Raw genomic sequence first — 144,179 nt, forward strand, 5'->3', positions numbered from 1 at the left:
GCAAGTTTCTTCAAAGCAGGGAGTTCAGATTCTCTAAAATGAATGACAAGATTAGCAGAGCATGCAACTTGCATCAAAATTGGTCTCCTATTCGTTTGGCGGGGTTAGGGTTTTCTAACCTTATACAACATACCGCAATACTTCTATAAGGTGATTTGCAATATTCCGGCTTTTTAAGATTTTAGTAGTCTTTAATTTTCTGTATACAAGTTTAAAACCTTAAGAAATGTAGTGCCTTGGCATATCGTCCCTACATTGCATGTGGGGCTCCTGAACGCCATGCAATAAAAAATAGACTCTCGACCACCTCAGTCGCCTAAAAATTGAGCCGGCCCTGCCTACTGCATTCGCAAATGTCATCCGCAGTGTTGGTTTCTCTGTTCATGCGGCGGCGTTGACCTGGGTGGGTTTACGCGGTGGGTGTCCAAAATCATCACGGTGCTAACATCACCAATCGCTCATGATGGAATTTTATGGCAGTGGGATGTCATCGTAAAATTCGGTTCACAAATGAAAAACGGAGACAAAAATAAAATTGCTATGGGAATTGGAATTAGCGGCTAAGAAAACATTGTTTATTATTAATTGGAATCGTCACCTGGAAAAATTTTGCCTACTATGAATCAGAATTGCCATTAAACTAGATGGAAAGTGCGAGTCACAAAGAGTCGACGTTCCTTTTGGTAGCTTTTAACGTGCAGACTTCTAAGACGTCAGAAAATCTCAGACTGCTTTAATCAAATCTGTACCTAAAAATCAAGGCAGGCTAAGAATAACATGCATCAAGTTTGCCATGAAAGAACATCAAATTCTTATAAAACCCCAAGTAGGAAAGGTTGGCATATAGACATCCATGAAGCCAACCTCAAATAATTGGGACAATGCTTGGCGGTATGCTGATGGTAGCATCCTTGGAGGAGAAGGCGGCTAAGATTAATATGCATCAAATTTGCCATGAAAGACCTGCAAAGTCTTATAAAAACACTCAGTACGAAAGGTGGGCAAATAGACATCCATGAAGCCAACCTCAAATAATTGGGACAATGCTTGGTAGGGAGCTGATGATTCTTAACATCAACCGTACGCATGGTTTACAGAAGAGCAGCACCGAGGCATTGGGTTGGGAGAGCCTGCTCTTTTACTGCTTTATGCTGTCTTCCACCCGATCAAAACAATGGGTGATAATTCCACTTCCCTCACCTCGTGTCCATATTCTTGGACACTTGTGAATTATTCCAGAACCTGTGCCTGCTGATCCCGAAAATCTCAGACAGGACTAAACCAGTTCGTTAATGATCAACCATGGCCCATCAGCGGAGAACTCCAATTATTTTCATACTTCATTTCCAACATCATCCGGCCAGGAAAAGTTACCAAACTCACCACCCTTCATTCACTGGTGCCAACTAACTGCTCATTCCCTTGCTCAGATGTAAAACTAGCAGGAATATGCACGGAAGGGGAATTCTTACTGCAAAAGCACCTTGACTGGGCTTTCATCGAGAAACTGACACGAATTGGAAGTTGGTAAAGAAATACAAGCATAGATCATTTGCTCAGGACCTGCGAAACTGGTCTTAAAGACTGCAAGTGGGGTGACTCTACCATGAGGTTTTGCAAATTCCAGCTTCATATCTGGAACACAAATAAAGCCTGAAACGAACATGCTGTAGTCGGTTACCATATCCGCTGAAAAAATCACCAATGTCAGGCATTTTAAGCCATCAAGCAAATTGGAAGAGGGTCCCTCTCAACCCATGGCAACTTATACAGAACATAGACGAAAAAATGATAAAACCTACAAATCAACCCCATTGAGGGATTACATTCAAAAAGAAAAGAAATGCAAAAACTTGTAATAATTAATTGACAGCCAGCCCAGGAGCTACAAAACCGCAGCTGGAAGTTTGACACAATTCAAACTCCAGCTACAACACCCCCATTATTGTGCTCACTGAAAGATGGACACTGCACTATCTCTAGTTTGCTATTTTCCTATTTCATTCCCTTTCTATTTGCTGTACATGACAATAACACCACCTATTCTTAAATGGGCCCCTTTTTCTTCAAAATGAATTGTCGCTGCTATTTACAAGCTCAGCCAATAGTGTTGTCTGAAGACGGGTCAAGAAACGCTTGCGGAGCTGTTGAGACAGTTTTGCCTTTCCTCCACACACCCCTGCATGTACTGGTTTATATGCAGCGCCTTTGAAACATGGAGATCATTCAGCCATCTCTGCTTTCTGCAGTGTAGCCCTCAAGTCCAGATACAGGTGCTGTGGTGGAATGAGAGCAAAGCTGTTGCATCACTTCATTCAATGGGCCCATGCTGCGGCAATCTGAACCAAGAAGGCACACTATCAACTCAGACAACTTCTTCCAAAGTAAAAACTACAGCTATTGAGATGAGAAGTGAAAGCAGGAAAGGCACTAGGGAGTTTACTACTTAAAAAAGAGATCAATTATCAGATAATATGTGAAGTGGTAAAATTAGACCTATCAACAAAGGCTCAGATGCACACTTTCTTCAGAAAATGCATCCATCCAAATAGCAACTGAAAAAGATTTCAAGCAACAATTCCAGGTTGGCAGTTGTGCCATTTTTCAAAGACTATCTGCATTTTGTCATACTTAATGAACAGCAAACAAATGACCAATCAGTTGCCTAAATTCATTACCTTAAAGAGATGCCTGATTATATTAAGTAGAAGAAATAAGAGAAAAGAAATTACCACAAACGCATGTGTTCTACCACTTGTGGCACATTTTTTGACCTGCTTGGAGGCTTGCCGGTCCGAGGAACCCCAAGCATTCGGAGCCTTGTACAAAAAAAATTACCGCTTCAAAATGCTTGACTGTGTATCATATGGCCTCCAGGGTTATTGATGCTTTGGTAAAAACTGACAAAACAAATGGTGCTTCTTCTCCAGGTTGGATTGTAGTGGGCACTATTGTGTATCCCTTCGGATAAGGTTCCAAGACCAATTCACATGATATTTCTCTTGAGTTGACATAATCCGTACCACCAACTGATTCATGCAGGTAAATATTGTATGCAGCTCGACGGCCACGTGTCTTGAGTATTCTCATTCCAATATAAAACATAGATGAATCATGGCTAGATTGATAGTTCCTGAAACCAGTGGTCTTTCTGGAAAAACTCACACCCTAGTAAAAAAAAATGATGAATAGTGAGATCAAGTTTCCAAGAAAAGTATGGACGCATGATCAATCAAGATAATACATACCTGGGTCAGGGTGATAAATACATGAATCGGGAATGATGCCTCAGGGCCTAATGCTCTCAGTCTGAACTGTGGATTTTGATGCCACGAGTCATAATCTTGGCAACCCCCAGCACTATAGCCATGCCACTGGCCATGGACAGAATAACGCATCTCCGCGGGGTAGACCCGGCAAACATAAATAGAGCGAAAGTGGATTTGAAAGTCTTGCCATGACATCCAGAATATCCCATCCTTTGACTATTGAGCAACAAAATGATCCGAGAACATGCAATACAAACTTGTTGAGATAGATTCATAATATTTTGAGCAAAAACCAAAAATAAATATCATGCAATATGATTAATTTTTAAGCACAGATTAAGTGAATGTTTTATAATATAAGAATGAAGCTATAAGCTACTGACAGAATACAACACATCAACAATAAAATTCCATCCCTACAAAGCAAAAATTAGTAGAATAAGAACCTGAGGAACATGCTTAAGCTTGTGCTTCATCCTGTCTGTCCATTCAGGTGATGAGTCAGACCAAGGGCCATTCCACTCAACCTCATTGGCCCATGGATTTCGAACCTGAACAAGCTTGTGCCCATCTACTTCTCTTACCTGAATCATCAATTGAACAGGAACGGAAAATTTCAACAATTAATAATTTAGCTTTCTGAACATAACTGGAGGCGGACATGTATAACAATCAACATCACAATGTACCTGCAATATTGAGTAAGCATGGCCTTGAACAATTCCACTAGATGAAATGTGTACATCTGAGCCTGATGGACTCCCAGCACCAAGCAGAAAGCCTTCTCGCTTGAAATGCAACAATTGGGACCATAACCTTCCGCTTGCCAGATCAATCTGTGCTTGAGAACTCCTCATGTCAATCTCTTCCCCAGCACCCCCCGTGAGGTCCACAAGTGCATCTTGCACAAGCCCACCTTCTAATGCCTCATATGAACCATGAAGCTTGGCATAAGCCTTCTCCAAGATAGAGACCCAGAGTTCACTAAGTTTCTTACTAGTAGCAAATGCTGGTTTTCCAGGTGACTCGCAAGGAATCCAATCATCAACCACCACAGGGACCCATTCACCCTACAAGAACTAAGTGAGACTTCCGACCAGAGCACCACATGGATGCATCATGCAAAAAAATAGCATACTTGTCCCAAATAATGTAAGTATGATCTATTCATCTTGGATGCAATCATGGAGCTATTAGATATATGCAAATTCTTCACAAGTAACATTCATATATTAGAAGCAGCCTAATATGCATACATAAATGAAGCAACATTGGAAGAGGTTCAAGCTCTAGAAGAAATACGCAGACACATTATTAAATAGCACTAGATGTCCCCTTTCCTTCCACTTATCCTAAGAGTACTAAGAAAGGCACAGAGAAAACAGGGGCGGGCACTTTGCAAATACAGGTGTCAAGGCTCACAAAAAAGTAAATTACTGGCCTATCCCACCTGATCTGCAGCTATTCATATTATTGAATAGAAACATTTGTGCAAACAAGTGCCACAAAAAAGGTAATTTTAATCAAAAGGCATCAAGTACCAAAATCCTACATGCTGGAAGATGTAGGCTAGCAGATCAATTGCCTGTCCCTTAATGCTATAAAAATGCATTTCTGAGATACATAGAATATACCATTCTATAGACCATGATTTCATGAGTATTATGGATAGTTAAAAAATATTAATTTTCAGGTGCGCAAGTTACAATAACAGACAAGAAACCTGTTGAGGATTGTCTGCCAGTCTCCCTACCCATTGAATTTTTTATTTAAAAAATGTGCACATGCATATAAGGAAACAAAAACAAGAGGCACCCAATTATAGTCTACCATTGTTTAAAAAATTAAAATAGTATGAAGTATTTACGGGAAAAGTAGTGTAGTTAAGCCAATCTAATAGGCCATAACAACTAAAAGTATCACAAGTAATTTTCTTCGGAAGGTTTAAGTGGTGGCATATACATTTGCATGTTGGTTTGTTGCAACCCAGCATTTAACTTGCTAGAAAATTGATGCCCATATATTCAAACAGTGTAATCCATAAGCCAGCATGATAGCCCCGTATGCAGGCCTACAGTTAATAGGCATCTGAATGGTGAGTAAATAATACCATGGCAACTAAAAGGGCTTAACTGGATGAACACCGGACAAATTAAACAGGTGCAGGTGCAGGTGGAGGTTTGGAGAATTTAGGAAATCATAAATCATACATTCCGGCAACAAAAGAGATGATGATTTGGAGAGAAGCCAAAAACACCTCAAAAAGGGAAGGGGAACAAAGGCTTCCTAAAGACTTGAGGGGCCCATATCTGAAGAAAATGCATATGATTGAGTCAACATGTTAGGCCTGAAACCACCTGAAAGATTGGTTCATACACTTGAGGCCATGGCATGTCCAGTGGCCGCACAAGAGGAATGCATAAACAACCCCTTTAGTGGCTGGAGGCTGGCGTCATTGCTTGGTGCAATAGTAAAAGGCTTCGGCTGACAAGCAAAATGGCATGGGTTCGAGTCCTGGGGGCAGCGACTTTGTGCAAAAAAATGTCAAACTGTAGGTCTGTCCCAAGTGCAAAATAGAGATTCTAGAAAGACCACACAGAGAGCTTCAAGTATAATACATGCATCCAGTAGGAATACCCCTATCTTTATAAGTACAAATCAACTGAATCTAGAATGAACACAGAAAGAAAGTATACTCGTGCAAACTTATGTATGACATCTTCCAATACCATCTACCAAGACCGTCCTCCCAAGTGTCCTCCAATACATGAATGATCTTTAATATAAATTGTATACCCAATAATGGAACAAAACATTGACCTCCTCAAAAAGATGTTAAAGACCTTGCAAACAATTTTGCACTCTTAGAATAGGATAATACGGCCCCTAACAATACAGGCATGGCCTGTATCCCCATTACAGTACTATAAGAATGGTTGGCAGTTTATGACCCAATCCGCAACTGACCCAAGATAAGTGGGTTCAGGTTCAGCATAAATGGGCGCAGGTCATAAACCGGCCAACCATGTCCGATTTATCAAATAGGTCAGGTCCAGATTTAGGCTCCTGATCTGTCTAACCCTTAGTAGTCAAAATCTTCTACCTCGGACAATGAACCTGATTCAAAATCTTCCCGAGATCTTGAACATGCACTCACTTCCTATGTGTTTCGTTAGTAAAAGTGTTTCTAAAATATCTCCTTGCACCCGTACCCGCTCCCAATTCTAGCAACCAAGGTACAACCTACTTCAACCAGCTTAAAATTTGGATCAGGTTGACACGGTTACAAACTAACCCGTTTAGCCTGTTTATGACCCATTTAACTTGTTATCAAAAATCTAACCCGATTCAACTAGTTTATTAAACAGGTTATGAATGTCAGGTTGGATTTCTGATCCATTTAACGAGCAATTTGGGCTCAAGTTGAAACCATGTCTCAAACTGACTCAACCCGACACATTGCCACTCCTACCTAAAAGCGTGTTTTGAGCAGTTAGGACCACCGTTAAGCATGTCCACAATGTATATTACTACTGAAAAGATCCAAGGGCATGGATAGTTTTGACTATATAAATAATTAAAGCAGTTCCTTAACATCATTAGATTTATTTGTTTTTAAAAAGGATTGATTTTATAGAACACTGTTTTATTAATATATAATTTGAACAATATTTATTATGATTCATGGTTTTAAATAGCAATCATTATCAAGACACTGTTTCCATGTTTTAAACAAGCACATGAACCTACAAAAAATGAACATCATTTATAAATGCCGAATGCTGAAGAAGCTTATATTATAGTTATTATGAGCATTCTTTAAGCCATTATATTAAGAAATCCAAAAGTATCTTTATTACTATTTATCTAAATCCAAAATGCCACATACATCTACCACACACATACGATAACATTATTACTGGTGCTGCCGAACTGCATCAAGCAATTCAAAAAAAAATAGGTTTTGAAACAAATCCTGCCAAATAATAGGCTGTGACAAACTACAATATCATAACGGTACAATAGTTTAGCAGATTACAAAAAAAATTGCTTTAAACAGTTGATGTAAATATTAAAATGGTGCTTTCTCAAGAATTCAATTTTACTGGCACTTACAGAAATTGGTGCACCAGGCAGGATGTCAAGGTTAGTGGAAAATAGCACAAAAACCCAGCATACTTACTCAGACAGTCACATAGTATTCACAATAATAATTTTCATAATATTTGCATAATGTTGACAACTATTTGTCATATGCATACTTACTCGAGCTTTGTCCAACAATTCAATTATAGTGGTGCTTTAAGACCAAGGTCCATAAGGCAGGATGGTGAGGATGGTGGAAAATAGCAAAAAGCCCAGCATACTTGCTCAGGAGCTCAAATAATATTTACATTCTTTCTCCACTTCAGAGTTTATATGGAAGGGTGTATTCATGAATAAAAAGATGCCAAGATAAGATGGAAAGCGGAGACCAAATAACATACGGGCGTGAAAGTGAAATAAGTCCGGACGGAGGCATGCAAGACCAAGCTCGAGGAGTTTGTGATATATATAAAAGACCTAGTTGTCCAGATTGTTGCCCATCAGTTTTCCAACTTGGAACATTACAAATCTGTATTGGACAGCATGATTGTCTATTGTTGCATGCATACAACATACAATGCTATTGTTTGACAAAATCAATTATTGACTACCTAAACAAGCAAGAAACAATTTTGGTTGATTGTCTGAAATCAATAAAGTTTCTACTCAAATCCAAACAGTTGTAGCATAATGTATTGTGGATTATTATCTCAAACAAAATATTGATTTTCCTTTTTGGTATCTGGAACTTTGGTAGTGAACAACTGACATCTCTTTCGAGTCACTTCATTTTACATGTGACGATATATCAATAATATTACATATTGTTACTAGCATAAATGGATGATTGTGAATCTGAAAATACTTCTGACCTTCTTAGCCTGCACTCTTGATAATCAGGACATGAGATAGGTAGGTCAATTATAGAACTCTCTGTGTCCTGTCTCCCCACTTATCTCAAGGCCTTATTACCATAAGACCCACTAATCTCTAGAGGTCCAGACCTCCTAGATTAGAAAGAGACATGGATAAAAGGATCCAGAGAAAACTCAAGTATAGCATGTAAAAACACTCATAGTTAAACATACCAAAGTTTCAGAATACAAGTTCCACACCTGAATACAAAAGCGAACAGTATAGATCCCCTCCTCATTATACTCTGGTGTGATTATAACCTCTGATATGCGAGCCACCTCAGTAAGAACAGCAACAGCACTTAGAAACCAGCAGTCACCTAACCTACCCTGTAAATAAGAAACATTGTCCAACTCTCTGTAATAAGAATCATAAGAGCACCATATATCGACTTTATAATTCTTTTATAAAACTAAAATAAAAAGGCATAGTAAACAATAATCAGAAATTCAATATGGCAGTATAAGGATGAGTTGTACCTGACAAACATCTGAAGAATTTACAGAACCAGAAAATAAACAGGGCTGAGAACCTATGCAGCTCTCTTTCACTATATCGGTTGGTCTCATCCACTCAGAAACAACCTGAGGTGGTGAAGAAATGTTAACCATGAGCAGAAAAACAATTTTAGCAAATTGCTCACACATCTATGGTGATAAACAAACATCAACAATGAGTAGAATTCTTACCTGCAATTTTGGAGGAGGATTTCCTGGATCCATATACAAAGATCGATCATTTGGAGGAAACTCTTGATCTGTGAAAGTTGTTTCACCTCTTGCCAAAAGAGCTTCCTTGACAGCCATTTCAACTGATAACATACGTTGATTAATTTCCTCTTGAGTTTCAAACCTAGGCCTCCTTAATCTTTTGGTAAAGGAATCAATATCGATTGCCACTCCTTCCCGTCCAGACCTTCTTTTCCTCCCGCTTGAGTATTGCCCATCCCAGTCCACATCCTCTCTATCATATAGCTCAACATCTGCTTCTTCACTTTCCCAGTCAACTACCTGTTTATACAAGGGAGTATCAATAAAAAACAAAAATAAATAAATTCTAGGAACTAATGACAGATGAGATCTTTTCTCTAAATTTCATAATACTCAGTTGATTACAAAACTTATTGAAGATTATCGTATGCCGTACCGTACCGAACCAGACGGTACCAGACGTACCGTACCATACCGGTATCGGTACCGGTGGCGTACCAACTTTTGGAACGCCAAAAAAACTCCATACCGTACCGTATCGATACTATGCTAGTTTGGCACCGGTACAGGGTCCAGTACCGGTACGGCGAATCTTGTTGAAGACTGCATGTGCTAGTACTTCACCCTAGATCAGTACTAGTTAAAAAAGAACAAGATCCACAAAGGGTGGAGCTCAAACAAAATGGGCTCTAAAATTAACAAAAGGGAAGATGCATGACGCAAAGGCATTCTTAGAAACTATAATATGTAGGTTTTTGTACTACTTGTGGTACATGATATCCCAGCAACACAAATTCTAACCAACAGGGTATATACCTCAAAAAGGGTGTGAGTTATTTGCAAAAGACTCAAGGTGGATTTATCAGCACTTTGGTTTCAAGGTTTCAACTTGCAAGAGAACAACTAAGAGCTATCCCTTTTTCTTCGTTTTCCTTTTTGCTGAACTAAAAGGCTGTCACTTGGATATGGCATAGGCTCTGCTTAATGTTTAGCAATCAAGACTTATCTCTTTTTAACACAAACAATTAGGAAAACATGAAAGAGAAGTAAGATAAGGTGAGCTCATGACACGGATTGGCATACCCTTGGAGGCGAATCACACAAGTACCAGCCATCTTCAGGCAGATCAATCAAGTCATACTCGGCAGGGCTTGTGGCAGCATGAAATGCAGCAATCTCGTCTTCGGTCAGGCACCTTCCCCACAGAAAAGCATCCATGATTTGCATCTTAGAGTCAGCACCTTCGCTATCTGACCTTCCAAATGCGTCTAAGTCTGTTGGTGGTCGAGCACCAACCCAAACATCTGTTCCCTGTTCCCAAATGCCACTACTCCCATGCAGTGGTAATCCAATCTGATATCCATCAAAGCCTCCATCTATATAGGAAGTTGCCTCACCTAAGTCAGCATCAATAGTCACTGTGACAATATGCCACCTGCAGATCAGATTAAACACGCATCATAAAATTAGCAGGTAAATCTACGAAAGCAATATAACCATGTTTCTACAACAGTCTTAGATTAATATCAAGTAATTTTAAGACTCAACTTTTTTGAGGAATAAACTAAAAAATATGCAACAAAGCAAGAAAGTAATGAAAATAGTTTTGATGACAGCCCACACCTTCCATCTGCAATGCTTGCAGCTCCTATGCACCATTCTTTAGCAACTGTTGTCAACCTGTCACCTTTTGTAACCAATCTAAGACCAACCTGTCCAGCCTCAATGCCTTGTTCTGAACCAGCCACAAGGATTTCCCAGCAGGATTTCTTTTGAAATTCAGTTCCTAAAAGACAAACTGGACCAGACTCTGGTTGAATCATCACCGCAATGGAGAAGCTAACCTTTTGAATTTGACAAAGACTTGGATCAATCTGTCCACAATGTCTGCCTACACTCCTAGGTTCATCATCAAGTATGCACACAGTGCCTGGAATGCCAGTCTGCGAAAGAGTTCGTGCTAACAACTTAAAAAGATTGTACATGAAAGGCATGTTAGATAGCAAAATTTGAACACCATAAATTCTACTAAAATGGAACAATACCACCATTAGCGCCCTTAACTCTATTACAGCATCAGGTACATAAGGTTGCAGTATCTCATAAAAGCCTATTATTTACTCTAACTCACTATTTTAGAACGGACACATATAGCATGTCTACATCCATGCATGCATATTTATGTACATAGACATAGCTTTACATGCCCATGTCAATAGTACTACGTTTTTAGCCAGACACTTTTCCCCTCTTAATAATAAAGATCTTAACCCTCTGCTTCTCTGCCATCACCAACATCTCCATAACCACCATAGCTTTCTTCATGGTTCCTCGACCATCATTCCACATGTTCATTCCCTCTCTACCAAGAAATATCTAATTCACACTTATGGATAATTAAGCAGCCATTTGTAATACGTACAGAAAAAAAGATAAAATGTACCTGCTCTGCTCGGCGAGCCAACTGTGCTGCACGAATGCGGCGTGCTATGCTAGAAACTCGCTCCCTTGCAAAAGAGTCGTCCAAAACAGAATCCCCCCCAGCAGCACGCACTGCAGCTGCCATAGCTGCAGCCTCCCTATTCCCGGCATTTGGAATAGAGGATATTAAAGATGTCTCTATCTCCTTCCATTTACGTTCCTCTTTCTCCAGAAGTGCCTTCCTTCTTTCTTTTCCCTTTCCCTCCTCTTCCCGTCTTTGCATCAAAAGTTCTTCTTCCATCTCCTTTTCCCTTATGTAACTACAAAGATCCATAATAATTATAATCATTAAGATTATTAAACTTAATTCTTCAATTTGAACAACACATGTTTGCAATGAACCCAATAGAAGGCCAAATGGACTAAAGACTCACCTTTCCTGAATTATTTCAAATTGTATGCGGTCCTCAGGCATCCATTTCTTGATTTCTTTGGCACTTAAATCAGACAGGCCAATACTGTCAAGGAAAAGTCTAAGGCGGACTTCATCCTGTCATAACACAAAGCATACTCAAGAATGCAGCAACAACAAAAAAAAAAATCTATGGACTATGGATAAAGAATCCACAATGAACAGTTTTTGCTCACCTGCACTTGCTCAGCTTTAGCAGTCAAACCAAGCAAAAGCAGCAAATAACCACCAAATTTATCCCACATATAAACCCATTCGGTATCGATTGCTTCTTCTAAAGCTAGGATACGTGCATGTGCACACATTTTTCTCCTGTAATCTACATCAGTAGAAGAGACATGGCGATATGTCAGGCCACTCTTTATTCTGCAAAGGAATGAACCAGCAGCGATTTCTTCATTTTTCAGGCGATCTCTCAGCTTCATGACATCAGCTCTGGGAAGAACAAAATTTCCAGCCCTGTCTAGTGTAATGGTAGGGTCTCCAATTAACAAAGCAGCTGAGCTGGCAGACCTTTGTGGGGCTGAGTAAGTTCCAGATAACGCATTCCTGGTCTAAATTGTCCAACAAGTAGAATATAGAAATAAGAATTATTACAAATATTAACTACGAATGCTAAGACATGGAAATGACAAACCAAAAATTCACCACATTATCCCATTGCATTAAAGATGAAAGAAATGAGGTCAAACATAGCAGGGTACTGTTGAAATAAAGAATGAAATACATGAGCTAAAACAGTGTAACAAGCTCAAATACACCATGCTGTACATAAAGAAAATCAGGAAGACATACTCAAGCCAAGAATAAAACAAGGAAATGAACACCGCATTGAACAAACATGTGATTCAACAAAACAGGGCAATGGGAAATGCTATGTCTCCCCAAAAAACTCCCGGAAATGGCTGCCACGAATTCCTAGAAACCAACAAGAGCAAAGTTGGCATTTTGGCGCCAATTGATAAACTGAATTGCCTGCGTATGGCACCAATAAACAGGTTTACACCCATTCAGGGATTTCTTGAGGAAACATTGCAGCAATCTATGGTAATTAACAGAGCACATCCCTAAGGCTTCTAGTTTGAGAGAGATTGCTCAGACCTGGGACTCAAACAAGAGAGCTTACCAGAGATTGGCCTGATGTCTGGATTATGTTTTAATCGTCTCCAGTATGTAATTTAGAACATGAAGGACCAATATTAACCAGTCAAGTTGGTCTGGCATACTTATGTATTGTTTATTTGCTTTAGGAAATGAATTAAGGAACTGTTCCCAGGTGTAAGTGTCCTATCATAACCTAAATAAAATCCTGACAGAAGATTGATTGGCATTATCAGCATAAAGAAAGAATTTCAGAAGCTTAGCTATCAATATAAGACATAAAAATTGTTGGATCTAATATATGGTCCATCGTCTAATCTCTATTTTAGATAAGCATATCAAAAGAGACTCATACACTGGCTATGTTACGTGGAGTCGTGTTCATGTGTCAAGTGCGTATGTGTCTGAGCTTCAGATCAATATAATATCCAAGAATTTCTTCTTACAGAGCCATGTGCAAGTGTCATACGAATATACACATTTAAGTGTCAAGTGCCCGAAATTGTAGGGTCTACATGCTGTAAGTATGCAGGGAACATTTTACTCATAAATAATATTTCTTTCATGGATGCTGGGAGGCCAGCGAATTGGTGGACACTTGCAAACTGCTGAGTAAACAGAAAAATCTTGGACCTTCTGTGAACCAGCATTTCCTTAGTTCAACTCCATGTGTCTGTGAGTTGGGCCAATTTTGTTTGGATGGTCAATTTTATCCATTTGTGCACCATTATGAATGATAACAGAAATGAATGCGATTGGTAGTAATGTTTCCTGCACACTTTGACTGATTCAGAAGCTCCTCTGGAATCCCTTGCAGTGATTTTATAAGGTAGATTTTCTATAACCTGGGGAAGCCAATAGCGTCTTGGGGACCACAAAAGGTGATTACATGGCTACATGCAGATTTTATGGTGGCACTACAACTAATTTTATTGAGGCAGAAACCCCTGTGGAAACTTCGAAGAGAGCTTGTGCTGATTATCTAAGCCACTTATAGCTGAAGAAATTACAATGGTATAACCTCATGGGCCAAATGTTAAAGGTTTTTGTGAAATCCTGCTTCAATAATTTATATGAGATGTGAAAAAATACCAGAGTGGGATTTCCTTCTCTAAATCGTAATTGTTGGTAACCTTTTGCTGAGATCGGCTATTGGGTTTCTTCAAATCCCTTCACATCAGTCTCATCTTAAATACTTACCAATGCTAAATATACATTTTAAACACTTGAAGAAACCACTTGTGGACTAGAGACCGATATAAAATAAAATACAAAAAGCCAATATCCACATATCATCTGATTTCGATATGTCATGAGCCACGGCTAACAATTAACATCAAAGAAGTACAAAATTATATATAAAACCCATCCATAACAATCTTTCTATAATCAGAAGCTCAACAAGCACTAATACATGAATTAGAGGACAAGGAAGCTACATATGCAACCCGAGAGGAAAAAATGACAGAAACAAGAGAATAATAAGCAATAGGCTGAGTGAGATACGCTTATTTGCTTAGTTATCAAAACCACACTCTCAAGTCTCAAGTAAACAATGGTCAAGAAAATAAGATCAATGACAAAGATACACACATGCTGGATTTATGGGAAAACACTAAAAAAGATACAAAAGCAACTTATCAATTTATGCACATAGCATGTGAAATGCCCCAGTTATTCATTACCACAAAGCATCTAAGTTGTCAGGAAATATTGAGGGGATAAAAAGACATGAAAACCAACCAAAGTTATTATTTTGGAAAAATGGCAAAAAAACATATAGGAACTTGAGCTACAACTATTCCACACTACAAGCTCACCTTGGCGGCAGATCGAGCAATTGCCTGAACAACCGTATCCTTGCTAAGAAAATGAACAGCATCTTCCATCATCTGGCCACAACATATATATAAATATATTAACTGGATTCGACAGATTAAACAACAAAAAACATCAAAAAGCAAATTAACAAAAAAATAAGCAAATATGTTCGAATCATATCATTAGTGACAAATATACACCAACCTTAAGCGTCAGACATGGGCGAGAAACAGCAAAACCGAAGGCAACGACAAGAGTAATTGCCGATACGGCAGCACCAGCAAAAGGTGGGTATATTTTCAAACTAGCAATGACGCCCCATCCCTCAATAGCCAAAGCGATCCCGTACAGAACAAGAAAGGCGTGACTGTCAAAGAACAACTTAGATGAGCATCAGAGATAATGTACAGAAGGGATAAAACAAAACCTGGAAGAAACAACTGCACAGAATTCAGGCCTCAGACCTACCTAACATTTTTTGCGCAATCTGCATGAGCATCATAGACATACACTGGTAAAACCCTTGGAGAATATACAACAATAGGGGGTGAAAGAAGCACCTGAGTAGGACAGATTTTTTGTCACAGAAAAAACTGGAGAGCTAGAGGAAATTGAAAACAGATAACTCAAAGTATATTTTCAAATAGAATAATCTAACCCAAAGCATTTAACAAGTATAGTACTAAACAGGGCATAAGAGAGTAATTGTAGCTTCTCAATAATTAGAGTAACTTACAGTCAACGCCCTTCCTGCAAGAAGAAATAGAAAGGCAAAGTATCCAACTGATGCACCAACAAATGGTTTTCCTGCAACCAAAATATATTTAAATTTTTATTAGAAATTAGAGAAGTACATTTTAAAAGTTGAGCAAATGGATCAAGTAAATAAGCATGGCATCCTTTTACTCACCTTCAAACAACCCAACTAGAAATGCAGCCAAAGCCAGAAGAAAAGCCAGAAAGCAAACTAAGAACATTTGAGTTCTTGTCAGATAGAAATTGTTTGAGGCCCAATAGTGAGCAACACCAATTGCAAGTACAACAAGAAGGATAACCAACAGGAATGCAACCCCAACCTGTCAAGTTCCAACAGATAAACACACAAATTAGCCTGAGAACACTCGAACTGTAATGCAAGAGAGAGAAGGAAGAAGCATTTGTATGCTAAAGCACAAATTTCAAGCACTCACTGTCCAAGGCGTAATTATGACTATGATGGCTGATATTGCACCAAGCAATAACAAAATCCCAATGCCAACAAAAACATAGACTCCACGAGAAAGTTTCCAATCATCATCTTTCCTGCAAAATATTTTTCCATGACAACATTAAGATAATGGTCATCCACCAGGCACATAATCAAATGCAGCTTATGCTAATCCAAGCTAGATTGGACCTTATGCTTACCATTTATATAAGCCAGTAAAGAGTGAAAAGACTGCAGGAATGCAAACCAAGGGAAGCAAAGCAGCAAGAAAGTCAGCCTTCATCGGGATTACATCCTCTCGAGAATTCACCACCCCCCAATATGATGCACCACAAAATGTAACAAGAACAACTGCAGCAAAAGAGAGCAGCATATGTGAGGAAGTTACTTTATTATAATATTTCATGAACAAATAAGCTACGTCGTGCAAATGGGCCAGAACCACAAGGTCCACAACCATAAACAAACCTTATGGCAATGCCATGTTAGTGCAAGTATAACTTACTAGCAAAAAGGCCAACGCAGATAGCAGACGATAATGAGAACCTGTATGTTGCAAACCATGCCACAATAGGCAATACAGCAGTAAATAGTAAAGCAATTGCTGAAGTTAGCGCCCAGCCAATATACATAGATGTTGCATAAGGAGAGTAGGAGCTTCTTTGATCTCCACTCCATCCCTTGTAGCCTAAGTCATCTAAAGGCTCAGCAGATACTATTGCACCAAGACCCAAAACTGATCCAGCAAACATCAATATGCTGACCACAAGAAGAATCCGCTGAAAAAAAATGATACCAATAATGACGCATCAACACAAGATATCATGGATAGGTGAAGTATGCACTGATTTTGTATATTATTGAAAGGGCAAAAATTTGAATTTAATTCACCTGCATAATCAACTAATGGGCCAGAAAAATTCATCAACTTCAAATGTTGAAAGAACAAAGAAACAAGTGTCTCATACTATGAAACCAAATGATAAATATGGCCTCCCATCTATACATCTTTAACAAACTACCAATAATTGATGTTGCTTTAGGCCTAAAAGTACAAGAGATAGTTCATAGTACAACAATAGTCAACAAGCACCATCCATCTTTCTGGAATTCAAGGATCTTCTTTCTTCTTTAACAAGTATGAATCCAGAGACTCACGAACTCCAACTAGTTCTGCACTGGGTTCCCCAACATCTACTGCAACTTCTAATCTTCATTGGAGAGCATACGATCTCAATTAAAGTATATCACATGATCCTCGTCCAGTTTAGCTTAAACCTCCTACAGCCTTGACTTTTCTGCCCATTTTTCCTATCACGCAACCCACTTAATCAATTCATCTCTCCCATATTCATCAACGCCAACCGACTAACCAACTTTCATCAATGAAAATTTTCTCTTTACAGTTGACCAGCACTGAAAGAATTCAGGGATGGCAATTTATGTTCCAACATGCTAATATGACCTGCAACTGACTCGAGATAAGCAGGTTCAGGTTTGGCATGAACAGGTTTGGGTCATCAAAGAGTCACCCCTATGTGATCCATTTATATAATGAGTCAGGTTTAGGTTTAGAATCTTGATCTATCTAACCTGTTTCAGCCCATTTAATAATTGGGTCATGTTAACACAGTTACAACCTGACATACCCCTTAAACCCTTTTAAGACCTGCATAGCCCATTCAAAACCCCATAACATGTTACCGCAGAACTGACCCAATCTGACCAGTTCATTGAGCAGTTTACATGCATCTGTTCAACCTGTTTAATAAATAGGTTGGGTTTGTCTTAAACTTCCATTCCATTTTATAAATGGACCAGTTCAGGTTGACAGGTTCTCTCTAAGACCCATGTCTCAACCAGACCTGATGCAACCCATTGCCACCCCTGCGAAAAGGTTACTTCACACACTAAAAAATCACATGTTAGCTGCCAAAACAGTAGCTTGATCCCATAGATGAATATAAAGCCTATGATTACTGAAATATAATGTATGTTCACATACAAGTAACCCCCCTCCTTTTCCTGCAGTCCTCAAGCTCATAATGGTCCATACTCTGAACGCAGAAGACTAGATATGGCAAGCAAAACATGCAAGTAGTTAAACAATAATCGAAAAGTAGTAATCAATTTCAATGAACTTGGTCTGCTCGTGAAACATTAAATGAAATTCCAGCAATTACAGAAGAATGAGGTGGATGGAAGGATGTAAACTGAAGAGTCATATTTCACCAAGGAGGCATTGAAGGCAGGCAACTTAAACACTCATCGATGGCAGGATACTTTCTTCATGTCTTAGTTTCAACCATAAGACAAATTTGCAACATAATGTTTCCTCAATATATTTGGTCATCAAAAGATGAGGGAATCAACAAGAAAAAGTAGGTCAAGAAAGAATGATCCATAATCTCAACAACCCCACTAGCACTAAAACAACATCTGAAGCTGAAGCAAGGACGAGGAAGGAAGAAAAATAGATGTTCTGGAGTGCCCTAAAAATTGCAAAGGGTCTGGAAGAACTTCTACATAATAAGCCATACAATTTTAATGACAATTTGACCAACCACATATACTGCAAAGTTATTGTTGGGCTATGAGAAAAGTTGGTAAAGACGATCATCAACAAGCTACTGATGATACTTGTTTGACATCGCCGATCAATTTACTATCACTAGGCCAAAGCCATCATTACCCAACTCAACATTAAAACATGCATTGTCATTTTGCTTACTGTTTAGAAAAAGGAAGGTGTCTAGAAAGATATAGAAGCTGCTAATATACTACCAATATACCAAGAAAGCCCAAGCATCATTGCATTATGGGTAGTATCTAGTCGGGTTAGGTCGAATATGGGTCGGGTCGAATATGGGTCGGGTCGAACATGAGTAGGGCCAAACATTGGCGACCTGAACCCAACCTATTTATTAAACAGGTCAAAAATCCAACTGAACCTGACCTATTCATTAAACAGGTAAAACGCCCCGACCTACATAACCCATTTACTAACTGTGTCGAATCAGGTTAAATGAGTTTAAACAGGTTAAACAAGTAAAGCAGGTCATGCTAACCGTGACAGAAATGGGTTACGTAGGTTTTAAACAGGTCAAACAAGTCTTAGATGGGTTAAACAAGTGGAATCATGACCTGATAGAATTATTAAACAGGTCAAAATGAGTTAAACAGGTCAGAGGTCTAAACCCAAATCCAATACGTTTAATAAATGGGTCTAGGCATGTCTAAAATGAGTTAAACTTATTTAAAGCTAGTTTATTGTGGGTCGGGTCCCAAATTGCCACCCCTACATTGTACAAATATTGAATCCAATAGAAAAGATGAAAAAACGAGTCATGGTGCTTAAGAGGACAACATAATGCATAGATTATTTGCATAATGGATAAAATGCAAAGTGCCATCAAAATAAACACACAATACAAAAAGCATACTAGTATCCAACACTCCATTAAAATAAGAATGAAAGAAGGGAGGGAGAAAGGAGGATGGTTGTTATGAAACGAGATGGGATTAAGGGAAGTGGGTGGATTTGGAGAGATTTTAGAGGTCCAATTTATTTAGATAGCACATGTTTCTTTAAATTTTTCAATGAGATAGTCTACATAAATAGAGATGTGGGTTTTGATGGGAAAAGAGAGAGAGAGAGGGAGGGAGAGAGGGAGGGAGAGAGGAAGGGAGAGAGTTGTGGACTTAATTTCAGCTAAATACATGATCTCATCTCATCCCATATAGTAAAGATAAATAAATAAAAATCAGGCCTAATTGCTTGAGACGTGAAAGTAATTTAAACTTCCTTCTATAACAAATGAGATGGAAGTAGTTTTAGCATGAAAGGCCTAAGTTTTAATGGAGTTATTGAGTCCCAAAATTCAAGGAGTGGCCAAGCCTTCTATAATAAATGAGAAGGTGGAAGTTTTAGCATGAAGGGCCAAGATTTTAATGGAGTTGTTGAGTCCCAAAATTCAAGGAGCCGCTGTGTTCATTTGGCTCTTTTTGTTTGGGGCAGGTGGCCCACAGATGCCTAAATTTTAGGAAAATAGACAAAATATAAATAAAAGAAATTAGCTTTTTTTTGGTGGGGGGGTGCATGGCCCCCACCGGCCCCCTGGGTCTGCTACTGTGTGCCAAGATCCAGTACCCTGTAATGGACCTTTGAACCTCAACAACTTATATCACCACTACAAGCACTAAAGCACCATGCCTGCAAGTTGAATTTAAAAAACACAAAACAAAAAACTTTCGACTGAAGATCTTTTTATGCACATCAGCCAAAGAATAAATCATGAACAACACTAGGTACATTCTTCTATAATTTTAAAGAAAGGTGCAGCAAGGGCACTAACTCTTTCCATTCAGAATGATAAAGAGAAGATTTTATTTTAACTTTATTGAAAGGAAGAAAAACTGTAACATTCAAAAGAAAATTAATGGTACCAAGAACCAAGCAGCCACACTACAAGAAGTTCAAGAATAGTAATTGTGTACACAAAAATCTGTTAACAACTAAAGGAAAATGAAACACTGACAGACAGACAGGAAAGATCATGAATGAAACTCACTAATACATCCATAATTCCACATTATAGACTCGAGTGAGAATATCGTTTTACATATATATATATCTATGCATGCATGACCATAAAGGAAATACATTTTTCAGACAGGTCAACGCTGCTTTTGTAAAACTGAGATTCAGCTACAACCAAGAATAGAGAAAGAACATATAATTATAATGAGAAGAAAAAATGATAGTACCATATTGCCCGAATTGAACAAATGCACAAACTGCAGGATAGCAGCTGAAGCATGCAAAAATGTCGACAGAATGACAATTTTCATTACATCGCCAGTAAAGTTTGTGTCCAAGTAGACAATCTCAAAAGCAAATTTCAGTATGGTACAGAGTTCTTGGCCACAAATGACAGAAGAAACAGGAGTGAACAGTCCATGGCATTGCCAAGCACATCATTCTGTAGGCAAGTTTGATGCCCATAAGGCTAAACAGGCATATCCAATTCCTGATGCCTACTTGTGCATGTACATGTCTTTGCTTGAGAAAGAATGCTGCTTTATGTGACAATAAATATGAATGTTGATGCAATCATGCTTGCATATCATTACCGAGTGATAAGGACTAACTAGTAGTATGTAGGATATCAAGTTGAAAAAGGTTACCTCCTTCCTTCCCAGAGTTTGTTGAGCATTTCCACGACTCTCAAACCCTCTTTGTGAAATCCAGAAACAATAGCCATTCTGAATCCATAATGGAATGGCAACAGAAAGGGATGCCACCATTAGTGGGACGGTCAAAGCCAAGCCCAGTATAACAGATGACTTGCTGCACAATCATTTGCAGAAATAAATGAGATACCAAAAGTGCAAAATAAGTAAAATCAGTATGATCAAAAGGCAAATGAAAAGCTGACAGAAAAACCATAATGCTCATAACATACATTCAAAAATAATTTCTACATAAGTGGTGGAAAGGCAAATTTGAACAAACAAAATCATCAAATGAAGAACAACCATAAAAGAAGATTCCAGTAATTGCCATTGCTTCATGTAAAACAGCAGCACAAGGTTTACAAACTCTGCCTTACAAGCTTAATGAACACAATCAAACGCAAGCAAACATTCCATACAAAACCAAGAATTTACATTAAGATCCGAACAGATTATTACTAAATTAATGAGATGCCACTAAATCCAACTGAGCAAGTAAATCACAATTAACTTCTTCAAAGTCACTAATTTGTATGCAAAGGCTCAAAACAAAGTGAATCCCAGACACAGAAAGAACCCCTGAATTAAATAGAATTGAGGGTGGAAGGAGCACAAATATTCAAGAAAACATGAAAGAATGGCTATAAATATCATTCCCCACCCCACACACAAAAGACAAATAAATAACAAAAACAAACTGCAGCTCCAACTGCAGACATATTTACAGCATCAGCATGAGAATTAACTATTAATCAGGATAGACAACTAGTAACACAGCCTTGCATCAGTAGTTTTAAATTCTATGTTGGTTACACTTCCATACTATGTGCACTGGCATATAAATATGGAACGGATATATTAGAAGTGGTATTGTATAAATGTGATAATAAATAGAGATGAGGTTTGTTTCGTATCACATGCTGCATGCAGCACTATGTTGGTGCAGACTCCTTATGTTTCTACGTGATTCCCTATTATTCATCATTCATCTACACTACCCATTCTTCGCTTGATGATGGCGCAAAATAAAAGGAGATGGTGATGCTAGTACATACTGGATAAGCAGAATCACCCCTAGAAATGACATTTCCAGCATTAGAAGTTGAATAACTACTCAATCCATTCATGTCAGCCTAAAGCTATAAACTTGGTAACCTCAATCCATCTTTCCTTGTGTTTTATTATTTTGGCTTTTTGTTCTTCTTCCTCTTTTTGTAAATCATATCTTCCTAAGTGATTCTTAAATAAGTAGATGATCATAATCATTTGCAAGCACAAGTAGGCCATAGTCCATACTTCATAAAGCTAAAAGCATAATTGAAACAATGCTGAATCTACTCAAAAGTAAGTAACACAATCATGAGATAGCATTGAAGGATCCTCTGCAAACCAAATATGACTAAATATATTCGGTTTACATTTAAAACAGTGCATTTAATGCATAACGAGATTAACCATCAGGCTTGTGGAAAAATTAAAGAATCAATAGAGAACTGTGATTAGAAGAAATAAAATATGCATACCTTAAGAAAGAGAGAAGAAGACCAACACAGGTACTCAAAAGCCAAGCAATAAAACCATACTGAAGATATAAAACCAAGTCAGAAACAGCCATAACAAAATAACAGACAAGACAAAAAAAACAGACAACTGTAAAAGAAATATGCATATATTTGATTCCACAAAGTCAAAGCAGGAATAGAAGAAACAAATATTCAGTAGCAGGGGTTAGGACATGAAACATTGCAAAGAGAATTAATCTAGTTCTATTCTTGAGACATTATGGCACCTGTGATTATTCTGGTTTGAACTTGTAACAGCTAACACAAAGTTCGGCAAGCTGGCTTGACAGTCCCAAGCAATGTTTGCAGCACATCCTGAACCGGTTCTTACCAGGCCAAAACTGGCACAAAAATACCGTTCAGGTCGATACAGGATCTGAACTAGCCCGTACCAACCTAAACTGAGCTAAAACATAATGTACCACCCAGTACATCCAAAATGAAGGTGCGTACGGATGATACCGTGATAAAAAGTGGCAAAAAGGGATCGGGAGTTATCCTGATACAGAAAGCCTACATACGTACTGACCGTACTATACCGAACTAGTAACATACCGGCATGGTACAAAGTACTAAGATTGCTGACCTTGGTCCCCAGTCAACTATGTTGGCAAATGAAATAACCTTCACGTATAGCTACCTAAGACTATATGCATGTATGTATGTACATGTATGTGTGTATGTATCTATGTATGTATCTAGATGTGTGTGTTTGTGTATCTATGTATGTATCTAGATATGTGTGTGTGTGTGTACGTATATGTATATGTATATGTATATGTGTGTATATGTATACGTATATGTATGTGTATGTGTATATGTATATGTATGTGTATATGTATGTGTATATGTGTGTGTGTGTGTGTATATATATGTATATATGTATATATATATGTGTATATATATACAGTGCCGGTTAAATTCAGCTACATGTTCCATGTGGGGCATCCCATCAAGAACAATAATATGTAATTAAGAGGATACCAAGTGCACAATGTCTTCATATATAAATTGAAGTGCAAAAACATTCATTCATCAATATAGAGCTATCCAAAATGGACTATATCAGGAAAACAAGATACTTTGGGTTTTGTGTAGCTTCGAAGCAATTGCATACAGTTGTGCCAAGTCTTCAAATCATAAAAAGACTGGCATCATACATAATTATTTGCTGTCCCAGTTCTCAGCTATGCTAGTTTTTTCTCAACTCTATGTACTTGGCGTAAATGTGTGTGTGTGTGTATAAAGTGCTGGTTAAATTCAGCTCAATGTTCCATGTAGGGCATCTCATCAAAAACAATAGCGTATAATTAAGAGGATACCAAGTGCACAATGTCTTCATATATATATTGAAGTGCAAAAACATTTATTCATCGATAAAGGGCTATCAAAATGGATTATATTAGGAAAACAAGATACTTTAGGTTTTGTGTAGCTTGGAAGCAATTGCATACAGTTGTGCCAAGTCTTCACATGATAAAAGACTGACATCATACATAATTATTCGCTGTCCCAGTTCTCAGCTGTGCTAGTTTGTTCTCAACTCTGTACTTGGTAGAAGAACTAGGAAGTGGGAAAATTTATTTGGCCTATCGGAGGTAATTCTGGCAGTTAACACACTTGAACTATCCATGACAACTGAGGTCTATTTCTGCATTTATCCTTATTCCCTCTTACACAAAATAGAAAGGAATTCCATAAATGATGCTTAGGATCACCATTGTAGTTGATCCTCTTATTAAACATTTGCTTCTTACTGACTTCAATTTACAAGCTTTAAATATTCCCATTACTAATATAGTTGTAAAATCCTATATATGCGTGGCTCTTTTGTTAAGCTAAAATTTGACCACATGAAGGTGTACCACAGAAACTTCTGTTCTCTTATAAATTATAATAAAATGAGGAATAACACCAATTAAGGTAGTCCCTTTTGCTTAAGAGGGAGGCCAACAAGATAGCATATTCCTGCGCTTAGGCAGGGAAGGGAGGGTTACAGTATAAGCTTGTAAAAGACTTTCCTGTAAATCCAACTATATCGCAATGTTGGTTCCCTTAAGGAAGGTGTTTTGCTCCATACTTGGTTCGCCCTCTCAGACAAAATGTTCTTATTTTCATCAGTCAATACAGCTGAAATGCATGCTAATATCAACTTTATAAGAAACAACAATCTCACTAATGCTGGAGTCCTGATATCTAAAATTAAAATTGTTTTAAATTTCTTATTTAAGAGGAAAGGAATATGCAGTCTCAAAGAATAATGAAGCATGTAGCTGAAGTCTATATGCAATTTCAGGATAGTTCTTGGGCTTTTTCTATTCCGTCATTAGTCATTACAGCATTTAGCAAAAAGATATCGATATACAGAACTTTTCAAAGAAACCAAAACTGAAAATTACAAGTGAGAAACCAAATGAACCCCACATTTCTTTACATTAACAAAAATAAAAGAATGAGGACACAAATTGCATGTTGCAATTGCTTGGAAAAATAGAATGATAAAATGATCATGGCTGCACCAACAGCACGAGGCAATTGGAATGTTCATATATTATTTATATGAAGAGACGAATATTTGTTGATTTGGTATATAAATAATTTTACGAAGGCTAAAGAATATAACTTATAAGTTAAAACATATATACATAGAAAGTGATACGTTGAGATTACATCACATATAATGTCATAAACTTCATTGTCAATGACAAAAGGTGGATGATCACATTTCCCACAAAACATTAAAATGCAATTGCAATCTGAAACCTTCACGTTAATATTAGTTTACTATAAGATGTTTGCCTTCAAAAATAAGTTCATATTTTGCTTTTTTTTCCTTTTTCTCATAACAAGTTAGCAAGTTCAGTTCAACGACCATAAGGATTCATGTATCCACATCAACCGGCAAAGTTAGCTTCTTATATCCAAATGAAAAGTACCACTTAGAAAATAGAAACAAATTATACTCCAATAGGAATTGAACTCAAAATACAAACAAAAAGACCAAATCCAGCATGAAAAGATTAATCTCTCTGCTAATTCCAGCTTATCATGTTATCAGGAAAAAGAAAATAACGACATTTCCGATATAAGATGGACCAATTCCCACATGAAATAGCATCTGAAATAACAATATAAAAATTCAATCAATTCACCTTGCGAGTACTGGAAGTCATCACCATTTCTTCTGCGCGAAGGGACCAGAGAAACGCCATGATGGAACAGACAACAGGGGACAGAAGCAGAATAGAGAAACCAAATTCAAACTGCAGATCAGAGTAAATGTTCAATATTTAACACAATGTCTATTCCACACTAATGTCAAAAGTAAAAAAAAAAAAAAAATCCTTTTATCTTTTGTTCAAAGGATCAGAGGATCTATTTACCTGCTCATGTGTGGCATTTATAACTTTAACAGGCTTTGGGTGACAAACTACCATAATTACTGTTTCTATGATGAAAACAAAAGTAAAAAGGATCCAGGCACGCTCTGGGGTACCGGCAATTTGATGCAATATAAGCCTAGAAAGGTCAAGCCATTTTTCCAAGCCCTGGCGCCTAAGTTCTTCTGATAAAGATACTTGATTCAGGACAGTAGTATCCATTCTATCTGAATCAGTGACAGCAACATCTGTAGGCTCTTGATGATCTCTATCTGCATCTAAACTACTTCTCTGCAATAACGCTAAAATTCTAGGATCCAAGCCCTTCTCCTTCAACATGAATGCAAAATTTGGATCCAGCCCTTTATCTTGCAGCAGACTAATTAACTCACTATCTCCTTGTCCTGCTTTCCTTTTCAACATAGATGTGATCCTTAGATCATTTAATCTGTCCTGGAAAACCAGAGCTAAATTCAAATCCAATGCTTGCTGGTTTGTTGAAGTAGCACCCGATCTGCTTGATTCACAGCCTTGGCTCTCCAATCCACTGCCAGAGCAAACAACAAGTGAATTGTTGTGATCAAAATGTCTATCAGCAGATGCTGTAATGACTTCAGAATCCTGAACAACGGATCGGCACGAATTGCTACGTAACGCTAAACTTGCCCCCCTGCTGTCTACATTCTTATCACAACTTACACCTTCTTGGCAGCTATAAGAGCGACCAAGAAGCAAATTATTCCAATTACTACCATCACTAACACAATGTGAGTTACTTCTGCAGATAGCCTCAATAGAATTACCATGTTGACCTGCTTCAACACTACTGCTACTACGTTTCACACTGGATCCACAACCTTCCGAAGAGCTTGAAGAACTACTTTGTCCTTTCCTCCTGAATCCTTCTCGCAGACGTATTACAGTGCTTCTTAAAGCATCTCTTCTTGCAACCAGGGGGTTAGAGACAGATAGACGACGAGAAACAGCAGCAGCCAATAACACTGATGCTACAAAAGCATAACTTATGCAATGTCCCAAGTACCTAAAAGATGGTACCAGGATCAAAAAATAATTATGTACAACCAAATATGTTAAATATAAGTGAACAGATAAATGCATACCAGTAATGCACTCCAAAGCAGATAAGAAAAATCCTGGACATTCCAGCAACAAACAATGCCACCACCCGACTTTTGAGTAGCTCAAATCCAAACAAGCATGCTCCTACATTCCAGTCTGTGACAAGTGAAACAGATAAGCAGCTTCAAAAAGAAATTCACCGGTAGTAATATTTTTATATTTAAAGGTGACAAAAAAACTACCTAGAACAATAACAGCAGCTGAAGTTATTGCCCCCAACCAATGTGCTTCTTTAGCTGTCAAACCATATAAGATGGAGTACGCAAGAAGTACGAGCAGTGAACCAACATAGAGGAGTCCTAGATGTAAAGCCCTATGGTACAAATACAATATCAGAATGGCAAAAAAATACAACAGAATACCAAAGAATAAGATGGTAAGCCATCATGTATCATGAAACAGCCAACATGAGAGAATACATTGAGAAGTTCAATGATAAAACTAGAGTTCCACACTGGTTTATATTATGTTCATCCCTTCGTAAACAAAATATCATGAATGAGTAGAAGAATGTATAGCTTGGACTTGCCTACTGGATTTCCGCATGTACAACTCATTCGGATCTGGTGGGTCAGGTAAGCGAGCAACAGGACCCACTTCAATACAATCAGAATATGCAAATTTGTACGACCTTCGCACATATTCATCCATATCAAATCCAGTTCCTAATACATAAGAATTTATAAAACATTAGGCAATACCTGTTTCAAGATTATTTATACTTTTATATACAAAAAAAGAAGAAAGTTAAGGATCTCACAGAACAACAGAAGGATAAATCATAATTACCATTGAAGACCATTCTGCAGATGAATAACATGTTGATTGCTAGTGCTATAGCAGACACGCCAAAGAAAAATCCAGATGGTGAATATCGCTCGGAGGCGCTTGCGCCAGCTGTCACATAAACAGCACAAAGTTCGTATGCGCAGAGTAGAGCTACAGCTAGGAGAAGAAGATAAGCGACTGCCCCTGCAAAAAGAAAACCAATAACTAGTGATACCCTGTACCTCTAGTTGTTTATACTGATTTAAATGCTTCATCACTTAAGCTGTAGCTAAAAGCACTGTGATGATTGAAAGACCATGAAGAGAAGTAGACCGAAAAGTTTGACAGATATTTAGATAATATGTGCTAATCTAAAATGCTTTTTTTCTTGTTTGCAAGTCATGCATACCCTTTGACGGAGCAAACCTACTTACGAATAAAATGCAGCAATAGCATAATCACTTACTTGTGAAAAGTCAACTAATTTTCATGTTATGCACCCGCACAGCAATAGGTCAATCAACAAAGTGTGTTGTTCTTCAACGAGAAAAAGGAGAATCTTCATAACTAAAAGACATCTCAAGCCTCAACAAGAAGCTCAACATTTATGCCATCATCAATATATTTATATCCCTTTATTAAATGTCTCTAGAAAGGAACTTATCCAAGACCTCATATCTTAGACATGAACGCTGTAGACAAGATATTGTGACTGATATTCATCAAGCTAACAAGCTTAAAAAAATCATCTTATAGGTTCCGCTATTAGTGTTCAGCAGAATGAAAGCAGTGCCTTGCTAATGAACATTAAGTTCTGTATACAATCTTGCACATTAGCATATCTTAGGGACATATATTGTGCGCAAGTAGTACATAAAATATAGCTGATTATACAACCATGGGCATAATCAGAACGTTTATTAGCAAATATGCCTCTCTATTCTGCTTGCCATTACTTCACACAAATATTATCGTGCTGATTTTATGATTAAAATCCATGTTGTAAAGATATTATAAAGTTTCATCTATTTATACTTTTTCCTATTGCTATTATCATGTAGTATTATAGACCATAGGTATAGGGTATAGATGATGTTGTGGCAATCATATGCGCACTCTAGAATTCAGCATGTCACTTTATGTCTTGGCATTGTCTTATATAAACAATAGACACGCATCCACAGTCATTCAGTTGCCCATAGTAATTATGATGGCATCCATAGAAGGTTAAAAGCTCGTGCTCCATTCAAACCACAGAAAGCATAATGCATTGAGACAAGAAAATAACAGTGCAGAACTGCAGATTATAGGCAAGAATCAAGTAAACAGAATATGCACCAATGAATGAATTAAAAAAATAACAATAATAATAATAAATGCATGAAAAGCAATCACATGACTGAAGAAGCAGACAGCAAGAATATTTACCCTCAGTAATTTTTTAGTTAAACTAGAAGAAAATTGTACAAAAGTAGATTTTACAATGCTTGAACTAGAGTAGCATGTCAAATTTTAAGACATTCTACAGGTGCAAAAGAAGGAAAACAATCCCAATTCCTACAAAATCAGCACTATTAAAGTACTGGAAACTTAAATGCAACATCTAAAAAGAAAGTAAAGATATACGTACTTGAGCTTTGCCATTGTGTCCTCCACCAAAGCATGATAGAATAGAAGGCCAACAAAAGAGCTGTGCCGGCCATTATCACAGCCAATCCAATTATATTCCGACTCAAAAGTGCAATAAGTATACTTCCCCATACTATCACCACTGCGATGGGAGAGAGAACAATCGCCCATGCAAACAGAGATAGAGAACTGCATATTGCACTTAATTGTGGACCTTGGATAATTTCCGGCCATTTTCTTGCATATATCCAACTGAGGATTAAAGAACTTTATTTAAAAAAAACAAATAAATAGATAAAATCCAAATCTGACAAGCAATAGCTGCAGACTGTCTACTATGTAATCACCATATAGATAAATACATGTCACGAGCTGAAAACTGATAAGAACCACCCTAAAGTCTGAGTTAATTTTGCCTAAAAGGCAAAGCCAAACATTAATTTAAATGCCACAGATTTCACAGACACGCAGATAAATAACATTTAGCATAATTATTAGTTTTCAAATCAAATCGATAATTTAAAAATGATATAACTATCAAGGAATGACATATGGAAACATAGGGATGATAACAGTAACAATGCACATTTGACTTAGCCTAGAGCATCCGGCATTCACTTTATGAATCAATATATAATTTGACGACTTTTCAGAATTGTATAACCACCTATATATTTGGCGTTCACTTTATGAATCAATGTATGATTCAAAGACTTTTCAGTACATTGTACAACCACCAATAAACCTGGCATTTAGCCAGTGCAAATTGGCCAAATTCCTAATCAAGGTACTTACAAGCAAGAGCAGCGCCTGCAAATAACTTGGATAACCAATCAGCAAGTAGAGAATCTACCAAATTGGTTTTACACTAACTTGGCTAATACAGCTTGGAAGCAACCCTCTAAGACCCTTTGGACATGGAGTCTAGGAACAGGGGATGGATCATATCCATTAATACAGCCATTTCCAGAAACCGATAAATGCAAGGATCTCGTTTTAACTTGAATAAAAAAACTATGTTTAAGAAACACCAAAAAGATTTTTGATAGTAATATTATATACAAAAAATAATCAGCAAACCTTGACTATCTGATAATATATTCCATATACCAATAAATTACAGGCTTTATTCATCATATTCCAGATAAAGAATATTGAAAAAATAGATATAATTCAAAAATTTACAAAAGTAACTAATCTAGATACAAAAATGAGGACCTTAAATAGAAGAAATTAGATTCTAAATTGACAGTATTTACATCCCAACATCAACCCAGAAATTATTGGAAAAAGTCATCATCATCATCATCATATTATGATTAAAACATTGAAAAGCTACTCTAAAAAAATATAAGCCTAAAAGACAAGAGTATTTATTCTTGTATATGGCCTAAGAATTATGAAGTCTATTCACCCGTCTTACTTGAACTGGACAAGGAGTCTCTTTCATGCACTAAGAATCATTGGAATATGGGTCTGCCCCTTATCAAAAAATAAATTTTTCGAGATGGAATTTTGGGGGGGAAACGAAATTCCGTAAATACAACCCTGAATTTTCTTTAATAAAATACTCACTTCTGCCATTTTAAAAATAATGTTCCTTTTTTATAAATAATGTTCCTTCTTTACAGAGCCATGGGCACAGAACATGTGCATGATCACGATAAGAGTGGCAATATAAGATTTCCCAACAGGTAACTCCAAAAAAATTTCATTCTCAAATTTTTCTCGCCACTTCCCATTACTATTTTTTCATGCCTAAAGTGAACAACAAATTCTCACTCTCTCTTTCTAAAATTTCTCTCATGGCCCTTTTTTTATATAAAAAAAGGAAAAAATCTCCAAAGAGCAATAGTGTGGTCATAGATGAAACAGCTGGATTCTAGTTCAAAATGCATATAAAGGTGATGCTCTCATGCTCGGAAAGATCAGAAGTGTTGTAATTTCAACTTGTAAACATTTTGCAAAGGCAGATATCATCTTGTTTCTAGTTCGGTCGTCTATTCTTTAGCAAGGTGATAAATTCCTTTTACAATATCCATTGGCAAGCCAACTAGGTATTCACACTAGTTACTTGTTAGTATTCTAGCCATAAACCAAGTAAGGGCTTGCCAGAAAAGAAGCAAGAACCTTCTCAACTTCCATAACATACTTAGGTTTGTTATTCTAAAGATATCGAAGTTTCTATTGATAAAGGGGATGTGAACTTCTTGTTTAGTCAGGAAACTTCATACCTCATTCTTTGAATTTATATCATAGCCGGTTATCATATTCTTTATTTTACATATACTAAGCCAATGTCTGAACTTATTCCTAAAAAACCTGGAAGGAAACAACAAATGGGAACGGGAAGCATTCACAACAATTACATGCAGAAACTCATATCTCTTGTCAAAAGGTAAAATATGAAGGGGACCTAGAAGAAATACGCATTTTAGAGTAGATAGCAGCCAAACAAGATTGTGTGAGATTTTAAACCAAACTAGCTGCTAACAAAAATACACAGGATTAAAAGTTGGAATACTTCAGTACCTTATATTTAATGTCCCTCAATTCAAGATGTGAGATCGCTGCCATGACAGCTATAGATAAGCAAAATGATCGCACTGGGTGGATGTGAAGAATGTACTTACCCTAAAGAAAGCCTAAAGAAGTCTACACGGGTGAAGAAAGAAATATGTTCTGTAAATTAGGTGGAAACGAAACAACACGTGGTTTTCATCAATCTCCTTGACCATCAGTTCATACATTCAAATCAGAGGGTGCTATCTCAAGAGTTCCACAAAGATGTGTTGGATACGATTCTCATGTTGGATGATGCAAAAGGAATTGAAAAAAGAAGTGCATTAATATATAGACATTTGTACACAAAAAATGGCAAAATAAGATTGTCAAACCTGCCAGAATACACAGTGAGATGGTTGTTTGTTGTTTTTATGGTAAGTTTGATAATCTTTTCCTGCATTTCTTAATTATGTATTCTTGACACTAGATTCGCGTATGCAACAAATGAGTGAAGCTTGCCAACAGGGAATTCAGCTAATAAAAAAATGGATAATAACATATATCAAATGTCATCCTCTAATAGATGGAAGACTTCTGCATAATTACAATTAACATAAACACCCAATCATTGTTGTTAATATCTTACAGTTCACCATCCAGACCTTACCATCTAAATCAAAATAGTCCTAAACAATCCAGATCGCATCTTCGATCAGGATCAGTTTAGGATCACAAGAGTTAGATCCATATAATGGATTATACATTCCTTTGGATTGAATGATCTAATGATTATGTTATTTACAAATTAAATCTTGTGTATGTCCATTTTTCACAATTTCTGACCATGTGGTTATTAAATTACTTGTTACTAATGATTATGTATGCTTTCATTACCCATTCATCTGTTTTATAGCTGACTCGTATTTTTCAATTTCACATTTCTTTTATATTTCGGAATTTCTGAAAGAAGTTAGGAAAAAAAATCCATGGACGTACGATCCAATTCATGATCTAATGTGATCTGGCCCCCTCTATAATTTACGACTCGGTCTCAACATTCATACCATCGACCCTATCATAAATCGTTATTAAATTGATCACCTGCTAGATGTAATTGTTATAATAATGCAAAAAACAATGGCTAGAGGCCTTTCAAAATGATTTGCAATAGATATGCAGCATCTAGGGAAAATCATCCGGCAACATTGAAGACATAGAGAATCATTACTTAGGGGCATACATTGATGTGTGCAAGGAACAATTCTGAGAGCAAGCAGAATGACAACTCGAAAAGACCATGAGGAGATATATGATGAAGACACTGGAGTTGGATGCGGACATGGGCCTTAATTGGACTAATGAATAGGAAGTCATGGAGCTGACTTCTAAAATTTGGAATATGGTTATAAATTCAGCCAGTGTCACGGTCATCAGACAGCATGAAAATATTTATAGAAGTAAATCTTAAAAAAAAAAAAAATGTTTGCCCGCTGGGTTATATATTAAGGTAACCAAGAATGATGGTACTTACAATTATAAGTCTAGCTATTCATTTAATGCTTGACTATAGTTGCAAAATGATATATAAACCCTACCCATGATAATAACGGTGCAGAACAAAAATAGCACGAGAAGGTACAACTGACGTATACAAATAATACCTATATATTCTCCAAGGCCGCCAATTCACAGCCCAGAGGATGCGAACACTGAGAGGGCTTAGGACGGAGAAAAGAGCCCCGCAGACACCGCATGCCAGAACAACCTGATGATGCTCGTCCCCTTCCATACCCCCTTCCCCCCGCCCGTTATCAGATCAAACCATGGAAATAACAATAAAAATCTGCAAGAAAGCAAGACAAACAGAAAAAAGATTCATTTTTACAGAAATATCGAGCAAATTAAACCACCTAAAACCTCATAATACCCATATCAGCAACCCTAACTCTACCATGCACCGATTTGCTCCAGATGCACAGAAATCCAAAGCTAGAAAAGACTAAAAACTGTTATTTATTCCATTCAGAGCTCCCAAGAACCAGCATTTCCTCGAGAAAACTATGCCGAGGAATGGAAGAGACGAGTCCAAGATATTTCAAGAAATCGCCCTCCCGAAGCCCTACGAGAAGAGAGGCATAGAAAAAAGAAGCTCGGATAGCAAAAGGGGCGGCAGAAATCTTGATCGATCCCAGAAACCCTAGAATGGGGCTCGGAGTCAGAGACGGAAGGAGAAAGGGGAGGTGAGAAGACCGTACCTTGTTGCTCTTGGGGCGCGATTCCTCTCCTCGCAAACCCTAGAAATCAAGAAAGACAAGGAGAGGAGTTTCTCGCGGCGAGAAAACCCTCGGAATTGAGAAAGAGAAAGATGGAGGCGGGGCGAGGCGGGGTCGGGGTCAGTGGGAAGGCAAGGTGACGTTTGTCAACTTACTATGCTTGGGGCAGTGATGGGAAAAAGAAACCAAAGAAGGTTGTCTGAATTTGGTAACTGCTTATTAGTTTAAGCCCCCCGAAAATTCCATGTTATGTTGCTCCTCCCCTAGCTTTTAGCTTAATCTTCCTCTACCTACCCACCTACATGCATACATGCATACATGCACGCATGTACATGTGGCTGGATATGTAAAGAACTGGATTTGGTTGAAAATATATAAACATAACTAAATAGTTATTTGGTAAAAACTTCCATGAAAATAGTTAATATATATAACTATATTAATGAAATATAGCACGATCAAATCATGTTGATGAGTACGTGACAACTTCTACGTCCATATTTATGGGAGAGCTTGCAAGTTCAATATTGAGAGATGTAATATTTATAATTAAGATGTGATGACACTTGAATTAAGCATAAATAGAAAATATGGGACCGATCATTTTGTGCCAGTCCAATCCAGACAACCTTGTATACCTCGTTCATATTTTAGTATGAATCATGAAGTAAACTTTCGGTCAAATTATTTTTTATTGGATATTGAATAATTAGTAATTAAGTTCAAGAATGTGTTTTGTTGCATGTGTCTTGAAATTTGTATTAGTTTTTACTTGTGTTTTAAGATATTTTCAAAAATCAATATATAAAAGAAATAAAGGATCATGTAATATGGCAAGTCATTTAGTGGATAACTTAAGTCACGAAGAAGGATGAATAAAAAATCAGGATGCTTGTCTCTTTGATTTTAATGTTGCATTCCACTTGATGTCCTTTTCCTTTCTACTACTGGATGTCATTTAGGTCATCTAATAATGGAAACTCAAGTTCTTATATACCTAATAAACCATGGCATGGTTTTTTTTTTTTTTGATAAAAACAGCATATTATATACCTCTTATGTGAGTACAGCCAGCCAAGTCAATAGATAGAACATGATCGATACAAGACAGAAGGGAGGGCATCTGCCTTAGTCCAGAAAAGATCTCCGAAATGCCGAGCGACAAAGGAGGCAATCCAATATGCAGCTCGGTTTGTCTCCCGATACACGTGATCTTTTCTGGATGAGAGGGGGTGTTGATAATGTGGGTGCAAGAAAAAAGAGCTCAAAGGTGGAAGAGGAGGACGATGCCAAGGACTCAACTTTCTGGGCTCGAATGATGCATGTCACAATATTCTCGCGATCAGATCAATAAAGACGACGGGTTGGACCATGAGAAGTCTCAACAAAGATGATGTTGTAAAGCTTGGGTCTCTATGAAGACAGTGGAGTGGACCATGTAGTAGAAGTTGGCCTGGAAGGGATTTCCTTTCAGGGCTAGGAGTGAGATCTCACGAGAGCATGGCAGTGATCGAGAGGGAGGAGTTTTGAATTCTAGATGTTCAAAAGAACGTTATCCTCGTTAATGCAAATACGTGGAGAAGAGCTTGAGATGCCATTCTTTCTGAATTCATAACAAGTTTAAACTCCCGTTTCTCTCTGTCGTCGCATCGCTTTCATCTCAAAGCCCATGCAATAGCTTAACAAGGATAGCGAAAACTTGAGTTTCTGTTGCTTAGAGAAGATATTGTGATTGAATGCCAACTTAAGCGTATCTAGCCAGAGAATAGAGCCGAATTACTCTCCCAGAAAAATAAAGGCCAGAAAGTAAACAACCAAAAAATATAAAAATTATAATCTTCCCATAAAGAGAGAGGAGAGAGAGAGAGAGAGAGAGAGAGAGAGAAGATAAAGGAAAGAGAAAGAACACTGAAAGTCATCATTTTTTAAGGGCAAAGGTTAAATGCTACCCATATCATGATTTGATAATGCTACTCTTATGCGCATGCCAACTAGATTGAAATAGCTTCTATTGTTGACATATGTCCCTCAAAATTTAGAAATTGGAGGAGATATGATTCAAAGCATTGCCCTATAATAATTTAATATAACCTTATGAGATTCAAGCCAACCTATATATTAATATGTTTATCATAAATGTTGTTCATAGACGATATTTTTTATGGTACATAATTGATCAAGAATGTATATTAAATAGAGAAAAAAAGTTGTTAGATAGTTTTTAACACATAGAAATAAAAATAAAATAATTTTTAAGTCATTTAATATATTATATGATAATACCTAAATTTAAAATCCCATGCACATTTGATGGAATTAATGTAATGCCATTTTTCGTAAAGTCAGCAATCTAGACACACAAAATGTTTGTTTGAGATTAATAATAATAATAAACTAAAAATAGATTATAAATTTAATTAATTTATATTAAATATATACCATATAAAAGTAATAATTGGTGAGAGGTTTTCAGATAGAGTATTCCTTTTTTTTTTTGGGAGGGGGGTGAACTTATCAAAATTCAGTAAAGGTGTGGTTTTACCAACTAGACTAGTTCACACCCTCGAGTATTCTCGATTTGCTTAATTTTGAAATTGGTGAGAAATTGGTTGAGTTGATATTGCAATTGATAGTGCTGATATGAAAAAAAGTAAGGGGGTGGTATTTTGGTTAGTAATTTGATAGTTAGGGGCTAATTAACACTCTCCTCTCTCATTTTAAGTGTAGCATAGATTAATAGTTTATCATATAACATCATCTAAATAATTCCGTATCAAACTTTTCAGAAAGATGTATTAATTAATGGGCCACCAATCTAGCAATCATGGCGTCCAACTATCTGATGACAAAGCCTATTTTCACGAAACATAAAAAGGAATTTTAACTCCAAATTTTGATTCATTACCATACAATATGTTCTCTTTCTTACTTTAGCCTATCCTGGTTAATTGTTCAGGACTTACCTGGGACAACGCAAGGAGTGTCACTAACCCAATAAGCAACTTTATCCCATTTGCTACATTCTTGTAGATGAAAATTGCAAGAATATACATCCCAAGCCAGCTTGAATAGTTTCATATCTCAGCAAGTTTTCCTCCTCATACTTCTATCTCATCTCCAATTTCCCATGTATCCTCTCCTCCCATGTTGATGATATTGTTCATGACCTTCTCACCATTTATTTTTTTTTTTTCAGACAAAACATAATGATTTTTTTTATTTAATTTCAGAAGAGGAGAAATCTAAGGTCCAGAAATATGCTAAAATCGAAAATTATTCAAAGTGGATGCCAAAACTAGGGTCACACGTCACAAAGCTAGTAGTGGTACGAATCTGCAAAGCCCACAAGCCTGGCTTTATGTGGCCTCCTAATCATTGTACTGTTCTAACGTGTCCATTGTTCCTGATGTAACAAAGCAACAAACACCTTACAGTCAAGCCAAGTCTTTTTTTTGTTTTTTTCATTAAGTTGTGTAGAGTTTCACAACCACCCATACTTCTTTCACGGGCATCATTTCTGCCTCAAGCTCAAAAATTCACTCATTCACCCTCAAAGTTTATTGTATCAATCCAGTATAAATACATCTATAAAAATTAAAAAATAAAATGTGCAAAAAATTAGAAGAAACATAGCAATCCACGGCACTATTCCTTTCCCTATAAACATATATCGCCTCTTATGAACATAGAGCGACTTCCATTCTCCAGTAATCATTCATCTTAGGATGAAATTTGGTGTCCGTAGTAGATGAACTTGATAATCACCTCAAAAATAACACGAGAAGTCTATAGCTGTTTCTTAGCATATATCAAATCTTTCTATAGGGCGCATAACTCTGTCGGCCGTAACCCTAGTTTTGAATGGTCGAATGGAGAAGATTGGCTTCAATTTGTCGCCAAGGACACAAAGGGTGCATGCATGGTTGACAAATTTACACAGAAGATTGGGAATTTGGTGGTGGTGGAAGTTGACATGGAGAAAGAGAGAAAGGATGTGGTCCCTTTGATGGGTTAAGCCCAAAGGTTTCATGTGGGATGGGACCATCATGTAAGGTCCTTCTGAGGATTCACGTGTATCCCCTCACATGACAAACAAGGGCGCATTGTACTGCATCTTATATAATTTAAAATTTAAGTTTCTCAATCAATCGCCTGAAGCTTGCGTGTTGGATCCATTCTCAGGGCAAATAAAAAAATGTTAAAAAATAAATTCAGGATAAAAATTGTTAATAATGGTGCAGTTGCTGCAAAGAAGATGCTTTGCTTAAGTTCCACTAAGAATAATTGGAGTACGAAAGTGTCAGCTTAAAATGCATCAGGCCATTCACTAATAGGAATGTTAAGCTTAATTTTTTAGATTTTTTTTCAAATATATTGGAAGTTATAATTTATGCGTAACCATAGTCGACGAATCGTCCCAAATCATCCGGTTTGGAATGTCTCGAGCTGTACCGGCGACGGATCGGGACGGTTCCGATAATGAAAATGAGATTGGCGATGAAAGAAGAGAAGGAGAAGGAGAAAAAAGAAAAGAAAGAGCGGAGAAGGGATGAAATCTCTTATGCGAGGCATACTATGGGTGCGGCCTGCATCCATCTTGAAGAGGACTCAACTATGGTGATCGAGTGGGTTCGAGGTTGGCATGCTGTGACGGACGAGCAGTATTTGCTCCACGACATTCGGAAGCTTGCGGGGGGATGTGGCTTCTTACAGGCTACCCATATTTATCGGGAGGCAAACAATGCAACTAATTGGATGGCCTCCTTTGTGGCACATCATTCTAGTAGGTTCCTTTGGGTGAACCAAGTGGAAATTCCTTACACTCTTTGTTAGCTTCTTTTTTCTGACTTTGTTGGTTGTACTCATGCGCGTGTCATGTGAGGCATCAGTGTACCAAAAAAAAAATGAGATAGAGAAAGAGGAAGGAAGAGAGAGGAAGGTAGAGGCCAGCCGATGGAAGCAAAGAAGCCGCCGTGCGGAGGAGACGGAGGCTGGGGAGCTATGGAAGAGGGGCTCTTCTCTGGTCCTCTACTAACGAAACAGAGAACTGGAGGCGGAGCCTCTCCTCTGCCTCCTCTGTTGTGGCGGCTCTCCAACCCTTCGCTGGTTCTCCGTTGGCCTTTTTCGACCTCCCCATTCTCTCTCTCTCTATTCATCTTTCTTGTTCTCCCTTTCTTCCGTCTCTTCTACTGTGTCTGTATAAGCTCGGCACGGGCTCACACTACCCCATGCCGCTAGTAACTGGTCTAGAGCCCAGCACAGTAGATGTTGTGCATAATCTTATGCTTTCATGCCCTGGTAAGATTTGTAAGGAGATAATGTTATCATCAAAAAAAGAAAAAAAAACCAAATTAAGCCTAAGAGTGCTTCTTGACTGGCTGCTTTTGTCACACATTAATGCGCAGCCCGTGAGTGGAAGGTTCTTTTTCCCGGCAATGTTGGCCCGGAGGAACCGTCTCAAAGTTCTTGGAAAGAAGAAACGCACTGATATTTAACAAAATGCCCCTAATACTACCAAGATACACACACACACACATATATCCAAAGAGTAATAATACTAAACACAACTCCAATGCTGCCATAAGTCACGTTAGTATAACTAAATGCATTAATATATGATCAATCAAAGTCCAAATGCCCCAAGCAAACAGAGGCGCTTCCGGATTCCAATGGCAATTAGATGGTTATCACTCTAAGGTGGCATTCCTATCCAAAATTATCTTCATTGGATGTGGTCACAGGCTCCATTCTTATGGCTCGACGTAATTCGATGAAGCTTGCGAAGGCAGCAAAAGTCCAATGGCTTGATTTAATTTGGCCTGATGCTGACATAACATGAAACATGCCCTTCAAGGTCTAGGATCCAACCTCAACCATAGTCCCATGGTGTGTGATGTCAACCCATCAACAAAGGCCAAATAGAAACCACCACCCCTTTAATTAGGCTTCCAAGGCCGGAAGGAGATCCCCCTCCATGAAACCTAAAAGGTGGTGGGCCTAAAGTGAGGAGAGTTATTTAGACAATAAATGAGAAAGAGATGTGTGCAGCTCCAATTGCTAAGACAACAAGACTTAGGCATGTGACCACCCTCCACATATATATATACACACACACACACACATAGTGCTTACTAAGGCCTGATCTAGATCAAAATATTCTTTCCTTGTTATCACAAGGTCTCCATTGCCCACTACTTTCTTTGGCACATATAGCCTAAAGACAATGCCTCTAGGTCAGGGAGTTCTCCAAGCTCATGCATAAATATCACTGCTGAAGCTGAAACACACAGCAATGCGATGCCCGAGCAGGCATATCAAATTTCAATCCTTCATCAAGCATTATGGCTAATGACAACTAAGGTACTATAAGAAATCCTCACCATGATTGTATCATGTTTCTACGAAGTAGTATTAAGCAGACTTCCTATAGGAATAGAGCGTCTCGCTAAAACTAGCGTTTATCTAAAATAGATTATATAAAGAAATCCAAGGTTGAATAGAAAACAAGATGGAATCGAGAAGCTACGTTCCAATCGACAAGTTACATCCCATCTTAAAAAGAAATGCCACAGTATGTCTCGTCTTCAAAGGCTTGGCTTGTTTTATGTAATTAACCTCTGCAACAATTTCAATTATTGTAGCTAGCACAAACCAAACTCCTTGTTATGTTTCATATAATGTTGCTAGTTGCTCACCGACAAATCTCTCTCTCTCTCTCTCTCTCTCTCTCTCTCTCTACCATAGATAAAATCCATGCAACTTTGGTCATCAACAAGTTAAACCCAATTGATTTGTGTATTGAATTATAGGAAGAATTGCTCAGATACCTGTGAGTGGGGCTTTAATTAGATAAACTAAAAACTATCGTCGTCACCATCATCATTTTCCTCGAAGGCAACGAGCTAAGTAGCCTTTTGTCATGTACCTGTGGGATTCCATTCTAAGTCACTTGCAAAAATATCATAAGCTTGGTAAGTTGGCACCTTATATCAAAATTTAAAAACTATATAAGATAAAGAATGGAAAACAACAATGCCATTTCTAATTTTTCTTTAAAAAAAGTCTAATCAGACAAACAGTAGGACAATGGAAATCATAAGTGTGCCATACTCTAATAAACACATTGTTGAAAAAGAAATCCAATAAAATTAATTTATTTTTCCTGAGAAGATGTCTGCGCTGAACTTGAACCCTTTGTGGGCCCGATACAGTTTGAGGAGGTGGGGTACTCCATAATAAAACCGAACCGGACCGTCTTCCAAGGCGTGACCGGCTTTTTTCGTGCCTCAACGTAATTGAAAACGGGAAATGATTTAAATTCGATCAAGCGATTCCTCGTGCTATCCTACAAAAAGAATTTGGACCATATTGTGAAGTCCGAGATCTATCAGCATCATCTGAATCATGATAGATCTTTGAAACGCACTCTCAATCATCATGGTAAGTCCCCTCGGTACACTTAAAAAGTTTTCTTCTAAATGTTTTGCAACCACGGGACGTTACCTTTATCTTGCAAGTTTTGTTAGGTTCGAAGAACAAATGGAGCACAAGTTGGTGGCTAAGGATATTTCAGGTCATGTCTGTGTCAGTCCTCTCAGGCTTCCTATGGTGGCACTCGGATGCTTATCATCACATGCATGATGAGGAATTCTAATAATGAGGCTCAAGTCATTGTCTCCCAGCATTTTTTTTTTCTCTATAGTAAACTCTCGTAAAGATACTATGAATCAAGATTTGCCTTCTTGGTATCACACTCCATATCGGTACTATACTAGCACAGTATTAGTAAGGTATGATATGAAATTTTTTTAGCATAATCTTCTACTTATTAGTGTTTTTGACTGAATGGGAAGAAAGATGCCACCCAAAACTTTATTGTGCGTTATGCGAGCCACAGCTTTGAAGAAACTCTAGACTGCAAGGCCCTAGCCATCCTAACATGAAGCCCCATTGCTTCCTTGATGTGAGGCTCTGTAATTCTCTTATAACCTTCACCAAAAATAATCTAAATTTCATTAGCATCAGCATTAATAAAAACATGGTCTTGTCCAAGCAGAGGATGATGCAATGACTTGGCCCAATCCATGTTTGGGTAATGTAGAAATTTCTTTTGGAGGTTAGGAATGAGATAAATAAGCTGTATCTGCTAATGTTTGTAATTGGGCGATATTCTTATGACAAGGCCACTAAAACCCCTCAGAGTATGACCCTTATGGTGATGGCTACAATCAAGTAATTTTCAGGCCGGGCTTTTGCTGATTCCTTTTATGAAAAAAATAAAAAATAAAAAATCTAAAAAAAACAAAAATGATGTCACCGATGACAGATTAGACCCATCGAGTTGTACCCGTTGTGCGAAGATAAAGGCTTGCATTATTGTTTCGCATACGATTCCATGTCAGGTTTTCCAATAGCCTAAAACGTCATTTATTCCGTCCCCACATGGCATGCAAATCCAAAGTTCTTTGATTCTTAGATTTGAATCTAATTCCATGCAGCACGAGGGCGCGCTATAAGTACCACGGCCATGGCAGTTGCATTGTGCCAACCCAAAATTAAATTACTGGTCTTCCTTCTTTAATCTCTGTGCTCTTTGAGAGAAGAGGGTGGTCGGAAGAATGGCATCCACGAAGGCTGAGAGACCTCTTGAAGGCTCCCAGGTTCCCGTGGAAAAAGTCAAGAAGGAGCCTGCCCCCGCCAAAGCCAGTACTGGTGCACCCAAAGCTCAGGCTAGGAAGCTGGCCCCAAAAAAGGCCGAGCAAAAGCCTCGGGAGTCCAAAAAGAAGGTAGCCGGGGCATGATTACACAATAATTAAAACCCGTTTGGTTCGCGGAAATTTTTTTTTATTGAAATATTTTTTAAAAAAACTGATTCCTGCAAACATGATATCTTAAAAAATAATTTTGATATGTTTAGTTAGCTATAAAAAAATAGCTACTTATGCTTGGTTGAGCATCTAGTTATATAAAATATTTATTATATCTTTAATAAAGAAAAAAATTTTATTTATAAATTTTGATAGCTTAAGAATATATTTTTTTTAAAAAAATTCAATTTTTAACCAATAAGAAAGTAGCTTTTCCATAATCCTTATAGATTTTCTTTCTCATGAAATAAGATTCCCATCTATGCTACTTTTCATATCTCTTCTTTAAAAAGGCTCCAACTAAATAAGAGGTTTTTTTTTTATTTTTCTGTTGACCATACTTCTCTCTCTCTCTTCGAACCAAACAAGCCTTTAAATAACAACCTTCCATCCTAACAACCACAGCCTTGCCTTTGCATTTTCGGCTCTTTTCTTAACTCCAAGGTAATAAGACATAACTAGTTTTCATATTTCCATGACATCATTCTTTATATCAACAAGATGACGTTTCTATTATTTCTATAGTCTTGCCTTGCCTAAGTTGTTATTTACCCAGCGTATCCTGAATTCTTACTATGCCCATGATCATTAATTTAAAATTTTTCAAGGAGCTGAAAATTTTGTAGAGAAACAAACCGACCAATTGCCATTACAATAATTTATTTATTTTTGTGCTCTGGGACAGGCTAAAGGTGGCAAATCAGCAGCCAAAAAATAGTAGAGATGACAGAAAGCAGCAGGACCGCTCAGCATCCAATCAGATCAAAGACTAGCATTTTTCTGTTGTTTAAGTTTTCCCTATTTTCCTATACTTCAAATGTATGCCAAATGTTAGGCTGGGCTTTCTGAAATAAAGTCGTGGTGTTGCTAGAATGAATGATGAACTAACTTTACTACTGTTACAGTAACAATTCCAATGAAATTCTGCACGATGGGTGCCATATTCTGCCATGCAACATCCATAGAAATAACAAATAACCAGGAACAAGTAGGCATCAGCTCCCTAACTACATATTTGAAACCCACCCACCCCAAGCACTGGCTTATAAAATTACCAGCGCCTGCAAGTTTTCGATATCGGCATCCGTGCGTCCTCCTTGAACTTGAGTCTCTCGTTCGGCGTTACAAGTATATAAAGCTATGAAAGTACTGAAGCACACTGCAGTTGCATCCTGCGGTCCGCTCTCGACCTGCATCCTAGAAGTCCACAAGTTCGTGGTACCTCTCATATCAACAAGGCGTTCAAAAACTTCATGGAAGCCCCTCAAGGAAAATCAAACACACTACCTTCAACTTGGGAGGCTGGTGCCTTCCCTTATTAAATCAGGAGTTGTTTGCTGTACTCCACTTACAGAAAGGTATCAAAGATGCACATCCAAGTGGAGGATTAAGAACCTCACATACTGACATACATCAAGTCTTGTATGTCTGAAGCTGGCAATCAACACCTAACCTTCCCTCCATGCGCACTGTGATTTGATTTAAAACTATTAAGCATCCGAATCCATCTTAAAGTAAAAACTACTTTTAGGAGCACCACCACATATCAAATGTAATAACAGATGGATGGATAAATGAAAAAACACAAAAAGATTAACCTTTAATGCCAGTTTCATGGAAAGGATGAATTCGGCATATGCATTTTCATGAGTCCTCTGTATGGTTTCTTGGACTATTTTATCCCTCCACCCTATTTGGTCGAGCAACACAAACATTTAGATATCATTAAGTAGGCATGTGGCAAAAAACAAATGTTGACAAATCCACATATCCCAAGAATAACAATGGGATATACCTTCCAACCTTGTTGCCACATGATGGACTCTACTATTTTGTTATCATTTATCCTCTTGATCCCATATCGAGCAAAACATGGGCGAGTCCATGGAACAGTGCGTGAGAAAATACTAGTCTGATTGGCAAAGCCCACCAACCCCTAGAAAAATTCCCCGATCTTTTCGCACTTATCTAAGATCCCAACCGTTGGTTTGGAATAGATAAACGGCTTAAATGGATTTGTATGACCGAAGCAGGTGCTCAATGCCACCAGCTAGGTGTCGTGCAAGTTGTGGCTCTAGGCTCAACAATTCTCTATCGAGCTTGATGATGTCACCATGTCAGCACAGAGTCTAGGCAGTCAAAAACTATTCATGGGCAAAATCATGTGATCGGGGCTGTCAGTTTGCTCGCCCATTTCTTTCTAGGTGGTCTGGGGCAACCTATAATCGACTACTACAGGTGTAAACTGATTTCATAATAGTCAATTATGGTGCGATTGATTGACACTTCAACAAATGCTCTTCATCCCAAAGATCATCATAGATGTATGTGAAGACAATACAGAACATGATAGATATCTTATTAATGAAGCCTAATCAATGAAATATAACTAGTGCAATAAACTAAAAATAACTACAATAGAACAAAAAAAAAATACTGCCAGTAAATTCAGGTCCAAGGATGTGATAGATGGCAACGATGGTAATGATGATGGGTATAGACATAATGATTGATGGATGAAGAAACGAGGGCTGAGTAAAAGATGGTGATAAAACTAGTCGGATAATTACCTCTGCGACTTTGGTCCCTCCAATCCAATGAGAATTTTCAGGCCGCGCTCCACCAAGACATTGAGACGAATGATGACGGGGTCGAGAAGGTGGCTCCAAGAAGAAATAGGTCAAGAAGCAAGATGGAAGTGGAAGAAAAAGGATTTCTCAGGGCTTCGCCCATGGTGGCACTCACCTTTCTAGGTTTTCTTTTTTCTCTTCTTTCACACATTCAACATGCACAATTCTATCTTCATTTCATCTATCCTCCTCCGTTCCTAAAGATGAGTGATGGCTGTAGGCATTGAAGAAAGGCCAAGGCTTAAGCAATTAACTGTGGTGGTTTGGGGTTGGATTAGGCTTCCTATCACACCTAGGTAGACCCTTTTTGCTTGACAGTCCTAGTATATGACTCGACTGAAAATCCAAGCCTAAACATGGCTTTGGATGAAAAACACAAAATAACAAAAAATATAAACTATGTACAAGATGGAACTCTGAGACTACATCAATTCTCCCTAACTGGGAAGAACTCAACTCCTGACGAATAGGCCTCCTGTATCCACTGCAACAAATTGGGTGTCTAATGCCTCAACTCGTCCTCGTTGATCCATGAACTGTCTGAAATAGGTCTTCCTTACCAACACACAAGGAATCTGCGGTACTCCCCACGCCTAGTGTCTACTCGCATGTCAAGAATATTCTCAATATCCTAATGGAAACTAAACTCTGAGCTAGTGCTGGGTAGATCTGGAACTGCAACCCCCTCTGGTGGATCTTCATGGAACTAGTACAAGTCGGTGACATTGAAAATCGGGGAAGTCTGGACGTTATTTGGAAGCTCCAATAAATAGACGTTCTTCCCCAGCTTTCGACGTATGCGTAAGAGACCATACTTTCACGAGTTGAGCTTGTTGTAACTGCTCAATGAAAATCTCTTTTCTAAAATAAGCCATCACCAGATCGCCCTCTGCAAAGTGAACCTCCGTGCAATGACGGTCAGCATCATCCTTATACCTGGCACTAGAGTCAAGCAAGCGCTGTGGACTTTCCGTTGGATGTGATAAACCTGCTCAATAATGTCTTCTGTTTCGGCACTTATCCGACCATGATAGAAAATGGAAGCACGATCAAGCAAGGAATGCTGTACCGGTCCGGTCCAAGACCGGTACCGGAAACAGAAGAAACCCGGTTTTTTCCGAGTTTTTGTGCGAACGGTTTTTTTTTTTGGGAACCACAGCGCCTCGCGCTGTGGTTTTTGAAACCACGCGCCGCGCGTGGTTTTAAGGAAGAAGTGGCCCACGGGCCACTTCTTTCAAAAAAAAAAAGCTGTGGCCGAAAAAAACAGAAGTGGTCGAGAGGCCACTTCTGTTCTATCTAATCAAAAAAAGAAGTGGCGGAGAGGCCACTTCTTTTTCGTTAGTTTTGTTTTATAAAAAAGAAGTGGCCGAGAGGCCACTTCTTTTTTTGATTAGACATGCACGAAAATCAAAGTGGCCTCTCGGCCACTTCTTCTTCGCTCGTTCGGTTCCAGACTCCAGATTAACTAAAATCCAAGAGTGAGCCTCTGAAGAGTAATAAGAGACGGAAAGATTTGAGAGATAGCCCACAAATTGAGGAGGAGGTCCTGCCCAAAAAATCCAGCGGAGACTATTTAAGGTGCGGTTTTTTTGTCCTATGTTATTTCATTAATTTTGTTAATAAGTAACTTAAAAAAATAGTTTATAAATTACTTAAATAATAAGATAATGCAAAAATTTACTTTATTAGCTTAATTTTTTGATAAGTTGTAAATTTATGATAGAAATGGAGCCATCAAGAAAAGCGAACCCTGCAAAGCGTGGTATTGGCTGGTCTTATGGGCGAAGACTTGGAAGTGAGGGGCAACGACATCAGTTTCAATGCAAGTTTTGCGACAAGGTTTTCAAGGGAGGGGTAACCAGGTTGAAGCAACACTTAGCCGGAAATTCCGGTGAGGTTGCTACGTGCCCAAAATATCCCAGCGAGATTCGTGTGCTGATGAGGCAGAATCTCGCTGAGGTCAAAGAAGCGAAAGAGATGGCTTCCAAGAAGAGGGCGGAGGTCGATCGCCGAGCGGGAGAGCCACCTTCCTATTACTCTAGGGAGCCAGAGAAGGTCGAGGATCTAGATGAGGAGGAGACAAATATTCAGACGGCCATGCATGCAAGCCTGGATGGTCAGTGGCAGCAGGAGGAGGTGGCCAGGCATAGGGCTCGATTTGGGCCCTCTGCATACGAGTCGGGCGGCGGTTCTGGGAGCACTAGACAAGATCCAGAGTTCTTGAGGACAACTTCAGTCAGGGAGGGCATCGGCAAAGAACGTGGCCGGATTGCATCTATGCTGGATAGTTTTGGTAGCCGAAAGAAGTCATCTAGAGGAATTCCACAAGGAGCGACAATTCATGATGTAGATCCGCATGCTCTCCCCAACAGAGATTCAAGACAGTAGAGGGTAGACACAATGTGGATGAAGGATAAGAAGAAAACTATGTGGCGAGCTATTGGATCCTGGTTTCACTTCAGCCACATCCCAGCGAATGTGGCAGACAATACATACTACGGGTCTGCCATTGCCGCCATACAAGCTGCCGGTCCCGGTGTAGTTCCTCCAGGCCCGAAGAACATATACGGTGAGCTTCTTGACAACAATAAGAAGGAGCTGGAGAATTGGATTGACTCCTACAAGAGCAAGTGGCCCATATATGGACTAACCATCATGTGCGATGGTTGGACCGGTCCGACCAGGCGGAGTATCATCAACTTCCTGACATACCGTGATGCTAAGACCTTCCTCCACAAGTCGGTTGATGCTTCGGCTTATGTGCACAACACCTCGTACATGCTGAAACTTATGGAGGATGTGATTGATCTGGTAGGAGAGGAGAATGTCGTGCAGGTCGTCACTGATAATGGGCCGCAATATAAGGCTGTCGGGCAGATCTTGATGGAGCGGCGACCACATATTTTCTGGACCCCATGTGCTGCACATTGTATCGATCTCATGTTGATGGACATTGGAAAGATCCGTAGGGTGCAACAAACGGTGGAGACAGCCCAACGCATTACCAGGTATATTTATAACCATAACTGGGTCCTTTCACTGATGAGAAAGTATGCAGGTGATAGGCAGCCACGCAGAACTATAAGAGTTCCAAAGCCAAACATCAAGTATAGTGGGTGAAGACCAGGAATGAGAACCGGACATGCAGGACGTGAAATCCATGCATGCAAGGGAGAAAGACCCGGAGCCACCTTCAGCAAGGGATAGATGCTGATTTACCGCGTCAAACAGTTGTTGGAGAGAGTGTAGTTGTTTTGTTATTATTTTGTTGCATGTTTACTTATGTTTACGTTAATTCTGTTATGCACGTAGGCTTTATTCTCGGCTGAATAGCCGAATAGTTGGTTAAGTTTAATTGTATAAATAAAGCTCCGAAGGTCAATAAAAGTTTATCGAGAAATTTATCCAACAACTTATCTTATGGTTTGTTCTCACCCGAAGCAGAACAGTTACTTTTTTTTGTGATTGCTAGCTAGCTTTGACTGGGACCTTACCAATTGGTATCAGAGCCAGGTTGGCAATGGCGGCTAACAAAGAGAGGATCGAAGCTTTGGAGGTAGCACTCGGAGGAGTTCAAGATGGAATGAGCCACATGGAGCAAGGCGTTGCTGATAAGCTGCACCACCTGGAAGACACTATCAATAGGCTCTCTGAAGCATGGTTCTCTAACCGTGATGCAACCAGCTACCACAATGATCGGGGAAGCCACTCGCGTTCACACCGGGAGGAGCACGATGCAGGCCGCCAAGGCTTTTTTCCCAAGACCACCAAGCTGGAATTTTCGAAGTATTCAGGTGAGGATCCCATGGAATGGTTCAATCGTGCTGCTCAATTTTTTGAGTACCAGGGCACCACTGAACAACAGAAGGTTTCTCTAGCGTCGTTCCACCTGGCAGGAGAAGCAAACCAATGGTGGCAGTGGATACGCCGGACATACCGGGAAGAAGGGCGGACCATGACATGGGAGGCATTCGAAGATGAGCTTTGGACGAGGTTCGGCCCTACAGATTGCAAAGACTTTGATGAAGCCTTATCAAGAATAAGGCAATCAGGGTCTTTACGTGACTACCAGCGAGAGTTCGAGAAGTTGGGAAACCGAGTTCGGGGTTGGACTCAGAAGGCTTTGGTTGGAACATTCATGGGTGGTCTCAAGCCGAAGATTGCTGATGGCATACGTATGTTCAAGCCACGGACCTTGAAAGAAGCCATCAGTTTGGCTCGAATGAAGGACGACCAGCTGTCACGGCAAAGGCGATTCGCACGGCCATCACCTATCAACCGTACTCCACCAGCATTACCACCTTCTACACGAGCAGCACCAGCAACACCAATTCGGAGACTGACGTGGGATGAAATGCAACGGCGGAGGGCATAGGGACTATGCTTTAACCGCAATGAAAGGTTCACCGCTGGTCATAAATGCCAAGACCCTCAACTCCTGTTGGAAAGCTTCCCTGACACCAGCGGCATTACTTGTGAAGAAGTGACCGAAGAACTGCAGGAAGATGAAGATCAAGGAGAGCAACCCGAGCCCGAGATTACGCTGCATGCACTCACAGGGTGGGCAGCTCCATGAACTATGAGAGTTCTAGCAAAAATTGGGGGATTAGAAGTGATGGTGCTAATTGATAGTGGGTCAACCCACAATTTTATTAGCACTCGCGTGGCTGATTCACTTCGGTTGTCAGTTACTCCCACCAAGGCATTTACGGTCAAGGTAGCAAATGGCGAACCATTGAAGTGCCAAGGCAGGTTCGAGAAGGTGCAGGTATTCTTGCAAGGCATTCCATTCTCACTCACACTTTATTCTTTACCTTTAGTAGGTTTGAATTTGGTACTGGGCATCCAGTGGTTGCAGATGCTAGGCACCGTCACATGCAATTGGAAATCCCTCACAATGGATTTCCAATGGGAAGACAAGACCCAAAGGCTACAGGGGCTCGGACACCATCCCATCCGAGATGCCTCACTCAAAGAGATGACGAAGGAGCTTCGCCAAGGGCATTCAGTCTTTGCAATCTGTTTACAAATGGAGGGGCCCATGAGTACTGTGCCACCAAGCTTGCAAAAAGCTTTGGAAGATTATGAGGAAGTATTCAAGGAACCAACACAGCTTCCGCCGGCACGTGAGGTCGACCACTGCATTCCCCTTAAGGAAGGCACCGAACCAGTTAACGTTCGGCCTTATAGATATGCTTATTTTCAGAAGGCCGAAATTGAGAAGCAGGTCCAAGAGATGTTGGGTTCGGGACTTATAAGGCCAAGTACTAGCCCATTCTCATCACCGGTACTGTTGGTGAAAAAGAAGGATGGCAGTTGGCGGTTCTGTACTGACTACCGGTCCCTCAATGCAGTCACCATCAAAGATCGTTTCCCCATTCCCACGGTGGAAGACATGTTAGATGAACTGCATGGCACCGCCTATTTCACTAAATTGGACCTGAGAGCCAGATATCATTAGGTACGGGTAAATCCGAATGATATTCACAAAACTGCATTCCGAACACATAACGGCCATTATGAGTATTTGGTAATGCCTTTTGGCCTATGTAACGCCCCATCCACCTTCCAAGCCATAATGAACTCCATCTTTCGCCCCAACCTTAGAAAATTTATCCTCGTCTTTTTCGACGATATCTTGATTTATAGCCCTACCTGGGATATGCATCTTGAACATGTCCGAAAGACTTTGAAGATTTTGAAGCAACAACAATTTTTTATCAAAGCTAGTAAATGTGCTTTTGGTAAGGAGCTTGAATACTTGGGGCATATTATTACATGTCAAGGGGTTAAGGTAGACGATGCCAAGATTTCGACTATGGTAGCATGGCCCCAACCTACTAACATCTCTAAGTTGCGTGGGTTTTTAGGATTGACAGGTTATTACCGCAAGTTTGTTCGGAACTATGGGATTCTGGCTCGTCCCCTCACGAATCTTCTCAAAAAGGGGCAATTTGGGTGGCATGATGAAGCAGAAGCGGCCTTTCTCAAACTTAAACAAGCCATGACTACCACACCAACATTGGCCATGGCGAACTTCAATGATACTTTTATCATTGAAACTGATGCCTCCGGCGAAGGTATTGGCGCCGTCCTTCAACAACAAGGCAGGCCAATTGCATTCATGAGCTGAGCCCTTGGAGTTGCCAAGAAGTCATGGTCCACTTACGCCAAAGAAATGCTTGCCATTGTCGAGGCCATCCGCATTTGGCGGCCATATTTATTGGGGAGAAGATTTATTATTCAAACAGATCAACGCAGTCTCAAGTATTTCTTGGAGCAAAAGATTGCTACCCTGGAGCAACAAAAGTGGGTTGCTAAATTATTGGGTTATGACTACGAGATCCATTATCGTCCGGGTCGTGAAAATTCTGCCGCTGATGCCCTCTCCCGTCGACCGGACAGCCCCACTCTTGACCACCTATTTGTTCCTCGGGTGAATATCTGGGAAGAGATCAAAGCAGCTTCCAAAGGGGACACTTATATGGAAGCTGTGGAACGTTTGGCCCATGCACAACCTGAAGGTCCATATTCTAGAAGGAATGGGTTAACTCTCTTCAAAGGCAGAGTGGTGGTGCCGCATAAGCTTCGCAGCAAGCTTTTATTTGAAGCCCACGATACTAAAGTGGGGGGCCATTTAGGGACCTTGCGCACTTTCAAGCGTTTGGGCCAGCAATTCTATTGGCCATCTATGTTCCGCACTGTTCAGGAGTATGTTAAAAAATGCAAAATATGTCAGCGGACGAAAGCTGAAACACTGGCACCTGCGGGGCTGCTCCAACCTCTTCCAATTCCATGCTAGGTATGGGAAAATTCCACAGATCGACGGCCAGACAGAAGTAATTAATCGGTGTGTTGAGCAGTATTTGCGGAGTTTTGTTCACCAATGGCCACGAAAGTGGCATGCTTATTTACCATGGGCAGAGTTCTGGTATAACACAACATACCATATTTCCACTGGAATGACTCCATTTCAGGCATTATACGGACGACCCCCGCCCACTATTCCCATCTACCGTGATGGTTCCTCACCTGTGAATGCGGTTGATCAAGATCTTTTGACTCGGGATGAACTGCTGCAAAGTCTAAAAAAGAATTTGGAGACAACTGCAAACCGCATGAAGCAATCCGCAGATAAAAAGAGGCGAGAGGTTACATTCCAGCAAGATGATATGGTATTTCTCAAGCTCCAGCCCTACCGACAATCCACAGTGTTCAAACACGCCCATCAAAAATTATCCAGTAAGTTTTATGGCCCCTACCGGGTTATACAACGAGTGGGTAATGTTGCCTACAAATTGCAGCTTCCTGAAGGAGCAAGAGTCCATCCCGTGTTCCATGTTTCCCTTCTCAAAAGGATACATTGGACTTTGGAGATTCTTCAACGGCAAGTGCGGAACTACCTCCAGTTAATGATGAAGGCGTGATCATTTTGGAACCCGAGAATATCATTGACAGCCGTTGGGTCAAACAAGGAGGAAAATTTGTGGAGGAAAGCCTGGTCAAATGGAAGCATCTTCCTTCGGAAGAAGCCACGTGGGAGAACACTACTCTACTGCGGCAACAGTTTCCACATGTGGCCCTTGAGGACAAGGAACCACTTCATGGGGGGAGTATTGATAGGCAGCCACGCAGAACTATAAGAGTTCCAAAGCCAAACATCAAGTATAGTGGGTGAAGACCAGGCATGAGAACCGGACATGCAGGACGTGAAATCCATGCATGCAAGGGAGAAAGACCCGGAGCCACCTTCAGCAACGGATAGATGCTGATTTACCGCGTCAAACAGTTGTTGGAGAGAGTGTAGTTGTTTTGTTATTATTTTGTTGCATGTTTACTTATGTTTACGTTAATTCTGTTATGCACGTAGGCTTTATTCTCGGTTGAATAGCCGAATAGTTGGTTAAGTTTAATTGTATAAATAAAGCTCCGAAGGTCAATAAAAGTTTATCGAGAAATTTATCCAACTTATCTTATGGTTTGTTCTCACCCGAAGCAGAACAGTTACTTTTTTTTGTGATTGCTAGCTAGCTTTGACTGGGACCTTACCAGCAGGAGGAGAGATTCTGAGATCCGGAGTCACACGGTTTGCTGCCAACTTTATCGCACTTGATAGCATACTCGAGAAGAGAGGAGCTCTACGTCAGATGTTTGCCAGTCCCGAGTGGTATGATGTAGATATTCTTATGCCGGCACTGAAGGGAGCAAGATAGAAGACTTAGTGACGAGACAGCCATTCTAGCAACGGGCTACTACAATAGTCAAGGCAATTAAACCATTATATGAAGTGCTGCGGGCCGTAGATAGCGAGATCTACCCCCAGATGGGGTTTTTGTATCACATGATGGTCAAGGCAAAGGATCAAATTATGGAGGCAGATCCAGCACACGGCCGGTCATACATCAACATCATTGAGCAACGGTGGGAAGCGCAAATGGGTACACCCTGGTTTCAGTACAACATAGATGGAATTGGTATGGATGAAACACTTCTGGATGCTTTGCGTAATGTGATTTACAAGATGGAGCATGATCCAGAAAAAGCGACCCTATGTCTTGAAGAGGTAATTATGATTTAGTAATTACCAGCATGTACAAGTATATCGGCATCTTCAATTATTAATATGGTTTTCTTATGCTTATTTTTCACAGAGCAAATTATTTAGAGAGGGCAGCTACAGTTTTGGCCAACGAGCGGCTGTCGTCAGCAAACACAATATGAATCCAGGTACGTGACACATCAGGAAAACATTCACCTGGTGTTATTTAGTTACTATTATGGAGCTATCATATATGTAATTTTCATAATATTTTTGCAGCTGAATGGTGGGTGCATTTTGGCGGATCCGCGAGAAATCTAAAGCGGATAGCTATCCGAATCCTCTCCCAAACAGTCTCCTCTAGTGGATGTGAGCGCAATTGGTCCACCTTCGTCCTTATCCACAGCAAACAAAGAAACCGTTTGACACAAAAACGCCTCAACGACCTTGTTTATGTGCATTACAATTTGCGGTTGAGGCTAAAGTGCATCCAGGAGGAAGCGGAGCTCAAGTATACAGATCTGATTTACGGAACCTTCACCGCTGATGACGATGATCCACTACTCGGCTGGCTTGTAGGCCAGCAGCAGGAGCCTGAGCTTGACGAGCCAGGATTGCCTCCATGACCAGCTAGCTTCATAGCCACCGAAGCTAGGGTCGATCCAGAGCAATGGGCTGAGCGCAATATTCCACGCACTTCCAGAGCTGATCAGCTGCAGGCACAGGGGAGCCAGTCACCACATGATTGGTTAGAGACACCTCCGAGAGAGCTGATCGAGAGATGCTCATCAGACAAGGGCGACATAGCCAGACAGAGAGGGCCAAGAAAGGAAAAAAAAGGTCCCAATGGAGAGTGTCGAGGAGACTTGGACTAGCAGCGATGAAGGTTCTGGTGGTGATGGATCTTCTAGCCATGAAGGGAACGGAGGACAGTATGGTACTCATGAGACACAGCCGGAGGATGGTTTTTATTTCACCGATGAGTCCCAATTTATGGGTGCTACACAGGATACGGACCACGGTCGACCACATGATAGATCTCGTGAGGATATCATTGGATATAGAAGACGGGCTTCTCGAGGTCGTTCAGGAAGACAGGATACGACTGCAGATCCGACAGCATACGGATACGGATTCTATTATCCACAGCCTCAGCCTGACGAATATGGATATGGTGCATCAGATTTTGCTTCCGCCATATTTGGATGGGCCCCTACACAATCAGAGGACACCTCTCAGAGCCAGAGCGTGAGCGAGAGATCCGACAGTTCTTATAACCTGGCGCACGTTTCTTTTGATTGGGTTGATTTGCCTCCTCCTGATTATACTTATGATCTGGATATCTACGAGAGTCATCGGCACTCGTCCCGATTTTAGATATCCAAGAGTGTTTTAAATGTATGTAAATGATTGTATCTTAATTTGAAGATATTTTATGTGTATCATTTTATCATTTGGAACGGGAGGAAAACATAACATGCATCATCTATATTTCAAATTTCAACCCTAAATTTAAACATAAAAACATCAAAAATCATGTAAAATGCAATAAAAAAACATCAATCTTCACTTAATAGACAACATTTAAAAGAAAAAAAAAATTTCCTGGCTCGCGGTACCGGCCAGTACGTACCGGACCGGACCGGTACCATACCGGTCTGGCCGGCCACCGGTACGCCGACCGGTACCGGTACGGCGGACCTTGCGATCAAGTATGTGTGGAATAAGAAAACCATAGATGATTTCAAATAAAGATTTGCTAGTAGTACGATTGATAGAACTGTTGTATGCAAATTCAGCCTGTGCTAAAACCAAATCGCACTGAGTAGGACGCTCACTAATCAAACATCTAAGCATGTTACCGAGTGTATGGTTCACTACCTCTGTCTGACCATCTGTTTAGGGGTGATAAGCTCTGCTGAAGTTTAATTTTGTTCCTAATATGCTCCAAAGAGATTTCCAAAAATAACTAGTGAATTTTGTGTCCCTATTAGATGTGAATGATCTTGGAATACCATGCAGCCCAACAATTTCTTTAAAAAATAAATTTGCTATATGAGATGCATCAAATATTTTCCTACACGGAATGAAATGTGCCATTTTTGAAAACCGGTCCACCACAACAAAAATCGAATCAACCTTTCTGGCAGTCATGGATAGTCCTACAATGAAGTCCATGGTGACATCCTCCCAAGGGCCACTAGGGATAGGCAACGGGGTGTACAAGCCTGTATGCTAGACCTTTTCCTTTTCTTGCTGACAATGTTGACATTTTCGCATATATCTAATAACGCCGTCTCTCGTCTTAGGCCAGATATACCTCTCAACTAGGAGTCCAAAAGTGCGACTCTGCCCATCTTGAGCAGCTAACCTTCATAAAATTTCCGAATCAAAGTCTCACGCAATTCATCTCCACATATGCACAAGTGTGATCCTCTAAACAGGAATCCATCCTGAATGTGAAAGTTACCGAGAGGTTCTGATCCAGTCATCTGACACGACTTCCAAATCTCACCAAAATATGGGTTAGTAGCATACTTATTCTTCATGCCATCAAAGTCTATGACCCACGCCCTCAAAGTGGCTAACAAATAAACTCGACGACCTAAGGCATCTGCCACATTGTTAGTAGTTCCAGACTTATATTTCAAGTGGAACGTGTCCTCTTGCAGGAAGGCGGACCACTTAGCAAGTCTTCTATTCAGATTTCTTTGTGAATTCAAATATTTTAAAGCCTCGTGGTCAGAGTTGAGTACAGACTCCCGTTGAATGAGACAATGCCCCCAATAGCGCAAAGCCTGAACGACTGCATAAAATTCTACGTCATATGTAGAGTAACATGGATGAGTGTCATTCAGTTTTTCGATAAAGTAAGCCACAGGACATCCTTCCTGACTCAGAATAGCTCCTATGCCTACATGTGAGGCATCACAATCCATCTCGAAGACCTTATCAGAGTTGGATAGTGCAAGGACAGGTGCACTGATCAGCTTGGTCTTAACGAGTTGGAAACTCTTTTCTGCTGCGGGTATCCACTTGAAGGGACCCTTCTTTAGACAATCAGTTACTGGGGCTATCAAAGTACTGAAATTACGAATGAACCGCCGGTAAAACAAAGCCAACCCATGAAAACTCCTGGCTTTCGTGATCGTCTTAGGTGCAGGCCACGATTCGATGGCCTTTACCTTGTCAGGGTCAACCTTTATGCCCTCTGATGACACAATGTAACCTAGGAAAATCAGACTGCCAGTCAAAAAACACATTTCTTCATATTTGCATACAATTTGTGGTCTCAAAGTGTCTGCAACACTAGCCTCAAATGATCTAAGTGAGACTCAGGGCTAGGACTATATATCAAGATATCCTCAAAGTACACCACTACGAACTTTACTATGAATGGTCTAACTACTTGGTTGATGGTTTGCATGCATGTACTTGGAACATTGGATAGCCCAAATGGCATGACCAACCACTCATATAATCCTTCCTTTGTTTTGAAGGCGGTCTTCCATTCATCTTTTGGGCGTTTCCTAATCTGATGGTGCCCACTCTTGAGATCAACTTTGGAGAAAATTTTCGCGCCGTTCAACATATCAAGCATGTCATCAAGTCTAGGAATCGAGAATCTGTATTTGACTATAATCTTGTTGATGGTACGGCTATCAACGCACATTCTCCATGACCCATCTTTTTTTAGGGTGAGCAAAGCAGGTACATCACATGGACTCATGCTCTCACAAATGAATCACTTTCGTAAGAGTTCGATCACTTGCTTGTTCAGCTCCTCGTACGTAATCGGACTTATCCTATAGTGAGGTAAGTGTGGCAAACTTGCCCCGAGACTAGATCAATGCAATGCAGAATGTCCCTCGTAGGTGGTAAGCCATCTGGAAGATCGTCAGGAATCAGATCCTTGAATTCAGATAATAAAGGTTGGACTGCCTTTGAAATCTCCACTTCCTCCTGGATCTTTTTTCCTACCAGAACACAAACAAACGAGTCCTCTTTTAGTTCAGCCTTGAAAGATTTTAAATTTAGAATCAAGGCCCTTTGAGTAGGTTATTTGCCTTTTTCTTTCACAGAATTTTTCGTGTTATACCCATATAATTTTTTTTGTGGATAGAGTGTGATATTTATTTTGTCTTTCACAAAGAAATATGTATTCTTTTTTCCGTCATGTTGGGTCTTTTTATCGTACTGCCAAGGCCTACCCAACAATACGTGACGCACTTCCATAGGCATAACGTCACACCATACCTGATCTTGGTATCGTTTTCTAATGGAAAACTCTACTAGACACCTGTGGGTGACCGGAACCTCAACTCCCTCCTTAAACCAAGATACCTTATATGGTTTATGAATCTTTGTGTTGTTATCTTTAATTTATCAACCATGTGTTGAGACAAAGTTTTTAGTACTGCCATTATCAATCAAGATAGATTTATATCTCCTTACAATACCTACATTCAAGAAAATACTTTGCCTCAACCAATTGTCCTGGACAGATTGCTTAGGTGCGACCATGACACGATGAATCACCATGAGTGGGCCTACCTCATCACCTGTAATGGGGACATCATCGTTCTCCGACTCATCCTTCTGTTTAGACTCACCCTCATTTGCCTCTGGATTGGGTTCATCTGAATCGTCCTCGCATCCTTGTTCAATCAGGTGTGACTGAGAATAAAATTTTCTCAGAGGACATTCAGAGGATTTATGACCGGATTGTCGGCACTTATAGCAAATGATAGTTGAATTAGGTGACGGTGCTAGTACGCCTTTGCCCTTGTCCCATAATTTCTCATTAGAATTGCGCTTTAGGGCAGTTGTGGTCTTGGTAGGGTTCTGAAAACTTATTGCTTTGTTCCCGGACTGACTCTTTCTATGGATAGTGGAGTTTTTGTTTGAGTTCCACTTTCGACCACTGGTTCGCCTTTGTTGTGCTTTTACTCTCAGTACACGGCGATGGGCATCATCAATACTCAAGACATCGAACATCTCTACTTGGTCCAGGATGTCCCGTCTCAAGCCATTGATATATCTATTGGCAACATGAATGGGGTCCTCACTAAGGCCATTTCTTACTTGGAGCTCATAGAACTCGGTGTACTCATCCACGGTCCTAGTCCCCTGTCAGAGGTTTTGAAATTTCAAGTAGATGATTTGGCGATAATCCAACGGGACAAATCGCTTTCTCAACTTTTTCATCTTACTTTAGGTACGGATCTTATCCTTACCTTGCCGAACCCTTCGTTCCTAGAGTTGCTTCCACCAAACCAGTGCATGTCCCTTTAATTTGAGGGTCACAAATTTGACCTTTTTACCTTCAGAGATTTTCTTCCAATCAAAATATTGATTGATTTTGTCGACCCAATTAAGAAAAGCATATGGCTGGAAACACCCCTCAAAATCTCCAATATCTATCTTAATGCCATCATCCCAACATCTGGTGCGAGGGGGTTCTCCATGTGGTGGTCTCTTTCTGTTCCTACATAATGGTCGGTCATTTAAGTCATTTTCTATCTCATCTGGCTCACTACGCTCGACTACCCTCTAATTGATCCATTGTCTACTTTGAGGTCTGACTCTATGTCTTAGTTCATCCTGATGGTTTTTCTCTCTTCTAGGTCTCACTATCTCAGATATATTCAATTCAAATCATGAAGTTGGAGAGGTGTTCTACCTATCGTTGGATATGCTCTAAGATTTGTTATTGAGTTCTAAATGCATCTTGCCAATTATCAGACATGTTTGTTGGCTAAGATTCGACCCAAAATTGTTTCAGAGGTGTTTCTAATGTTATGGAGGTGAAACGGTTTTTTTTCAGAATTTATTTTTGAATTTTTAACTTTTTAATGTCGAAAATGAATATTTTAATACAAAAATTAATATTTAATGCAAAAAATATTTTTTTATTTTTTAAATGCGGAAAATGAATGCAGAATTTTTTTTAAACGTAGAAACTAATTTTTCTGTATTTTTAACTCTAAAAATTAAAATTTCTGTAGTTTTAAATGCAGAAAATATAATTTACTATTTTTTTAATCCAAAAAATATATTTCTCTGTTTTGAAGTGCAAAAATTTAATTTTCAGAATTTAAAGTGTAGAAAAAATGAATGTTATGATGCAAACACAATATTGAAGATTTCTAGATATGCTCCGATACCACTTTGGTGCAACCTATAATCGACTACTACATATGCAGACTGATTTCATAATAATCAATTATGGTGCGATTGATTAAACACTTCAGCAAATGTTCATCATCCTAAAAGATCATCATAGAGGTATGTGAACACAAAACAGAACATGATAGATATCTTATTAATGAAGCCTAATTAATGAAATATAACTAGTGCAGCAAACTGAAAATAACTATAATAGAACAAAAAAAATGCTGCCAGCAAACTCGAGTTCCAAGGTTGTGATAGATGGCAATGATGGTAATGATTGATGGATGAAGAAACGAGGACTGGATAAAAGATGGTGATAGAACTAGTCGGATAATTACCTTTGCGAGTTTGGTCCCTCCAATCCAATGAGAATCTTCAGGCCACGCTCCACTAAGGCATCGAGATAAAGGATGACAGGGTCAAGAAGGTGGCTCCAAGAAGAAATAGGTCAAGAAGCATAATGAAAGTAGAAGGGAAAGGATTTCTCAGGGCTTCGCCCACGGTGGCACTCACCTTTCTAGATTTTTTTTCTATGCTATTTTCTACAATTTTTGCGTATTTCTGCAAATTTATGTTGTTTTTTTTCTTTTCTAACTTCCTTCCCCCCCTTCTTCCATACATTCAACATGCACAATTCTATTTCCAAGACTATCATCCATCCTCCTTCGTTCCTAGAGATGAGTGATGACTGTGGGTATTGAAGAAAGGCCAAGGCTCAAGCAATTAAGTGTGGTGGTTTGGGGTTGGGTTAGGCTTCTTATCACACCTAGGTAGACCCTTTTTGCTTGGCAGTTCTAGTACATGACTCGACTGAAAATCCAAGCCTAAACTTGGCTTTGAATGGAAAACACAGAAACAACAAAAAACATAAACTATGTACAAGATAGAGCCCTGAGACTACATCAATGAAAAAAGTGAATTCGATAAACAGATTTTTAATTGTCCTCTATACCATTTCATGGACTTTTTTACCCCTTTACCTTATTTGGTTGAGAGTGCAAACATTTAGGTATCGCTAAGTGCTTGCATGACCCAAACAAGTATCGACAAATCCACTTACCTGAGAATAATGATTGGCATATCACCCAACCCTATTGCCTTATGATGAACCCTATTATTTTATGGGTACCATAGATAAACCCTATTATTATTTTATTATCTCCTTCCAATATTATTTAATGGGCCTAATTATTTATTATTATTATTCTCTTTGAGCTACCACAAGATCTTCATGGGCAAGCGATATCACCTACTCTAATAGTGACATCACCACCTCCAAGTGGATAAACGAGGTTCAGTGCTCCACAGCCACGCTAGTGATTCAGGATCACCAGTTGTCGGCATCAGAGCCTCCCACTTAGGTATTGTTGGTCCCTGCCAACGGCTTTCGGTAGTGGTCTCGCCTAATTAGCATTGAGATTAAGAAGTGAAAATTGAGTCAGGGCTATTCGATGTCCATGATACAATCACGATGGCTCTCTCAAGCTTATTGATGCCCTCCAATGGTGTGTTAGCTCTTCTCTTGAACACCGCCCTCACCAACTCCATGCACATGGTATAGTCCGGCAACCACAACAGCTAGGCTTAAGCCACCATCATAGTACTTGAAGATGGGAGCTCACTCAAGTCCACACAAGAGTGGTCAGAGGGCTCTGCAATGGCAGGGGTGGAATCGGTTGGGTGGTGGCTCTGAGAGTGGAGGCAGTGGTGGTGGTGGGAGGGCATGGCCGACAATGCAAAGGTAGAGGACAAAGGCAGCAATGCTGGCAATGAGGAAGAAGAGGGCGAGAAAGACCACCATGATAAGAGGTTGGAGGACATAGGAAAGTAGGTAGCGGTGCATTTGGCTTCACTAGTGGCAAGGGCGTTGCATGGTGGTGCGGGGGGAGGAAGACCAATTGGATGGTTGCAATTGATTCATGCCATGATTTCAAGTTGCCCGGGAGAGGAAGAGAGCTGAGCAAGAGAGAAGAAGAGGGGTCTCAAACATATTCTTGGGACATGAGATTTTAATTTTAATTGTTCCTATAGAGCAATTTACCATAAAAGGCTTCTCAATCAAGACCATTGACCGTCACAAGTGTAATTTAGGTAGGATTGGAAGGTTTTTGATAAGCGGTGGTTGAGAGAGAGTAGAATGGAGGGTTCTTTTAGAATGAGAAGACGGTCAAGTCAAGCTCATTGTCTCTCCTTTTCTAATGTGTCATTGCCTTAGTCTCTTAACTATGGGAGCCCATATAGTCTCAGGGCTCCATCTTATACATAATCTCAGGGCTCATTGTCTCTCCCAAACCACCACACTTAATTACTTAAGCCTTAGCCTTTCTTCAATGCCCACGGCCATCACTCATCTCTAGGAACGGAGGAAGATAGATGATAATCTATGTTGAATGTATGGAAGAAGAGGAAAAAGAAGAAAACCTAAAAAGGTGAGTGCCACCGGAGGCAAAGCCCTGAGAAATCCTTTTTCTTCCACTTTTATCTTGCCTCTTGACCTATTTCTTCTTGGAGCCACTTTCTCGACCCTGTTATCTTTCGTCTCGATGCCTTGGTGGAGTGCGGCCTGAAGATTCTCATTGGATTGGAGGGACCAAACTCGCAGAGGTAATTATCCGACTAGTTCTATCACCATTTTTTATCCATCCCTCATTTCTTCATCCATCAATCATTATCTCTATACCCGTCATCATTACCATCGTTGCCATCCATCACATCCTTGAAACTCGAGTTTACTGGTAGCATTTTTTTTGTTCTGTTGTAGTTATTTTCAGTTTGCTGCACTAGTTATATTTCATTGATTAGGCTTCATTAATAAGATATCTATCATGTTCTGTTTTGTGTTCACATACCTCTATGATGATCTTTTAGGATGATGAGCATTTGCTGAAGTGTTTAATCAATCGCACCATAATTGATTATTATGAAATCAGTCTGCATATGTAGTAGTCGATTATAGGTTGCACCAAAATGGTATCAGAGCAAATAGATCCTGCATATCTAGAAATAGGGATGGCAATCGGGTCGGGTCAGGCATAAACAGGTTGGATCAAATACAGGTCGGATCAGAAAACTATAAATCTAAACCCGACCTGTTTATTAAACGGATCAGGAATTACAAACCTGAACCTGACCTGTTTATTAAACAGGTAACCCGACCCGACCCGTTTAACCTGTTTAATAAACAGGTAACCTGTTTACCCAATCCGACCCGACCTGTTTAACCTGTTTGCCCAACCTGACCCGTTTAACCTGTTTAGACCTGTTTAATCTGTCCAACCCAACTTGTTTAACCTGCCCAACCCGACCTGTTTAGACCCGTTTAACCTGTTTAGACCTGTTTAACCTGTTTAACCTGTTTAGACCTGTTTAACCTGTTTAGACCTGTTTAACCTGTTTAGACCTGTTTAACCTGCCCAACAGTTAAACGGGTTAAACGGTTTAAACGGGTCAGACATCTAAAATCCGTATCCGACCCAATTAATAAACAAGTTAAACGGGTCGACCTGTTTACGACCCGAACCTGTTTAGGCCAAACCCAAACCTGTTTATGGCGGGTCGAACACGGGTCGGATTGGCGGGTCGGGTCATATTTTGCCACCCCTATCTAGAAATCTTCATTATTATGTTTGCATTATAACATTCATTTTTTCTACACTTTAAATTCTGAGAATTAAATTCTGCACTTCAAAACAAAGAAATATATTTTTTGGATTAAAAAACAGTAAATTATATTTTCTGCATTTTAAACTGCAGAAATTTTAATTTTTGGAGTTAAAAATATAGAAAAATTAGTTTTTACGTTTAAAAAAAATTCACATTCAGGATGGATTCCTGTTTAGAGGATCACACTTCTGCATATGTGGAGATAAACTGCATGAGACTTTGATTCGAAAATTTCATGAAGGAAGGTTAGCTGCTCAAGAGGGGTAGAGTCGCACTTTAGGACTCCTAGTTGAGTGATATTTCTGGCCTAAGATGAGAGACGACGTCATTAGATACGTGCGAAATGTCAACATTGTCAGCAAGAAAAGGAAAAGGTCCAGCATATAGGCTTGTACACCCTGTTGCTTATCCCTAGTGGCCGTTGGGAGGATGTCACCATGGACTTCATTGTAGGACTATTCATGACTGCTAGAAAGGTTTATTCGATTTTTGTTGTGGTGGACAGGTTTTCAAAAATGGCACATTTCATTCCGTGTAGGAAAATATTTGATGCATCTCATATAGCAAATTTATTTTTTAAAGAAATTGTTAGACTGCATGGCATTCCAAGATCATTCACATCTGATAGGGACATAAAATTCACTAGTTATTTTTGGAAAACTCTTTACAGCAAATTAGAAACAAAATTAAACTTCAGCAGCGCTTATCACCTCCAAACAGATGGTCAGATAGAGGTAGTGAACCGTACACTCGGTAACATGCTTAGATGTTTGGTTAGTGAGCGTCCTACTCAGTGGGATTTGGTTTTAGCATAGACTGAATTTGCATACAACAGTTTTATAAATCGTACTATTAGTAAATCTCCATTTGAAATCATCTATGGTTTTCTTATTTCACACATACTTGATCGTGCTTCCATTCCTTATCATGGTCGGATAAGTGTCGAAGCAAAGGACAATATTGAGCAGGTCTGTCACATCAAACGGGAAGTCCATCAGCGCTTGCTTGACTCCAGTGCCAGGTATAAGGATGATGCTGACCGTCATTGCACGGAAGTTCACTTTGCAGAGGGCAATTTGGTGATGGCTTATTTTAGAAGAGAGATTTCCATTGAGCAGTTACAGCAAGCTCAACTCACGAAAGTATGGTTTATACCGCATACGTCGAAAGCTAGGAAAGAACGTCTATTCATTGGAGCTTCCAAATGTCCAGACTTTCCCAATTTTCAACATTACCAACTTGTACCAGTTCCATGGAGATCCACCAGAGGCGGTTGCAGTTCCAAATCGACCCAGCACCATCTCAGAGTCCAGTTTTCATGAGTATTGAGGATATTCTTGACGTGCGATCATTAGACACTGGGCGTGGGCAGTACCGTAGATTCCTTATGCGTTAGCAAGGGAGACCTATTTCAGATAGTTCATGGATCAGCGAGGACGAGTTGAGCCGCCAGACTTGATTTGTTGCAGAGGATACATGAGGCCTACTCGTCAGGAGTCGAGTTCTTTCCAGTTGGAGAATACTGATGTAGTCTCAGGGCTCCATCCTGTACATAGTTTATGCTTTTTGTTGTTTCCGTATTTTCATCCAAAGCCATATTTAGGCTTGGATTTTCAGTCGAGTCATGTACTAGGACTGCTAAGCAAAAAAGGTCCACCTAGGTGTGATAGGAAGCTTAACCCAACTCCAAACCACTACACTTAATTGCTTGAGCCTTGGCCTTTCTTCAATGCCCACAACCATCACTCATCTCTAGGAATGGAGGAGAATGAATGATAGTCTTGGAAATAGAATTGTGCATGTTGAATGTATGGACGAAGAGGGGAAGTTAGAAAAGAAAAAAAAATACAACATAAATCTACAGAAATACACAAAAATCTGCAGAAAATAGCACAGAAAAAAGGAAGAAAACCTAAAAAGGTCAGTGCCACCGTGGGTGAAACCCTAAGAAATCCTTTTTCTTCCACTTTCATCCTGCTTCTTGACTTATTTCTTCTTGGAGCCACCTTTTCGACCCCGTCATCCTTCGTCTCAATGCCTTAGTGGAGCACGGCCCAAAAATTCTCATTGGATTGGAATGACCAAACTCGCAGAGGTAATTATTCGACTAGTTTTATCACCATCTTTTACCTAGCCCTCGTTTCTTCATCCATCAATCATTATCTCTACCTATCATCACTACCATCATTGCCAATGGCGAGACTTCAAAGATTGGTTGGATGCTGAGGCGAGACTTCAAGATAAAGGTGGACATAATACAACATCCTCTGATGATGATGATACAAACACTACTGAATAGTGAATACTGAATCACTGATGATTAGTAAGATTTCTTAATTTTTTATAATTGTACATTTTTATTTTTTTAATTGTTAAAGTGAGTCCTCTATTTTTTCTCCTTTCTTATTGTATTCTGGAGGTCAGACCAAGGTCCAAACCTCCCTTCATGTACCATTTTGATTTAAATTAATAAACTGGTAGAGGTCTATGCCAAACCCTCCACCATTAAGGTGGCTTTATATTAATAAATCCTTAGTTTTCAATATTTATTAATTTATTAAAAAAAATTATTTTCATTTATTTTAAGGGGGACGGGCCGTGCCTGGCCCGGCCCAAGCCCGGTTCAGGCCCTTATGGGCCGTGCCGGGCTCGGCCCGCGGGCCAGAAAGTGGTAACCTAGCCCGGCCCCCTTTAATGGGTCGTGCTAGGCACGACCCGTTACTGTAGCAAGCGGGCCGGGCCGTGCCGGGCCATGGGCGGCCCGGCCCAGTGCCCATCTCTAATTGCCATCTATCACATCCTTGAAATCCGAGTTTACTGGCAGTACTTTTTTTTATTGTTCTGTTGTAGTTATTTTCAGTTTGCTGCACTAGTTATATTTCATTGATTAGGCTTCATTAATAAGATATCTATCATGTTCTGTTTTGTGATCATATACCTCTATGATGATCTTTTGGAATGATGAGCATTTGCTGAACCGTCTAATCAATCGCACCATAATTGATTATTATAAAATCAGTCTACACCTGTAGTAGTCGATTCTTATGCCCATCATTATTCTCGGGTAAGTGGATTTGTCCATACTTGTTTTGGGTCATGCACCCACTTAGTGACACCTAAATGTTTGCACTCTCAACCAAATATGGTAGAGGGGTAAAAAAGTCCACGAAATGGTATGGAGGACAATTAAAAAAGTTTGTCAAATTCACTTCTTTCATGAAAGTGACATTAAGGGCGAATTTTTATACAATTTTTCATTGATAAATTTATTGAAGCTTTTAGGTAATATTTTTTCCTCAAGATTGGGTAAAGCTATATTTGATGCCACAACCTTTAAGGTTGCAAATTTCCTAGTGATTGAGCCAAGCTAGTGGCTACAGAATTGTCAATATTCATAACGTGGTATGATGTACCGATCCATACTAGGCATATTGTACTATACTGGTACCAAACTATTGCATGGTAGGGAGGGCATACCGAGTATCGATATGCCAAACCGACCCTACACCGGGTGTATAGACATTATATCAAGATGGTACCGATATGGGGTCTGGTCCCGAAAATCTTGACTCATGATGTGAATATATAACTTTACACTCTTTATTCAGAAAAAATAGAATCCAATTTGATGCCTTAAATCCAAAATCCTATTTTTTTTCTCCTCCCTGTTGATAGGTAAGGTAGGTTAAACTGTATGTTTAGTGCTACAAATCTCATTATCTGCACCAGTGATTTTTAAATTCTTTTTCCTTTTGTGTTAAATAAATGATTGTGCATATTCATTCTGCATTTTGTCAAATGTCTTCAAGATAAATAAAAAAAACAGATGTTTCTAAACTAATACTGGAAAGTAGCAAGTGTTGAACATCACCTTGAGAATGGAGCTTAAGTGTTCAGAAGGGGCTTATTTTACAAGCCAACTTTAACATGCACTCAGGAACAAGGCGACGTGCTGTACCATCATTGGCAAGTGCAACTGCATCATCAGCATAGATGACCGCAACTATATCTTCAAGAAGTTCATCTCTACCACCTCTAAGAGGATCCTATAGATGTCAGTTATATAGATGTACTAGTCAGAAGAACATTATAGCAAATTTAAAGAGTAAAAAATGATTATTTATGCTTCAAATCATCCATATATACAAAGAGGTTAAAAATTAATTATATAAATGCAATGCATGGTTTATTTATTAGGATACTATAAACAACAATAAAGAACTTTCATGAACAATCTAGAATGGATCCTGAAAGCATAACCATTTTGAAATGGGCAATTTGCAAAATGCAATGTTACAAGAAACCTGACTAAGGATCCAAGATACTATTTGATCGCAACATAAAATGGTTAAATTTCGTAAATAATATTTTATCTTTAATCATAAAATGAAACTCTTATGCAAGATAGAGTACTATGGGGCTAAATAATAATTAGTATATATTATTTAATACTTTAAGTCTGTTATATGAAGCAAATATGAGTAGTAATCTAATATAACTATTTTCCATCAAAAGAATCACTATGTTTGTATAACTTAGTGCATAATGCCAAAAATGAAACATGGTGAATGAGGGTCGGCGGTTCCGGCGGGGGACCGGGGCGGTTCCGGCGGCGGACCGGGGTAGTTCCGGCAGCGGAACAGGGCATGGAAATGAAAACCGTTGCCGGAGGGGGAGAAGGAGAAGGAAAGACGAAAAAAGAGAGTGAGCGGGGGAGGGATGGAGTGGGAGAGGGAGGGAGAGAGGAGGGCTGGCAGAGGCAGATGGAGGGCTGTTGGAGGCCCTCCATCGGCCGACGCCCAGGCAGGAGGCGGAGGCCGCGGCCGGGTCCCCTGTTTTATTTGAAACAGAGGTCCGACTGCTTTTTAATTTCGCGACTGCAAAATTAAAAAGCAGCCGGAGCCGCCGGACCCCTGTTTCAGGCTCCGGCCTCCGCCTCCTGCCCAGGCTCCGGCCCTTGCCGGCCCTCTGCCGGCCTCTGTCACCTTCCTCTCTCCCTCCCTCTCTCCCCTTTCTCTCTCTTTTCCTCTCTTCTAATCGCCCTCTCCCCCGCCTCCTGCATCGGTATAGGCTTGGCACGGCACGCCGCAGGCCCGTACCAACCTGTGTTGCGAACAATTGGTTCGGTGCCCGATACCGGCGCAACAAACCATGTGTTAATACAATGCCCTTAACAATAAGATATTGGGATAGGTAACATTGCTGGCGTTTCATCCCTTAGATCCACTGATAGTCTCAAGTAAGAACCTAAAATTGTTGATCAATATAGATCACCATCATCTTCTTTTCAATTTAGAAAATCCGCATATTCTGTGTATATCAATTTCTTCAAAGCATATTAATAGATCTAATTTTACAATCCGAATCAGTTCAAAGTTCAAACCACAAATGGTTATATGGTATAATAAAAAGAATATGGCATACTATTTTTTTCTGTTGGAAAATGACTTGGACTAGTATCACCAAGGTATACATTTTCTTCATGACACAAACCAAGTTTTGACACTTCAGGAATACAATTTTTAAGCAGCTCAGATATGATCTTTTCCTTGAGGGCTGAGAACAGCGTGATAAACACAGTATTGTCATTTGGTTCAAATACCCACAACATATTAGCAAACTTGGAATTATACAGAGAAACAGCAGTTTAAGAAAGTTGTTTACCATCAGACATATATGGTGACATGCATGAAGGCATATATTAAGATAGACATCAATGTTATAACTACCAATTTTGGAAACAAATCTCCTGGGTGTTCAGTAATTAAGAAAATGCAATCTTAATTGCACTGATCAGATTTAAGAGAATGGCGGAAAGTGGAAACAAATAATGGATACATTGCTCAAAAATTTTGATTTCATTTTTCTAACTATTACGTCGAATTGAAGCATTCATCTTGTGTTTCAGTGCATATCAAAACCGAAGCCAGCAAATTTAAACATAAGCTAAAAAGACATATCAAAAAGGTTAAAACTTTCATTCAGTACAAAGTCCAAATGGTCTCAGAATTCTGATTGTGGAGTTCTTCAAATGAAACTCAATCCAGAGGGGAAGAAACGAAAATTTGCAACCTTAACCTTCTGAAATTATTGAGCAATTCATCTTTACCTGAAGAAATAAATCTGTATGAGTTTTCCCTTCATACAAGACTGACTCAGCTTGAGCACCAACACTCTGGAGGGCATCGGCGAAAGTTTTACTGCAAAAAGAGATTATATCAGTAACTGGTAACAGTCAACATGAAGTATTAAAATAACCAAACCCCCTACGAATCTGCACAGGTCACATGCAACTAAACAGAAAAAAAATTACTCCATGGAAAATCTGCTGCAATACCCCCCTCTCCTACTGCTTATAATTATTTTATACAATAAAAGGAATCCTGAATATCATGATGAAGAAAGCCCAAATTATATGAAGACGTGACAAAATAGAATGCATATTAAGATATAGCTTTCATAAAGATACTTGCTTAGCATCATTCTCTAAATCTGGAGCTATGAAGTCATATACCAAGAAGGCATTCCACTAGACCAACCTGGCATCTGGTGGTATTGAATAATCACTTTTTCCATGGAAAAGAATAACTCGAGGCAGTAAAGAAACTGCATGCCTAACCCTTGAGCCCTGCACCATAACTTCAGGAGAAAAACGTCGCAAGGATTGCTCTCCCTCCATTATGCTGAAGTAGAATATCTTTCTTGGTCATCAGAAAATTATTACTAATATAGAAGTGACTTGAATAGGTGAAAAGGCATTTAAACATGAATCACACATGACGAGAAATATTAGCAAAAAGAGAACAAGTTCAGTACCTCAGGAAAATGGAGCGGTATAGTCCACGTCTGTGGAAGTGATCAACCAAGTTAAGCATATTGTACCTGTTGAGAGGAGTATCTGATTAAGCCTTTACTGTATTTATGGAGCTAGAAAAGATAAGAGCAGATGGAAGGGCGACTGTAGCTTGGTGTCTCTTTGTAGATGGATTCCTAAGACAATACTGGCTAGGCTATGAACTGAGTCCCGAATAATCAAATTTACATTTTAAAACAGGAAGCATGTAACTCTTTGCATGTCTTCAAGGGAAAAGGGTTGGAACTCAACGAATTATTTGTAAGCATGTTCACCTCTTCAAGGTTAATGTTCATCAAATGATCACATGTTCTAACAACATCCACAATATTCAAGTATCCACTTTGCCTTATTTTTGGGCAAGTTACCTGATTCCAGGGTTATGTTTCTACAGTCATGTGCACATATGATCTAAATAAATACCAGTCAGCTATAATTCTGCATATCTTATCCGCAGGGCCTTTCTTTGCATAGGGTTCTCACTGTAAGCTATCATACTTTTGCCTGCATATATATAATGATTGAGGAAAGCGTTCATAGGGTCGGTGCCAAATTTCACCTAACAAACTGTGGGCCTACTGTGCCTTAAGAAAAAAAAAGAAGGCCACAGAGGTATTGCTTATTAATGTATAAACCTAATGGGTTAAAGTATCATCAGAAAACAACATATAAAAGACCAAATTAAAGAACTAGAGAGCCAGATTCACAAAACCTTAAGTTTTAATAGCCAGCTACTACTCACAAACAAAACTATATTCACCCTAGTGCAAGGAGCGAATCTACTTGGCACACTCCTCTCGAAAGTGGAAACTACATTTTGATAGCTGGGCACATCAGGTTTGGGCTGACAGGGATCCATCATAGGTCCTAGTAATCTAGCAGGTTTGGGCTGACAAGGATCCATCATAGGTCCCAGTGATCCAGCAAAATGTTGCAACCTGATTAATGTTGAAAAATGCAAAAGAAAAAAAGTTAACAAACTTAGTACCAAGGTCTGCTGTGCCGGAACCAGAGCCCAGACTGGTTGCCCAGAGGCATGGGTCGGTACGCCCCCGTAACGTTCCGTGCCGGCCCTATACCGACACAGTAGAGGAGATGAGGGAGAGGGCGAATAGGAGAGAGAGAGAGAGAGAGAGAGAGAGAAGGGGGAAAGGAGGGCCGGTGACCCGTGTGGAGGAAGGCTCCGCAGCCGTGTCACCTGTTTCGTTCGAAATAGAGGTCTGGTCCCCTTTTTAATTTCGTGATATTTAAGTGCAGTCGGCAAGGTACACCCCCGTACCGTTCCGTGCCGGCCCTGTACTGACATAATAGAGAAGACAGAGGAGAGGGCGAACGGTAGAGGAAAAAAGAGAGAGAGGAGGGCCGGCGGAGGACGGCAACCCGTGCAGAGAAGGCGGAGGAGGGCTCCGTGGATAGGTCCCCTCTGCCGGCCGGCCTCCACCTCTCTCTCTCTCTTCCTTCTCTCCCTCTCCCTCCCTCCCCGCTTGCTCTCTCTCTTTTTCTCTCTTTCCTTCTCCTTATCTCTCTTTGTCGACGGATTTTATTTCCGTTGCCGGAACCGTTCCAAGTCCGCCGCCGGTACGGCTCGGTATGCCCCGAACTGCCCGGTTTGGGATGGTTCCACCGACCATGCTTAGTACAATCACAACACTTCTATGTTGACCCAAGTTCAACATGTCTATCTATTAAACATGTTATTAATCAACTTCCTCAAAGCTGCTGATAGAGTTCAGAAAAGTCACAAGGCAATTCCTATCAATTTATGGGACATTCCAAGCACAACTTTCTTTTTTTCTCGGAGAAACCTCATTATCATCACCAGCATATAACATACAACTTACAATTTTATAGAGCATATTTAACTCAGCAGAGTTGAAAGTCGATGAGAATAAACAGAACACTAACCGAAATTGCAAGTATCACCTTGCATATCGATGCTCAAAATAAGAAAAAACAAAAGGTCTATTTCAAAAAATATCATCAAGTATGTTTCTCCATTTGAATAGAAAAAAAATTTACCCGCCAGATATGCCAAAGTATGCTTTTATTTGAGAGACGCTCCATGAAATGCTCTCTCCTTCTCCAGCTTCTCCAATTGCCTGATCCAAGAGGGCACACGCAGCAATATGTGCACCCGCTGATTGTCCCATTAGATAGATCCTATAAAAACAGAAACGAAAAGATAGGAAATATTTAAAGAGTAAATTCCTACTGCCAAGAGGGCTAAATTAGTTGACAAATCCCCCAGCCCAAAAAAAGAAAACTTCATCATGCAAGTTGCGTTCCTGAAAACATTGGCCCTTAGAGACCAAAAATTAGAACTTAAACCAGATGGGTTATTTGTTCCAAGCATCCATATAAGCAAATTACTTATAAAAATAACTAAAAATATAAACTGGACGATCTAGTTAAAGGTAAGTTGCAAACTAAAACAAAAGGCCAACGCAATAATATGGAAAATATGCCCAACTTTAAGACAAGTGAACTTTATAGTGGAACAAATTTCTGATAGATCAACAATCGGCCATTTTGCTAGACCATTTGTTAAACTGTAAAAATTAGTCTAAAATGAACCCATAACCAATATCTTTTTTTCTTATTATTATTTTTTGTTGGTGGGTGGGTGTGTGGGAACAGGGGAACGGTATCTTTACTATATATAATGAGAAAGCTTTGGAGGCCAGCCTCTAAGGCCTGAAAGCCTCCATGCTTTTCTTTTTAAAAAAAAATCTGTATCCACATTGAGGGGAAATAAAAAGAACATATCTATTTCATTTAGTATATCTCCATGCATATATAGCCTCATATCTATTTCCTCTAATGTGCATATGATGAAAAAAAATGTTAGATCTCGAGCATGGCCTCTTGCCTGAGTGTCCATCAAAGATTTCTATTAAAACAAAAATTTCTGACTTTTCTTCTATAATTAAAATTTTAGCCAGTCCAAACTCCTTCCAGTTAAAGCTAATCCTTCAAAAATATCACATAAATACAACGTTTCTAAAACAGGAATATGTTTATCAATTTTTCTATGTGTAATCTTGATGATGGATCCTAGCCATCCATCCAATCTTCAAATTATTATCCTTTTGAATGAGTCACATGCAATGCACATACTCAGATCTATTGTTGGTCTAATGTGGTTTATATGCCATCCTAAATATCCTCCCTCTTACATAGTGCTAATCTACACCCCATTAATTTATCAATATTATTGTTCATGAATATAAATTGTGTGATTGGTGGAAATGCCATAGGTTCAGAATGAAACTTTTTGTATTATAAGTTTTATCCACCACAAAGAAAATCTTCAATCTATCTTCAGCAAATTCCAAATACTACACAAAAGACTTAACATAACTAAAGCCTGAGCCATGAGAACTTGTGAACTAAGTAACCATGAGCAAATGCTTTGCAACAACGCATTGCTAAAAACTATTTTTAACAAAGGTCATGTAGCAACAAGTAGTCAAAACTATGGAACGATCAGACCGTTGTAACAAGAAAACTGCAATTAAACAACAAAGATTTAAAAGAAAGCTCTCACCAGAAAAAGCATAGAAATAAATTTAGTGAAAATGAACATGAAAAAAAGAAGATGAAGTGATGAATCTTTCATGACTATAAAGCTTAGTTAGAGATCCAGCATTCTTAGTAATGGGTACTTTTTGCCACCTGATTGTGAGAGAATATCCCCCAGGATCCAGCAAGCAATTTGTGTATGTTTCTGCAGCTACAAGAAGAACAAAATTTTATGGATGGTGGCCCAATCACTTACTGGCAAGTGGCAGCAATTACATGAAGAAAAAGGACAAATGGTAGCAACCATCTGCTTGCACCTTGTACATAAAATAGAATTTGACTGCGTAGACTTAAACCTTTGACTGCCTAGACTTAAACCAACATCAAGATAATCAATGAGGCAACTCCTTTGGGCTTGATTTTTGCCTAGAAAAAAAAGCCAGTGTGCTTGGCTTGTTCTCTTGGCCACTATCGCTTGGCCATAATTCAGGCCACTCATAAAACAGCCGAATCAGAGGCACAGCTCACATCTGATGAAATAGCTAGACTACTTGGCAGTGACTTGGCTCAAGGAGCAAGTCTTTGGCTTGACCATAATTTACTATCATTAAACCCCGGCTTAATTGTTTTAAGGATGGTCTGTTACAGTCAATCTCTGAATCAACTATTACTTGTTAACTTGTTTAACCAAAATTGATAAGGCATACACTAAGATAAAATAAAAAATATGCATTGGCACTACTTTGAAATGTCTAGCATTTAAGGTCTCAAAATCTCATGATTGCCAAGGTTAGCTTAAGAACGATAAAGTTTCTTTATTGGTAGATGCACTCGGATAAACCATGAGCAATGATGTTTTACGTCAACCTGATGATGCATATTGAGCACCCTTAACCAGTCTCACATCACAATAAACCTTACACAAATCAAGTTAGGAACTACCAACATGACCCGATAGACCAAACCACCAGATTGTTGGATGCCTCAAAGATGTGTCATGCAACTCTAATGCAGCATGCAAAGTGCAAAACTGTAAGTCAAGCACTTCATTATATTTTTAAAAAAAGAATTGTTCTCTAGTGTACAACTGTTCTGGTTGGCTGTTGCTGAGTCCTAAGGCCCACTCACCGTGTCTTCCACCAAACTATTTAAATCTTCTAAATATCACATAAACAACTCTAAGGTATTACACATGGTCAGCCATTCTTTTTTAATAGCAACTGAGATATTACTTATAACCTCTTACAGTTAAAATTAATAGCTGCAAATACAATGCATGTGCCTACAGTAGTTTAGAGAATGTCTAAGGATTGGGAATGGATGTTTAAGCTACAAGGCTTACTAAAAGCAAAACTTTTTATGAAGGTATGATTCATCATGTCTTTGTTGAGGTTCACTTGTAGGTTTAGTCTCACATGGAATAATTAGTAGTAGGTGGCTAAAAACTTAATGCTCAAGATTCTAGGTTGATTAGGTCCTATATAACTAATCGGAAGTAGATAAATTGATATAGATGATTGGGCCTGAAACTTGATGGCTTAAGCTTTTAGATCGAGTTGCGTTCCAACATATGTATCAAGTCCTTTTGACATTAGGATTCCCCATCTCCCCAACAATATTCAAATGTTCTTTGTAACAAACCAACCCCACCCCCACCCCCCCTCCTCCCCAAAAAAACCTTAGATTCTATAAGTAAAATTGTTATCTGAAGATAAGTTACCATTAGACTAGTACAAAGCACATGAGATGCATGTGATGTGACTGATTTAGGGGGGAAAAGGTATTTGGTTATTGTACACCCCCCCTCCCTCTCTCTCCGCCCCCTAAATCCACTGCCGACTGTTTAGGACTGACAATCATTGAAAGGGAAAGGTCAAGATTCATCCTCTTCCTAGAGGTCAAAAATCAGCTGAGTTAGGGAGTTACTTTGTGGAGTGTGCATTACGCTATAGAGAGGATGCTTTATGACCAATACTGAACAAATTAATTTCTATGAAGTAGAAGTTCTATTACCGGTTAAGGTCACCTCCATAACTCTCAATATTGTTGCACACAAATGAAATTCCTTGAGAAGCGTCTTTTACCATATCACTGATGGTCCCTTGAGGAAAATTTCTGCAGAAATATGAGCCAGAAGCATCAACAAATACAAGACAAGTTTTAGGCATGAGTATGTTAGCTTATATCTATATGTCTGAAAGTACTGGATCATGGCTATCTCTGAACATGATACCTGTAATCTATGCATGCCACTATGATGCCCCTTTCTGCCAATCGTCGTCCTAAAAGAGCACCCCATGCTTTATAACTGCACAATCAGTATTCCCAACAAGTGAACAGAAAACAAATTACTAATTTAAAAACAAAAAGAAATAGAAACAATGATTTATCGCTAGACACCTCAGTCTTTATACCATCAGTAATTGTACTCACCCAATGATCCAAGCTCCACCAGTTACAAATGCTACAACTGGTTTAAGACCATCGGTATTTACAGGTAAATACAGATCCAGCCTGCAAAATTAAATTTTTATCCGCAACCGATTTTAAATGGTAAAGCAAAATATGTGAGCTAGTTTAATGAACCCAAAAACACTGGCTAGAATTAAAATATTGTATGCTTAGTAAAACAATGCCATGCCTGTTCCTTGGCTGTTCTCCATAAACTACACTTCTGCGAACCTGACTTGAGAAGAAATAATAATACCCAACTGTAATTGAAGAAAGAGATAAATTGGAAGAGAACATGAGATACCATCTTACAAGATAGACTTTAGACATCGAAAAGAACTGGATTTTTTACAACTTCAAATAAGCCTTCAATAGATAACTAATCTATATTCAAATGATTAAGCTGGGAAAGAAATGAAGATGATGATTAATGGCTAAAAGTCATACTTCATGTCCATATCAGAAGCAAATCTCAACACAAAGACTCACCCTGGAGAAAACCTGGCATGAGCAGTAATGCATAACAACCTAGGGCAATGAACTTTGTGATCCATCGGTAGCCTACCCTGGAGAAAATTAAACGATGAGAAAATATTTGGTACCTTCCATTTACAAAAGAAATATGTTGACCAAAAAGTCCACGATTTAAGCATCCCAGAATATAAAGCAGAATATTTTGTTAGTTGAAGAAAGATGATCAGGCGTGCAAAAGCTAGAGCCAACTCAAAACTTTTCGTTCCTTTTTATGGAGCGAAATTGTAGAGAACTCGATATACTTGCAATAAAATATCAAAATAAAACTTTGATGGCTAACTGGCAATACAGATTCGTGAGTGAAAGGATGATCTGTAGAAATAGGTGATTAGCAACATGAATTATAAATGAAATATTGAACGATAAATGAGTCAAATGTGAATGCAACCAGGACAATAAAAAAGTGACTGTTTTAAGGAAGGTAAAAAGAGCAAATTATTAGCAATCTAAAAGGAGAAACTCCTAGTAAGATCGCTCTCAGTGCAAGTTCATAATTGCATCCTCATTCCAGGTCCCTTATTTAAGGCAGTAAACTTTATGGCTTGGGTAAGTGATTTCTGGTATGTGTAGATCAAGAGGATGAGAGCTTGTCATCCTATTTTCCAGAAGATATTCCATAATGAGGAAATAAACAGAAAGAGATAATTTTAAACATGTTGTACCTCCATGTTAATTGTATGTTAGATTGCCCAATTTTTTGGGGGATATCGTGTGGTAGGAGAAAGGACAATCTTGCTAACACAGAAACGAAACCTTTTTTTGAAATGACTATCAGGTTAAAGTTTTCAGCAAAGAATTGCTGAGAAAAACTAAAGTTAAAAAAGCATGTTGATTTCTGGGGGTTAGACACAATTGTCACTATGTTTTGATTTTATTTGGTTCAAAGTGCTAAAGACAATCTCATTATTTAGCTGGTGATGTGTTTTCCATATCAAACAAAACTTATACATGCTAATAGGATATTGTTTGCTTGGTATAGTTCTGCTTGGAGATTGAGGGCTGAATGTTGTCTCGCAGGTCTCAGGTGCAGAGTTTTTGTTTTGTTCTTCCATCAGTGCTGTATTAATCATCTTGTTAGGGTTCTGAAGACTTATTTCTTCTTTCCTCTTTTATAAAATTAATGATAAATTGTACCCTGAGCAATGCCGATAAATGAAAACACACAGTGAGAGGAATTTGAATCAACTTCTCTTAAAAAGCCAAGATAGAAATATTAAAAAAAATAAAGTGAAAACATGAAATCCAAAGAAATGTGAATCAAGTTCTCTTAAAAACACCATAATACAGAACAAGCATTGAGAGGAATAAAGCATTTCTCGGAGGTAAGTATGATTAAAAGTTAAGAAGCACGAAAAAAAAGAAAAGTTGATCCCCTGAGTCAGATGTGTCAAGAAACCAAGCAGAAAAGAAAATCTTATCGAAGGAATAGAAAGTGAGTTATCTTCAAAAAACCAATCACCCAAGATGGGCATAGAGAAAATTGGAATCTTTAACTTAAACAAAAGGTGTAAAAAAGCTTTAAAAAGAAAGAAAAAAAAAGAGTTTCAAATGTAAAGAAACAAAAAAGACCATATAATGGTAATAGGGTTTAGCTAAAGCATCCCGTAATAGAAAACAGGCATCAAGAAGAACGAAAGCTTTCAGGAAAAAGGAAAGCATGAGAAAAGCTGAAAAATAACAATAAAGAAATAATGAGCACACCAGGTGTAGAAATATCAAGAATCTAAAACAGGGGAAAAGCGCGAAATCGCAAAAACATGAACCTGGTCAGCCAAAGAATATTATAATGCAAAACATGCATAAAAAGCTTTCCCAAGAATTGAACATATAATTGAATAAAATGGATAGTGAATGAAAGAGAAGCTTTCCCGACAACAAGATCAAGATCAAGATCCAGCAAAAAGGACATAATTGATATATCCAGAAACCAAAACAAAGGAGAAAGAAAAAGATTCGATCGAAGACAAAAAACTGAAACTTTTAAAGAAATACAAATAAGGGATCTCAAGAAACGATATGGTCATCGAGAGGTATGCGAAAAAAATAAATTATCTCAAGAACACCGCAGAACGATATGGTCATCGAGAAAAAAGAGATGTTTCTTCTCATGAGAGATGAAAGATTGGATAAGAAATAAAATTAAGTAGGAAGAACGCAAGGCGAGAGAAGGAAGAGACGAATACCCTAGGTATCGGAGTAGGGTGAGGGCGAGGCGGGTGATGAGGTAGGTCTCGGCGGCGGCGTGTTCGACGTCCTGGCGGAAGGAGGGGAGGCGCGAGGCGCTGGAGGAATCGATCGCGGCTCTCCGCCTCCTGCTCCCACCGCTGCTGGGGGCGGAAAGCGCCCGGCGGATGAGCGGCCGCTCGAGATTCGCGTCCTCCGCCACCGACACGGACAAGGAGGAGGTGGAGGACAAGGAGGCCGCGGCCGTCAGCGCCGCCGCCTTGCCGTCCTCCGCTGCCCCTCCCGGCGGCAGTGAGGGCGAAACGAGGAGCCTGGACTCCATCTCCGAGGAGACGGAAGCGGGTTGCCAAACCCGCACGCCTCAAGACGTTGGCAGGCTGCAGTCCTCCAAAAGCCCGCGCACCGCAGAATACCGTGTTTCCTTGTGTCGTGTACGATATGATATGTATTTTTTTAAAAAAATATATATAAAAATATTTTTTTAAATATCAAATTTTGTATAAATATTCTTTCAAAATATTTGTATGTATATTCTTATAAACCGCTGTACAAATGCCCCTAATATAATAGTTATTTTAATGATATTAAGAAAAATCAAATTTATAATAATTAAAAATAAAATAAAATTATAAAATTATACTATTATTCGTGTTTTCTTTCAGAATAGTAATCTATTTGCATGTCTATTTATTAAAAATATTTTAGTCATTTTAATTTGAAATCGTCAATTTTCTAATGTTGTTAGATAGGATGGGTATATATGCAAAAAAAATAAAAATAAAGAGATAGTAAAATAAATATTTTATAGAAATATACATGTAAATATAAATTTGCAAAAAATATTTATGCAAAATTTAATATTAAGAAAGATATTTATAAAAAAAAAATTAAACTATTTTGTGTTAGGGGGGAGAGAGTGGGACCCCGGTGAGGAGATGAAATTAGCGAATACTGGGGCGACACGTGGGGTGGCGACCAATTCATGTTTTGTTATTCCGTTCGACCACGTCTGGGTGCGTCGGTGGGGGCCCGCTACCGTTGTTGACGGTTAATGAAGCAATCCAAGCAGCGCGCCCAATGTATACCTGCTTCCTTTTGGCTCCTTGACTCACATTTGTCAATGAGAGCCGGTTGACTCAGGTGACTGAGAATTTCCTTTCTAGTCTCTCAGGTTCACAGCTACTGTCTCGTCTCTGAGCCATGCATGAGATAAAAGATTACACACACCGGGACTAAAAAGATTGGTTTAAGTGTGTGTAAAATAAGGCAAAGTGTGTGTGATTAAACACACCAAGGGCTTTAAGATTGGTTGAAGATGGCTACGGATTTGGAATTTTCAACTAACCTTAGGTTCAGAAAGTATTGCTTGTTTATGAATGAAAATAATAAATACTAATAGCAAAACAATTATGTTACTCGACAAGAACTTATAAATAGTGTTACTCTAGTAGTTCAATTTTTTATATTATATTTTATGAAATGATGATGGAAAAATATTAATTCATCGTGCGATGGTCATTAGGAGTAAGAAATAGCCAGCAGTTGCCATCATCTAAATATTTGTATGCGAAATCACATATTTAATGCAAATCTTTGGCGTGGCTGGAACTCGCGCGCTACAATTCCTTGCATGCATAATATAATCCTCACAGCAATACAAAATGCAACGTGAATATAAGTAAATAACCATGCAGAATCAAAGTGTTCAAAATTTTTGTTTATAGTAAGGTGTCATCCAAGCACACGTGCTTTTGACCTCTTCAAACCAGCGTTACTCATGGTCCTCCATGGCCATCCATTGCTTTTAAGTTACAACTTTTTTATATTTTCAGAGAGAGTGGGATGCCAACCGATGTTGTTGAGTTCGACCAGCAGACCGATTTCGACAGGGTTTCCCTCATGCTGCTACTTGATTTTTCTGTTCTTTTTTTTTTTTTGAAGAACAAAACGTTGGGTTTGGAGGGCGGGAATGGAGATCATACCCTTTACCTTTGCAACAGATATTACCAAAGTCGTTAATAAAGGCTCCGAAGTCAAAATTCAAAAGCTAGCGTTATTCCACCAAAAAATATATTAAAAAAAAAATTCAAAAGCTAAAAACCAGAAACCTCAACCAGAGAATTGTACTCATTCAAATTAAGTTACCCATCATATATGATAATATTCTTATTGATCTATCCCATTTGCCTTAAAAATTATCCTGAGAGATCACAACAAGATAGATTATGACATTAGATAAAGCTATAACAGTACCACCATAATCATCAAGGGTTCTCCAAATCTTCTGACATGTTACATAGATACATGACAGTATGATCCTACACATCCAGCATGGTACGTTTGGGGATTGCTCGCTCAAGCAAAAATCCCAGAGCTGTGATATGCCTCAGAAAGTATTCATTTAAGGTCTATTACAAACCTAAACTTTGAAACTCTTCACATGACCCAGATCAGCCAACACATCTTGAATGCAATGCAATAGGAGCCAATTCCCACTTTCGGAGCTATCTGAGAATGACCCTCTCTAGCATTAGTCTCACATTTTCAATGAAGCACTAGAAGACCTACATGATTACACAAGACCACTTTGCTGTGGAACAGTAATTGACTGTTAATAACATTTCATTTACTCGACTATAGCAAATGGATGGCGGCCACCTGAAGAACAAGTCACAAGTAGTATTTGAATCAAACAAACAAATTCGCATGTCCGATATATATACACAACTGCAGCTCCAGAAGCCAACAGAACCAGGTTACAAGCTTTTTTGACATGTGTACCAGAAATTTTCCCAGCTGTTATTTCAAAGACAGCAACATAGGGAGTGAGAGGAAGCTGGCTGCATTCCAACATCCATTGCTTAGCTGAAGCCAACCGCCCTGCTATGTCGATGCCAGCTCTCAGCCAGTGACATAAAGGTGCTGCAGGAGGAGGAATGAGGTGAGCTAGAAAATATCAGTCTAGGGTAATGAGCAAGGAGGAGGAAGTTACCAATAATGAAAAAAAAAAGTTGTCAAAGATTTAGTCCATCTTCTCACCAGTTTTCTTTATAATTAAGGGGAAAAAAACGCTTTCTTATAAGGCTTCTTACCGAGACAACAATCCCAAACAAATTAAAGAAGCTCTTATCAGGTGGTTGATAAAAGACTAGGTAAGTGAATACGAGAACGGAAAATGTATGAGAAAAACGAACTAAAGCACTGTGATAAAGAAACATATTGACAGAAAATGCAAATAAATAAATAAACTACAGGGATCATTACCACTTTCTATTGAGCATGCCATGTTAAGATCTGGATAGCAAGTGCTGAAATCGCTGACATTTTAGATCATACACTCTTGAATATAGGTCTTGTGAATATGCAGTCTCTCCAGTTGAACATCTCCTTTTCTTCCTCCCACGAAACAAGAAATCTTCCGTATCTAGAACATAAGAAACCTGTGGCATACACAGATTAACCAAATGCTTAGATGACTAGGAGAGAATATGCATGTTATGAAACACAACAAAGCATACTCATAATTAGCAGGCCTAAGGAACAGATTAGTTCACACGAATATACGCACTGAATACCTTAGAGGAACTGCATGATATCTTGCATTCCAAGCCATTGACAACTAGAATCCCATCCATGACCTTGCATGCAGTAGAATACTCGTCCTCGCTTCCACATTTGCGTTTATTCCTGAAGAATAATTATCCTTTATCACAAGTAACTAAAGTTACATCAGTTTCAAATTTTATAGCTAGCAAATTGTGCATACCTTTTCAGGAAGACACCATGTGATCCCTTTCTATCTGAAACACATGACAAGAAATCACTATACAGATAAGCTGAAAAATTAGGATCTATAGAAACAGCAGTCACTTCAGGCTTTTCATGTCCGTATTCCATTAGTTGAATAGATAATCGAGTCGGATTTGAAGTCTGCAAAATCCAATACAAGTGTCACCTGGTCAGATATATTCTACAATTAAAAATACGATTCTTGTATTTCAACGAACTTCTTTACGCTAAACTGTTTTGACTTGTTATAGCAAGAAATCTATTTAAATGTTCTACACTGATTTTAGATGCAGTACTTTGAAACCAGGATTCAAGAGTGAGATCTTGCAGCAGCTCAGAGTATAACAAAACAAGTAAAAAATTTAAATCACAAAAGGCAAAAGACATGAAAACTTACACGCTCAAACCGGTATATGCTTTCGTCATGGAGGAGGACACGGGCATTTTCATGATAAACTAGATCACAAAATCTTTCAGGTTTCCTTGACTTTTCATATAAATAGAGATGAAGAAGTTTGTTTTCCATTTCATCTGAGGCAATTGCTTGCAGCTGAAAGAGAAGTGCAGATGAGTGCATTTCAGGAGCATTTTATTTTAATCCTTAGAAAAATGTATATAAAAAATACCTGCTTAACAACTTTATATATCAACTTGTCCAATGTAAAAAGTACATAGGACTGAGTTCCAATGATAGCACGGCAATCATCTTCGAACTTGGTATTGTCGGCAGAACCATCAAGTAGGTTGTATAATGCACTCACAAACCTGCACACACAGAATAAACAAATTTTATTTCATTTGTTTTTCTGCTGTCACATAATAGAGGCATAGATGTTAACAAAAAATTACTTGGCATATAAATCAGGAGGGCTTGTATCCTTCGAAGTTCTCCATTTTTTTTCAGCAGCTGATGAATTTGTCTTTGCCGAGAGTATTCTCTCATACAAAGTCTGCAAGAAAGGAGTACGTCACAATAAAACTCAAGTTACAAGGGGCTTCCATGAATAAATGTATTTTTTAAAAAAAAACTGACCTGGTGAAGCCTAAACAGCACATAAAATGAATCATTTCCATAAAAGATCGGTAAGCATTTATCTTCCTTATCATGGAATGATGCAGGGACATGTTTCGCAAGAGGCTTGGCCGTATGAAGAAAGCGTTCCGAAAATGGCAATGACGTTATTTCACCCTCAGCATCATTTGCATCAGCCATTCCTTCAGCCTCACCCTCACTTTCAGCCTTAGCATCCTGATCATCATGATCTGCATCTTCCTCTTCCTCCTCATGATCTTCACGAGAACACTCCTCACCATCACCAGATTCACTGCCTGAAACATCATCACCAGCCTCTGATGCGTTTTCACTGTCCTCCGTGGACCTTTGAGCACTTTCCTCACCCTCATCATCAGCATCTGCATCATTTTCTCCTGCTGCCTCACCACAACAGGGCTCCACTTCTCCAGGTCTGACTTGATACTGTCTGCTAGCAGAACTATCCTTCGGTTTAGGCGCCGCATCCATAGTTGAGTCTTCAAAAGCTACAAAATTATCCTCTTCGAAATCTCCATTAGGCGATAATTCACCCTCTTCCCTTTCAACTTTAAAGTTATTGTGGGCAGCAGAACCTTCATTGAGTCTGTCCTCTTTGTTACTTTCAGCAGTGCAACTGCCATTTGCAGGTACGTTTGGCCTCCCACCGACCCCTCCCTAACATAAAAACAAGCATACTGAGTATTAAAATGAAACTTTTGAAACAGAATCACATGCTCAGAATTAAAATGAAAAAATAATAAATTTTAAAACAGAACCACAATTTTGTATCCCTAAAAATACACATACAGAATACTAACATTCACAAATTCATAATAGCGAGAACAATAGCAGGACTGATAATAAAAGCCACTATCTGCAAATAAGGCAACTTTTTCATAATTGTACGATCACAGCTTTTTCATGATTGTATTATGACATCAGAATAAACAGAAGGAAAATCCTATGTCACACTAGCAAGTTTGTGATAGCCATGTCGTGACTAAGGAAGATCTTTCATGATCATATGATTATAGTAATTTCAAGAAATGTAATAAAATGCCTAAAGTTTCATGACCAAATAAAGATCAGGTCCACCCATTAAATATGATGATTTATTAGTAAAGGGGTTGTAATGTACATTCTATTTCTGCACAATCACAAATAATAAAGAGTAAACATACAAATGAAGAAAACTAGATGATGGATCTTGACATTTATGAACTAGATTATTCATCCTCGAGTGTTTTCATAAGGCATACCATCAATGATGGAGCCCATATTTTCGTTGTAGAGATTGTATAATGACATAAATAATTTTCTGAAGAAATAATTATTAATAGGTTAATTAAAATATTGTTTCTGTGCTAAGAATCAAAGAATTCCTGTAAATAATCATCCAAACTAAATTAATTTATCATTTTATCATTAACACCAACAAACTTTATTATACAATCCAAACAATCATATTTCAACACAATTTTCTCAGCTCTTGCCTGTCAGTTTCTCAAATCAACCAATCAAACCCAGCATTAATAAACAGTTGGCTGGAACTCGTGGTCTCAGAGTTGTTGATTATTATAAATGTCATTACAATGCATAAATACCAAAATATCATCCTCAGCGTCTTGTATGGATATGTTCTATATTTCAATGCTAATCCTTTTAGAAATTCCTGCCTTAAAACAAACTGCTTCCTGTAAGAATACCAGCGAAGAAAGAGATTTCAACATTCAACTCGAAGCAGCCTGAGCTGTCAAGGAGAACCAACTCAGACCACCCCCCCACCCCCCACCCCCACCCCCACCCCCCAAAAAAAGAACCAAATGATTACCTCCTGGAACTAAGACAAACAATGGATAAGATTAGAATTCAGAAGAGCTGAAAAGTGAAAATCAAGCAGACCAATAACTGTAAAGATATGACAGATAGTAAGCCAAGTGTAAGGAAAAAGGCTCAACAATCACCTAAACTGCAAATTCATACCTCTGAAGAAGGTAAAACTTCATTGCTAGCTCGAGCAACAAACGCTGTCTCATTTCCAGCTTGACCAGCCTTTGAAGTTGTAGCACTAACACCTTTCAAAGAGAACAAAAACAAAGTCATAATCTAAACTACAAAAGCAGAAGGAAAAATTAAAGGAAGAAAGAAAGTACAGCCCCTCAAACCTGAAGTAATTTCTAGGTTGGTTCTAGTATGACTTGGTTCAGCTCTACCAGCAGGAGAGACATTATCTGTTAACCTTTCAGTAGAGACAGTCTGCACAGTCACTCCAGACATCTCATCAGCTGTCGGAGCATTACCCTGCACCCTTCCATGAAGTGGAGCACCAGAGAGATTATCACCTCGACGAGCAGCGCAATCAACATCAAGAAAGCCATTATCAGTAACTGCTGCATCCCCATTTGCCAACCTAGCCCTGCATGAAACTGCCTGTTCTGGTGGAATGCTTTCATCACCATTGCTTTGCTTGGTAGCAGCAGCACCATCAGCACCAGGACTGCTATTGCTTTCCCCAACATTTGCCATACTATTTTTGACAGCACGAATCTTAGGTTTCACCATATCCTCAGAATCCTCTGCACCTTGAGGACGAGGTTTGACACCCAGTATCGGCTCCAAAAAAGTTGTCCATATCCTCATTACTTTGTCCAATTGATCTGAGGATGCACAAACTTCTCCACACGAATACTTGATGATCTGATACAGGTCTTCATGAATATCTGAATCCACATACTCAAATTCCATATTGGGGACTATAGGCCGCCGATTTCCAGCAGCAATAGCAAGAAGCACATCATCCTCCCTCCGCTTCTTCTCGCTAATTTCTTTAATCTCAGCCAACAAAGCTGTGCGACAAACAACATTGCAGATATATCACCAAAAAAATAAATCAGAGAAAAGGTAATATTACCAACATACATAAATCTATATTTGTGTAATTATCATGTTAACAAGATATCTCCATTACAAATGCACTACATTTTATTTTCAGAAGTTTTCATGGAGAATTCAATGAACAATTACATATAAAACACCTATTATTAGATCAAGAATTCATGACAATTGAATGCAGTATACTTGAATGCAGTGCAACATTAAAAAATTTATATACCTTTTGTGCTCAAGCTCTTTGTGTCCTGTTGCTTGAAATAGAAGCTACGATGGTCAAGTGATTTGTGATAGTTCTTGGCATATATTTCAGCCCATACTTTATTGAAATCTGCCCGACACCTTGACCATTCCTCTTGCTTTTGCTTCAGGCGAGTTAATATGACAGGCAATGCAAGACTAGCATTTTTGCGTAGAACATCCATCACATCCAAGCCATGATCCCCATATAATCTTTCAATGCACCTCAAGTTTAGCGCTACCAAGGAGGCAAAAATTCAGAAAACAAATAATGACACTATGTTCAAGAAGAAAAGAAAAAAGCATATTGTTTCTGTTATTAGACATGAATACTAACAAGTAAAATGGTCTTCAATGCGAATTGGATTCTCTGGTTTGACTGTATTGTCCTGAATCTTTTCTAGCAATTCCTCAACTCGCTTAGTAGTCACATTCACTGACTCTAATAACATATCGAGCTCAAACCTGAAAACATCTCACCATGAAAAAAGGCACATAAACAAAGACTGCACAGACAGAGTTCTGCACCTTCATATGCAACTGTTATTAAAACATCAACGCAGAACATTAAAAAAAATCGAATGGTTAACAGAAATAGATTCGAGAAAACATTTGATATAGAAAAACACACTTCTTCATTTGTTAAGAGGAAATGGATGTTAAATTAAATATTATTATTTCAGCTATAATTTAAGATCTATCAATATGCTATTCTTTTCAATTGAAAGGAACTAAGAGAGCACCTATCATCTTCGCATCGAAATAAACTCTCTTCATACTGGTTTTTGCGCATGTGCTTGAATGAATAATCCTCACTTCCAGAAGTCACCGATACCCAAACATCATTCAGTACTGATGCACCAAGTTCAGTCCTGTGGCTTGAAGGAGGGATTGGATACTGGCAACCAACAGAGTAATAAAATAAGACAGGTGAAGAGACAGTTTTACAAGAAAGGAACAAGGGTGGAACAATATTTACATTTTTTGGCAGAAGACGGTAACTAGGAGTACATCGCTGACAGTTTGAGAGATCGAGCTCTGAAATTGGCTTGCCTATATTATATTTTTCTTTGTTTGAGTACAAATGAGTCTTATGAGATGCCATGTCTTTAGAATTGAAGGCAGCACTTTTATCAAGTCGTTCCCTTTCTTTATCTCTTTCCCTTTCACGGTCTCTCTCCCTCTCATCCCTTTCACGTTCCCTGTCTCTATCCTCTAGCTTTACAGGTCTAGCCACATGTCCTTCATTCCGCGAGGATGCTGTTAGTATAAAACAACACAATTATATTTTATAAACTTAAAGCACGAAAATATTAGTTAAAACACCCGAACATCATCAATCATATAAGTCATAGAAAAATTATGGCCAAGGAAGAGAGGTAACTGATTTCATCAGAAAGTACAGGAAATTGAAGCATAAGAAAGATTTTCACATACTTTTATTGAACACGCCCGCAAGAAATCCATCTGCAGAAAAGGTCTCACTTAGAAACTACACTCACAGACTTAAAACTTCACAAATAACCAAGGATAAAAGGAAAAAAAACCATTTATGGTTCCCCATAATTGTAAAAATATATAGGCTTACCTATGTTCTCACAATGAGCCAAAAACTCATTGAAACCATCCATAAGATCTGGATACTTTTCAAGTATATCGCTCACCTAAAAAATGACAGCAGACACAAAATTTCAGAAGGAATTGAGAGTGGCAATATGAAAGTAAAAACAAAAGACATATGCTTATAACTAAAACTTGTGGTGCTTGGATAATCATGATAATATGATAAGCAAAAAGAAAACAAGAAAATAACTACAAATAAGTTCAACAGCTGGGCCAAATAGATATGGGTTTTTTTGCATGAATACCTTTCTAAAAATTTAAATTTGCATGAATACCCTTTTAAAATTTATATTTATTTTTGTACCCCCATAAAATACTGTTTTTGCACATATATCCCTTTCTTCTAACACCTTTAATAAAAACCATATTTATTTTAATTAAAAATAAAATAAAATTTTGAAATTACTATTTTGTCCCCCATTGTGATCGCCTTATAAATGTCTTTTTTTGGCACATCTACCCATTAAGGGTATTTTAGTCATTTTAATTTGAAACCGTTAATTTTTTAACGACATTAGATTGTATGGATACATATGCAAACACGGATAAAAAAAAAAGGGTAGAATAGCAAAACAAGTGTTTTACGAGGGTATACATGCAAATATCAATTTTCATGCAAAATTCAATATTTAGAAGGATATTCATGCAAAAAATCCAATAGATATATGCAGTATCCTGAAGGCACAAATTGATGACTGCAGCTCATACAATGACAAATTATGATACATGAACAGCTTGACTTTTAATCAAAATCATAGAATTTGATGGTTAAAGACTTCGTTGAAGCCTTCTCAACCCATGCTTTTGCTCCATAGCCAACTCCAATTAAATAAGAAAAGCTCGGGCAATGACAATTAAAATCTTACAATTTCTAACATGTTCATATTAATTGTACTAGCATGAACTATGCACATTGCTGAACCAAGTGGGAGAGTTGATAGATAGCTGTAATTCTATCAACCAAGAGGTACATGTGATTGAATCAAGATGCGGGCATGCTTGAATATTGATGGTTATCAAGTGCAAATGACATGATATCCAAAGGGATGGAAACTGATGAATGGTTCTGGTTGCATTATTATCAGGCACTGTAACTTTACCTAGAGTCATACATCAATTAGACATCAATCACAGACCTTTCAGATTTTAAAACTCTAAAAGGTGAATTACAAGCAGACAAATTCAGGCTAAAGTCAGTCACCTCCAATTCAAGACTTCTTTACAAACTTCACCATGTATTCAACCCCGCTGACTCAAAAGTTCGTTCAATTATCCACAAGGATTCCTTCATATCTTAGACTTCAATCTCAAAACCCATGATACATTCACTTTCATCATATGGAACCTTAATGTCAATGGTTAATAAACATACTCCCAGTATTATCTTAGGCAGCTACCCCACCGCAGACAATGCCAACGATAGAAGTGAAACAATGCCAGATAAAATAAGGCTTCCAGTGCTTGCGCACAATGATGTTGGATCTGACAAAAGGTGGAGTTAAAAGTGGCGATTGGAAGTAATGCTAAAGAATATTAAGGTCGAATCATGAAATATCAGCAAAATTAAAAAAGTGAATATGGTGATGTGTCAATAGCAATAAAATATACAAGCATAGCCCAGTTTTGTAATAATTCTAACGGAACTAGAAATAGCAGAATGAGAACAGCAAACGTAAGGATCGAGGTGGGAAAAACAGTGCATAATGATTGTGATAATGAAAGTTAAAATGAGACGGTAAAGGAAGCAACAAACGACAATACAATCATAGACCAATGAATCCGAGTTAAGTAACAAATCAGAAACTTGATCAAAATGTTTATTTGGTACAACACCAAATGAAGGCAAACAGTCAACATAATAAGAACAAGTCAGTTTAGATAAGGAGAATGTCAAGTTGATGCATTGCCTGTTTGACTGTCGAAAGACCTTTGACCATTCACATTAAGTAAAATGAGTATTATTGGCCACTAATTCAGCACAAGAACTCTTAGAATAACAAAAACAGTTCTTTCAATTCAATGGAATATATTTTTTGGGTTTTCCACTTCTTATGTTTTCACATTACTATTAGGCAGACGTGTTACCGCATGAGCTAATCATTTAACTTTTACGTGGGTCATGTAAAACCTGTGGTTTGTGAGACTTAGTAATCAGCCTCGTGTCTAGAAGGTCATTTATCTTTTTAAAGTCATTAAGTTGATCTTCATGAGTTGGTCATGAAGTGTTTTTTTTTTAAAAAACTTCTAACAATCCTTTTACTTGGCCAATATATCTAAGTCCTAACTTTACAAGCCTTAAACGTAACTGCTCTCTGGAAATTACCCAAATGCAGCAACCAGAAAACTGTTAAAATCTTAAAATGTAAAAACTAAAAAGTATAGGTTATTAAGACATAAAAGTAGGCTGCAAGTGTATAAGAAACAAGCATGGAAAAATTCAACTAATTTATCAAGAGTTTAAAAAAACATATCCACTGTTTATATGGAAATTTAATGATCAGAATATTACCAGGTTCTTCAGTTCGGTTCTGGTAATAATTTCCTTGCTATATATATGAAGGCATTTCAAGAACTCCTGGTATGTTTCAGGGTGCAACTTCTCCTTGACTCTCTCGCAGAAATTAAATTCTTGAGTGTACACACCTGCCAAAGATATTATATATTCAATATATATTACACATGAGCATTGCGAGATACAAATCTCAGAGCCTTTACTCAGGGGGGAAAAAGTCTTTCAATAAACAAAACAAGGAAAACAGATGTACACATGTTCTGATATACCTACCAAACCCATACTAGTATCTAGTCACACTACAGAATCCTTTGAACAAGAACTGAATCATATTTTCAACAAGCAGCACTAATCTCTCAATAAAGAAGACAAAGCAAAGGAGCATTCATAAGAAATATAAAACTAATGACTCTAGTCATGTAAAGCAAAATAGATGCATATTGAATATGTAAGAAGTTGAACCATTCATGGTTGATTCATCTTTCTAGTACATATCAGTCCTCCAAGATAGATGCTTATTTGTTAAATCTCCTACTGACTTTTTGGCCAGAAGGACATCTTCTCAAGAACAATCAAAAAGCAGAATCCATCTGGAAGGTCCAATATAAATGGAACAGGGCTTCTTAAACAACAAGAAACCAAGTAGACAAGATTAGCCATGATATTAATGTCATCCTTCCACTAAAAGCACTTTCAGCATTCAAGATGACAATTCATCGGGCTATGCAGGGTTTGAATCATAACATTATAGATATGATCACATTTTAGAGATGATCAAGATTTTTATAATCCAAGAAGCATTCACAACATCATTTACGACAGTAGCGACTGCAAAACAATCCTTAACAACCTTTTAGGTATTTTGATCAGCTAGAATACATACAGAAATAACAGAAATATGCTTAATCCAGAAAGTTAAGATAATGATTCAGAAGATTTCACAAAAATCAACAGCACCGTAGGGATCAGCTCTTTTAGAGATTCATCTCATATTAGCGGTAGGAAAGCAATTACAATGAAAACAGCTGTGTTTTCAGTTTTGTATCTAATATTTCAAAAAAACAGCCAATATAAAGAACATAAGGACCCCAAACACCTAGAAAGCAGGGCTCCCAAAGCTGCAGTGCACTGTCGAAGTCTAAGCAATGAAGATATTAAAGAATGCATCAACCAGGAATTAGAAGCTTGATATGATCGAACATTTGACGATGTAAAAAAACAACATAAGAAAACGGTGGGACCTGGTGCCAAGGAGCAAGGGCAAATAGGACACAGAGGAAAAGAGTATTAAACAATAGTCTACATCAACCACAGAGTTTAGTCAAAAACAAAAATATCTCTGAGTGCCAGGGAAAAAAATACTGCTGGACTTACTTTTCAAGGCATTCTTATCATCAAAAGATGAAGCTGAAATGCTATACATTCCAAAGTTTTCAGCACTTTCCCCACCTTGGTGCAAGTGCTCACCAACAGAGTCATCCACCCTTCTACTAGAAAGTTTACGTCTGCGCTGTCCGTTGTCCAAATCTCTGCTGTCATGCTCTAAGTCCTTATCATCCCGCTCACGATCTCTTCTGTCTCTATCTTCTTTCCTATCTTTTTCCTTTTCAGCACGTCTTCTTTGCCTGTCATGCTCTTGATCAGGACGGTCAACACTGAGGTCGCGATCAGCATGTGAGTTATAAGTTCTTTCCCTCTGCAAACTCATTATATGGCAATAAGTAAGCTCCCAACAGGTTCGTCGAGTCAGACATACAAGCATAGGTACAGGGCAGCCTAGGAGAGGCTTAATAAATATGAGATATATGATATTTCTTAAATGATTTAGGATTTCATCCAAAAAAAAATGATTTAGGATTCAAAGAGATGATTTGGCAGTTCATAAGTACAAGACTTTTTTCCATTTTAAAACCAACTTATTCCTAATTCTGATGGACTGGAATAATTCAATTGCGATCACAGAATTCCAAAAATAAAATCCCTAAGATATACCTTATCCCCATGAACATGCCTCATTGTGGGCATCACAGAGCTCCTCTCATCCCGACGCATAAAGGCTCTACCAAACGGCACATGTTGTGGAGCCATTGCTGCTGAGGCATCAGGCAGGAAGTGTGTGAATTCCTCCAATAGATCATGATGACTCTGAAAGAGAGCCGCTACCTGCAAAACATAGCAGAATCCAGACCATATTAAGCACAAAACTTTGTCACTTCAAAGCATAGCATGAGATGAAAAGGGAAATACCTCTTGGTAGACATCATGGATGGATTTGTTCTCCCTCCGGTACATATTCAGAATATCTAAGAAAGACTTGTAAACATGTTCGTCGTTCTGGAAACGATTCTGCAGAGATAAAAGTGATGTATCAAGAGAAAGCCCTAGAAATTACCGCAGGCAAGAAATCAATATATATATATATATATATATAATCCTATTATCATATTTATACCTTTATTTTGTTTACGAAACTAATGGCCTCTTCAAATTCAACAGGCCTCTTTTCCTCAGGAAGCTTGATCTCATACCCCTTTGGCAAGAAGGTGTTAAAGCCTAAGATCAGATCACGATGCCCTTTAAACAGTTCCTTCACCCTCATAATAACACCGTTGGTATCAATCCTGTCACGATTGCATAAGAAAGAGAGCACAGACGATGAAAAATCATTAAACGTAAAGACCCATTGAACTGACAAAACGACAAGTTAAAAAAGTAACAGAAGGCTCCAGGAGTTGAACCTTTGGCTCTTGAAGTCCTTCATGACTTCAAGAAATTCATCATATTTTTCCCTCTTGTCCTGAAATATATCCTTCACGGCCTTCAAGTAGGCTAGGGCATCGTTTGTCGTCAGTTTCGGAGCACCACCGGTGGCCGGTGCCGGCGCCATGTGGGTTTGCCCGGACCTTCAACAAGACCGCTAAAATCAATTAAATCCCAGCAGATCGCAACCCATGTCATAACTTTTTCTTATACTAAACAAAATTCAACTCAAGGAACAAAAGAAAATATCTTTTTCAGAAAAGAATTATTCCTTTCTCCCCCATCTAATTCTTCTTACCAGAAACGACAATCCTAAAGGCACTTGGAACTTTCTGAGATCATTCATCGGGAAAAAAGAAACACTCGACTGCATATTATTTGAGGTTCAGAAATATCGCGTTTATACGAAGAAAAAAAGCACGTATACAGAATAAAATCGAATCTTCCTGCATACCAACTTGTTTTTCTAGGCAAAAGAAGTATTAGAAACCGAAAACTCTCACAAAATCAAATAAATCGGGAAAAACTTCGCATTCGTCGACCGTTCTATCACTACTCGCAGCGATAAGAACACCCATACAAAGCACAACTGAGACAGAGCTCAAACAGGGAAGAGAACCCGACCGGAAGAAGGAAATCTGAAGGAGAAGAAAAAACTCACGGATCCGCTCGAGATACGTTGGGCCTCTTGAGCTGGGAACCCATGAACGCCTCCTCCCGCGCCCTTTTCATCTACCCATCGAACGAAGGGGAGGAGAAACCAAAGATTTCCACCAAACCCCCTTTCTTCTTCCTCTCCTCCCAAAAGCCGACGCTTGGAAGCAGAGATTGAGGCCCTATCCTTGATCTCCACCCTCTCCCGGCTTTCCTCCTTCGATCGCCCGGCGGCGAACGGATCTGGTGGCAAGAATTCGCCCAGATCGAGGGCTCCGAGGTGCCGGTAGCTTGCGAGCGAAGCCAAGAACGCGAGAGAGAGAGAGAGAGAAAGAGAGAGAAAGAGGAATCGGCTCTTCCCTCCCGTCTATATGACGCCTATCTGCGGAGAGAACGCGAGCGGGGAGAGAGAAGAACGAGCGAAGGCTTGATTAAAAGGGGCCTGAGATGGTGAGAAGTCCCCTATATATACCGGGGAAGTTACTGAAACCACCCGGACGTTGGTCCACCACTCGCAGCCGCCGGATCAGTGGACGCCTCTTTGATCCGGTCTATGATGATCCCCTCCCCGCTCCATCAGACGGCCCCTGATGAACCCCGTATCAACCGTCTGATTTTGTGACGGTGTCTGAGTCGGACGGCATAGATTTCATTGTTTCTAGGGTGCGAAGCGTTTCCGGGTCGGAATAGGATTGGGGACTGAGGAAGGTGAGGTTACCGCCCGCTTTCTCGTTTGGTGGGTTGATCTGGTTACCGTGGGAGGGTCACCTGGCTCAAACGGGATGGCTTGGATTACTAGCTAAATTTCTAAGACTCTCTCCCTTTGGGTTCATTGGATTTTGTTTTGGGTTCATTGGATTTTGTTTTCTTATTTTTGTGTTCATTAGAATCTGTGTGCAACTTTAATGGACAGAAACAAAAATTATCCTGATTACTTACTACCTATGTTGATTATTATGTCTTTCTGCTACAAGACTATCAATCATTTTTATGTACCCTAAATCTGCAAGTAATAATATGTCCTTGGGTTATGTTCATTTCTTTCGGCTATTCAAAGAAAAAAAAAAAATCTTGATGGAGTTCTTGGAGACAATGTGTGATAATAGTGATGGGTGTTAAGAGCACAATGTCTTGTGTTATTTATCGAAAATACATTTTGAATGTTAGTTGAATTCCAAATAATGTATTTTTTCAAGTAAATCACAATAAAAAATCATGATAGAGCTTTTAGAGATCTATGCTAAAGATAATGACATGGTGATTTTGAAACATACTGCTTAACAATAAAAGTGTTCTGTCACCAACATCGCAATCTTTGTAATGACAATTTACAGAAAATATATCATGTCGCAGTCAAATTTTGAGAGAATTTTTCACCATTATTCATCATTTTCATATCTATCATGATTAATGTGAAGTTAATATGATCAAGAAATCATAACTGATCGAATAGTTTCATGAGTCATGAATTCTGTACAATACACCCTGAAGTTCAATCTTTACGCCGTTCAAATTGAACAAAACATAAAATTGATTGTTTGTTCTTTGTGTAAAATATTTATTTAATGATTTATGCGGCATGCAAGTGTATCAATGTAGAATGAAATAAGCATATAATACTTGAATATATCTACTGATTAGTTATAAATCAATTAGCTACAATATTGAGAGCTAACCTTACAAATTAGCTACAACATAACAAGTAGGTATATTCAAATTAAATTGCCGGAACATAAACAAATACTTACAAACACAAAGAGGTGATTGCTGCCTCTTTACCATTAAAAACTAAAAAGATTGACCTTAGGCATTGTACTTTAACATTAAACTTTGATATCTAAGATTCATTCCGATTTTTGTTCTCTACTCATTTTATGTGCATGATGTTTTATTACATATCATGCCATGAAAAACAAAATGATTCCTAACATTGTATTTCTTGGACTTGCTGATATTTCTTGTGTTTCTGCAGAAAATTTCTTAATGACTTTGGGTTACCATGTCAAAAATTCAATATTTTGTTCTCATGCTTTTTGTACTTGATTAAAAATTTGTTTAAGATAGATAGATAAATAGCCACTAGTTTACAGTGTTTATTTGAAGGTTGTATAATATGATAACAATACGAGAACCAATGACACGGACGTCATACCATCCAGGATGTTCTATGAAAATGATACAAATAAATGCAATTTATTAGCCTCCAAAATCCCGTTTTCAATGTTTTCATATTATAGTTTTTCCATATTTTTCAAATCTTGAACAGTAAAGGTTCAATGAAGTATGTAACAAAAAGAAAAATAAGGTGTCAGTTTTCTTTTGTTGTATAATAGCACATCATCATATATCTCATAACATGCCATCAAAATAAATGTACTACTGAAAAAACTTCACTAACCTCAAAATAGTATTCCTGTGACCCCTTTTAACTAATAATTCTCAAAGATGAAGATACTGAATGGCATGATGGATCTGAATAAGATGAAGCTATAAAACAAAATAAATATGCAAACAATATAACGACCGTGTGGAATTAATATTGTAATTTCGTTGGTGGTATTTTTGTGTTTGCAATACAAGTTGAACAGAGCAATTTTGTGTAAAATACTCCATAATGATGTTACATTGGATAAAGCTACATCCTCTTTGACTTGATGAATGATGAGCGTGACCCATCTATCTAATCCTAAAGTTTAGAGAAAATGCTCATCGCACAACTAATTAGCTTAGTTAGTGGCTGCATATATATACATTTAGGAAAAGAACCCTAATTAGATATATAGATTCTTATTCAATAAGCATGCATACAAATTAATTAATTGGTTAAAGAATTTTTTTTGTTACACATAATATAGAAGAAAGCAAATCGATTGAAGGTCTTTCTAATCTTTTTTTGATGGTATATCCAAAATTCATCAAGAGACTTTACCTTCCATGGACTATTTTGTAGCAAGATGTCTATCTAGTAACATAACAAAAAATATGTAACTGCAAGGATATCTCTACATGATAGTCCATTCATGAAGTTACCATTGATTAGAATAATAACATAAATTCCATACTGCTGAAAGAAGTCATTAGTAGCATATGTTTACTTTCAAGCCTCATGCAATACTAGAATTTATTTGGTAGAATGAGAGCGCACGAGTTTTATATGTGCTCTTTTGAAATGCATACTCTAGCTTTCACATGTTTTTTATTGATAGAGGGGCTAGCCATAAAAGATTACCATCAAAGTTCATAAAAGATGATAAGCCCCTGAAATGCTAAGGGTTCAAATCCACTCAAATCTAATCACAAGTACCATAATCGGCCTATGGTCAGCCCAAATAAATCTATGCTACAATGTCTCCTAATCCATATAGGTTATGGGTCGGGTTTGCTCGTTTGTCATAATTTAGAATCTTATCCAAAAAAGCTACTTGGAAGGTATTATTTAGGTTCCTTGATCTTGTATAAATGTCTAAAATTTACCTAGCGAATAACCGGCGTGGGACTAAATACATATCCGTACGGGTCCTTATAGTTCTAGCATGCAGATTGCCGTGACTAAGTCGAACTGCAACATTAACACATAAGAGTAAATGTATAGTCTACAAGGTGTCAAATGCAAGATATTAATTCCAATTTGCTACCTGGGAATAGACCATATTCACTTCTTTTCTTTTTGTATTACAGTTAGGTTTTTAACTTCGATGTGGTTTCGCTCTCATTCTATACCTCTCCCCTCCCAAACAGACCGACTACTCGGAGATCGCTGATGCGAGGTCCCACCGTCGTTGGCAGAGCCCCGGCTGCGGTCGGTGATCGCTAGAGAGTTGCTTTCTAAGAGGCAGCACTCAGTGTCCCATGCCGCCATGTCTCCCACCATCTTTCCTTTGACTGAGGCGAGTCCCCAAAAACCACTCCTCTTTTGCGTAATTTGAGCCTCATGTTAGATTTGGCGGTCTTAAGATCTCTTTGTTTTGTGGGTTATGATGATGGTTTGGCTAGTGAATGCTTATAGAATTTGATGGATAGAAGCCGAAAAAATGGAATCTTTGATTTCTTCTTCACACTTATGGAGGGTTTTTTCTTGCTCCAAGTTAAACTCAGCTGAGTTGGAGACTCATTTTTGGTGATTTGGTCAGATGGACTTCAGATTGAAGAATTAACCTGGAGATGAGATTTTGGGCCAAGCTTGGTTCTTGAGTGGTGGTTGTATGGTATTCTTTAGGTGTGAGCTTGGCCTTGATTTGGTGCTTGAGAGAATGTGTGAGGTTATCTTGTGATCGCATCAATCCTCTGGTCCAATGGTTTTCAGGATTGTGTTTAATTTCAGGGAGAAGGATGTTTCTGCGAAGAACAACAAAGTCTAGAATAAGTTACATCCCCAAAGGTCAAAGACGTAACCTCCTTGTTGGTTAACAAATCCTGGTCAACACCGTTGAGTCCTTGTCAATAGCCTACTCCACCTTTAGACCATGGGTGCGACGACCCGTGCGGGCGTGTGTTTAGTCCCATATAGGTTATTTGTTGGAGAGATCTTGAGCACTTATACATGACCAAGAAACTTAAAAAATATTTTTTTGTTAATCTTTTCATATGAGATATTAGGTTGTTATAAATAGTATCAGAGCGGTGCTTGTGATTGAATTTGAATGGATTTGAACTCTTAGCCCGACGAGGACATCGGGCTTAAACGTGAAAAGTATGCAACGACCCGTGCAAGTGTGTGTTTTGCTAAGGAGATTGTAGATACTTGTACAAGACTAAGAAACTCAAAAAATATCTTCCGACTAGCTTTTTTTGGGTAAGATCCTGGGTGAGGTCTTTGGTTGTTACAATGGGGGACTTCATTATAATCAGACATGTATCACCAAAGAGATGCGAAGAAAGAAAGCTGGTTAAGGGTTTAAATGAGTAGGAGCATGAATGATTTTAGCCTTGTTTGTGCTCGGCTCGAAAATGTTTATGATCATCTCAAGCTTTTGCTTAAGCTTGAGTCAAGCTAAGAAGGTCCAGCTCGAGTCAAGCTAGCTCAAGTTTATCTTGTTTGAGCTCAGAAAATGTTAGGTCATAGTGTTATCAAAATGAGAAAAGGTGGGATCAGGGGGAGAGAGAAAAGGGAAAAGGAAGAGGGAGAGAGCTCCTTGTTGTCCAATTTTGTTTTCCCCAACATGGGGAAGGTTAGGAGGCAGAGAAGTGGAGGGAGATCTGAGAGTACATGAGTCCAGGATCATGTCAAGGGTGTGGCAATGGAGGAGGAGAGAGAGCTCCTTAGGATGTCTTGGGGAAGTGACACGGGTAGGAGGTGGACATGGTGGTGGGAGAAGAGAGGGGAAAGAGGTGATGAGGTGTAATGAAAAATGATTAGGGTTCTTGTGTGTCTTATAGGTCAATAGATTTGGCCATAGGATAAAAATCCAATGGTTAATTTGTTTAACCATTGGATCAAGATAATAAACTGGCTATGTATATATCTTCTAGTCTATTAACAGAGAATGGTATATTTCTTTTTCATGACAATGCCAATCTAAGATTGCTGATGTTGAAAATCAAATCCAAGAAATAACCCACTCACTGTCTCAGCCAATAAGTCAATGCAATTCTTCCATTTTTCCCTTTTATTCATTCCTATTGATGAAGTATTTTGAGATGTGATGCAATTGTTCTTTCCATTTTTTCCTGGTAATCTGGAAGTGCAGGAGGATAACCAGACAGATGGCACTGTCTTAAAAAAAAAAACCTTAAAAAAGGAAGGATATTTATTAATATCTCTTTGTTCATTGGCCATGTTCATATGTTTTGGTCAGTGATTGTTCCATATTGGTATGCGTTGAGTGTTCATGTTTTCTCTCATTTGTGAGGGAGGGGAATCTTCTGTTAGGTTGGATGGCAAGGTGTGTGGATTATTTTGTGCGAGTTTATCTCAAGCCCTCACTTCTCAATAGAGTTATAGTTGGTTATGGTAGGATATATGAAAGCAGCTCTTTGTGAAGGGACTATTATTGGGGGGAGATGTGTTTACTGGGGCCATGCATATTGACACATGGACCTAAGAGTGCAAATGCATTTTCCTTTCATTTGTGTAAGATTGTTTCCTTGCTTAGATTAAGGTGACCACAATTGATTATCTTATGACCAGGGAGTAAAAAGAGTATGAAAAGTTGTTTCAAAGCCTTTTTTTTTTTTGCAGGATTCGAGCAAGTATGTTATTCTGCTGCAAATTAATGGAATTGGTGGTGGAATATTCAAGTCCTGTAGTTCTTTATATAAGCTGAATGCATAGATCATATTAGGATGAATTAATCATCCACAAGTTATCTTCATGCACAATTTTTTGGTTTACTCCATACACCTCTATGCCATTTGCATTTCCCACACAGAACTTCTATGACTTAATTATGACTTAAATATGACTTCATGCAGGCCCCGGAACCTGTGGCTAGCTCTCTACTTTCATTCTCGGACAACTGGTAACTAAGAAAGCTTACTTCTCATCCAGCAGATACAGTTTCATTCAGCCATACTGCAGAAAATCAAGAAAAAGAAAAAACATTCTTTGAATGCCCAGTGTGAAGAATCATCGAAGGGAGCGAAGCAATGACGTAGTGGAGATGGTCATTACGACATTTTCTATTGTTAGAGGGACGTAGGAGTGGCACTTGAATCCCAGAAACTAGTTGATTGGCCTGGTACAGCTGCTTGTAAAAGAAATCAAATGCAGCAGATAAAAGCTCACTTGTAAAAGGAGTCAAATAGACGCCGGTTGTTAGGAAAAATGAAGATACTCATTCTTGTCTGGAGTTGGATGATTGGATGATTTATTAGCTACTTTGTTTTTTCTTTCCATTTGTGCTAGTGTATCTATGGATGTATCCTTTTTTTTTCAGTAATAAATGTTGAAAAAGTAACATTTCCACTTGCTCTAATATTTGAAGTTTTTGTCGGCTAAATGCATAAATTGTCGACGGTTGATAAGTTCCCTATCTTAACATATTTTCAAGAAAAAATCTTCCTGGCTATGATTATATAATTTGAATGAGATTGAAGCCAAACTTATTGCTCTAGTATTGTATGTGTGTGAATTGTGATCTGAAACTATGGTGCTTCTCCATTTCTCTTTCTTATTTGGACATCAATGATTTTTTGGAGAGGCAATGTTCAGCCAATCTTTTGCCAATTCCGAATCTTGAAACCCTTTTTAATGGTGCTATGTTGTTCAGAAAACATCGGTATCATTTTAGTCATCTGGTCAGATATAGACTTAATCTTGCTAACTGCAGATTCAGCATGTTTTGTTATGAATATTTAATATGAGTGGAGCTGCAATTGTAAGACTAGCATTCAAACTGGATCGATTAAATTACCAATTTTTCTTTCTTTGTTTCTTTATTGTTGATGAAAATCTTGGTTACATTTTCTGGTTCAGCACGCGCTGCAAAATTTAGAATCCAGGATGGAAATTTTAAAACTCATCATGATGGTTTTGCATAAATCTATTGCAGCTACCTAACAGCCTCCGGGTGACACCATTCTAGGTTTGTTATTATGCTATCAAGTATCATAATTGATTAACAAATTTCAAAACTATTTTTTAAAATCTAATTATTCATGCTGTATCACAAAGATATGATGAAGCAAAGCAATGGAACGGTAGTATTTTGGAGGTTTTGTATGCAAATAATAACGAAGACAACATATTTTAAAGCATGTAATAAGTAATCATAATTTTTATTTTATTTTTTGAAAGTTGATGATTCCAACAGGCAAATAGTTGGAGTATTAACATTAATAAATTTGAATTAGCATTGGGTGGGGTCCGCCGTGCCTCTAGATCACAAATTATGACATTAAAGGAGGAGATGGTAAGCCATTGGCTTAGGCCATGGGTTTTCTTGATCACTCACCCATGGACCCCTGCAGTTAAATATAGCTTCAATATTCGCATGCTCTCTTGTTCATATCTCAGCTCTTATCGTTCCTTTAATATCCTTGTCTGTTGTGGGACAAAAAAGAAAATAAAAACCTTGTAGTCATCCTTGATTCGTCTATGTTGAGTTGGAATTCGAATTGGATAATACTTCTAGTTTAATAAGGGTGACATAAACAAAGAAAGCCATGCCTCTGTAGTTTAATAAGGGTGACCCGGATTAAACAAGAGGCCAAAAGTAGAATAATTTTATAATTTCAAAGAAACATCTGTAAAAATTCCTGTATTCCTCATGCTTAATGGAGTTAATTATGCTCAAAGCAAACATGAGTAAGTGTGCTTAGTTAATCTTGGGCAAATTGTTATCATAAGCTCAGATTCTTGGTCAAGATTTGCATGCATGGAGATTTTTTAATATCAAGCATTCTTCTTTTGTAACAAACAAAAGCTTACGGCCTAACTCGGCCATCAAGTGTTTCGGCTGGTCAACAACAGGAGGAAGTGAGATGAACATGTCCTAATATTTTCTAATATCAAGCATTCTTTTTTGTTTGTTTGTTTGTTTAGATGAATTTTAATATCAAGCAATCACAAAACACAATTTTGAGGAATCTTCGCAGCAACCAATTTTGAGGAAAATCTAAAAAGTTATATCCTATCTTACAGAGATCCTCGCGTTCATATTCTCAAGGAGGCAAATCAAGCAGCAGATCATCTGGCAAACATGGCAATCGTTGAGCAAGAAGAGCGGGTGCGTACGGAGAAGTTTCCTTTGTTCATAATATTCTTAATTCCAAAATTGTCTATTGGCCGGAGTAAATTGTGTGATGCCGTTTGCCATGTTCGATCTGATTAAGCTAATTCCAGTCTACAACTATGAACCATGATACAAATTACATGAAATTTCAGCAAAGAAAACTTCTGGGTGGTAACAGAGAAAATGAAATTATCAAGTGACTAAAGGTTACATTGCACTTTGGTCAAAAATACCCAAAGTGACTAAGAAAAACTCTCTCTTTTTTTTTTTTCTAAAAAAATTAACACAGCTAGTAACAGAGAAAATGAGATGTTTTGCACTGAATCAGACAGAGAGCCTTCATGGTGCGATCTCTGTAATCGACAATAATTTATTATCTCATCTGCTCTGATGCATTGATATCTTGCATGATGCTACAGAAAATCTGGTGGTTTTTGTTATATCATATGGATTTACTAACATTTCCTCTCAAAAACATCCATATATGTCTTCATTTTTCCAATGGAAAATACATCTACATACAAAGGCGATATCTATCATCCATGGCTAATGCTCTTCCTCTACTGTTTTTTTAAGGCCTCAGGGCTCGATCGGCGCATGTCGGCATTTATTCAAGTTTTTTTTTGGCAATACTTCCAGCCATTAATGTCTAAAAAGCTTTTCCATCCACCAATTATCAATAGCAAATTAAGATCACAAGATCAGTGGACCCTAATCTAGTCATCATCATTAAGTAGTTATATGAGCTTCTCATGTGTGAGCACATATTGTAGCCTGATAATATGTTAAGGTGTTCAAACAGGGTTACTTTGGACATACCTCATGACCACCAAACACTTTGGGACAATAGCAGACATTCTAACTGGACGCCTTGGCTCAGTGTACTTCATCTGGAGTAACACAGACCTTCCCTTCTTCATCTATGTGCTGACATTAACATGTGGATACCATATGTTTCTTCACTTAAAATATCATAGGGCACACAGCTGAACCCAAGCGTATCCACTATATCAACAAGTGCACACCAGGTTATAAACCAATGCTTAGATAAGGCAATTATCTGGAGCTTGACTCAATCCACCACATTTTTGCCATTCCACATTGCACACAGATTGGATGATCTGATGGGTGCAAAATAGTTTGATATGCAATTGCCCTTCTCCAGGCCATACTTCCTTGTCATGCTCTGTGCGGACCACTGCAACTATCTGATCACAAGTAGCCAGGGAAGACAACAATGAAAACATGCAGCAACCACGAGGAAAATGCAATTCAAGATGTTATATAGTCGAGCAAGAGCAGCAGCCCAGCCTTCTTTGCAGCAGAAATGAAGGTTTGCTACCTTAATCATTGCGTTAGCACAATTTCAAAGTATGAAGAGTCCTTTATTATAGCAAAAGATAACCAAAGGTATACAAAGTCTTTTGCCCAAATTGTCAACATTAAAGCACATTATAGTCAGGAACGAGAGAACAGTCGCATCCTTCTCTAGCATCAGGTTTGCAGTTTTATCAAGTCTAACAAGCTCAATGAAGCATCATGAGGATTTGTCATCATTATAGTAAGAAGCAAATACTATAGTTAGATGTCACCTAATTCACCGAGTCTGCATGGTGCGCAACTTCCTCCTCAGCGTGGACAGGGATTTGATGTTCTGTGGGCAAGAAGTAGTTAAAACCGTGAATTAAGTCCAGTTGGCCAGAAAATAAATGTTTGATCCTTGCTACCACAGTAGCAGTGTTTATCCTGCAATGATCAGATCACAAAGGAAATCAGATGAGTAAGAGAATTAGAATATTCAATAGTGTACATGCTATATGTTAGTAATAACAGGAAACTAAGATGTAGACCTGTGGCTTCTAAATTCCTTCATTATGTCAAGGAATGTTTCGTATTTAGCAGGTTCATCATAGAAGGTATCCTTCACAAGCTGCAAATAGTGCAGTGCATCATCTGTGGTTGCACCGATGTTGATATTACTAGCAGCTGAAGCATTACTTGGTGAACACGCTTTTTCCGACCTTTGTCATCAACCAACCAACCAATAAAAAAAAATTAAGAACATATTTCCAATATATTTTATGAACAATATAAAGTGTCACAACAGAAGAAGCGTCCATGGGAAATGTTGCAGAACCATGAAAAGTTATTCTCACACTTTACAACTATTTCCTAATTTATCTATTGGCATGTAACTAAGAGTTGCTGAAGCTCCTAACTTCCTATTAAGAGATTCACATTCAATCCTTGTAAAAAAAAAGATACATATATAATTTCTTTTTAGAAGTACTTGCTATCATCAATATTTTTAGGTACTTATATTTCAATGAGTTGTCTTAGAATCCAGCGCATGATGCCGGACTACGTCTTTCGCAGGAGGCTGATTTCTTTAAATAAGATGAGATTAGTGAACTCTACAACCCTTGAATATGTGTGTTTGTGTGTGTGTGTGTGTGTGTGTGTGTGAGAGAGAGAGAGAGAGAGAGAGAGAGAGAATGTGCATTACCTTCCAGCAGTGTAATATTTTTAGAATATACAGTTAGGAATTTCAGCAACCTATGCTTCTATGCAGGATTTAAATATGCAGCAGTGTAATATTTTAAAATAGCACTTTTTAGAATAGTGCTATTTTTTAAGAGCAAGTTTCTATGCAGGATTTAAATATACTCTGAGCATTGTTTCATATCCATGCACTCTTGAATGCCATGAAACCTAAAGGAAGATAATTTTTCAATGCATGGTCATATACCGAAATTTTAATGTAGAATATGAACTTGCACAGAAACTTTAAAGCAAGGTTTGCATGTTCTAATGTCTTTCTTGTCTTTTCAGGATCCAAAAGTCTCCATGTGAAGAATTTTAGAATTTTGGTTTGTAATTATCAGCGAACATACCTTTCATTTTCATCTTTGCACCAAGTATAGGGGTAGAACTTGAGTTGGCTACTCCAAACAAACTTATAGTTCAGGCTGGGTTAATTCAATATGTGTCTTACTTTAGTTAGGCATTGTAAAAGTTGAAAACCTTAATCCAGTTGGGTTAACACTAGATTGACAACTTGGACAACCCAACCCAATTTAAGCCTAACCTAAATTTCTATAACAAAATTCCTAGCTTGACCTAACTCGAACTAGCCGATATTAAGTGCTCCTACTAAATCTAATCCATCTATAAACAGAACCTTGTTTAGTATCCATAATGGAGCTTTTTAACCCATACCAACCCAGATCTTGCTCAAATCAACCCAAATCAACACAATCCACTAGAATCCACGCAAGACTTTTATCTTGGCAAATATATTGCACTCTGCAACAAATATAAAATCTCATCCTTTTTATCTCAGACCAATATAAATCAATATATCCAAAGGGGTTGAACAATATGATATCACATGTGGCATCCAAGTTTTTTGCTTTCTCAATATTAACAAAGATCTTTAATTAGAAAATATTGAAATAGTTTATAGGATTTTCTTAGTTATTTGTCTATTATATTTATATATTTTAGGTAATTAAAAGTTGCTGAAGCTTCCAACTTTCCATTAAGAAGACTCATATTTAATCCCCTTTTCAAGAAAAAAATGATTATATTTAGTCTTTTCCTACAAGAATTATATTTAGTTTTTTTTTTTCTATCTTATGTAAGGCTAAAGCCTTATAATCCAGCAAGCGAGCATGATTTTTAACGTCGTTTGCACAAGGCCAGCTTCTTTCGGTACTATGAAATATAATGAGCCCCACACCTCTATAATAAGAGAGAATGATGCACTTGATGTACACCGACATGTTTTCTTCTAAAGGTTCCCAAAAGCTTATGTCTAGTTTATAAGACCTTCCCCTAGAAATTACAACTATTATTTAATAGCCGGTCCCTCTATCGACAGGACTACATCTTTTAGTCCCTGTTAAGTGGGACTTTAACACCTGCCCGAAGTTTCAAAGTTTCTATAACTCCTAGTCCCTAGTGGTTGTACACAGATATATCCCAATGTATACCCAGTTACAAATAACTATGTGCACATAGATATAAGTGTGTGCAGGGACAATATAATTATATACAAGAACTATTATAAGAGTGTGCAAATCTTGTATAAGTGTGCGCAAAGTAAAAATTAAATGCTAATGGTCAAAGGACCGCGTTTATAGTCCGGTCAAAAAAAGGACCGCGTTTAAAGTCCGGTCAAAAAGAGGACTGCGTGTTAAGTTCCCCTTGCAGTGGTTCCCACGTCCATGTGCCCAAAGCGGGGTGGGTGAGTTCGGTTCGAGTGTTTATTGATCGGGTGGATCTATATATTCCAGCGCGGAGAGGAGGGGGGGGGGGGGGGCTGTAGTGCAGTCTGGTGCTTCACTAGATCATCGACTAGGTCAGCGAGGTCCTCAGTCCCGAGTCTTTCAAACCTAGTTTGCGAGGGTGCAGTCCCTCCAGAAAGAAAGTTCCATTGAATCGAGAAAGTGAGATAACATCTCTAACTTGATTAATCAAAGAATCGTATATTTACAAAGGTGTCAATAGTTACTAAGATGAGAGAATTTGCAAATGAAGACCAAAGTGAAATGAGAAGTAAAAGCAAACTAGGAATCTTCAAGGGCCACAAACAATCAGTGGGAACTAGAGAAAGCCAATGGGAACAGGGAACTCCTGAGGAACTCTATAGTTTTTTGTCATTATCGACGACCTTGGCTGAATAAAATTTTTTCCAAAGTTGGAAAGTGTGCAGAGTTTATCGAAGGATAGTGTTGATTGAAGCTTTTCTTCTAAGAAAAAATTGCACATTTTGTTCATGCTAAATCTGCCCAAAAAGTGCCAAAAGAAGCTGATCTCAAGCTCTTCTTTATGATGATCAGATCTTTTGCACCAATAGGTAGTCCATCTCTTCAGATTGAGACATATTTTTAATGATGACCAAATATTTATTGTGGACGTGCATTTAACGCACAGGTGAGTAGTTGTTTTCACACTTGATCCACATAGTGGACATCTCGAGCTCACCATGCAACCCTCCTTCGTAAGGACCTCCCCTATATGCAAACTATTTTTCAATGCAAGCCACAAATAGATTCCAAATTCTCTGCCTTTCTTTTTTTTCATACATGTTACTATGCACTCTTGAATGGACAATGATTGCAATACATGAGCTCATGTTGTAAACTTGAGGATGCATGTTGTACATTTAATCCATGCACAGAAATTTTATGTGACTGTTTACCTATTCTGATGATCGTTCTATCATTCGAGGCCAACACCCAAAAAGTTTCATGTGAAAGAAGCTTTTATGTTGTTACTGTGCCTTATTCTTTGCAGAAGTTTTTATGTTATTACTGGGCTTACTCTTTTGCTTTATCATTTCACCAATCACAGGGTTGCAATATGAGTCGAGCCAACTTAAACCTTGCCTTCTTTCTTTTTTATTTTTTCAAGAAAAAGGGAGAAAGAGAGAACCCACCATACTTCACTGAGATAATGAAAACCAGTTACAGTCGAAACAAATACCAACCTTCCAACCAGAGAATGCCCCAGCAAACTGCTCAACTAAGTAAAAATAAAAAGTAAAAAAAAAACACCAAGCCAAGCACAAGATGAAACCCTAATTCAAGTTATAAATGCAAACGCCAATATATATCTTACTAGAGCCTGAATTAGGGTCATAAACCCTAATTCAGGCTCCGTTCTAAATTTCAATCACAGAGCCCCTATGTCTATCCAAGCTGAAGCAGCCCATGCTAAGCGCTCCTTCCATACCTAAACCACATTTCTGCAAGGGAACCATGCAAACCAAACCCTTTCCCTCTCCTATAGAGCTTTGAACGGATGCCAACTTTTAGATCTTTGCTCAAATCAACCCAAAGCGAGCTAAGCCAATGGAATCCAAGCAAGATTTCGATCTTGTACATAAAATCTCAGTCCTTTATCCAGACCTCTCTCTATATATAAATATACCAGCTGAGATTTTTTTTTTAAACTATCAGATATTAAAATTTTAGACCTGAAAATGGTAGTCAATCTAGATTTCACTGTATTGGCTAATATGGATCTCATAAAATCTTGATTATTTAAAACAACCCAACAATTTTCGAACTAGAAGTCAACCTGGCCAGCCCATCATAAAGACCCACCACCATCTCAGGTTTACCAGTACATCGTGCCATCAGCGGTGGGGTATCATCTCAGGTTTCAACAAGTCGCCCATCCATCGGATGGTCCCAAACGCATCATCTCAACATCAACACGAAACACTTCGTAGATCGAACGGCTAAAAATCTTAAAAAAATTCAAGAGCAATAAAAAAAACAATAAAAAGAACAAATAACGCAGAAAGAGAGTGAGGAGGGAAAAGCTCATACGTCTTGGCCGATGAGTTGAGAGGCATGGCTTCTTTGGCAATGGATCCCCAGCTGCCTGATGGAAAAAGAGAGGGTGAAGAAGTGATCTAGGGTTTACAGAGGAGAAGCCATCCGTTCCTCTCTCTATCTCTAGGGTTTATACGGCAGTAGAAACAAAGGACGAAGAAGAAGGGCCAGGTTTCATCCCAAATGGAAGGCTTTGAAAGGTTTTCCCTTCGTATGCGACACACACCTGCAGCTCCACTCGTTGCTCGACATGTAAACGGCGATTCGTTTGCAAGGGAAACAAAAATATCTCCTACTCCCTCCCCAGCGGCTCCACTTTTGGGATCTGGAGGGCCCGCAGGCTTGCCGTGTGGGCCCGTTCCCAACCAAGTCCTAGCTGTCCTCCACCGTGTCGCACGTGCGACGCATGCGAGGGACAGCATGGATAGCTGCTATCTCAATTTCCTCTTAAAACATTTATTTTCTCGCCGTTAGCCGAAGAAAACAAAATCTTACTCGCAACGTAATCTTAATTCTTGCACGAAAGCTTATCCAAACTAAATTCATCCTTTAAAATCTCGTCAGAATTGTTTCAACTCTTCGACATTAATGAAAGAATATAGATAATATCGTTGACTGGAGAAAAAAAATTTTACGTTGACATATTTGCGCACAGTTGAAGAGAAGAGGAGTTTTCTCATCCCAACAGATACAACCAAACTTATTCTGTCATTCATCATGACCTCACCTCGGAAAACAACAACTAGCCTTGTGTGGATATGAACGTTACCTGGCTGAGATCAAGTCAGACCACCAAGAGCTTGACTTTAAAATTTCTAGCTACAAACAACCACACAAAATCCCCAAAAAGGCCAGTCTGAGGATGAACAAGCATTATGCTTAGTGTTACAACAGATGCTCTATCAGTAATGAATCACATGTTGTTGGAGTCTGGTGATGATTAGCTACGTACACACACACACAAAATAAAAAAAAAGAATGATCTCTGAGCAAGCTATCCTTGAATGCAATGGGAATATGGCATTCAAGCATTTCCCTAAACGCTACCCTGATTACTTTCAATAGTTTCGAATGCAGACATTGGTTTCTTTTTTTTCCCCCAATGAAATAACTCACCATCGCTTGGTTTGGCTTGATGACAGAATTAATGATAGGGCATGATGATGATGATGGGCTCAATCATGGGGACTGATTCAGATGTTGCAGTGCCAATCGAAGTATGGTGTAGTGAGGGGCGGAAGAACAATGACATTCCAAGATCAATCACCTCCCTGCCAAAACAAATGCTGCAGAAAATTAGGAGTCAAATAAATTTCACGTAATTCGGTTTCCATGATATCTGCAGTTAGTGCAACAATATTAGGAATATATGTTGGGCTAGATAAATGACATACAAACGATACAAGGTGCTGCTCACATAACTGAATGAAAAGGTATGGTGATATGCACAAATAAAACGTATCCAATTCTCAAATCCACAATTATTTTAGCGTAATCCTGCTTCTTTAGGTGTTCACATGAGGCGTGGTAATTTATTTTAGCATTTCTCAAATCCACAATTAATCATGATGTGAGGATTTACTGATCATACTCTTTATACAACCAAAAGAAACTAGAAAAACAAAGGAAATCATGAAACGAGGAATAAACATGTCATGATTGTCTTATTTATTAAAATGGAAGTTAGTGTCTTATGAAGTTCAATACCCTACAATTTACTTACATGCATTAGACTATGGGAATGACTTAGAGTTAAAGAAACGTCAAAAGAAATTGCATGAATGGCTAGTTGATCTTAAAGCATGCACCGAAGTCCTAGAATCATGTGAAGGTTTTTATCAGCCAAAATGGGAAAAGAAAAAGGAAACAAAGGGGACCAACAACATCCCTAACAATGATAATACTTACAATAGCCAAAACCTCATCTATCATGGTAACGACCTAGGACCTCACCCAAAAAGACTAGCCATAAGATATTATATGGATTTCTTGGTCCTCTATAAGTACCTGAGATCTACCCAGTGCATAGCTGATGTGCGACTAAACACACGCCTACATGAATCTTTACATACTTCACCCGTTTAAGCCCTGACGTCCTTGCCAAGCTAAGGATCCAAATCCATGCAAATCCATTTACAAGTACTGCAAATCCAATCACAAATACCACAATCAGCCCATGATCAGCTCCAATGGGCCCGTATTGTAGTGTTCCCTAGTCCACATGGGCTATGGGCCAGATCTGCTTTGATACTATTTGTAACAACCTAGAACGTTATTCCAAAAGACTAACTAGAAGGTATTATTTGGGTTTCTTGGTGCTGTACAAGTACCGAAGATCTACCTAGTGCATAGTTGATATGAGACTAAACACACACCTGCATAAGTCCTCACAATCATCTCAACAAAAAGAAATAACTAGGGTTTAGATAATAGTTTGATCTATGTGATCATTCTTATGCACCTTTTGGAAGTGGAAGAAAGAGCAATGAATTATGATCATTTATTGGATCATTCAATGACATGCACTTGGAATCTGATTTCTCACAAAATTGCCACTAAGAATTTCAAAATAATTCAATTCATGCACTTGAAATCCTATGATGGTCGTTGAAGGGTAGAAATCTCTTATTAAACAGTCCGCCTTGTAATTTATGGAATGTTTATAAAAAAAAATGGTTCCTGAAGTTTGGATTCAATATTAAACATAGGTCATATATATAGCAATTGCTACATGATGTGTTACTTACCAAATCATTCAATACATAAACATATTCTAGGGTTTAACTTCTCTTATATGCTACAAAATATGTATAGGAAAAAGTCTACCGTTCTGTTTCTTTTTGCAAGAGGTCTTCATGATATACATATGAATGGAAGTGAGAAAACAGAGATGAGAGAAATTAGATGTCTTTCTTATTTTTTCAGATATGCTTTTCTGCTCTTTGAACTTTTTTTGGGCCTTTTTTTGTTTGGGTTGGGGGGAGGGGGGTGGTGAGTAAAATTAGCAACAAAATATTCTAGCTTATGTCCTCCATGTGTGCAAATAGATCCCTCAAGAAGCAACTATCAATGAGCATGGACAATATAAATAGGGAAAAGGTCGGCAATGAGTTTTAGCTGAAGAGAAGCAACGAACAAAGTCAACTTTGTGAAAAGAAATTGGAATTCTAATAGATAAGTCATGATGCTGCTGACAGAGGATATATATAGATCTGTAAAGCTCTAAAAAATTATTCTATATTTGCATCAACGCAAGATTTTGTTTGAAGAAAGGTCAGTGAAGCAGACCCTTTAAAACAAAATGGATGGTCTATGAGATCTAGAGAATAAAAAATGGCCAGGAGAAACTGCATTGAGTGTTTTGAGAAGGTGACAATTACCAAGATTAAGAACAGGACATTAAATATAGAAGGCAACAAGCACAGATTTTTGTCTTGGGCACAACAAAATTTCTCTCACTGCAAGAAGGGGATGAAGCAAGGCTTCTGTGAAGCTTTGTACTTGTCCTCAGGTTAGGATATATGATATTTAAGGATTTGATGAGCAGATCATGATGGTTTCGAATGAGCCGCACCACCTACAAGTGGGTGAAAAACAAACAGACAAACAAATAATGGAAGTTGTTGACTCAACTAACAAAGACTTGATGAGAAGTCTGTACTCCAACAGAGCGTGTCTCCTTACTATAACAAATATAAGAAATATACCTGGAGACAATCATTAGACCACAAAACCTTCCGCTTCGAATGGATGCCTATAATATTGATGAGCGAGTTGTAGATCTGTTCATCCTTTTTGAAACAAGACTGCTTGCACAATACCCAAAAATACAAGAAGAGTCAAAAAATAAATCCAAAGAAATGATTCAAGGCTATAGCAATCAAGAGAATTCCTTCTATTGAAGTAAGAAAAAGCTTAAGACATAACTAAAAGTCAGATGGACAATGACATGACAGGATTCAATCAGCCTGCAGACAAGGTTACACCACTCGATGTATGCAGTCTTTTTTGGATTATTTAAATACAAGAGAACAACAAGAAATATTGTGTATGCAGTAGTGACTAAGCATTTACTTGTTCAGGTAGTTGCCTAGATACCTATGAAGTGCAAAAACACAAACAATGAAGGAAATAATAAGGAACAGGTAAGGAGTATTTAGCTTGACATATATTGCAACTGAGAGTCTGAGATTATGTTTGTCGCTTTCATGCCTGTGGCCAACCTTTATTCCACAAAGGTTCAATCAATATAGTAAAAGTAGCATATCAACACTAGATTCCTAGATGCCCATTATGAAGAACATAACAGTTGTTAATTTCCATGAAAAGATTTTTTGCAACAGTTGACTCTTTGTTTTTTTAGACTCATGCTAGGTCTCTGATAGGCTCACAGTAAATTACTTGAGCAAGTCATCCTATAAGGATCGTTCAAACATAATACAAATCAAAAGAATTTATCCAGACCAAGCTCCAAAGGTTTCCAATTGTAGCATAACTTCCTTTGTGGAGACCTTGGGCCAAACCCTCGTGTCTGGAAAAATAAACAAGTATCTTTATTATTGATATATTTGAATGAATAAGCAACACCGAAGTTCATACTGATTCTAAACAGAAAATAATAATTGCCTATTGAAAAGACAACAGAGAGAGGTTTTAGCAAGAGAACATTAATACCCAACACTAGTCTGCCTGTTTTAGCTTTTTAAAGATGAACACATGCTACTCATTTTTCATGAATTGCAAACAATGTTTGAAGAAGATACATTTGTTTCAAAATTTTACATGCAAGGATTAGTGCACCAAGTAAGAAAGACGGTACAGTCACAACCATGATGAAGACCATAAGAAATGATGAGAGAATGGTTGTGAGTCATCTCAAACATGGAACACTGTGGGAGAAAATGGTGAAGCTAGAAAGTGTGCAGTGAAATGAGTTCACAAAGGTTCAAACAGCCATGTCTGGAGTAACCATGCTCTGAGCTTAGAGGAATCAAAGAGATACTACTATGAGGAAAGGCGGAGGAAAAAGAAAAGAGAAGGATCAAGGAATGAGAAATCTGCTTTATCTGCTCAAAAATAGACAATAATATTTCCATTTTGGAGAATAGACGAACAGAAAAGTTGTTCTCCATCTATTTCCAAGGATTGAAGAAAATGCTTAATCAATTTTTGGTTAATACTATTCAAACAACATGATGTGATCAGCGTTCTACCAGAGTAACATAATGCAACTTTTCAAAGAACTCCATCTAGTAGCAAATTTGCATTTTTTCCTATATATTCTCTAGGACTTGGAAACTAGTTAAAACATGATATCCTAAATGCCAACCATTAGACATCAAAAGCATAAGCCATTAGAGGATGGGTTAACTATGTACCTAAGCTGTAACATACAGTCTCTACTTCATACTGCATGCCATATCAATCCGTATCAACATGTGTATCATCCTGATTAATGAACTGTAAACAGATTGGAAGGCATACAACAAGATTTCAAACTTTAAGCACATCATCCTCAAATGCAGCCCGGACATGCACATAAAGGCATAAATGAGTCAAAAATGATTCGAGACAACAAGAAGGAAAGAGCCAAGACAAGAAACGACTCAATATGGCAAATGGAACTAAATATAATTTAACTTGGAGGGGTTCTAAATGCATGAACTCCAGCTCTAACAGCATGTCAACTAACCACTAGACCAAAAGCTTAAGCTGTTAGGGAATGGATCAACCATATCAGGCCTTAACACTAAAGCTGAAACATTGGATAGAAAGCTAACTGTATGAAAAGGTAATTTATTGTTTTCGAGCATATGGACCAGAATAGATTTGTACATTTCAACAGTTTGGTGAAATACTTATCATAATGCATGTGGATTATATCTTACGTGCATAGATTAGGGTTAGCCGAACCATGCCGAACCAACTGATTTGGGGCGCATTGAACTAGACCAATCGATTATTGGCACAATTTAGTCGGTCGGTTCAGTATGTATATAAGAGCTGCATTTTTTAGCCTCCGGTTCTCCCTCGCTCGATCACGGTATCGAAGCCCTCCGACTCCCCGAAGCCCCCCATTCCAGGTGGGTCTCTCTCTCCCCCCTCTCTCCCTCAGTCCTCGTCGCTGGTTTCGGATAGCGATGGCTCGAACTTCCTCCCTCTCCCTTTCTCTCTTCCTCAGTCCCCGTCATCAATCCGGAGCTCTAAAGCTCTGCTGGTTCAAACTTCCTTGGATCCAGAGAGCAGTGGCTCGAACTTTCTCGACCCTAAACCTCTCCCCTCCTAGGTGAGTCTCTCGCTCTCTCCCTTTCTCTCCCCCACTCTCTCTCCTTCTCCCTCTCCCCCACCCTTTTTTGGGACGTTCGGAAGCGGCACAGTCCAGACCCGTACCATGCCAGTTGCCGACCAGTATAAGCTCTGATACCAGTTCGGTGAACCTTAATAGATAATCATCATGAGTGCTCAAAAGTGGTCACTAGTCCTTCATTGGAATGGAGATTGATGATGCTCCCATCTAGTTGTTGTTGTGCTACTCACATATCCTGAATAACTTTTGCTTGTCCATTAGATAAGATATGTACATATAGATACACATACATATGTATATGTATATGTATATGTATGTATGTATGCATGTATACACATACACACATACATACATAAAGATTGATGATGCTCAAACTATATCCTAATGCAGACCATAGAACAATAGACAACATCTAACCCTTGTTGCCCTAGTCACATGTCTTGAGCAACTTGTTCTTTAAATAATACATGTCTTGAGTGCGCACATGATACATACATAAAAACAAGTTTATCATACTTCTTTGTGGCCAATAACAATATTCAATGAGATTCTACAAATATTTTGGCATATCTATATGCCAAACCTCAAATCAATCTATTTCTTTCTAAAAACTTCAGGCACTTATATCTTGATCAAATCATGTCACCCTAATCCACCGCAAACTTATGCGTTTAGGCAAATGCTTTCAATATGAACTTGGATATGTACCTTGTTACAATCTTAGATGAAGCAGAATCATGAAACAACTAGTCGAAATGCCCAATGATGGAAACAAGAAATATTGTTGAGAAATACGAGGGCAAGCCATAAATACAATTTTAGAAATAGAATCTACAGTGGTGAATGAATATAAATTCAAGTCACATTTTTGGAAACAGGGAAGGGAAAAAGGAATTCGTCAAATTTGCAATCAAACAAGAAAGTTTTCAAATGGAAGAACATATTGTGGAAAAGAAATAAAGATCATTTTTTACTAGAAGAAAATTGTAATTTAAGAGGCCTATTGTTTAAAGTTCTATGGAAAATAAAGTGTAATGACCTAGAATCTTACCAAAAAGGCTAGTTGGAAGGTGATATTTACGTTCCTTGGCACTATATAAGTACCCAAGATTTACCTAGTGTATAACCAATGTGGGACTGAACACATGCCCGCATGGGTCCTCACATACCCTCTCTCGGTTCAAGCCCTAGCATCCTTGCCAAGCTAAGAGTCCAAATCATTCAAATTCAACCCCAAGTCCCACAAACCCAATCACAAACACCACGACCAGCTTGTGGTCAACCTAAATGGGTGCGTACTGCAGTATCCCTTAGATGACATAAGCCATAGGCCATGTCTACTCTGATACCATTTGTAATGACCCAAAATTTCACCAAAAAGGCTTGCTGGAAGGTGTTATTTTAGTTCCTTAGCCATGTATAAAAATCCAAGGTCTACATAGTGTATAGCCAATATGGGATACTAAATCCGCGCTCGTAAGGGTCCTCACACAAAGCAAGAATAATTTTCTTTTCTGGTCTAAAATCCTATCTCTAAAGGAGAATAAATTTGATTTGAGATTAGATTTTGTGAAAAAGAGAAGGAAATGGAAATGATCAAGTTCATGAACAAGCAAACTCTAAGAACTTAGTTTTCTAACAAACATGGAGACCCACCTTGTTATAAGTAAGAAGATTAAAATATCTCCAGAGTTTACTAAGTAGTTATTTCTTCCATTACCTAAAGAAAGCCCATTTAATACTTGATAGTAGCGAAGGTGAAATCATGGTATGCAATATCGTACTGTACCATATGGCATTGGGCATACCGTACCGTACCAGTTCAGTACCAGTACCAATGGCATATCGATCCTCGGTACGCCAAAAAAACTTTGTACCGTACTGTATCGACATTATACTAATATGTCACCGATACACGGTCCGATACCGGTACGGCGAACCTTGGGTGAAATCTATTGTTTGCTCATAAGAATTCTATTTTACATAAACTTCCTAAACATTATATCATCATATAGTTATATGGTGCACATTGGTCAAAGAAAGAATTTAAAATAGCATTAAACAGACACTAAGAATGGCTACGCCTTACCATGACCCTCCAAAGTACTTTACCTCATATATGCTAAAAAAGCCAGCTATACTCTCTTCTATGTTCCGTTTGTGCAAACCACACTTATATATGAGTTCTAATTCTTTAGTAATGCCAAGTTTGCCTTAAGCTCCCTCAAGCAGAAAAGAATAAAAATAATATTACTTTGAATAACAGATCCAACTGTAGTTCCATCCCCCACCCAACAATCAATCAGATCTGAAACATATATGATTGGGGTATAATCATTCGATTGGTCGAAGAAAAGGCTAACATGTTTTTCCATGTATATAATATAACCATGTTTTCTGTAATTTCATCATAGTTGTTGAAATATGAATATATTAGCCATCTACTAAAAAACTTATCATTGAAACTAATATAATGATAACAATGATCCTGGTTGATTCACCATCTACCTGTCCAATGATTATATCCTCCATCAAGGCCAGTAAAATTTATAACTCTCCATTAATGAGTTGTTACACCTCCATTTTATTCAACTCGTCCACATGAATGCGATCACCTCTCCCTGTTGAAAGTTGAACTCCCTCTTCATTTTCCCAATGTTTTTTTTTTTTTTGAGAGAACTTATTTTCCCTATGTTGGAGAGAGGGTATGTCAAAGAGAAAAAAATACAAGGATGACAGAGGATAAATTAGGAACCAGATTTGATTGAGTTTTTGTGATTTACATATTACCTTTTCTGTGGGGACCTAACATTATGTTATTTAACTTTCTCCGTATTCAATATGTTCCCATTTTATTGTTATTAAATATTTTTAACGTATATTTTCAGAAAGGCATTCAAGCACATGGCTTATGCTTTGGGTCTACCTCGAATTATTGTGGGATTATGGGCTTCATCATAAAATTTCCACCTTTGTGATCTCTTTTACAGATTGTCATCATCATAAAATTTAGCCACAATAAAATGAAGCTTCTGTTTTCAATCTGTCACCTTTGCTTTCTCTATGAAATGACTAGCATCTTCAGGCTCCAAAGGCATTTTATGTGAAAGCCTGTTGTCAACAAGAGGGAGAACAACTTCACAATGTTTAGGCAAGAAGGCATTGAAGCCTAACAGTAGATCAGGATGTCGTCTGAACACCTCCCTCACTCTTGATGTACACATGCTCAAATCAATTCTGCAATTAACACAATGTGTTGACTGTAAGCGAAAGTTGGAATAAATCCAAAGAATAACATAAAACAAAATCTGAATCAAACCTCTGCAAGCAGTAACAACTTAAGATAGTCAATAAATCATCATATTTTTCCCTGCAGTCTTGAAATGCATCCTCTACATGTCCCAGGTAGTCCCCCGCATCATCATATTTTTGTTTCATAGCAGCATAATCAATAGGTTCTGTTGTATGGAATATTACCTACATCCATCAACAACAATAGAGATAGAAAGAAAACCATTTAAATCCAACATCCAAAGACATATCTAATAAATACTAAGCAATTCAAATGGTTATTAGGTTATTTGACATAAGTTTTGAGAAATAAACTGAACGGGATTCTTTTTTTCTGGGAAACAAGTGATTCTTTGGAACAAGCTAGTATTGCTTAAAAAAATACATTCAATCACAAGTTCACAACAGTTGGTATAGCTAATGGTATTCCTCTGGTCCCTTCACCAACCATTGCAACATCCAAACTCCGAGACATACTTGAAAACAATATTCTCATAGAAAGAAGTTAATATCATCACTCCTTTAATAGAAGACCCAGAAGCATATGACATTGATCTCCAGTTTTTTTTAAAAAAAATCCTACTAAAATAATTCCTTAGTTCTTACAAATATTAGTACAAAAAGAAGGCTTCTTCTCATCCTACTATTTCTTCATTCTTCAATTAAAACCATCAATTTTTTTTCAAAAAAATGTCAAGGACCACAGATCTAGCCAGAACCATAAAAATTAAGAAACATATAGTTTCTTTAAAGATTATCCACGAATTTAAGAAAAACTTGAAAATAAATCTCAAGTATGAACTAAATATCTTCTTTAATACAAAACCTGGAAACATTTGACAATGCTCTCCAAAAAAAGAATTAGAATTCACTTTTATACAGCAAGTGATCCCTGATAAACAATCAGTAAAAACAGCATGCTTCTTCCAAAACTCCATCACTTCCCTGCCATCAAAGTACGACGGAGATTGCAGCAAAATATGACCATCCGACAAGAAAAATAAGAATCTTTGCCAATAAATTTCCACATAAAAACAGCATTCGAAGCAGTGTTATAAGAAACTTGAAGAGATTGAAGAGAAAGGCAAAGCAGAAAAAAGTAGAGACAGAAACAACAGATATGTACATGAAAAGTTAAGATTAATTTAAGAATTGGGTGGATCAAGATCAAAGTTCGTCAACCAAGTTTGTCATCTAAGGCCTTCCACTTCTCTTATTCAACTCTTGGACATAGCATAAGCTCCTCTCCTCATTGAAAGCACCTCAAATCTTTGGTGCATGATGTTATCACTTAATCGGCTTTCCAACACTTTATCATCTATTTGTACAATTGTAAAACTCCTGTTCTATTCTTCCAGAGAACATGCATGCAACTTATTGTTTTTTACCCCTACTACTACTTTTGTCTTACAGAGAAAAGGAAGGAAGCTCACCAGCTATTCAGATTCCCTCGGTCCAAATGACTGGGAATATACTACCCAAGACTTGAACTTGGAACCTCTTTTTCTTAGGAGGGGTGTGACCACTGGTCACCCAATTCATATTCTCTCTACAATGCTCAACCAACAATTTTGCACCTTTCATTTACCCAAAATTTGAAAATATAAAACATTGCTAGCAGCCTAGACTTACTTTTGCAGGAAAGCAACCCCCTCCCCCATGATGAGCAATGTTTGGATGGGTAGGGTTGGAAAAGAGGAAAATATACAAAGAAAATAAGGGATTTACTAGAAATCATGTATCCTTTTCAAAACATATGCTTTCTGTTTCATGTCTACCATGTATTACTACAGGGTCATGGGCCTTATTGTAGATTTCCCCCTTCTTTCTCTTTTATAGGTTGCCATTGACTCAGCATATTAAATATTCTCAAAATTCAAATGTGAACATGAAGCTTTTCATTTCTTTCTTACCTTCACTTTATTTAGGAAATGTAGAGCATCCTCATGTTCAATCGGTTTTTCCTGCATACTTCGCCTCTCGTCATAAGTAGGGAAGAACAGGAAACGTTCAAGCAATAAAATGTTTAAGCCTAACAATAGATCAGGATCTCCTCTGAACAATCCCCGCAACTTTGAGGTAAGCACTCTGAAGCCAATTCTGCAATAAAAAACGTTATTTGATAGTATACAAAAATTTCAAGACATCTAATAATAGCAACAACGTAAAATCTGAATCAAACCTCGTTCGACCGAAGCTGTCCAAGGTGTCCATGAACTCATCATATTTTTCTCTGTTGTACCTAAATGCATCCTTGACCCGTTCCAAATAATACTCTACATCACTTTTTCGTATGATATGAGCAGCATCAGTGGGCATTGCCAGATGGATTTTCAACTACCATTATTACAGCCAGAAAACATTAAAATATGACTAATCACAAAAACCATATAACAAGTTAATATAAATGCAGACCAACTAATCAAGGTGGTTACTATATCATTGATATATCAATTTTAAAAGGACAAGGCCAGGAAACAAAAGAGTCTTTGAATGAGGTAGTACTTTTATTAGCAAAAACATATTTGAACGAAAAGGTGGGGTGGCTTTGCATTTAAAAGAAAAAGTGCGGGTGGCCATACGCGTACACCTTGGCCTCTTCGCCAAGCACTACAAAATCCAGAACTCACGATACTTGAAAATGAGATTTTCATGTAGAGTCTCCATTATTATTTGTCATCACACACAACTACAAGAAATACTTTTTTTTTCTCCCTAAAAAAAGAATCCTGTAAAGCACTAAGCTCTATATCTGCTTTAATCCAACCAAAAACATTTGCAATTGATGTTAAAACAGAAATTTATAAAAAGACTGAAAAATCAATAATCTCTTAGTTGATGATAATGGAGACCACCCTTCTTCCAAAATTCCATCACTTACCCATCAAAATCAGATCAGATTTCAACAAACTAAGACTTTTTAAGAGGAAGCCACATGAATCTCTGCTAATAGACTACAAAAAAAAGATGCCAACTGAGGCCTAGCAATCACAAGAATAGGGATGGCGTGGGGAGGTTGAATTCAGAAAAAGAAGAAGGTTCTCTCCATTTAAGTTATCAAACAGGTAAGGGGAAGAGCGAAGAAACCGAACAAGGACCTTATTGATGGACGTTTGGCTTAAGGACCCAACATAGGCTCCAACAGTAGACAGGTATCTTCCAGACAAAGAGTGCTGCTGATAAGGCCACTCCGAGCAATCAGACATAAGATCAATAATATCTTCAAGTAAATCCTGCTGTCCTTTTAAAAACACAGCTGCCTGTAAACAATTTAGAATCCATCAGAAACATGGATCTATTGAATCGGCTATGTAAATAGAAGATAAATCCATCAACAGAATAAAGGAAAAGCCATAAAGGTGTGACATGCACCATTTCGGAGATCTCGTTCAAGGACATGTGTTGCACATGGTACAATTCTAAGAAGTTTACAAAGTTTCTATACACATCGGGGCCTGAGAAACGACTCTACAAGTGCAAAAAAGGAGTCAGAAAAAGGCTAAAAATGAAGCACCACAGCTTCCATACACACTCTCAGCATTCAACCACATCATAGTTTTATCCTAGCTTCTCTTTCTGACAAAATAATTGCTTCCATATGTCCATAAGAAGTCCAATATGTAGGTAAAAGGTTTAGTCTGCAAGCAACATAACATATATAAACTAATAAAATGTAAGATTAGATAAAATTAGCAAACATATTTCTTCTTTAATAGAAAAACCAGAAACGATCTGGCATTGATATACCAAAAAAAGAACTAAAGATAGCTTCTATGAAACAAATAAGCCATGATAAATACTCCTTACAGTTCATGTTCTCCAGAAACCCGTCATTCCTAATCTTCCATCGATACAAGGCATCGGATTGTAAGTGTGAGGACCCGTGCGGGCGTGTGTTTAGTCCCACATCGATTATTCGCTGGGTAGATCTTGGGTACTTATACAGGATCAAAGAACTCAAATAATACCTTCCGGCTAGCCATTTTGGGTGAGGTCCTGAGTTGTTACAAATGGTATCAGAGCGGACTCGGCCCATAACCTATGTGGACTAGGGGACACTACAGCACGGATCTATTGGGACTGACCACGGGCCAATCGTGGTGTTTGTGATTAGATTTGAATAGATATGAACCCTTAGCCTGACGAGGACGCCAGGGCTTGAACGGGGGGAGTATGTGAGGACCTGTGCGGGCGTGTGTTTAGTCTCACATCGGTTATTCGCTGGATAGATCTTGGGTACTTATACAGGATCAAGGAACCCAAATAATACCTTCCGGTTAGCCATGTTGGGTGAGGTCCTAAGTTGTTACAGTAAGTGTGTAACAAAATAAGATTTTCTGACAATAAACCTTTTTAGGAAAAATAAATCTCTGCTTAGAGACCTCCAAGTAAAGGTAACATTTAAACCTTGGATCTTAAATAGAATTTGATGAGATTGGGGACAATGGCAAAGAGAAGTGAGTAGATGAACAGGTAATGGATATCTGGGCGAAAAAAAAGAAAAAAAAATCTAAGCTAGTATTAAGAGAAGATTAAAGATCTGGATGAATTGAAATCAAATGATCCTAAACAAGTTCATAATTGATGAGCTCTTCATGTTTTCCCCCTCTTATTTGACTCTTGAACAAAAATGTAAGCCCTCTGTTTATTAAAACCATTACATATCTTTGTTTTGAAGGACCCCTAATTAACCAGTTTTCTGACACGTCATTGAATACCAGTCACTAAAACCTCCTATAATTTTCTTCTTTTTCCATCATTTTGGAGGCCACCCACCTTACCATTGTTATCTCTACCATGCTCAACCGGCATGTTAGTGTTGTGGGATGACCGGGAGTCCCAATACGAGGACTTCACTCCTTAGGTTTTGGACCCAGTCATTTATATCAATCCTTCCCCTTCACATTAATTAACTGTTTGGGCTAACCTCACAAATGATCCGCAACAGTTAGCACCTCTTTGTTGCCCAAAATTCACATTCCAACAGGATTGCTAGCCTTTATTTTTGTAGGTGGCAGCATATTTATCTCTCCCTCGTTCCTTCTCCATATGATATAGGAGTGTACACTTGCTTTAATAAGAACATAGCATTCTACTATCGCATTTCTTTTATTTGATCATTTTCTATCGTACTGTTATCTTAGAATTTGTAGAATAAGACTCAAGCATTTGACCAATGAATTCATGCTACCTTGAATTATTGCAGGATCTCTAGCCTCATTGTACACTTCCATCTTTATATCTTATTCATTATCAAGATCTCATCATACACATGATAAAATTAAAATTCAAACATCTGGCTATACCGTACAGTTATTTTCAAATATTTATTACCTTCACTTTCACAAAAAATCTGATAGCACCATCAAGTTCCTTTGAACACCACAGATCATTGAAAGGAAGCTCAATTCTATAGCCTTCAGGCAAGAAAGTGCTGAATCCTAACAATAGCTGAGGATGTCCTCTAAACAACTTCCTCCCCCTTATGATAAACATGTTGAGGGAAATCCTGCAACCAACAGGATGATCTGATGGTAAACAAAAATTTAAGCAAGCCTGACAATAGTATCAAAGGTAACACAACATCCAAACCAAACCTCTGTTCCATATAGAGCTCTACGATTTTGAGAAAGTTGGCATATTTTTGTAAATTGTCTTGAAATGCCTCCCTTACACGTGACTTAAAGTCATCATCGATGTCAATTGCTGGTTGGCCCAACATCTTGACCTTCCCCTACCAAAATTGTCAACCATAAAGACAGCCAGAAATGCATTACCTCCAACAGATCAAAACACCATACAATAAGTTTCTATAAATGCTGAAGTAATTTGAATTGTCAATAAAATTGGGAAAATAAAATATTTGAAAAGAACAAGAACCAAATATTCCTCCGAAGTGGATCACATAGGTTGAAGCCTGTTCCTCACCAGCCACTAGAGAGTACGACAACTCCAAGACATACTTGAGATTGACTCATGAGAGAGAAACTTAGTATTACATCACTAACGCAATACCAAGAAACCCCTACATTGATCCCCAAACATCAAGAAATTTCTTCTTGAAGTAAACTCTTGTAATGACTTAAGCGAAAAACGAGAGGAAAGAGAACAAACGCTACCTCCTCTTTCATAAATTTCTTCTTGAAAACAGGTAAACTCTTGTAATGACTCAAGCAAAAAACGAAAGGAAAGAGAAGAAACGCCACCTCCTCTTTCATCCTACCATTTCACCGCTCTTCCATTGAAAGAAGAAAAAGGTTTTCGACTTAAATGACTTCTTGAAAAGAAACGAACAATTAAAGAGCGCACACACAAAAAAAAGATCTTTGAATAACAAGAAACCAAGAAGAAAGATTTTCCCAAAAAGATTTTCGCCTCTGCTCCCTCGCCCGACCATCGGAAGGTGCAAAAATTCCAAAAGAACTATAAATATACGCAAGAACAATAAGTGAAGATCGCACATTCAAGAAAAAGAAATCGGAAAGAAACGAAGAGAAGAACGGAGCAGAGATCAAACACAATAGAAATATACGCAAGAATGAAAGCTAATGTTCAATAGGAAGATAAAGATCCAAGAAGCTCACAGTTGCAGAGGAGAGGGCCTTTTCTTCTCAACTCGGGCAAGAGCAAGCGAGTGACCTGCGCGAGGGGAGAGAGAGAGAGAGAGAGAGAGAGAGAGAGAATGGCGTGAGGAGGGAAAGGAGTGGGTTTTATAAGACTCTAGTTTGTAGGGACTTAGATGTAATTTTGAGATTCCCTGGAGAATTATGTACAGTGGTCCCTTCCTTAGATTACAATTTGGATTGAACTCTCGTATTATGGACACTGTTACAAATAACCCCCTACAAATAAATGTTACACGTAAGCCTCAAATGGAACTTGGGGAGCCACGGTAAGTTTCATAAGTTGATTTTTGTAATAATTGCTTCCCTTGGCGGAGACATGTTATGAAACCATTACATGTTACTCAAAAATTTACATGTTGCATGTCACCCATGAAACCTAAATCTCCAATTATATTTTATTCTTTGTGTTCAGTATTCCAAAAATCTCCTATCCCTTGCGGGGATATTCACATTCCACCAACCATGAATCCCTCTTTTCCGGTATAAAGTTTCAAATTGCATTTCCAGTTCCATTCATTTGCATCCTGCTTTGAAATACCTCTTGAACTCTTAAAATGGGGCGATTTGCATACCAATAAGTTGTGCTCCAAATCATCTCATACCATGGTTGCCCACATTTGAATCATATCATTATGGTCTCTCTAAGCATATCTATTTATTTGTATATTGGAATAATTATTGGGATATCCTCTCAACTTAGGGCATATCTTAGAGATACTTCCTCAACTTTAAAAAATTTTAAATTGATCCTTCAAATTTTCAAATTGTTAAAAATAATCCTTCGGCTCCTCGGCCGGTAAATCGTGTTAGCCTGCCATTGTATATAACCAAAACACCCTCATTTTCTTCGAAGGGCGGATGAATGAAAAGGTTTGTGATGCTTTGGAGATCTGTGTTGTGGTTGAATGAAGGGACTCAGCGTGCTTTGATATTTGGGTGGTTGGTGATTCTTAACTAAAGGTTATATAATAAGGGTGCATATTACAAAAGTCAATATTATTGCATGGAGATTCCTTCCTAATAATTGGACTCTTGATCCAAGTTTATTCACTATAACTTTAAAACAGAGCACCATAGAAGTCCACTTGCTAAAAATGCGTATGTATTTATTAAGTTGCATAGAAATTGGAAAAACCTAGTCATAACTTCAACTTTCTCTGAATGAAGCTATCAAGGTTCTGATATTCAGTCATCCATTGTATTGAAATACAATAATGATCGTCATGCTGGCTACTCAGCTGTTGCAGCAGAAGATAACAAAAAAAAGGCATTGTTTGCTGAACTTAGTGTCAGTAGAATATTTTGTTTCAAATTGTTTATTGTAAAATAGTATGATATATATTTTGAGATTTGAATCAAAAAATTGAATATGATGAAATCAGAGGCCAGATGTATGTCTTCATTGAATGATTACCATGTAGCGTAATTTTAGGGTTTATTATGCTATCTTTATCGGAAGTTGTAGAATGTTTGCTATGGAATGGTTGTCCCCCTATCATGTCAGTTTTTAGTGTCTAGTCTAACAACTGAAGTGTCATTTCTTCTGATTACATTGTAAAATGATATTTTCTATGAGAGAGTCATTTATCTAACTGTGAAATTTAGGGATAAAACTGGATCGGATTTATCCACCCGGATCTATTTTCAAATTTAATTCAATTCGAATATGTAGAAATTTGAATATATGACTAATATTCATATCCGTAAAGAAAAATGGATATTGACATAGATAGACAACTATCCGATCCGTATCCAAATATCTAATTCCATTTGCAACCCTATTTAATTTTATATAGCAGTCATAAAATTTTAAGAAAAATAAATAACCATGTTAACATGCTATTAACTTGATATATTATCTATTTAGTAAAATTTAATTATCCGATTTATATTTCTATTTATATCCATCTTTTGGTATCTGATTTATGTCCGTATCCATTTAGAATAAATCTAGATATAGATTTTTGCATCCGACTAACATCCATATCCGTGTCTACATTCATTAAATAAAATAAATATAGATATGGATAACTAGTATTCGATCCGATTTCAGCTCTATTAACGCTGTATAATTTTGTTATGGAATGGTTGTCAGCCTATCTAGTGTGTAGTCTAGCAACTGAAGTGACATTTCTTTTGGTTACATTGTAAAATGACATTGGCTGAGAGGGTCACTTAACATTGAGGCTACATAATTTTGTTACCCAGAAAACCCTAGAATTGATGTCATGGTACATGTATTTTGATAAATGCATCTAGTTTTGATCTTTCTCCAAGATATCTCCAGAGATAGAAGTTCATCCATAAAGACTTGAGGTCACAAGTCATGCTTCTCTTTTGCTTCCTCTCGTTTTGTGCATAGAATTTTACAGCCTGCCCATTATGCGGAGAGACAATCGGAGGTGGAGATAAACCTCGAGCTTTCATATACCAGAGATGAAAATAATAAATCATTGTATGATCATCAGGGTCAACCATTTCATAATCATTCAACTTAAAGGCTTTACAAAGCATTGCCACTAAGATGGTACCTATCCAGTTCCAAGCCAGTGATTGCTTTAATGTGCACCAATCTCAATCGATTGTCTAATCATATTTGGAAACATTGTTAGGAAAACAATTAGTCAGTCAGTTCAGTTCCTTCCAGGATTAACCAACCAAATATAAGTGAAGTCAGCACAGATGTTATCAATTAGATCACACATATTCTCCCGCTTGAATCAAAATTCGGAAAGCTAAAAGCCAATCCAATCACAAATTGAACTTGAATTGAGCTAAAAGCCAATCCTTCCCTTCCAAACTTTGAAGCATGTAGGAGTCTTATTTCTCAAGCATTAATTCTTACTAACCAATTTTTTTTTCACAAATCACGTCTCTATTGCAAAAAATATTTTAGTACCACATCACACAAAGATATAAGGGAACCAGAAGAGCTACAGTATATATGAGGGCATACGAACATTGAAGCCATACTTGATGGGGTCTATGGGTGATCAAAAAGACCCATGGCATAAGCCAGTGGCTTACCTTCTCCTCCTTTAATTAAAGGGGAGACAGATGTCATAATTGCGATCCAGGGCATGCCCCCACAAAATCCTGAATTGCTATTATTATCATTAACAGAAACATATTAACAATGATTTGTAACATTGTAATCTCTACTTTTTACCCTAACATGCAACAATTTATCAGGATTACAAGTAAACAGACTACATAAAAAAATAAATTGATATGTCATTTTATCTTCAGCATACGACAACCTCATCCATGGGTCATAATGACATTTTCAAACCATTAGCATAAGAGGATGTAATTAAACTGCACCACTAAATGGTTCTTTGTGCTACATATCCAGTGCTTGAAAGGGCTTTTACCCCTTTAAAGAAGACAGCAGTGCAAATACAACAGCAGAGATAGGTGGATGACCGAAACGAAAAAATGAATTAAAACCTCTCGTTTTTAAGCAAAAGGTTAATGTAGCAAGCCTGCTTATCTTCAGATGCTTTTCACTAGTTGTAGTACGAAAATATGAGTATTAAGGTGACAGCATATCAAGTGGGAAGGCCTGATGAATCAACCAAGCATCACTCTGAGCTCTTTCAATCTCCCAGTCTTCAGTTTGTTGATGTAAGGCGAGCATTATAATATGTCTTGGTGGAATCAGCCTGGAATTAAACTGGATTCCTGTGCCCCTGAAGATGCATCTTCTATATGCAATTTTTCAGCTGCACCGGAAAAGTAAGATTTCATGATCCCAGTTAAAGACCTGAAAGACTAACCAACCAGAACATCTTGCCTAATCGAACTTTATTGGTAATTCATTATGATCTTACCGTGGAAAAACAACTATCAATGCTAGTATGTTGCCAGGAATGTTTCCAAGCTGAGATAAAGTTAGACCACCAATAGCTTTGTGTTTATACCAACCTCAACCCCTTATTTAAGATTTCAAGCTGTAGCCAAGTCAAGCTCTACATACCTACATACATATGCATAAGTCAACCCCTTATTTAAGATTTCAAGCTGTAGCCAAGTCAAGCTCCACCTACCTACATACATATGCATAAGTCAACCCCTTATTTAAGATCAAGATCCCCATCATCCAATTGAGACCTGATTGGATCTGAGTGGACATCGACTTAAGTGTAGCCAAGTCAAGCTCTACATACATACATAAATACATGCATACGTGCATGCATGCATGCATGTATATATCTCTCTGTGCGCGCGCGCGATCTCTAAGCAAGCTATCCTTGAATACCAATGGAAATGTGGCATTTAAGCATTCCCTAAAAGCTTGCATGGTTGCATTCAAGAGTTTGAAAGATACAATATGGAGACACGAGTTTTCATGAAATAACTCACTGTCACCTGGTCCTGTTTAACGAGACAACGTCCCTGTGAAAACCAACACCTCGAACAATTAGGAGTCAAATAAATTTCACATAGTTATCATTATATCAGCAGATTTTAAACGTAGGAATATGAATATATGGTGGGTAGCTAATGAAACACAAGGTACTAATGATATATCTGTGTGAAAAGATAGCGTGGCATGCCCAAATAAAACATATGCATTTCTCAAGTCCTAAAACCAAAGACAAAAATACATATTATTAGTGTGATTAAAATGGAAGGAACATATTATCTCATGAAGCTCAATTTCCTTAATCTACTTTCGTGTTCTAGCTATGGGAATGACTTTTAGTTACAAAAACATCAAAAGAAATTGCGAGTCTGTCTAGTTGATATTAAAGTATGCACTAAAATACTCAAATCCTAGAATAAGGCCCAAGGTCTTCATCAACCAAAAAGAAAAAAAAAAAAGAAAAGGAAAAGATAGGGACTACCAGGGTATACCGTACCGGCCAGTACGGGCTGGTATGAACCGGTCCGAGCTGGGACCGATACTGGATCAGCGTGGGATCCAGTATCGGAAGTTTTGATTAAAAACTGGCCGGTATGACTGCCGTACCGGTACGAAGCCGGTACGGGGCCGGTACGTACCGGTACGCCGACCGATACCGGTACGGCGGACCTTAGGAACTATCAACATCCCTAACAATGATAACACTCATAGTAGCCAAAACTTTATCTATCATTTTCAACAAAAAGAAACCGATCAGGGTTCAGATAACAGTTTGATCTATGTGATCATTCCCATATGTCATTTTTGGAAGCAGAACAGAGCAGCAACATATGATCATTTTCTGGATCTTTTACTAACAAGCACTTAGAATTTGATTTCTTGTAGAAACTGCTACTAAAAACTTCAAAATATTCAATTAGTACACTTGAAATCCTATTTTGGTATTTGAAGTGTAGATGTCTTTTACTAAATAGTCCACCTCGTAATTTATGAAGTGTTTAGAAAGAAAATAATAATTCTTGAACAATGAACTCAATATTGAGCATAGGTCATATATCTAGCAATTGCTCAATTATGTGTTACTTACCAAATCATCCAAAATGTAAATATATTGTAGGTTTTAAGCTTTTTTGTATGTTACAATTACTCATAGAGCATGTATCGGAAAAAGCCTACTGTTTTGTTTCTTTTCCAAGGGATCTTCATGATATACATATGAATGGAAAAGAGGAAATAAAAGTGAGAGTTATCTCCTTTGCATATTTCTTTCTTCTTTGTTGTTGTTGCTGTTGGTGGTCGGGGTCTGCAGGGGGGGTGTGATAACCCAGAAATTTTCTGGGGCTCGTGGGCAAGCCCAGAGTGGCCAGGCCCAGCCCGATCCCGTGCAACCCAGCCTGTGGGCCTATGGGTTGGCCCGAAGAGGCTAGGCTCGATTAGCCTAAAGGCATGCCTGTTGCACGTGATGGAGGAGAAGACTCCAATTGGGAGTCTTCTTCCTCCCACGACTCAGACGGGCTCTGGAAGTCCTAGAACAACCAAAGACTGGCCAAAAATCCCGGGGACTTCCTCTATTTAAGGCTCCTTCCTCCTCCGAGCTCCATCAATGAAGACCCAAGAATGACCGCCGATTTCAAGTCTTCCTTCTGAGTCTACTTCTTGATTCCCTGCCGCAAACTTCGTTGAATCTTCGTCGGTAAGACCCAACCAACTCCTCTCTTCTTCTTTCGGTCTTCTAGCCATGTTTTCCTTTGAATTAGGCTGACAAGTCACCGACATTCATCCGAAATAGGGGTACCCTATTTCGACAACTCCTCCTCCCGTGTTTGCTGCCGGCGACCGTCGGAATAGGCAGGGGTTCTTGCCAGAGCTTTGGTCCAGCTCTACTACCACAGTCAAGCCTTGATCGCAGGCCAGTGAGCCGCAATACCCAACTCTTTCTATTTTGGGCCGACCTAGCAACTACCTTCTCTTCTTTTTCTCCACTGCCGACCGACGTGGGTGTTGATACCGCCGTGGTTATCGTTGGAGGCTGGACATCAAGCCACTATAGCCGCCGCTGCTGCCAATCATCGGGGGCTGCATCCATTCCGATCAAACCTCCCTTGTTTTGAGAAAGAAGAAGAGAGTCTTCTCTCTCTTCTTCCCTCTTCTCTCTCTTCTTCCCTCTTCTCTCTCTCCTCTCTCTAATTCTACTCTCTTTTATCTCTCTTCCCACTTTCTCTCTCTACTTGACTCGTGGACCGGATACATTTATGATCCAAGATGGCATGTGCCGTCAACGGATCAAACCCAGACCCCTGGCTGAACCCAAGCTGAGATTCTCTCTTCTCTCTCTCTTTCACTCTCTAGACAGACTTAGGGATCCTAGTGTAAGCTTTGCTCTTCTTGTTGCTTGGATCCAAGTTAACCCAGTTTGGAGATCTTGAACTGCCTCGGTACCCGGGCGGTAGCCGGCCCATTACCTCGACGTTATCAAATCTCTTTGCTTGATTTCTAAGATAACATAAAGTTAATTATATTTTAATAATATTAAAGTAGGCGAACCTGACCCGTCTAACTGGAGTGGAATTTTGAAGTGATAAGAGATAAGTAACCTAATACTTCAAAGTGTGTTTTCCAAATTTTTGGTAAAATGAAAATTATTTGATTAAGTTTGATTTTGATATCTGTTTTATACTTAGTCAAACGAATTAGGCATGTTAATGTTATGATAGTAATTATTTTAAAATATGTTATGTGCTATGTTATGAAATCTGAAAATATGATTGGGCAAATGATGAAAAACTTGTTTTATATGTATGTATTCTTAGCACGGCTATGATCTAGCCCTACCAATGGAGATTATTTATTGGCCCTATCGACTTGTAATTTGTGAGAACTGGTTTTGACACCGCACCACTAGTAATTAGAATAGTGATATTTGGACACCGTACTATTGATGGTTAATAAATAATAATAGTGGTGTTTAGCACTTTGTGCATTCTGACCCATGCCACTAGGTTACGTAGCCATAATCTGATGTCGGATTTCTAGTATTTATTTATGAAACTAATAGTATACTTCAAAAAAATGCATTATTTAAAAATTATTTTTTTAATTAATATTTTGTGCTTTTAACTAATTATTTGGTATGCTGGACCCCACTTTGGGGTGTTATGTTGTTTACTGGGCTAGTGTAGCTCATTATTATATTTTTTCTATTTTTCAGATCCAGATGCATGATTGCTCGGGACTTGAGGAGCGCGTTAGTTCTTTTGAAAATACTTTCAGTTATTGGAGTTTTAGTCGGACTAGTTAGAATATTTTATTTGATTTATGTTAATAGTTAGCAAATGTTGACTTATGTCACTTTGGAACTATTGTAAAATTTATTTGGCTAAGTTCTTGATTAAATAAGTTTTTGGAATTATTGTTGCTTTGATATGCTCTGCAGCCTTGCATGCTTGTATAGTTTGCCATACAGATATGCGATGTTTGTTACGCTCTAGGTTTGGGGCGTGATACGGGGCATGGGAGGGGGTAACAAAATATACTAGGTAACATCCTCCATGCATGCAAATAGATCCCACAAGAAGCATCTTCGAATAGCATAAGCTATAAACATGAAAGATGGTTGGCAATGAGTTCTAGCGGTAGAGAAATAATAATTGAAGTTAACTTTGCAGAAACAAGATTTTCCTTTTGTAATACTAGTAGAAAAGTTCATAAAATTGTTCACAAAATATGTATGTGTCATATAAATGTATATGTATATATATGGATCTGTAAATCCGTAGAAAATATTCTATCAATTTGCATTAATTTATAAACTAAAGTGTTTGTTCACCTAAAGGTCAGCTAAGTAGTCCATTTAACATGAATTGGATGGCTTATGATCAGGGGCGGCTCAATACATTCGGGGGCCTAAGGCGAATCCAATGAATGAGGCCTTTTTTTTAATAATAATTTTTTTTAATAATAATTTTTTAATAAATATAAAATACTTAAAAAAATATATGAAAATAGATAGCTATCAAGTACACTATTTCAACCATAAATCTAACAAAGATAGACAAGAAGCCTTTTCAATTTAATATAATTCTTGAATGGAAGCACATAAAAATAATTATTCTAAATGAAGGGCCATGAAACTGATTAAATAACTGAGATAATACTTGGCAATACTGTTTACCATGTCAAGCAAGAGCCGGATAGGAAAAGGTCATCTCATGGCACTTTATGGTAAAAGGTCATCTCATGGCACTTTATGGTAAAAGGTCATCTCATGGCACTTTATGGTCAAGGTAAAGAAAAGAATTTGTCCATAAAGAAACCTCTCAACAAGCAAAACTTGCTGCCCACTTCACCTGTCACAACAGCCAGAAAGAGAATGGCCGCTCAGACTGCTATTTGACCATCAAGTCGCTCCAATGCCATCGAGAAGAAGTCTGTCTCAAGTCATGCACAAGAACAAAGAGGAAGATGACCAAGAACGGTGCTATCAAGATCGGATGAGGGCAGATCATGATTAGGGGATCATACGTCTGCAAGGCATCAAGAGTCACCTTCTTCTTCCTTCCTGAGCCTGCATTCATCTGTGGTCGGTGGAGACAAACCTACTTTCTTCGACTTGGTTGGTCTTCTGATTCAGGTGGGCCCTCATCCTTCACTTCACTCAAAGAGAAGTGATGCGATTCATGGCAGTCAAAAGTCGGTCGAATTCCTAACTCCTACTTGTCACCACCTCAAGATGAAAAGTGAAAGGGAAGAAAAAGGTTCATTATTGGGAGGGAGAGAAAGCGAAGATGAATGAATGATCCATCGTGCGCTCGTTTTTGCTCTGAAGGACAGTGCGCTCCAACTTCACAATAGGCTTTGACGGACTCAACCTCAGGCACAGGTTAGCTTCCATTCGTCAATCAATCAGACTTCGGCTACACCATCAAGAAGATTGATTCAGTCGATTTCCCCTCTGAAGAGCAAAGCCTATCGAAAGACCTTTCACTTGAGACAGAAGATCCGGGAGTCTAGGCAATCGGTTGTTCGAGATTTGTAGTGAGTCCAAGGCAGGATTCAAAGACGGACTCTCCTTCTGTGTAGGATTCAGACTAGCGCAAGACATCGTCATTCATTGCCTCTCAAAGGCATTCTTTGAATCTGTCTTCTTGAACTCTAGCAGAGATGCTTGCTTCTCTATCTAATGGTTGAGTGAGTGAGCTCATATGGGATCCCTCTCTCTTCCAGTCGAATGAGCTATCTCTATCTGGCTTGGTCGTTTTCGTCTCTTGACTTTCTGTGGAGGAATTAGGCCTTCTACCGCTGCTTTTTCTTCCTCCTGTTCTTTAAGCAATACACAAATGGAGACTGAGGACAAGGGGCTTGCTGCCCTTATTATACACCTGGCGGGACCTTTGATTTGATTCCTCCGTCACCAAAGGGAAAAACCGAACCCAACCTTCGGGAAAGAGACCCATGACGGAAATACTCCATCAAATTAATAAAAGTCCCATCCCACCATCTCCCCCTTCAAGTGAGTACCCAAGCAGCAACTGCAACATCACGGCAGAGCAGCCATTCAACCCCCTCCCTCCTTTTCTCTCTCTACCACCCAAGAGGGGAGAAGAAACCGAGAGGAGAAAACTAAAAGAATCTCCACCCTCCAAGACGTCCATCTCCAATCCCCCTATCTTTCTTCCGGATGGCCCAGCTGGATCAGGAGTAATGTGAGGGAAGGAAAACCAAGACCAAAACCAAAAAAGAGAAGGGATGAAAGGTAAGAGTGGCTTCAGGCGTCTATCAAGCCAACCAAATCCCTCCTCTCTCTCTCCCTCCCTCCCTCCCTCCCTCCCTCCCTCCCCACCCAAAACAAAACTACTGTCCCCAACTTCCAAATTGCCCCTCTGCAAGCCAGTAAACTCTCCACCGATGGAGGGGGGAAGATTCGTAGCCAGCTCCTGATCCCGTTTATATGGGGCCTTTGCTTCCTTTTGGTCAGCCTCCTGGGGCCTTAGGCGACCGCCTCAGTCGCCTAAGGCTCGGGCCGGCCCTGCTTATGATATTTTAGAAAATTAACAATAGTCAGGAGAAACTGCATTAATTTTTTCGAGAAAAGAAGGTGAAATGTACCAAGATTAGGAAAAGGAAATTAAACAAAGAAGGCAGCAATCATAGATTTTTATCCTGGGCATCGTAGAGTTTCTCTCATTGCAAGGAGGGGACGAAGCAAGGCTTCTAGTACTTGTCCTCAAGGGATATAATAAATTTGAGAATTCCATAAGCAGATCATGATGGTCTCGGATGAGCTGCACCACCTATAAGCAGGTAAAAAACAAACAAACAAATAATGTAAGTTGTTGACTTGACTAACAAAGACTTCATGAGAAGCATGTGCTCCAACCGCATGCAATTGTCCTTGTAAAAACATTAAAAGTAAGAGATATACCTGTAGATAGTCATCAAACCAGAGAACCTTTTGCTTCAAATGGAAATCGATAATATCAATGAATGATTTGCAGAACTGTTCATCACTTTGGAAACAAGACTGCTTGCACATATCCAAAAATAAATGAATGGTCCTTAGATAAATACAGAGAATTTTGATTCGACAACATAGCAATCAAGAGAATTAATAACGACTATAAGCAAGAAAAGTTTAAGACAACTCAATCATGAAATGAAGTGATGAATGATACAATCAGAAAGAGAAAAACAATAATTAAAAGTCAGATGACCCATGACACAACAGGATCCAATCAGCGGAAGACAGGTTATTATCACTCGGTGCAATGCAGAGATTTGATTGGATTAAGCAAACACAATATAACAATAAGAAACAATGTCTATTCAGCTTTGACTCTAAGTGTTGACATGTTTAGCCAGTTGTCTGAAAATATCCTATGAAGTGAAAAAATACCAATGCTGAAGGAAATACTAACAGGTAAAGCATATTTAGCTCAACATGTTTGCAACTGAAATGATGCTTGTCCCCCTTCATGGTTGTCGCCAACCTATTTTTAACAAACAGTATATAAAGATAGTGTAAATAGTATACCGATGCTAGATTCCTAGATACCTATTATGACAATCATAACAGTTGTTATTTCTGTAAAAAGTTTTTTCAACAGTGGAACTTGGCTTTTGTAGACTGATGATAGGTCTGTGATAGGCTTAGAATAAATTATTTGTGCAAGTAATCTACTAAAGGATCATTAAAATATTAAAAAAACAAAAGAATTTATCCAGAACAGACTTCAGTGGGCTCCAATTATACCACAACTTCTTATGTGGAGATTTTGGCTCCAAGTCCTATGTTTGGAAAAAAAAACAATATCTTAAATCCAAGTCCTTATGTCTGGAAAAATTGACAACCATCTGTCATTGATTTTATCCTATGAAGTCCAAGTCTGAAGTTCATATCAAGTCTAAACACAAAATTATACTTGGCCTGCTAAGAAAAGATAGTAATGGGAAATTTTAGTGAAAGAACATTAATACCGAAGACTAGCTTGTGTCTCTTCTAGGACTTACAAAGATGAAAACATGCTGCTCCATCTGTATACCTTAGAAAGCATGAATTTCTTATTCTTAGTTGCTGCTTCTTGACTTTTGTTGCCAATCATATCACGTCGTTTAGCATCCACTAGTGTTGGAGTTGCACGATTTGCTCAATTTCAGGCTTCAATCCACCAATATATAGTTCAATGATTTGCTCTTCGAGTTTCTTAGTGCCGCACATCATGAGAAGTTGCTTGAATTCCATTGTATAATGCTACCGAAGATTGTAGAGCTAAAGAAATTTATTCTGGCAATAGTCTTCAGAGAGAAACTTACGCTTAAGCTCACAATGCATCTTGTCCCATGTTTGAATCTGCCACATCCATTACACTAATGACGCCATTTCAGATTTTTCCACCAAATTGATGTGTACTTCTTCAGCTTGATGGCAACTAGCTTCACGCATCGATCATTGGGAACTTCGTTAAGCTTGAAAACTTGTTCAATGGTGTGGAGCCAATTCATGAACTTGTCAGGTTGTAGGCATCCTTCAAAGTCAGGGATATTTATTATTACAGCGCCAATGGATGTGATATTGTCTTTGTTCGCGTTAGCGACAGAAATCTTCTTCGCTCGATCAAGATGCTTTTCTATTGTAGAATAGTTTGAAATCTTCCACTTCTTCACCGGAACACTCATTTCATCATCAAATGGTTCTCTATCAGATTAATGATTGGAACCCTGTTGATGTCGGTGTTTACATTGCTCTTGTGTTGACAAAACTATTGATTTTCTTCTTGAAGTTGTTCAAGCTGGTGGCACAATTCATTTAATTCAATATATCGCAAATTTTGCACACATTTAACATGTCCATTGATGTTGCGGCGGTGGGGCGGCATCTTGAAATCAAGCTCAATAACCAATTGATGCTAGGAAGATGTTAAACTTGGACTGAAAATTCGAAGGAGGAAGGGTATGTTGATGCAACAGATTGTGGCAAGGTAGAAACCCCACTATGGTATGTACAATGCAAGATGTTAGAATGGACATACTGTAGTTGGAAGAGGAGAAGGGTGGATCACTCTCTTCCAAGGCCAAAAAACACTATCTTGGCTGGCCACTCCAAGGATACAGCTCTGACGATGCTCCCTCGCAAATGCTAGAAATCCGCTAAAATGCAGGAAAGAGAGAATAGAGAGAAGGGAATTACAATTCTCATAAGAGAATTCTTACTAATAAATAACTCACGTATCTCAAGTATGATTACAAGAGGAGCCCCAATGGAGGTATTGATAAGGAGTACAAGCGGACCCCCTTTTCGTCAACTGTTCAATATGAGATTTTAAGTCTATTTTGACTCGAAGAACCTTAATTACTAACTTTCCTAATAACATCGAAAGTTCTCAAAAAGAAAGTTAATGAAAAACAAACTTTCTAGAATTAACTAACATCAAACTTTCTTAACAAGACAAAACTCATGTTAGGTTCTAAGACCCAGTCGTACGAGATGCGCGACCCGTGCAGTAGGTCTATGTGCCCTAGGTGCTTTGGCATCATAAACGATCCCAAGAGGTGGGATAGTAGCATCATGTTGCCGTAACAACTAGGACCAAATTGTACAGTGGTTGGCACAAGGAGTTAAACATTTAACCTAGAGAAATATATCGTTACAATCGTAGATGAAGTAGAATCATGAAATAGCTAGTTAAAATGCCCCATGTTAGAAACAATAAATATTGTTGAGAAATGTGAGAGCAATCCATAGAGACCAATTTTAGAAATAGAATTCTGCAATGGAGAGCAGATATAAACTCATGTTACATTTTAGAAAATAAGGAAGGGAAGAAACTAATTCGTCAAGCTTTCAAACCCAAGAACCTACTAGGCAAAAGGAACGATGATCGGATTTGTACTAAAGAAGAAACTATGATTTAGAAGGCCTCTTGTTTAAAGTTCAGGCTGGAATGTCCTAACTTTAAAGGAGAATAGGTCCAATCTGAGATCAGCTTTCATGAAACAACAAAGGGAAGAAATGGAGATAATCATGTCCATGATAAACAGGCAAATTCTCAACACCAAAGAACTTAATTTACTAACAAATCTGGAGACCCACCTTGTCATAAGGAATAGAAATAATATGGTGGTCAGATTTTAATGAGTTACCACACCTTTTTATTTAATTATTCCACAAAAATGTAATGTCCTCTCCTTGCTGAAAGCTGAAACCTCCGCAGATCTTTACTTCAGGGACCAAAATTGCTTTTCAACATTTTATCATTAATTGGCACAGCTTTAGAGCCTCGTAGAGTGATCTTCTTGCTTGTACATTTAGAGATCACACATCTACTTTAGGATTTTTATATTTATGATGCTCAATCCATGTGTGTTCGCCCTCTTTAATTCAATTTTTAAATATTTAAAATGCTTTTTAATAATAAAACACTACCTTAATGATTGTGAGTGGATGCACACATGTTTGTATTTCTCTCTTTATTTTTGCTACATTGGAGACGAAACATGACAAACAGATTGGAAATATAAGGATGACAAAGAATAAACAAGGAATCAGACATAAATATGTATTACATTTTCTCTGGTTACCTATCATCCTGTTATTTAACTTTCTTTGTATGCAATACTTTCCCATTTTACTGTACTAAATATTTTTTAACATATAAAGTTAGAATAGCATTCAAAAGCACAAGGTTTATGCTTCGAGGCTACCCTGATTTATTATGGGATTATGAGCTACATCATAAAATTTCCACCTGCCTGATCTCTTTTATAGATTGTCATGTTCCCATCATAAAATTCAGCCACAATAAATGAAGCTTTATTTTCAAATATTTCTTACCTTTGCTTTCTCTACAAAATGTGCAGCATCTCCAGGCTCCAAGGGTATTTTATTTGAAGACCACAGGTCATCGCCAGGGAGTACAACTTCACAATGTTTAGGCAGGAAGGCATTGAAGCCTAATAATAGATTAGGATGCCCTCTGAACAACTCCCTCACCTTTGATCTATATATGTTCAAGTTGATTCTGAAATAACATGGCAATGTGATTGTAATTGAATGTTTGAACAAATCTGAAGAATAAAATCAAGGCAAAATCTGAATCAGACCTCTGTATGCAGTAATAATCTAAGATTGTCAAGAAATCATGATATTTTTTCCTGTTGTCTCGAAATGCATCCTCTACATGTTTCAGATAGTCCTCTGCATCATCATGTTTTCGTCCGATAGCAGCAACATCAAGAGGTCCTTCTATATGGAGTTTTGCCTACCTCCATTACCAACCATAGAGCCAGTCAGAAAATCATTAAAATCCAACATCAAAGCACCAGATAGCAAGTTGTTTCTAATTAATACCAAGTAATTTAAACGATTATTGGATCATTTGGCATAAGTTTCTAGAAAAATGTTAAATGGAATTCTTTTTTGCTGGGAAACAAATTGATGAATTATTTGTTGAACAACACAGTTGAATTGCTTAGGGAAGATGCATTCAATCACAACAGTTGGCATCGCTAATCTATTACCCTGGCCCCTTCACCAACCACTGCGACATCCAAGATCCAACATATGCTTGACTCTCATAGAAAGAAGTTAATACCGTCTCTCATTTAATATATAGCCCAGAAACCTGTGACATTGACCTCAAAATGTTTAAAGAAGAAATTCCCACTGAAATAACTTCTCGCAATATTAGTACAAATGCCACCCTTCTTCTCATCCTGTTATATCTTCATTCTTCAATTAAAACTACCAAAGACCTAAGAAAAAGAAATAAAATTTGTGAAACATATAATTTCGTTAAATAAGAGAGTGAGCCTTGGCACAATGATAAGTTTACTCCATTGTGGCCTCGAGGTCAGGGGTCCAAAATATGGAAACAGCCTCTCTGCATGTGGTTATGGCTGCATACATCTAAACCTCTTCAGACCCCACAATGGTGAAACTCTTGTGCAGCTGCCCTTCTTTATTATTTCTTTAAAAAGATAATTTCTTAAATGATTAGCCACAACTAAAAGCAAAACTTGATAATTAATCTTGCATGTAAATTTCTTCTTCAATACCAAAAACGATAACATTTGGCAATGCTCTTCGCAATGATCTACAATTCATTCTCAAAAAATAGTACCCTTCTTTCAAATCCCATCATCTCCCTGCTATTCCATCAGAATACAACGTGGAGTTGCTAACAAAATAAGACCATCTGACAAGAAACATAAGAACCTCTGCCAAGAAATTTTCATATAAAAATTCCATTTGAAGCAGTATTCCAAGAAAGTTGAAGAGATTGAAGTGAAAGGCCAAGCAGAGAAGAGTAGAGACAGAACCAATAGATATGTATACAAAATGATAAGATTCAGATCAAAGAATTGGGTGGACTGAGATCAAAGTATTTCAAACTGAGTTTATCATTTATTAGTGCAATTTTAAAATTCTTATTCTGTTCTTCTATCCTTTTGGACATAATGAACCATCTTTTTGTCTTTATGTCTACCTTGCAACCATGCCTTTCTTTTTTAGACAGCAAGGAAAGAGAAGGGAAGGAGGCCTACCAGCTTTTTGAACTACCCATCTAAATGATTGGGGATATGCTACCCAAGACTTGGATTTGAAACCCTTTTGTTAGGAGTGTGACAATGGGTGCGTTGCTCAATTCACAATCTCTACTATGCTCAACCAACATGTTTGTACCCTCTTTGTTACCTAAAATTCAAAAACCTAAAATATTACTAGCAGCCTAGCCTTATGTTTGTGGGTGGGTAAATCTCTCTCTCTCTCTCTCTCTCTCTCTCTCTCTCTCTCTCTCTCTCTCTCTCTCTCTCTCTCTATATATATATATATATATATATATATATATAATACATATAGATAGCTAGATAGATATAGATACACACGCGCACACACGTATATATACTTAATACACATGCACACACAATATACTTAACACACACACACACATATATATATGTATGTATGTATGTATGTATTATGCATATATTATGTGTGTATATATATATGTATGTATGAATGTGCGTATGTATGTGCAACCGATGATGAAGATAGAAATTGTAACTTTCTTCAGAAACAGCTGGATGGATAGGGTTGGAGAAAGGAAAATAAACAAGAAAAATAAGGGATTTATATTCTGCCCCAGCATTCTGTTGTTTTATTTTCTTTTCTTTTAATGTTTTCTCATCTGATTGCTATTTATTTCTTATCAAATGTTGAAAAAAAATTATATGCATTATGCTTCATGTCTATCATAAATTATTGCAGGGTCAGTATCATAGATTTCTACCTTCTTTCTCTTTTATAGGTTGCTGTTGACCGATAATATTAAATACTTGCAAAATTCAAATGTGAAACATGGAGCTTTATTTCATTTTTTTTTTGCCTTACCCTTACTGTATACATAACACGTACAGCATCCTCAAGAACAATGGCCTTTTTCTGTGCAGGCCTCTGGTCATCATCAGGGTAGAACAAGAAGCGCTTAAGGAAAAAATAGTTTAAGCCTAACAGTAGATCAGGATGTCCTTTGAACAACTCCCTCAACCTTGAAGTAACCATATTGAAGTTAATACTGCAAGAAACTAGAAAAAATATTATTTGGCCGTAAACAAAATTTTTAACATATCTAAGAATAGTATGAAGATTAATCTGAATCAA

The 144,179-nt window shown here is 38.3% G+C and overlaps 6 protein-coding genes, 2 long non-coding RNA genes and 1 pseudogene across 16 annotated transcripts in view; 3 read left to right on the forward strand and 6 right to left on the reverse strand.

The window, feature by feature from the left end:
- Window positions 1-1,789: 1,789 nt before the first annotated feature.
- On the reverse strand, window positions 1,790-34,691 carry LOC103714019 (calpain-type cysteine protease ADL1-like). Of its 2 annotated transcripts, XM_088701833.1 has the most exons (33): window positions 34,477-34,691; window positions 33,883-34,064; window positions 29,718-29,968; window positions 28,109-28,291; window positions 27,849-27,984; window positions 27,502-27,632; window positions 27,301-27,415; window positions 26,183-27,221; window positions 25,952-26,062; window positions 22,761-22,819; window positions 21,190-21,352; window positions 16,508-16,781; window positions 16,203-16,353; window positions 15,986-16,097; window positions 15,706-15,871; window positions 15,532-15,602; window positions 15,264-15,355; window positions 15,000-15,162; window positions 14,795-14,866; window positions 12,050-12,427; window positions 11,836-11,951; window positions 11,424-11,721; window positions 10,604-10,923; window positions 10,064-10,415; window positions 8,960-9,280; window positions 8,750-8,854; window positions 8,471-8,599; window positions 3,959-4,339; window positions 3,716-3,853; window positions 3,249-3,485; window positions 2,733-3,168; window positions 2,497-2,630; window positions 1,790-2,339 (listed from the first exon to the last, which is right to left on the reverse strand). In XM_088701833.1, exons 2-31 carry the CDS (start codon window positions 34,008-34,010, stop codon window positions 2,863-2,865), a joined length of 6,498 nt encoding a protein of 2,165 aa, XP_088557959.1. In that variant the 5' UTR covers window positions 34,011-34,064; window positions 34,477-34,691; the 3' UTR covers window positions 1,790-2,339; window positions 2,497-2,630; window positions 2,733-2,862. The 2 variants fall into 2 exon arrangements, with proteins under 2 accessions (XP_088557959.1, XP_038983004.1); XM_039127076.2 differs by lacking the exon at window positions 2,497-2,630.
- A 6,381-nt stretch (window positions 34,692-41,072) lies between these two features.
- Window positions 41,073-80,322, reverse strand: LOC103701955 (putative isoprenylcysteine alpha-carbonyl methylesterase ICMEL2). 7 transcript variants are annotated; one of them, XR_005512096.3, is made up of 13 exons: window positions 79,911-80,320; window positions 77,683-77,759; window positions 77,384-77,453; window positions 77,176-77,256; window positions 76,976-77,050; window positions 76,756-76,857; window positions 73,240-73,380; window positions 71,184-71,249; window positions 70,907-71,050; window positions 70,477-70,567; window positions 68,239-68,413; window positions 44,649-44,830; window positions 44,226-44,558 (listed from the first exon to the last, which is right to left on the reverse strand). XR_005512096.3 is itself a non-coding variant. In XM_039127075.3 (12 exons), exons 1-11 carry the CDS (start codon window positions 80,231-80,233, stop codon window positions 68,261-68,263), a joined length of 1,323 nt encoding a protein of 440 aa, XP_038983003.1. In that variant the 5' UTR covers window positions 80,234-80,320; the 3' UTR covers window positions 41,073-41,419; window positions 68,239-68,260. The 7 variants fall into 7 exon arrangements, 6 of the variants coding, with proteins under 6 accessions (XP_038983003.1, XP_038983002.1, XP_088557963.1 ...); XM_039127075.3 differs by lacking the exons at window positions 44,226-44,558; window positions 44,649-44,830 and adding an exon at window positions 41,073-41,419; XM_039127074.3 differs by having other exon boundaries at window positions 44,226-44,830; window positions 79,911-80,322.
- LOC103714018 (uncharacterized) lies at window positions 43,041-44,234 on the forward strand. The gene is made up of 2 exons (XR_605140.5): window positions 43,041-43,280; window positions 44,047-44,234. It is a non-coding gene; the product is annotated as an uncharacterized LOC103714018 (long non-coding RNA).
- LOC148703028 (uncharacterized) lies at window positions 49,512-51,452 on the forward strand (annotated as a pseudogene).
- On the forward strand, window positions 54,183-55,282 carry LOC149753232 (uncharacterized). The gene is made up of 3 exons (XM_089924530.1): window positions 54,183-54,554; window positions 54,643-54,718; window positions 54,810-55,282. The coding sequence occupies exons 1-3, from the start codon at window positions 54,315-54,317 to the stop codon at window positions 55,154-55,156; spliced, it is 663 nt and encodes a 220-aa protein (XP_089780656.1). The 5' UTR covers window positions 54,183-54,314; the 3' UTR covers window positions 55,157-55,282.
- A 1,790-nt stretch (window positions 80,323-82,112) lies between the features above and the next one.
- LOC103701956 (paired amphipathic helix protein Sin3-like 3) lies at window positions 82,113-95,844 on the reverse strand. 2 transcript variants are annotated; one of them, XM_008784189.6, is made up of 23 exons: window positions 95,419-95,844; window positions 94,736-94,900; window positions 94,450-94,618; window positions 94,245-94,343; window positions 93,990-94,160; window positions 93,372-93,693; window positions 91,995-92,128; window positions 89,451-89,526; window positions 89,300-89,329; window positions 88,842-89,122; window positions 88,606-88,760; window positions 88,200-88,327; window positions 87,846-88,100; window positions 86,899-87,579; window positions 86,717-86,808; window positions 84,734-85,408; window positions 84,550-84,650; window positions 84,327-84,465; window positions 84,098-84,250; window positions 83,678-83,841; window positions 83,487-83,598; window positions 83,176-83,351; window positions 82,113-82,833 (listed from the first exon to the last, which is right to left on the reverse strand). In XM_008784189.6, the coding sequence occupies exons 1-22, from the start codon at window positions 95,487-95,489 to the stop codon at window positions 83,199-83,201; spliced, it is 4,326 nt and encodes a 1,441-aa protein (XP_008782411.3). In that variant the 5' UTR covers window positions 95,490-95,844; the 3' UTR covers window positions 82,113-82,833; window positions 83,176-83,198. The 2 variants fall into 2 exon arrangements, with proteins under 2 accessions (XP_008782411.3, XP_088557960.1); XM_088701834.2 differs by having other exon boundaries at window positions 94,736-94,914; window positions 95,419-95,561.
- Window positions 95,845-111,132: 15,288 nt separating this feature from the next.
- LOC120111210 (paired amphipathic helix protein pst3-like) lies at window positions 111,133-123,427 on the reverse strand. Its single transcript, XM_088724365.2, has 8 exons — window positions 123,401-123,427; window positions 123,127-123,288; window positions 122,211-122,365; window positions 121,942-122,128; window positions 120,057-120,214; window positions 119,788-119,974; window positions 114,138-114,236; window positions 111,133-111,701 (listed from the first exon to the last, which is right to left on the reverse strand). Exons 1-8 carry the CDS (start codon window positions 123,425-123,427, stop codon window positions 111,690-111,692), a joined length of 987 nt encoding a protein of 328 aa, XP_088580491.2. The 3' UTR covers window positions 111,133-111,689.
- Window positions 123,428-124,520: 1,093 nt separating this feature from the next.
- LOC148703029 (uncharacterized) lies at window positions 124,521-126,714 on the reverse strand. The gene is made up of 3 exons (XR_015988450.2): window positions 126,613-126,714; window positions 125,626-125,762; window positions 124,521-125,537 (listed from the first exon to the last, which is right to left on the reverse strand). It is a non-coding gene; the product is annotated as an uncharacterized LOC148703029 (long non-coding RNA).
- A 17,004-nt stretch (window positions 126,715-143,718) lies between these two features.
- LOC148703030 (paired amphipathic helix protein Sin3-like 4) overlaps window positions 143,719-144,179 on the reverse strand; it is a 1,634-nt gene continuing 1,173 nt past the window's right edge. Inside the window, exon 4 of the mRNA XM_089924086.1 lies at window positions 143,719-144,093. Coding sequence (XP_089780212.1) covers window positions 143,847-144,093 — 247 coding nt within the window. The 3' untranslated portion in view covers window positions 143,719-143,846. The remainder of the gene's footprint in view (window positions 144,094-144,179) is intronic.

Source organism: Phoenix dactylifera, chromosome 7 (genome assembly GCF_051530095.1).
Source record: "Phoenix dactylifera cultivar Ajwa chromosome 7, Ajwa_hap1_PhDact_Kaust_v1.1, whole genome shotgun sequence".
Classification (NCBI taxonomy): domain Eukaryota; kingdom Viridiplantae; phylum Streptophyta; class Magnoliopsida; order Arecales; family Arecaceae; genus Phoenix; species Phoenix dactylifera.

Coding starts and splice junctions, on each gene's coding strand:
- LOC103701955 (XM_039127075.3), bottom strand. CDS start 80,233: ATGGAGTCCAGGCTCCTCGTTTCGCCCTCACTGCCGCCGGGAGGGGCA. Junction 71,051..71,183: donor TACCGCTCCATTTTCCTGAG/GTACTGAACTTG, acceptor ATTCTACTTCAG/CATAATGGAGGGAGAGCAAT. Junction 68,414..70,476: donor ATACAGATTTATTTCTTCAG/GTAAAGATGAAT, acceptor TGACATCTATAG/GATCCTCTTAGAGGTGGTAG.
- LOC149753232 (XM_089924530.1), top strand. CDS start 54,315: ATGGGGTTTTTGTATCACATGATGGTCAAGGCAAAGGATCAAATTATG. Junction 54,555..54,642: donor CGACCCTATGTCTTGAAGAG/GTAATTATGATT, acceptor TATTTTTCACAG/AGCAAATTATTTAGAGAGGG. Junction 54,719..54,809: donor CAAACACAATATGAATCCAG/GTACGTGACACA, acceptor ATATTTTTGCAG/CTGAATGGTGGGTGCATTTT.
- LOC103714019 (XM_039127076.2), bottom strand. CDS start 34,010: ATGGAAGGGGACGAGCATCATCAGGTTGTTCTGGCATGCGGTGTCTGC. Junction 16,782..21,189: donor AAACTCTGGGAAGGAAGGAG/GTAACCTTTTTC, acceptor ATTTTTTTTCAG/CGGATTCTTCTTGTGGTCAG. Junction 12,428..14,794: donor TTGCTCGATCTGCCGCCAAG/GTGAGCTTGTAG, acceptor TGGACAATTTAG/ACCAGGAATGCGTTATCTGG.
- LOC120111210 (XM_088724365.2), bottom strand. CDS start 123,427: ATGTCCTTGAACGAGATCTCCGAAATG. Junction 122,129..122,210: donor GACAGCTTCGGTCGAACGAG/GTTTGATTCAGA, acceptor TTTTTATTGCAG/AATTGGCTTCAGAGTGCTTA. Junction 119,975..120,056: donor AGTTGTTACTGCTTGCAGAG/GTTTGATTCAGA, acceptor TGTTAATTGCAG/AATTGATTTGAGCATGTGTA.
- LOC103701956 (XM_008784189.6), bottom strand. CDS start 95,489: ATGAAAAGGGCGCGGGAGGAGGCGTTCATGGGTTCCCAGCTCAAGAGG. Junction 89,330..89,450: donor GGCTCATTGTGAGAACATAG/GTAAGCCTATAT, acceptor CCTTTTCTGCAG/ATGGATTTCTTGCGGGCGTG. Junction 89,123..89,299: donor TGCGGGCGTGTTCAATAAAA/GTATGTGAAAAT, acceptor TTATACTAACAG/CATCCTCGCGGAATGAAGGA.